Source organism: Brachionichthys hirsutus, chromosome 10 (genome assembly GCF_040956055.1).
Source record: "Brachionichthys hirsutus isolate HB-005 chromosome 10, CSIRO-AGI_Bhir_v1, whole genome shotgun sequence".
In the NCBI taxonomy this organism is placed as follows: domain Eukaryota; kingdom Metazoa; phylum Chordata; class Actinopteri; order Lophiiformes; family Brachionichthyidae; genus Brachionichthys; species Brachionichthys hirsutus.
In genome coordinates, this window is record NC_090906.1 from 3541436 (window position 1) to 3660100 (window position 118665).

Below are 118665 nucleotides of genomic sequence, written 5' to 3' on the forward strand. Positions count from 1 at the left end.
GCTCTTGTTCAACTTTAAATCTGTACACTTTATAGACATCAAGCGGTTATACCAGATTAAATAAACTGCAGGATATCTCCTGGTAGAATAAAGTTAGTGTTTGCTACTAACGATTAATCTGTTAACTCACTCCTAGATTCATTTTACATCGTCAACGGTGACATCTTGTTTTGTCAGACTAAAGCCGCAAAATAAAAGAAATATTAAGTTTACAATCATACAGGAATAAATACATCTCAAAATATTCAGACTATCTGAGCTGGAAACCTGAATGCTTCTGGATGTATTTGTATCAGTTACTATAAAAGAGTTGATTAAATAAATATGAAATATCATATTTGATAAGAAATGCTGATTATTCTGTAGCATTAGATTCTATTTTATCACAAGGACAATGTTTCAGATTCCAGGTTAGTTAACAAGGGAAGAGAAGCACCAATATATCCGTGATGAAGGCACGACTGGAGTTTAGCAGTTTAGTTTAATGCCTGGACATGGACATGAAATACTTAATTCTGGTCATGGATTCAGGCTTATATCGACACACATAGAAGTGAAACTGATTTTTGGGCTGCCATCATTATTGGGCTTGAAATGTCCCATCGTCCTATTGATGTCTCCACTCCATCAACATCAGTCCTTCCATTCATCCGTGCACTTGTAGTCCAGACGATAGTAATCGTTCCACGTCCAGCCGCCGATCTGACGTCGGGTCGCGGTTTCAGTGAGAGCCTATCCCAGCTGGCGCACCCTGGATGAGACGCCAGCTAATCATACGGCCCAATTTAACTGGAGAATCTGAAAACGACGCGTCTCAGAAACTCAAGCAGAAACCATGTTCCGATTATTCTGCCTCCAATCATGGACACAGGAGGAATCAACGAGGAACGCAAATACAATTTCAGTCATGCGTACAAGCTTGAGATTAAGCTCCCGCCCTCTTCTCTCGTCCTGCAATGAGGAGAGTACACCCAAACTCTCCATTGTCAATGACGTGAGAGCCTGAAAAGGCACACTGCCAGTTGAGGCGTCCATGCATCGCGCGCTTTGCGTTTAAATGAGCATGTCAGTGACATCATTCCTGCTAAGGAGGTATAAACCCCAGAAAAGCAAAGGTCCAACAACACGGTGTGATAAAAGTGAGAAGACATGCCTCTAATCTCTCCTTTAAGACCCGCCAGGCTCCTTCAGAAGGAATGAACAGAGCAGGCCGGACACACGATACGCTGCCTGCAGAGGGACAAAAGCTGCAAAAGACCCGCCAGGAAGACGGAGACGTAGGACGAGGGACGAAGGGTTAGCGCCCACTCTGGATTGACCTGCCCATGAGCAGCCCGGAGGTATCCTTGTGAAAGTAGAATGTTGATCTATTTGGAGGAGAGCATGCTTGTCCACTCTGACCCGTCTAGCCAGTCTAACAGAATCCAAATATAAAGCCAGAGTCTTCTAGAGGTCTCCTCACGGCCAACTCCGGCTCTTCATTCTGCCTCAAAATAAGAATCTGCATAACCTGAGTACTGTATTGGGAGATTATAAAATAGATTTACCACGTTGAATTAAACACCTAAACAATTATACCGCCTCCTACCGTGTCGAGGGACAATATTTGATAGAAGGCAAAATAACAGATTACTGATTCAGGAACGTTGCTTGAATTCAGTTAAAGACAAAAGGGAATTCACAGGAAGCCTGTCCGCAGCCTCCAACGTCTTCACGTAGAAAAACAAGCAACGCTATACTTTATCCAAAGATAATCAAACTTAAGTCAGCACAAACAGCATTAAATCACACCAATTGAACATTGAGACTAACATTTAAGTATCTCTCTCTCTCTCTCTCTCTCTCAAACTTCACATTATCTAAACAGCCAATTGATCCTGGAAAAGATTTAATTTAGTAGAGTTTAGAAATAATATATATATATATATATATATATATATATATATATATATTGAAAAATTAACTTTTCACAGGTTTCAATATGTCCCTTGATGGCTTTCCTGCGTCCACATCCTGTGCAAACAGCTCTTTACTGAAAATCACAATGAGCTTGTCTCTAAATAAATGCAAATAAATAAAAACACACTTTCTAGCACCAACAGCTCTTGAAGCTTAATGAATCCTCTAAATTAAATATGAAGCAGAATATCAATAATAATGCAGCCCTTGAATGGGCAGATAAGTCTGTCAAACAGAACGGTAATCCTCTTGGAGTGCATTTCTTCTGAGAAGTTTGCTTTTACGCATCAAAAGCTATACAATGAAAATAACTGTGGAAAGGAAGGCTATTATTTTATACACGATACAAAAGTTCTTTGTTCACTCACAGCACTATTACCTCAAAACAGCCTTGATCTGAGGACACAATGCACACTGGAGCTGTATTTAAGAACAGAGGAGTAATGGCAGGGTCTTACCTTCACCTCAGGCTATAGGCTCTGAGCTGCAGGTTCTCTCCCATTGTGGCGACGCCCCTGCAGGCAGAGAACACTGGTAACCTTTTAATTGTCTTGCTTTTGAAACATATACAGTAACCTAATAGTGCCGATCATCTCCCCCCTCAGGAGTCAAGTGATTTCGAATCTCCATTACGAGTTAATTTTTGTGAGCTGATCTCAGAAGGCCTCCTTAGAGGCCGGCAACCGCAGCTTTCCTTCCCGAGAGCAGAGGAGGAATGATTGGGCTCAAGGGAAGCTGGGTCGTGGTAGCCAGGGGCTGAAAAACAAATTAAACTTCCTATTTGGCCCCTAAAAGCGATTTCTTTTTTTTAAACAATATTTTTTTCTTACATACACCGGTACACAAATATGAAACGCTACACAGCCCTACCGATGACATCACATCATTCTACAAGTGGTGGCGGCTGAACAGACGGTATCCTGCTGCAAAAGTTGGAAAAGTGGTTTACAAGTGTGTAATCTGGGTTAAAGATGTTCCTTAAACGACAGCGGGGCGTCTCAGTGACAGATATTTTATTGACTATAAGATTCTGTTTATTCTACCTCCAATCCCAGATACAGAACATTTCTGAACAACGAGGAATCTTGCTCCAAATTGTCAATTACAATGTTGACCACAAAACGGAAAGATATTTGCCACAACCCCCCCCCCCCCCCCCCGTTTATACAACACACTTCCTCTCTACAGGGTACGGCTGCTATAGAAATTGCATTTCAGGGAAAAGGGGCGGGCTGTATTTTGTTTTTCTTCTCGACGCGCGTATACCTTCATGACACTTGACACCGCCATATGTCAATGAGGGTCCTATAGGGTCAAACAATAGCACAGGTGTGGTCATGTCAGGTTGCAGGAATGGGGGCGGCGGGGGGGGGGGTCCTCATTCAAACCGGTGATAACCTCTGTCAGCCATTTGCCTCCGTTTCATTCGTCTGCTCCTCTCCGTTTCTCTGACAAAAGCAGAAGGGTCTGACAATAAATCAGGACAAGCGGTCAAACCCTCAAAAGAAAAAGTGCCTTATTAACAATTGAAAGAAGTCAGCTAAAGGCCGTCGGAGGGCGATGGACTGGAGGCGGCTTCTGGAATCAACACGTGCTTCTGTGCGTCTCGGCCGCCTCCTCTCTGAGGAGAACCCCGACAATGTCCGTCAGAGGCCGGGGAGAAGAGCGGGTGCAGGTCCGACCGGTTCCGTGCAGGTTTGAGTTAGAGAAGATCAAATGGAAGCTCGTCTCCGTCGCTGCTTGATGCTACTCTATGCGATGCTAACTTTGTTGGTGGCTTTTGAGCACGTTGCTGCTAAAGATAAAAACTGATGAAAGTTGTGAAATGGAACCAAATAGAGAAAACAATTAGGTCAAAAAAAAAAAAACTACAAGACAGTGTACAGCGTTTGTGTATTTCAAGTGATATTTCTCTGCATCCGTGTATACAAAGATTGAATATAGCAGTTTCCAGTCAAACCCGTGTTACATATTTCCCAGTATCATTGTTAGGCTTCAGAGAAAGCCTATAAAGGTTAACACAATGGTGATGTCATAGGTCTTTAACTCTGTCTCATAAGGAGCTATCTTCACAGACCGCTACATAACAAAAAATAGTCTCACAGATTTTACGTCTGTCACACAAAAGAAATAAAGTATACACACACACACACCCGTTCCTCCCTTTTACTTATTAAACCTACGTGGACATTTTAACTTGAACGTGGCATCTTAAACCCGGCGTCTCTTCCTCGTACTCAAGAGGCTCAAACCATTAACACGGTTCCTCTTATCAGTGTTTAAAGAGCCTTCCCTTGTTATTACAGCTAAGTGTATCTACGGAAGCTACCTGCATGCTACAGCCATGCGTCCGTCACCTTATCTGCCTTTTAACAGCATGACATCATGGTGGCCTTCACAAACCAGGGCAATCCGTATGCTAACTAGCCCCTACGCTAACTACGGTTACAGCATGATGTAAGATCAACACAAAACACACAGATATTTCTGCTTGAGCTTATCTCGATTATTATCGGTCAGTGAACAGCCGGCCTTTATTACCCTTTAAAGTTTAAACCCTTGATAATAAGTAGCAATGACCTTTGGTCAGTCCATTCGTTATTTTGGGGATAAATCTTTCCCCAAAGTGTTCGTTATTCCTAAAACACTACGTATTGAACACTTCCGGTACACGATGACTGGTTTATGTTTAAAACTTCTATACTTATGGTTCACACATTACAATTCCTCTTCTATACCTGCTAACGTTCAATCCGAGTCAATCATCCACACAGTTTAAAAATAAAAATAAAAAACACTCCGCTGAACTCCCCCTCCCATCGGACCAATTATTTCCTGATGACATTTATTTCCTGGCACAAATGGCGGCGCTGAAGGCCTCAGCTTAACGCAGGTACAATGAAAGGAGGAGGATTACTCGATGACGCCTTCATGACAGGAATATGTGAACAACGCCGGTGAGAACGGCAGAACCCGACGAGCTGCTAGCCGATTAGAACTCTGAACTTCCTGGTGCGTCCCGTAATGATTTCATGAACAAGATTTCTCAACTTGCCGTTCCATTTGAAACAACTACATTTGGATCACCCAATGTATTCCGGCTCGCCCCCCCCCCCCGCGTGAACCCATCTGAAGCCACATAGTTAAACCAGTTAGTTCATCCTCGTACAGACTGGGATGAGCAAAAGGCCACTGCAAGAATGCAAACATATACACACCCCCCCCCCCACACACACACACACACACACATCCTGCATGAAGCAACCTGCAACACCAATTTGAATAACACAAATAGTGCTATATCAACCTGTTCAAAGGATATCTTTGTATTTTAGGAGGAGGAAGGAACAGCTAAAGTGAGTAAAGTGTATTTTAGGAGGAGGAAGGAACAGCTAAAGTGAGTAAAGTAAAGAGAGGTGTCACGTTTACCTTTGCGGCGTTTCTCTTAAACTCACAGCTTTACTCTTCTATTCGCTGCCATGTTTACTTCTGGGTTCCTTTCTTCTTTGATAAATATACCAATTTACAAAATGCAATATTTATTTTCTTACCCAGGCAAGCGCAAACACAAAAACAACGCGACATTAGATGATCTTAGGATCTACAGGTGGTTTGGGTGGATTCTTTTTTTTTTCGTGTGTGTGTGTGTACGCGTCTTATCTCGGCTTCCTCGGTGGACGTCCTGTCTGTTTGTGTTGCCTCACTCTGAACGTGCGTATTATTACACCTATACACGCAGCTCCAGTCTGCACTAATGACCGTGCAAGGGGCCTCCTTGGACTCCCATGGGAAAAAAAAGATCCCGTAGTCGTCCTGGAGTCGAGCCAGGTCAGCGGCCTGAGCAGGACATCCAGCAGAAGCACACAGAGAAGGCCAGTGTGTTCCTCCTGCCCAAAGCCTCCGACAAATAAAGCGCATGAGCGCTTCAGTTTCAGCCACAGCACAAAACACCAGTGTCTGGTTTCCCCCTGCCACGGTGCCTTTTGTCCCCTGCGTTAAATAAAATATAGTCCAGCTATTAGGCAGAAAGGCCCACTGTGCATAATTCAGGACCAGGTATCAATTTGAAGCAAAAAAAAAAGGAGGAATTGTAGCTCTAAGAACAGAATATACATCAAAGTATGGTAATTACAAACATCTAACAACCAGGATTTCCATCATCATCAATGCATCAGTCTTAAACGCTGTCACACAAACCATTAAAGAGGCTATAAGGATATATATGTATACATATTTCTAAATGCAAAGTGGGGAAAGATGATTTTCATAAACAAAATCAGGGCTATTTTGCTCACAAGCGTTTCCTCCTAGTGGGATCAGTTCTCCTCCTAAAGGAGGACATAAACCTCGCAGCTTTTTAAACGCGCTCCAACATGACCGCAAATAAAAAGCTCCCTTCTCTTTGGTGAAAGCCTCCATCAAACCCTTTTATAAAGAACCGAGTATTCATTATGGCAGCCGACAACCGAAACTGAGCAGCAACAGCGATACTAATTACGCACCTGCTGCCTTTTAAGTCCCCTCATGTACCTGCTCAGTGGCCGGACGCGCCGTAGTTGTAGTCCTTGCTTTCTCCCGGACGTGTTTCCGCTTCACATGAGATAAAGTTACAAATACAGAAAGTTACTTTGTGAGGATATCTGACGTATAGTCCTCCGGTAATAAACCTTCCTTTCCTTTCCTTTCCCTTTCGCTCGCAGTTGTCTTACCTCATTCCATGGAGGAAGAAGCGGATGAAAGGTAATGGAAGGACAACGTAAACCAATCAGAGGAGAGGGAAGGCGGGCACTGTGGGAATAATCGACACTCTATTGGTCAGTCCGTGTTGATGACGACCAATGGGAAAACTTTTGTTATTACTTCGTGTTACGTTTCTCTGTGGAAAAAGGCTGAAGGAGAAATTAAATTTAAATTAATGTTTATACGCTCAAGGAAATGATGATAACTACCAATAAAACTGGCAGGGAATTTAATCTAAATAAAGTGTAAAATGAAAAAAAAAAAAAAAACTTTACGAGTTAAAAGTCGTTATATTACGAGAATAAAAGTCATGTTACAATAAAAGTTGTAATATTTCAAGAATAAAGTCGTATGATATTACGAGAATTAAGTCGGAATATTACAAGAATAAAATAGTAAGAAATCTGTCGCTGTGCCTTTTTTCGTCAAAATGAGCAATGTTGAACATTTTGTGAACCTTATTTCGGTAAAGTTGGAAAGATATTCACAGATTCGGACTTCCGGCATCAATAACTGATTTGGTGATACGTTGTCAAAATAAAAACGATGGCTCTTTGTCATCTTTGCAAGGTAGCCAATGTGCTGCAAGCACAGTTCTATCAAAAGTAGCTGTCTTTCAAACTGCAGAAATAACATTGGCGTCTACGTACGTGCACCCGGCTGTGAGGCGAGTGCAAAGGGACCGTCTGCAAATTGCAACAGCGAAGAGACACACGACGCAGACACACAATAACTTCACTTTTAGACACTGGAGTGTCACCAAGATCACTGCAAGCCTTCAGCTGTCGTAACGCCACGAGATTAGAGTCATAATATCACGACTTTAATCTCGTGAATTTGTAACATAACGACTTTTTTCTCCTAATATTACAACTTTAATTTCGTAATGTAAAATAAAATCCTAGTGTGGCCCTAATACTCCTAAATAAGAATGAATGTTCTCAGGCAGCACGATGTGGATTGAAAGGAGCTAATGGTTTATAAGAGGCTCTGCCATGCAAAGCCGCGTAAACTACTTGGAATGCTTTAGTTTCAGGCACAGAAAGATTAACTGGACAACATCTAGTTATTTGCTGAAATCGACAAACAGCAGAGGTTACACTCCGAGTCTGGATGATTCAGGACAGTATAAATTCTTATTTTATTTCATTTTTAATCTCGTTAATCAGTGACTCAGTGTAACGAGGGGTTTTCAAAAACAAACCGTTTTCAAATTACACGTAATATTTTCAGAAAAGGGTGTTTGTTAAAATGAAAAAGGTCTATTATACTAAAAATATATACAAAACTTTAGAGACATGCGACATGAACATGAGGGACACTCCATTAAACATATCCATATATATATTTTATTCTCAATACGGCAAAATACAAAGAATATTCAGGACAGACTCTCATTAGTCACAATTAATACTCACTTCACAAGAATACTTTTAAATTACATAAACTAAGTTTGAAGATCAAACTCAATGAGTACCTTTAATCATATTGCATCCATAATATATAGCATCTCTAGCATCTGTTCTCTTAAAACTAATCCAATTTAGACTATTGTACATAGTGTATGCTGCTGGTCCCACTTGAGAGACAATGTTTAGAAAAAAGGTGTTATACAGCATACCGTATAAACTGCTACAACGGTTTTTACCTGTAGAGAAATACCTCTGTTTCAAAAGACATGTTGGACCAATTGTTCAAAAGGGACAAATAGAAAATACAGCTTTCTAATGAAAATGAAAACAGACTGTCTCTACACCATCCATTCATCCCATGAGATTCAACGATATACATTTCATGAAAAGTACGAGCCTCCATATCAAATACAGAGCGGACGAAATATTCACTGGGATCTAGACACGTTAGTGATTATGTGGCAATGTGAAGTAGGAAATGGAGAACACAAGCACGGCAAGGAAAGGACAGAAATCAATATGATATACAGTGTTAAGAGACTGAAACGTCATCTGTAACAGTTTGGAAGAAGAATAAGACAATAAATCTCACAAGAGAAAGAAATGTGCATAAAGTATCTCACAAATGTATTTACAGCATTTAAATTTCAATAAAAATGTCAACCTGTAGTACAAATTCACCCTTAAAGAAATGTTATATTCACAATTTATACATTTATATTTAAATAGAAACATGCAAGCATTACTCTCTACTGAATGTCCACAAAAAAAAAATAATATTTACCCTGGATTTTTTTTCAAGTTAAAATTAATATTATTTACTACTGATAATGAAAATCTCATCATGATTAACTCCAATGTATTTACATCTTGTCATTTTATAAAATGGTACTTCTTAAAATTACTAAATAGAAAAAAAAATATTAAGGGGCTGAAAAATAAATAAGTGTGAGCATCTACCAGTTTACAAAATGCTGAATTTTGTATATTGGTGTACACGGTAGTGTTGGGAAAACGTGTGTACCAGTGTATGAAGACAGGGCTGGAAAAACCCAATGGGGATTTCTGTGAGAAAAGTAGCCTCCAACTTTAGGTACAAAACAAAACTGAAGCCGTCGGTGTTTGCTTACAAAAACAGATATATGTACAGATATATACTAAAGCAGTACATAACATTGCAAAAGCTAAAAGGTAAAGCTAAAAATCCCAAGTCTAAAAATGTTTTTTTTTTTCTCCAGAGAAACGGATTTCTTATTTCTGTAGAAAACCTGCATAGATGAAAATAATACCTCCTCTGACTTTCTCTTTTTCAAGTGAAAGAGGAAATAACAGTATCCCCTCTTACAATAAAGACCAGGGAGCCGGTGAGGGGAACAAAATAATAGACACAAAGAAATTAAAATCTGGGCCAGATAGTGATTCAGATATTTATATAAAAATTGAGATAACACCAAGTTGTGTGATGAGCAGCCAACTCAGAAAAACTTTAAAAACTTCATTCTTGAGAACTAAAACAAAGCTAACAGAAAGTTACAGATCATCACATTGAACGTTCTGCACTTTCTGTTTATAAATTGCACAAACATCAACTAAAATCAAGTTATATATTAGAATAGTGTCAAGGAAAACTATTTGGCCCAGGCTTCAATATTTCCAGCATAACTCAGAAGGTAGCATAGAAGCAAAAAGTGTGTGTGTGTGGTGGGGGGGGGGGGGTTAAAGGAAAAAAAATAAATACAGTCCTTGTCATTCAAAACCACTAGCATTCATATTCCCATTAATGACACCCGGAAATGTAAAATAACCAATAGAAATGCTGGATGCGGATCGGTGGTGCATGCACTTCCTTCTTTGTCTTTACCCTGCCCGCTGTAGCATGTTCAGTTGACGCATTTCTCATCTGCAGTCTTTTAATACAAGTGGGATTCGTTTTCTACGAAGTTCAAAGAGGAACAATTACAAATACAAACACTTTGCATCCCATAACCCATGCTTAACCCTGTTTTACAAGTAGACGTTTGAAAAGTTAAACCTCTGCTTGGCCAGAAGACAACAACAAAAAAGAAAACAAATCGCTTGATATATAAATAAAATCTATATTGGCCGTTATATTTGTTAAATACATATTCATAGACTTAATCTTTAAATGCAACACTGCTAATCTGCATCACTGATGACTAAAATATTTTTTTGACCATTTAAGATCAGTTTCCTATTGTGCCAAATTAGTGGCCACTCAGGCCCGGTTTTTATAACTGCATGGTCAGTAAACTGCATCATGTCTGTGGAAATTATTTCGACACTCCCTGCTGTTCCATAGAAAAACACTGAGCTAATGGGAGGTAAAAAAAAAAAAGAATAACACTGTCTGGAAGTGACTCATCTCCTCAGAAATGTCTCAATGAACAATGCAGCTGCAAGTCAAATAACATTTCACAGGACTTTTAAATCTGGAGTTTAGATGTGATACATTTCATCATCTGCCAGAGGCCATGCTGCTCCTTCCATCAAACCAAAATGGCATGACCCAATCCGACTATTTAATTTCTTTTAAACCAGCTATAAGATTCATGATTGCGGAAAATAAGATATTGCTGAAAATGCAGCTCACAAAGTGTATAAATAGGCGGTAAGTGTCAGAAAGAAGTACACAGTAGCCCTTCCTATGGTTCATACAATCTTGTGGGGGGGCATGCTCCGAAGAAAGATCATGTCCGGTATCCTAATTAGAAACCAACACCATCTTTGATACGTCAAATTCTTTGACATGACCGTTGCCGGTTTCCATTAAATGACAGCTGATTAAATTGCATTAAACACGTAAAATCAGAACAGAGGGGCGGGACAGGGCGGGGGGGGGGGCAACATAAACAATCATACGAGACACGGTGGCTGATTATTTTCCTGCAGCTCACATACAAGGCACAAAAAAGATAAAGAGAAACCTTCATTTTAAAGCACCTTTGGTGTTTACGGGAGGTACTTTGGTGAAACAAAGTCAAATCAAATGTTAAAAAGCCAAAGTAGCCGAAGAACCAAACTCCGTTCCAAGCGGATTAGTTGAAGTGAGAATGTCGGTACGTGAAGCGCGGCGATCGTGGTCCGAGTCCCGTGTTGCGGCTTCGACGCTTCTCCCCGCGCGGTGCCGTCAACGCTTTGAGATGCTCAGTGCTTTTGGCAAGCTGGTGTCGGAAATGAACACAGTGTTGGAGATTTATCTGAGAAGTTCTTCTCGCTTGTGTGTACTCGGAGGACCAGATGTGGCCTGTGTGTGTGTGTGTAACTGTTTGAGTTCATCTGCAATGGCAATGCAATTTTATGTTGCTGAACAGAAAAGGCTGAGGCGTGTGTGCGTGTGAGCAGCGAGTCCTCGTTAAGGAATGAGCTTAGCGTCGAGCCGCAGCCAGTGAAGGCCCTGCCGCGTGTAGCGCACCAGTTCTGTCATGCTGCTGGTGTTGAAGATCAGAGGACCCATCACTTTGTCCAACTCCAGGAAGAACTCTAAAGAAGCAGAAGACACGTCGGAAGATGATCAGTGTTTCTATTTATTTAGTCTACCAATTGTTTCGTGTGTGTGTGTGTGTGCGTGTGTGTGGATTACCCTTCTGCTCCTTGGATAGTTGCTCAGCCTGATCCCAGACCTCTGTTGCGTACAGGAAGTTGGACGTGACCTGGACGTAGCTGGCAGCCATCTGGTGGATCCGCTGAGGGATGGTCACAGAGGAGCTGGTGCTGCTTGTGCTGGTTACGGACGAGTAGCCGCCAGCGGTGCCCGGCGACAGTTTGGGAGACACTGGAGAGGGCATCCCCGCTGCCTTGCTGCATCCGGGGACAAAAACGTGTGGATATTGTGACGAGTACGCATCTGGGTTGAAATACTGTTCGACATTTAACAAACTGTTTTACTGACTTTCCCTGAAAAAGTTTAAACTTCTAAAGTTTATTACAATCGACTGTACTTTCGGCTTGTCCCGTGAGGGGTCGCCACAGCAAATCCACCTTCTCCACCTCACCCTGTCCTTTGCATCGTCCTCCCTCACTACGTCCATGTATCTTCTCCTGGGTCGACCTCTAGCCCTGTTCCCTGGCAGTTCCATCCTCAGCATCCTTCTACCGATATAGTCCCCATCTCTCCTCTGGACATATCCAAACCATCAAAGTCTGTCCTCTCTGACCTTGTCTCCAAAACGTCTAACCTTCACTTTAATTTAGGCACTCCCAAGGAGAACCTCAGCATCCTCATCTCCGCCACTTTAAATGTCAAAACTACAATGCAGGACGTGACTTACTTTCCCATTCCAGGAGAGGGAGCCTGGGTGTTACTCAAAGAATTCTGTCAACAGAACAAGAGCGTTATGTACACGTGGAAGAAACCAGTTACATATGGTAAAGCGCTCGGAGGAGAGAAGAAGTACCTTTAAGTGTTCAGTGAGTGTTTTGGAGTATTTTAGCGCACTGTCTTTCCTCAGCTTGAATAACCTCAGATACAGGAGAGACTGGCATCGCAGACTGAAAGAAGATATAGTTTAACACAGATGCTTTTAAAAATGGATAAATACAGAGATAAGTACTTCTGGCTCAGGACAAGACATTTCTTTAAAATGAAAATGACATCCGTTATTAGCCAGCGTACTCACCAGAGCACAGCTAGCCTTTTGTCCGCTGAAGTAGCATCTGGGGCCATGTAGCTTTTTAACTTCATAGTGTATCTAAACATACAACAAACATTTAGTTTCTGGGAGAACTAGTTTTTAAGTCATTATAGAAACAGTTCAGTTGGAAATTTGCTTCATGTAAATTAGCCTGAAACCACAAGCCTAACTTGGAAATGAGGAGTAGGCAAAAAAAAAAGAATTCTGGTAAAACCCTAACATAAATATTGACAAACCCAACGGCACACCTTCACATGATATTTGAACTGAAATTCCGTGACAGAGATGAAGCTAATTAGTTGTCTGCCCTTACTTGATGAGCTCCACGGTTTCGGCATACATGGGGAAAGGAGACTTGGCTTCTTGGGCGCTTTTCTCCAGAGCATTACCGCATTCAATGAAAGACACCACAGCATCCAGGTAGTAAACTGCCTTCTCAAATCGGTCCAGCTGGGAAAGAGGAAAGCATCCCACGCCTTTCTTAAACGGTCACGGCATGATATTGCAATGAGACGAGGTTCTGAGACGTGGCGCTAACATCACCATCATGGTTTCACTCGACGGATTCTATTCGTTTATATCACACAGGAGAAGCAAAAGTTGGACCTACTGTGGATTCAAGAATTAGAATCCGCAGACATTATAGCTAAATTGAAAATTGTATGTCCACAATGGATTGAATGTAACCAGAACATTGTATAATGTTCAACTATTTGTATACGGGCTTCTTTGTAGACCTTCTACATACATCAGAGTCCCACAAGTTACTAAAATAACCTGCATTAAATAGAGTCACCTGTTTTTTCTCATAACGGCCAACAATAGCATTTTTTTTTATATATATTTTTTTTTATTTTGCTTATCATGCTAAAAAAACCCAAATAAAACTGCTTATAGCTTATAGAATCGTCGAGGTAAATGTCCCTGTTAGTACAGCAAGTATTAAACTAAAATTGTGTTCCGGTTCATAGCATCGAGTCACATGCAAAAATCCAACCAGGATGTGGTTCATTCTGCTCCCACTTATTTGCATAGACTAACTGCCGGGGGACACCGGGGGACACCGGGGGGGGGGGGTCATTCTTACCAGTGCATCTGCATTGTGTTTAAGTTTCTTGGCCTCTTGCAAGTAGTGATCTGCTGAATGGACCCTGCAATAAAATCATTAAGTGGTCAAACACATTTGATTCCTCTGAGCCATTGAAACATTTGTTGTAGTTTTACTGCAGTCACGGCTTCATTTAGGCAGACGTCCTCCAAGCAGCACACACAAGGCGTGTTTCAAACATTTCCCAAGATGGTTATTCTTCCATCCAATTAATAAAAAAATAAAAACAAAAACACACACACAAAAAAAATATATCAAAAGTAAGACTACCCCTGCATTAACAGGACAGACTCGAAACAGACAACCATTTAAAATGGACATTTACATCATCACTCCTGCATGCTGGCTCATCTATTCATGACCATCCAGACCTCCTCCAGCCTTACGCATCAAAGGCAGCGCTAGATCCCCACGGCAGCTCCCTGCATGCCCTGCTGTGGGGTTATCCACAGTGGAAAGAGCTCCTCTTACCTGTCCTCAAACACCAGCTTGGATCTCTGAGACTTGGCGCTGTCCACGGAGAGCGGAGGAACAGCCAGCTGGTTATCAGACGCCTTTGCAGATTTCTCCTGCAGAGACGGCAGGCGAGAGGGAATGAAGTTAGAAAGAAAAAAAAAAGGGGGGGGGGGGGGGCTGGTGTTTGAAGTGGAAGATAACATGCGGAAAACATCGATATTGGCCTACATGGCATACACAACATATACATAACCCTAACCAGAGTCAATAATGTGCATATATTCAAAAATATACATCACATGTGCATACAGATATTTAAATCAATAACTTTATGCTTCACGCTTAATTAAAATTCTCCAGGGGAAACGCTGCGCAGTTGGAAAAAGGCTGCACTCACACTTTTCCCAGCGTCTACGACGCCTGCCAGACGTTCCTGTAGAGCGGAAATAACCAGCGATGAGGGGACTTGCACCCACCTTTCCATCACGAGTGCTTCGTCCCTTGTCCTCTCCTTTCCTGTGTTTGGAGGTGGAATTGCCCTTGGTGCTGTGGCCTCCCTCCTTTCCACTTCCTGTCCCACTGGACAAAGAGGTGGGGGACTGGCTGACGGTCCTCTTACGGCTTGGATGCTCCGCCTTGGGCGTCCGCTGAAGACCAGACATGGAGGGAGAGGGGACCGGTTCCTCTTTTTTCTCCAAAGACCTCTTCAACCTTTGGGCATATGCACACAATCGTTGTAATTTAATAATGACTATAATTCAAAATGAAACAGTTAGTAGGAGCGGTGTACTCCACATTACCAAATATAAACAATTATATATCAAGTTTCCAAGTACTCCATTAAAAAGAACAAAGGAAAGGAAAGAAAGGCCAACAGGTGGCGCTTCAATGAAATAAACCAGCAAAACCACTTTCATTCTCTGATGCTCATTGTTTATAGGGTTTATTTCATGAATTCTAAGAATAGCGTTAAAGACACATCTGGACAGGCACTACTGTACGTGAACAGAACAAAGTACAAGTGTACACCATGTACTGCGCCCCCAGTGTGCAGATATTTCAGTGCGAATGGCAATCAGGAGGAAAAGGCCGCTCCACTCACTCTTTACTGCTGTTTCTGTGATGCGATAGGGACTTCTCCTCGAGCTTACATCGCTTACTCTCCGGCTTGGTGCCTTCTTCCTCATTCTAAAGGATGAAAAATAAAACATCACGGAAACTTCAAACCAACATGTATTTAAGAAATACCAATTCAAGAAACGCCATCAAAACCGGATCAGTTGTTCAGGGGCCTTTTGCTGATTTAATTGAGGCTCCTCTTTGGGAAAATAACGGCTTTGACTCAATCTATTGAACAGAACTATAATTACAAAAACAGACAATGGGAATTTGTTCCAGCAGGTCTCGCACCTTGTGTTTCCTCTTCGCCTTACTGGAGATCTTCTCAGAGCTCTGCTTGCTGAATTCTTTGCTGTCCCGGTCTAGCGAATCATCTCGCTCCACTTTTATCTCCGCGGGCTCCTTGTAGGGCCGCCCGGGGATTCTGGACAGCAAGTTGAGATCTATAGAGAATGACAAACAGGGTAGGGGTACAGTTTTATTCAGATCTAAGAAAGTGCAACCCTTACAGCTGTTCTAAAACAAGAACGCAGAAAACGAGCCGCTGTGACTAACCTATCTTCACTAGTAATGCCTGCTGCTGAGGCTGCCTTGCCGTGTAACGCTCCTCGGGGTCGCTCAGTGGAGACAGCAGCTCTTTCTCTTCCATTGGAGAGAATACGCATACGGGGGTCCTAATACTCTCCGTGTACTTGGGCGTCTGCGACGAGGAGGGGATGCTCTCGTTCCCCTCAGAGTCCGACGATGACGAGTCCGTGTCGACAAACTCGCGAGATTTCTGCGAAGTCTTGGTGGGAGCCTTAGCTTTGCGTTTGTCCGTCGTGGAGGTGACCGCGACCGCAGTGGGCCTTGGGGAGGATTTCGGCTCTTTTTTGTTGCTTGGCTTGCGGAAACCCTTCGTGGCAGCCTGGGGGCGATGGGGAGGTATCTCCGGGGCCGGCTCACTCTCCACCCTTAGACCTCCTTTGGGTTCCTCCACAACTGGAGGCTTCTCAGACTTTTTCGGCTGTTTTTTACCCCAACTCCTTCGGGGATTTGGACCCCCTTCACTCTGGGCGGGGGATTTTTGTCGGCCGCGGCCACCTTCTGCACCTTTTTGTGCCGCTCGGAGGTCCCTGCTCGGGGTCGCCGCCGTCGAGTCTTTCGACCCCCCTCCCTGACCACCATAGGCACGTCCTGAGCTGTTGTCCCTGCCCTCTTTCTTGCACTTGGTTGGAACATTATTGTCCACGGGAGAAGCTGGTGAGAACTGCTTGGCCTTCTTGAACCAGTTGTCCAGCTGCCACTTGTTGGCCGTGGGTTGCTCAGGCTGAAGGGGAACAGAAAACGATAGAAATGAACAATTATCTAAGAGGCAAAAAATATATATATATTATTGCCTGAATAAAGTAAAAATTTGTCACCAATAGAAGCTAGAATAAAGGTTCTGCCAAGTCCTTACTTCGGGGGAGGCAGGGCGTGGATGCTCATTGGCTTCGCTGTCTGTTGTGCTGCTTTCGCTCTCGCTGTCGGAGCCTGAGCTGCTCTCCGAGCCGCTGTGGCTGCTCGAGTCATCCCTCGACTGCTCCGCTCCCTCGCTGTTATTGCTGTTACAGAAGAGAGTCAATCAGATTTAAACAGAGTCACGTTCAGCCGTATGACCAATTACACCATGTTTCAGGTCTGGACATGCACTTCTGAAATTACGAGAACACATCCTCCGGCTTCATGTAAAGAAGTCTTCAATTTGCTGATCACTTCTAGATAGTTGTCCCCAATGCTTTTAAAGCTGAACCACTACATGTAGCTTAATTTTTTTTTTTTTTTTAATACGTCCGTAAGTTTCATTTGTACATTTCGCATCTGTATCATTTCAGAATTGGGACTTCGCCTCACACCGGAGATTTAATGGCTGACGACTCTCACTTTTTACATTGGGGAAGGTATGAGCACAATGCTTGATTATAATGTCAGGCGGTACCAAACATCAGCGATCGTCCTGACGGTTTTTACCTTGCTGATGTATTCCTGGAAGCATTCTTGGCAGAATTCTGTTCTCCGTCACTGTCCTCACTGCTGCTTAGCTTCAGGTCGTCTTCCAGTCTACTGAGATACAGAAATGAAACTGAGTTAAACCCTTTTACTTTATTAGAGACATAATTAAAGCAGCACTGCTGGCTTTGCATTACTAAGGCGACCTTTGCATCTTTGTTTTTTAGGTTTCTCCACTCAGCACAAAAAACCATTTTAGTAACCTGATCTTTTTGTCTGAATCAATATTGTAAGAACTACAAACACAGGTAATGAGATGGAGAGGAAAAGACAAAGCACTTACGTTGGCTGGTCATCGCAAGCCTTGGGCTGGTGACTGCTGGAGCTCTTGGAAGAACTGCCTCGTTCTGAAAACATACATGATTTATTAGTTGCAAGGATGTTTTTATACATATACACAAACTATCAATACAAATAAATATGAATTTACAAAGCATTGAGACTAAAAGCATGGGTAATACTCACTGTGGCCACTTGGAAAAGGGTGAGAATCCTGTTGTAAAATAAAAATAAAAAAGACAGTGAATATTAACTGTGTTGTAATTCTTCATAATACAATCTGGTAACAAATATAATTTAGAAGAAAAAAAATAAGTAAATCCGTTAGTCACTTTCAGTGTAACCCTGCTTACAAAAAAAAAACAACAACAAGCAAAAACACGACCTTTCGACCTTGACATTCACCAAACAAAAAAAACTAGCAAACAAATAACGATGCCTTGTTGGTTCACCCCGACGCATCTTAGCAGTCCCGCACAGGGACTGGCACAATGCTGACCTTAGTAGGGAATGGAAACTTGGAGGGTTCTGTTTTGCAGGGGGTGTGGATGGCTGTCAGTGGAGACGGCCACGACTGAGTCATTTCCTGAAGGATACCAAGAAAGAAAGAAAACACACACACACAAGAAAAATATTATCCAAATTAATTAAGTCTGAGTCAAGTGAAATGGAAGTTTACCGTCTTATACCACACTGAATTCTGACTAGAGAATGGAGGCTTTTCCCTGACAACTCACATCAAGAGAATATTTGGCAAATTAAAATAATTACACACAAACCTTCAGGATCTCATCCACGCAGTTTGCATCACTCGATCCCTAAAGACAAAACAAATGTTTAGCACATTCATTCATGACAAGTGGGCATCCATTTTAGGCTTTTAATGGCACCGATGAGTTCCGCTAGACACGGGGTAACCTGGCAGGGGATAATTTACTACACATTATTTATCTGTCTGCTGCGATTTATTACACACACACACAACATTCGTGACTGTAGAGTTTTTTTGATGCCTAAACAGACAGAGCACCTTTGCTGTGAGTCACGTATACAAGCTGTAGCGTCTAGACCAGGGGTGAGCAAACTTTTTTTTACTTGCGGGCCACAATGGGTTCTAATATTTGACAGAGGCGCCGGGCCAGGAACAGATGAATGGAGTGTTTTGTGTGAACTAATATAAATGGCATGTAAAAGCCATTACATGAAAGGAGTTGGCCTTTAACAGGTATCATTACAGGGAAAAGGTCAAATGAATGAGGTTTATAATGAAAATTTATTTAATGATATTATTTGGACAAGTTCGGCGGGCCGTATTGTAAAGCCTAACGGGCCGTATATGGCCCCCGGGCCTTAGTTTGCCCATGTCTGGTCTAGACTAAATGACAGGAAGTGCTGTGGGCCAGCCTTACCTCTACAGGTTGCGAGGGGATCTTTAGTTTGGATAGTGACGCTTTGCTGCTGGACTTCATCTCTCCCATGGTGCTGCTGTGTGACTGTCCGCTGTAGGTTTCTGCTTGCAAGCTCTTAGGTTCTACAGTTTCCTGGCCGTCCATAGGCCGCACATATGCTGTAGGCTTCTGTAGCATGGAGCTGGGTTTGGACATGAGAGATGGGGGAAAGGCCTGACTCGAATGCTGTCCAGTGGGGAAGGCGGTGTGAACCCGTGAAGGCGAGTCCCAGTTGGCTTCTCTTTCTCGTGGAGACTTGGAGCGATAGCGCTCCTTGCCGTGATGCTGTTCGGCAGACAGCGCGCTCCGCAGGTGGCTGTTGCTACTGGAAGAGCCCTTGGCCGGGCTGGGCGTGTGCGACTTTGAGTGTTCAGACCCTCCACTGTGTTTATTTGATTTCTTTTCCCGCACCTCCCCTCCGTGTCTTTGGCTACTGCTGCTGCCGCCGCTGCCTCCGTTGCCCCTCTGATTGCCGAGTCCTGACCGTTTCTGGGACTGGGACGAGGATACACCTGCTGCAGGTCCGACAGGTGTCCACTTACTGCTCTGGCCGCTGCCGCCGACGCCACGCTGGTCCCCAAACAAAGCCGGGCCGGATTTCTCCTCAGAGGAAGACGAGTTGTTAGAAGGTTTACCGCTGGGCTTTGGAAGTGTTTCACCGATCGGCTCTTTCATCTCGTCGTAATTGCCCAGCATGCTCTGAATACGGCTGGACAGTTTATCTTCCTTACTGGACTGAAGAGAGAAGCAGAGAATGGGGGGGGGGGGGGGGGGGGGAGAAGAGGTAGAGTAGAGGACAGCGTGATTATGAAAAAGAGGGGGAAAAAAACAGAAATAAGAAACAGATGAAAACAAATGATAGAAATGCAGACAAGAGAGAAGGAGGGGAAGGGGGAGAGAAAACATTCATTATGGGCTCAAGTTCAACACTTGGGTCGATTGCTTTCAATAAAAATCATCACCAAAAAGACTAAACTAGACGAAAGAATAAACAGTTAAAATGCAGATCTGTTCATTTGATTTCAATGGTATTTTAATCCTGTGCCAAGAGCTTGTCCTTTTCCATAGTACACAGAACAAGAGCAAATGAGAAGTGACCTTACAGTCAGACACAGACATTTTTTCAAGCTGGGGCCCATATTGGGCCACACCCATCTTTGAGCGCAGATCAGATAAGACGACCCACAGTTACAACACAGAGGTTAATAATTACTGCGAGTCCAAAGACTCCAACGGGCCTGCTTTCAATCATCAGCTCCAGCCGTACAGAATACTTCGTCACATGCAGCCTCAGACTCTTCATCGTTTCTCGATTCACACATCAAGCTGCCGTCTGCCGTAGGAAATGTAAATATCTTTGTATTATCATGCCCTCTCATTAACTCTTGGTAGCACGGCCAAGCTCACGCGTGTCGCTGCTGAAATGTAGCACTGTTTTCCTCTGGAGCGGGGCTGGTTTCGATTTGTGGAACAAGTGTGAATGGCTTACGGTGATAGACGGAGCGGAAGGGAAACACTTGCGACTTTTTAAATACAAACACCTACTGCAAGTGTTTCAAAATGTATCATTGCTTACTACACATACTGATACAGGCACAGGATGGCAAAAGCAACAAGGGATAAAAAAATTAAAAAAAACATGCACCTATTTTAGACCCCCCCCCCCCCCCAGGGAAATTCTCAGGGACTTTGCATCCATGTCAATCAGAGAGGCCGTGTTTAACATTTGGTTCCTGACCCCACAAAACGTCCCTGGTCTTGCGACAGAACCTCGCTAATTGCCAGTGACCATCGGATACAATAACGCCATTTTATATATCAGCAAATTACAATGACCAAAAAAGATTAAAAAAAAAAAATCTAATGAATTCTCTCTATTTTCCAATGCAAAAAAACAACAACAACTAATTATTGAAAACTTGAAACCTCCATTTGTTTTTGCCTAGAGAATCATTGCATTCAGGGGATTGAATATGACTTGAGGGGCCCCTTGATTTAAACGTGTACGTACTGCATCAGCAATAAAATTATCATTAAAATAAGCAATATAGGGGATTGTGAAAGTGTGTTCTTCAATCTTCGCAGCTGGGGAATGTACATGAAATCTTCAGCATGAAATGTTGCAGCTTTTCTGTTCTACATCCGGGAGGGCTCGGCTGCAGCTGGGTGCACGCACGGCCCGCAATGTAGAAGACAGTAAACTTCAATTTACTGGAGCAAAACTGAGAAAACTTACATAAGAGACAGAATGAAGAGATACTAAACCCAAACAATACAGTGACTTAAATAGTTGGTTCTTTTTGCCACATCTGCTGTAAATAAAAAGTGTTTGTTTCCATTGAGAGAACAATTTTAGCAATTTTCTTTTTTTTCATGTGGAAAGGTCAAAGACATTTCCTTCAGCTTCCATTTGTTGTGGAACAAAACATGTACGCCTGCACTCATCACTCACCTTTGGTAACCTTCCTATTCCTAACCTGTCAGGACACATTCCTCAATGACTCTTTGACGAGCAGGCTCAGCTCAGCAGAGGAAGCCACTTACTTCTGCTCAAATCTGGTTAGTGGCAAAGATTAGACCAGCACAGAGACCTCAAATCCTCTTTACGACTACAATGACTGGGCTGGAGCCGAGCGCCCTACATCTTGGCGTGCCTGTGAGAAGGATGAGCAAGACATCTTATGTTCACCTTCTTTTAGCTGCGCTCCAAAAGAGCAAATGTTTCACAACATCTGACTTTGATGTTTAACATTAGTTGTACATAGACACCCCCCCCCCCCTTTACAGTTTAAGATTTGTCTACTTGGCGTTCATTAACCAAACTCTAGGCAGCAAGAGTTTGAAGGTCACTGAGTGCTTTCAATTAATAGAGCATAAAAGCAGAGTCTTAATGTAATCTAAATTGCAAATAAACTTTAGTACATTATGAGTGCATGTAAACACATTGGCGTAGAAAGACACTAAAAAGCGTTTCCACCTTCTCAATGCCCAGAAGAAATTAACTTTCCTCTGCGCAGTTCAGCAAAGCAGGCAAAAACGGCAAAAGCAAAGATTCCTCTAAAGTGACAAAATAATTCAAATCTGAATGTTTGATAAACAAATTTACCACTTTGTAGGGTTCAGGAAAGAGGGGGGAATTCGCTGGAAAGGCCTCGCCTCCTCCCTGCTGGATTTCTTGATTTCTCCTTTCTCTTTCTTTCATTCGGAGCACATTCCGGTCCTCACGGTTCATGTTGCTAATGACACAAACGGAACAACAAGTCAACATAAAAAAAGAACAAAGAGCTCTTATCTCAGGATTCTTATCGTGTGATTTTACACGGATGTCTATAAAAAAAAAATAAAAAAAAAAGAGGATTATCAAAGTGAGACATTAAATAATCGCCTGCTCCACCTTTAAGAATTTACCTAAAAAAAATGTACTCCTGATAAATAGCGACAAACAAGGCAATATTCCTCCAGTGCCCTTTACTGCTTGGATTTCTTCGAGTTGCTAATAAATACCAGCTGGTTCAGGTTTGCAGCGACTTACAACCATTTCATTCAGCCAAGCTGCTGTTGTCTGCTCCCTGCTGTGAGTCAGTTATTTGCAAAAGCACAAATGCGACCATGATTAGTGGAACCCCACACATCATCAAATCAGTGGAGTGCGGGGATGATCGGCTTAAGACGGTTAAGACAAAGTGCAGTTGACTTCATGTACGGACAATACTCTCCTCGCATGAAAGTCCTAAGAAATGCCATAACAAAAAGAAGCCATATGGATTAAGCGATAAATCTAAATGAAAAAAAAAACAACCACACCCACCACATGAGGGGAAAAAAGCACATGGCTTTAAAAGAGAACTTTTCAGATTTATAAAAAGGAACAGCCAGGCTGTCTGGAGAGCTTTAGAACTGAAAACGATCAAAGTATCAGCAAAGCGCATCTCCTCCCTGTTTAATCCAGCAGCATCCGGCTCTGCAGTGACAACATGGAGTTTACTCCTGCTGACAGCGAGCGATTCAGCATCTTCTCCTACTTAATAATCTCAAGACAAGAGTGTATAAAAGCTATGTTTATTATGACCTAAAGCCAATAGACATATTTTATGCTTTATCGCGGATACACGGTATGCATCTCGATATTCTGATTTCTCCTCTAAATATCACTACATAAATGTAAAATGCAACACTTTGAAGCATAAAATGACAAGAAAAGGGATTGAAGCAGACCCTTCTGTTGGATTGGAAATTTACATGCAAAAAGAGGAGGGGGGGGGGGGGGGGATTTATTTCAAACTGGGCTGCTGCACTCACACATAAAAATAAATAAAGGCACGGTAGTTATTTGCTTCAGTGTATTTTCCGGTTTCTTTGACGTTTTCTGTGTTGTAGGAGACGTGGACATGCAGCGTTTGAAAAATATTTGTGGTACCTTTGGTGGCTATGGTTTTGCAGCATATTTTGAAGATAACTGTACTTCGTTCCACGTCTTCCTGGCGAAACCCGAACCACTGCCAGACGACAGCGCCAGCGCTGTGTTTTGTATCGCAATCCCACCGCAGATAGCACCATTAAATGCAGGACCGTTTGTTACCAAAACGTACGTTATTCCTTTGTTTATTACAACAAGGCAAGGTTTGTTTTAGAAAGGATTGCAAACAGCAAGAAGTCAAGGCTGAAAGCTTAGGAAATCCCAGATCAAAATACAAACAAACTCTCTGTTCGATGATCAATCAGCGGAATGCAATGCTTCAAAGCCCCCTTGTGAAAGAGGAGTAAAGGCTCTGTTTACACAACAATTTCATTGAAACTATTTTTGAATTTTAAAATACAGTCTGTATTCACACAACATTTTGGAAACAATCCTTATCCACACAGATCTGCAGAAATGGTTGTAAAAGCCGTCATATGTATGTCAGCACAGTAACTGGTCATGTAAACTTTCAATATTAACACTGCAAGCAACAAACAAAACTGGACAGTCTGGTGGATGAATTGTCACGGTTTCCTGGAGAAATACTGCGTTCATTGTGGAATTCTTTTAAAAAACTTTGCTAACGGTGCAGAAAAAAAACCTTATGTCTACTACATATATTTAAGTAGAAGAATTATAGCAAGTGAATAAGCCTGCATTTGGCAATTTTGGGGAGGACGCTATGTAAATACACACTTTACTCATCTCAAACTGGGAATTCTGGATGTGTGATCCCAGAAGTTTAGCACAGTCTAAAATGATCAAATACTCCAGGCAAGTATGCGTTCAACACACAGCACTGCTCATTTGCATTGTAACCACCGAACTGACCTGGATTATGGAGTTTTGTTTGCTACCAATTGAGGATAAATTGCACGTTCAGCAATAGTAATAAACAAAAATGAAAATAAGGCAAGGTCTCTTAAATGAATTGTAATTAATCGCTACTCTTTTTTAAAAACATGTTTCTTTTGTTTATTTAAAAAACTATAATGAAAAAATGTAAGCACATATATAAAAAGAAATTATTCAGTGGATTTAAGTACCCCATTACACACGGGTTAAAAATAAATTCAACTCAAATGCTACAGCAATATACTGGAAATATATTAAAATTACCTTAACAAAAAGGTACCGGCATACAGACAATATAAATGAGCTTAACAAGCTGCAAAGCATGTGAGTTAGAGAAAGTATCCTGAGAAAACTGCGGTTCAAATGAAGAAAAACAAACATATTAAAGTCTTAAAGCCACAACAGGACATTCTTTTCAGTGGGCTATTATTTTCTTTAAAAAAAGAAGAAAAAAAACGTTTCATTTTGGGACATGCAAGACTTGCCAGGCAACCGTCACACCGACTTACGTTCTGAACCGGCCATTAAATGGTGCCGTAATTAAGCTGTGCTGTTTGCTAGACTTCGTCTCATGGAGTACACACATAATTATGTTAGCTGTTACTGCTACTGTGTTTTTCATGTTACCATGTGTCTGGTCTGTTTTGTAGAATGGATGCATTAACTAATGGATGCTTAAATACTACACGTTTTACTTTGTCATCATTCCACACTTTGGAAACTTTCTTGGTGTCTGTTCTTCACTTGAAATTTTCTTCCACCCTATGACTGTCCTGCTGGTGTAAAATCATAGCGTATATCTACCCGATACTACTTACCGCAACAACTGATTCGCAAACAATGGGTATGGTGCATTAGCAGAGTCACAAGCTGCAAAAGCACTGCTGAATAAACTTATGGCTTTCACCATTACAGACCCATCCATTTTTGATTCTATGGGAGTTAAAGGAAGATAGAACATCATAACTTTCACTGGCCATAGCCATCACTGGCTTTCATAGGAGAGTGTTTTGGGATGAAATTCAACTCAACTTTAACAAATAAAGAGTTGACTGTCGCTGTTGAAATGTACGTGGAACTCGTACATCGCAGACAATTTTTGTCGGCATCTTGAATGCCAAAACGCTAGGCAAAGAAGAAAACCTCATGCATCGCAGAGGATCTAAGTAAGCGCTTATCCATAAACACTTTTTCATAGAACAGGGCTTACTTGACATGTTTCTTTTTCTGAACTTCTGTCCATTTTAAAAGATTTGTTTTTATATACTTCATTAATCCCACAAGAGAAAATTCTCCCTCTGCATCCGACCAATCCCAGAGGAGCGGTGGGCTGTCATTATGATGCCTGTGGAGCAGATTGGGGCTCAGTGTGTGGCAGAGAACAAGGAAGACTGAACGTTAAAAATACTTTGGATCTCATTTCACAAAGGGGTACTCAATAATGTCGAGTAGCACCAATGAGATTCAGCAACCATTCAATAATGTACTTGTCCAGAACTTTAAGAACAACTTGAATCATGACCAAAAATAAATTTCACACTGGGGTGACTGGCGATTTGACAGTTTTATAGGGTGCCTCAAAAAGGAATGTTAATGGTTCTTACATATTAGGAAAGCCACCGATAGATCATTTATATTTTAAATGTATATATAAAATGATAAGTGCGACAGAGATAGAATTTATAGACCCAGAGGGTTTCCATCATTCATCAAATTGCTGTGAACCTAACAACGCTTCCCACTGCCATTGTTAAAGCTGTGGTGTAGACTCGACTATTCACTTGAGCAATAGTTATTCCTCTTGGTGTGGATGGAATTCAGTTTGAACATTCTCATTTACATGAACCAAGACCTAAGCCCCAAAGAGCAAATCAGGCAAAGACAGTAAGATGGACAAAGTAGTTAAGCACAAGGTAAAGGAAACACGCCCTGGCAAATGACAAAAACAAAATGAGTCTAAATGGCTTTTCTTATCCAAGTGCAACGACCTACGTTTATTGTAATCATTCCACAGTGCCCCAAACTGAAAAGGTCAAAGTCTGCCAAGCTGAAAGGCCAATACACAATACAACCAAATTAATCAGCTCATCAGTTCCTCCCTAATTCATAATGTACCAGCTCTGACACATCCCAAATGAATCCATAAATATGAAGTAATATGAGCACCACAAACACAGAAGTGGGCTTCCGTGCCAACCATTACGTGAGGCCTTCTCAAAGCGTTTCTGAATGGCCGTAACAGAGTGAAAATTGCAGTGCTTAGACAGCAAGATATAAAGAATAAAAAAACAGTCAACAAGCTGAATATTCCTTACCCTGGCTGGGAGGCCATGGCCCCAACCACTGAAACATTGGAAGGAGGAGGTAGGAGCATTCAGAGGAACTCCCTGGGATTCAGAAGTATTCTTGTCATGACTTGCCAGTCTGAATTTCTAAACCAGCTCCCCCAGTGAAGACGACCTGGCCTTCTTATCAAAGCGCACCTGTAGTTGTCCAGCCGAAAGAGTGGAACTACAGTTTATTCACTCAACTCGAAGGTACGGTTTCATTTCCTTAGAGTGGAGACAAATCTGACATAGGGAGGGGAGGTGACTGTTAGTTCTCGGGAGAAACCACAGCAGCAGACAGCGGGGGGGGGGGGGGGGGGGGGTAGTAATATCCCATGTGTACTTTGAGAGGCACAGCTTTTGTGTAGTGCTTTCGGGTTAAGCATGAGTGCAGTACGCGAGAGGTAATAAGAGGCATGGGTTGGATAAGTGTAAATGTGAATAGTGAAGTATTTTAATTTTAAAAGAGAATGTTAGAGAAAATAATTTGCACCAAAAAGTGATTGTTCTTGCCTTTAACGCAAACAGACCTATGGGCTTTTAACAAATGGATTATAATCTAGGTGAAGGGAGCATTTGTGTCAAATCAGTACCCAACAGAACACAGAATAGTAATGAGAGGTTTGTGATTCACATGTATAAATACTTAGACAAGAGAGAGGACTGAAGAAAACATTTGTTTATCTGACATCAACACACTCAACAGATAAGTAAAATAAGAGGTGGATTTTACACTAAAAGAACATGTCATAATAACTTTACAGAACTCACTTAGATGCCAATTATAGATAGAATCTGCCGGGACAGCAGCGCAAGGGGAGCAGCTAAATCTCACCTCTCTCCAAGAATGGAATGTTCCAGCTGGTCCCATAAAAGGAGATGTTATTTTACACCACAGTACTTCTCCTCCATGTGATGTCACTGCCCTAAGAGAGACCTAACCAATCACGACCCATCTTTCCATCAACAACCTCCCTCCCTCCCTCCCTCCCTCCCTCCCCCTTTAGCCTGGAGGACAGGGCAACGCACTCCTACAGCTTGTTAAAGAGACAGCTTACAGTTTCCAGTACGCCGGTTTAAAGCAACAGGAGACGTTTTCGTCAGCCACAAATGATGATGACACAGGCTGACAAATGTGTAATCACACATTGCAAGGATTTTGATGTAGTACAAAAAACCGGTGCTGTCCACCATGTCACTTCTGGTATTGCGAAATAGGCTTCCTTTAGTGTAGTATCTGGTTCATTAAGTTGTTGTTTTTTTTTGTCTCGTACTCTCTCGGCCAGTTGATCATCGAGGACCACAAAAGATTAAATGAGATTAGCCTCACATTTATAAATGTTTCTCTGATTCTGCTACGAACAACAGACAGAAAATGACAACAACAAATCTTGGGGGAAATTCCAAAGATACACATTTCAAAATGTCATAAAAAGTGTTTTTCTAGTGTCTGTCAAAGAATGGTGCATAGCACAAGTATCATAGAGAAAAGAAAAGACACACTAGAAAGTTAGACAAATAAGTGGCGTTTGCAAGTTTTCGGTGTGACAATGGGGACTCATTGAAACTGAATAAAGTGACCACAAACCTTTTGTGCTCGAGGGAAACGCATGATTAGAGTCTGGGATAATGCAGGACACAGATAGCACTGTCTATAGGGCACTTATTTGTAGCTATTTTCAGCTGAAGTTTGTAACTTGCATACATCAAACATTAATTGTATGTATTGCTGACTTACAAGCAGAAATATACTTCAAACCTTTCTTATCAAGTCGAAGTTGTTCATAAGAAAAAAAATCCTGAGAAATCCACCAGTTTTAACAGTTTAATGTCACACCAGTGCATTTTCACAAAAATATCGGACGTTAAATGAATAAATAAATATGGAACGCTATTTATGTTCATTGAAAGGAGGTCAAGTTGTAAATAAGAGGCTCACAGAAGCCTATTATATAATGCATCGGAACAAATATATTGCGTAAAGGGGTACAGATGGGCAGCCAGCATGCCTTCCCTGAAGCTTTTGAAGCAAACTTGCTGACAGCAGTCATTCCAAAGAGAGTCCATTCAAATGTTGCAACCCTGCTTCGTACAAGCAGCTGTTTGGGTGAGAAGTGCAATCAAAACCACACGCCACTATTTAGCTAGATTTAGCTGATGATGCTTGAAGTGCACAATGGCCAAATTAGATTGCAAGTCTGATTATTCAGAATTCTTTTGCTCCTGCTTCAGTAAAAAATAATATTTATATCCGTTAATTCAGGCAGATTTAAAGCAATTAAATTGACTCACTATCTGGAATGCCTTTACTCAGAAAGCATTTATTTTCAAGTCATCGGAAGCTGGCGCCATTTATCAATAAGGGCAGAGTGCTGCAACGTTTCCACAGTAAAGTACTAATTTATAATATTTAAACTTCAGAGTTTTGCATCCACTGAACGGCGCTATGTCATGTACTTTGAAAATTGTATAAAACGATTTTTATATTTCATAGATTGGGGATTTGTTTTTGTGAAGTTCATAAATCGATCACATAATTTCATCATGTTTGTATAATAACAATAAAGACTTGGCTCTTGAATAAATAGTAGCTAAATCAAAATATTACTTAATTTTTTTTTAAATGTATTGCATTTATCAATTCTTGATAAATTAGTATTTTACTGGAGCCATTTCATGATCTTAGGCATTTAATGTTTATGGTACCGATCCATTTGTTATTGTCTGGAAAGCACTTTCCCTCTTCTGCAGAAAGTCAGGCCCATACATTTCAAGTATTACAGCTGAAACAGACTATGACTGATCTCTAATTATAGAGCTGGATCCAAAAGCATGGATAAATGCCAGACTTGTGAGGATTGACAAATTAAAGGAGTTTAATGAATTTCACCTCCATCAGAGTTTAAAGTAGATCCACATAAGTGCTTAAATCACATCCTGCAGAACAAAAGCTGAAATAGAGATACAGAACACATTGAGAAGCATATTTTTCTGCAGTGTGAGCAATGGCAGAGAAGAAAGAAAAAAGCCCCCCCCCCCCCCCCCCGATTAGATTTCTGCTAATTAAACTGTCAGACTCTAGAAGAGCCTTAAAACAACGTACTTTGGATAAGCTTCCCTTTAGATCTGATTATAAACTGAGTAGCCTTAGCAAAAAAAAATATTTTAACTTACTTTGTGTAAAAATAACCTGAAATTTCAACCACAAACATGAGACAGGATAAAGGGGATATACGGCTATGACGGAATTTTGGGAATTTTATTTAACATGAACATAAATGTGATCTCAATCATAAATCATAATCCAGAATTACACCGTCATAGCTCACAGGATGAAGCTGTTGCAAGACCTGGAAACCTTGGAGAAACGGTTTAGTCAGCACAATTATCTCACCCGGGATAATTAGACTAGAATTAAGAAACTGAAAGACTAGCTTTTCGCAGACTTTGATATGCAAAACTGTCAAAGGGAACATTAATGCATATTTTTAGGGCCAAATCTGTTGGTAAAACATAATCCAAATGGACAGCTAAAGACGGGGCCACGTCACAACTTTCACTGTCTTTACAGATTTTGAAAAGACTTTGACGACACACTACAGTCTGGTTTCATCGGATATCTTTAGTTAAGACTGAAAGACTCAGGATTGGGTGAACCGGCTGATGATTGGTCACAGACACGATTTGTCAAACAAAGTTGACCAAAAGCATCAAACTCTTGCTAGATAGATGTTTTAAATGGTAACCAGTGGTAGTCAGTGGTAATGCACCAATTTGTTTGCCACTCTCCCTCTCTCACTGTTTGCCATCGTTGCTTTGATATTCTTACCACTTCCCGTCCTCTTTTGATGACATTTCCTGTGTCCCATCCGCTCTTTTTTCCACAATGGATGTTGGCAACATATTTTTTCTGCCGATTCGGTAATGAGTTCCTACCTTCCGATTGCGATCAGATGTTGCTCAAATCAATTTAAACATGTTTGACTGCGACAGAGGTCAGGCCGGTTCTGTTCCCCAGCCTGGTATAGCCTTTGCCAAACAGGGAATTGTGAGTGACAAGTTCTGGCCTTCTGCTTTGGGCCGCACACAATAATTCATTGAGAGTCAGAGCCCTGTCCTGTCTTTCCATCACATGCTCACAAAGATGTGCGATTCGGCCCTGAACTATACTATCTCTGTTCCTGTCACAGAGGTGGAACAAACAGACAGACCACTACTACTACTACTACTGTACTCTCGGCTCGTCCCGTGAGGGGTTGCCACAGCAAATCAGCTTTCTCCACTTCACCCTGTCCTTTGCATCGTCCTCCCCAACACCAGCCACTCTCATGTCCTCCCTCAAAAAAATGCATTTAGACAAAATGGAGTAAAATTAAAAAGTGCAAATTTCAGGCCTTGAAAATGCTTCTCCTTACTAATCCATAAGATTTGTATCATTAGTATAAACTAATTATTGTGAATCCATACCATGTACTACTGTAGGAATGGGTGTGGGTATAAACGTATTACGCAGTTCTTTGAGTAGCTTTACTTCAAGTACAGCCACTTGCTGTCATTGTTGTACTAGATAAAACTAGGTATTGCATTAAACATCGATAAAAAGCAAATTCACACTCTTTTAGAATCATAAAAAGTCAGACAGATGAACCAAAACCAAAGACATCCTTTCCCACTCGTCTGTATGGAATGGAACCTCAACGATTAAAAGAAAATGTCCGTTTGCCATTTGCTTGGCTACAGAGGAAACGGTTAGACTAAAGCCACAGAGCAAAACCTAAACAGGAAGTGAAGAGGATTTCACAGTAAGCTTAGTCACAGAGCACATGACCGCCAAACAAGAACATTTTTTTTTTTTTTTTTTACATGGCCATCAAGAGCACGTTTATGAAGTGTGTACAAGAGCATACTAGCAGAAATCTCTATCCTCACGTTAAAGATAAAACTTTAAATCCTTGCTTTAGGACGTAATTGGGGATTAGATTCAAGTAGCACTCTTAAGATCCTGTTACCGTTCTCTACGTCTTTGCAAGCGCTAACCAGGAGCAGTGAATCTGCCTCACATTCATTCCTGCCAGAACAGGGCACTTTTTTACATTATGATCCTGAAAGATGCCCCGACTGAATAATGGTTAAGAAATTCTGGTCTACATAATCCAAGTCATCTTGCAGTCTGATGTCTGTTGCCAGTCAATATGCATACAATGATAAACTATTGCTTTTGGTACAAAATATTATTTAAATTAAGGGTTGGCGTATCATGCTATCATGTAAGATTAGCACAAGTATTGTGTTTTTAATGGCTATGTTTACTGCTGTACTTGGGAATAAATTCAAACACTATCATCTAACAGTTTAATTTCTATCCACATCAAAGAACACAATACGAGAAGAAGCAAGCTAACACGCAATATTTCAATTAAAGCCTTTGAATATGTCTGAATAAATGTTGTTACAACATTACAGATTTTTAAAGCAATTATTCTTATTCAGACTGGGGTTTATAATGTTCTTACTTGGCTTTTTATTTTATTTTTTTTGGACAGGGCAAAACAATAATCTTGTAAGCATCGCTAATGACACTGCCTAAAAGAGGGGGGGGGGGCACTTAAAATAAAAGCAGCAGCTAAAATTTATTTTCACCTGGAATTCATGCACTGTTGGGGACCTGGAAACAGCTGCCCACAGAAGTACGCCACTTCACAGCAACCTGCCACAACTGAGTTCACGACCTCTCCAAACACATCGGTTTGATAAACGAGTCTAAACAATAAACAATGTACGTGCTCTGGTTCATGTTAAATATTACACACGCATAAACAAAGTGTTGCGAGTTAGCCTGGACTTATGATGCATTGTCTGACCCTTCCCCCAACAGTGGCACTTAAAATGGCTTCCTAGAAAAGCATATCAGCTGTCCTTTCAGACTAAAAGCCTGTTACAGAATATTCCGTTTGTACGTCTATTTTTTTTCCCCGAGTCATTGAGAGTTTAACAAACAGCAGTTTGTGGCACAGCGAAACGTGATGTAACCGAATGCTGGGTGGAATAAGCAAAGGGTAAAGTTCGGGACAACAAACCAAACGTTTCTGCGATTCACGAGTGAAACCAACATCCGTTATGTGCACTGAATATTTCAATTTTATATATTTATAGCAGACATACGGAAATAAATGAGCTTGTGCGCAAATTGTTAGTCTTGAGTTTTATTCATTAAGTTGAAGGAGTTATTTAAGTGATTAAAGTGTTCGGCTTTATTTTGCACTTAACTTCAATATACTTTGGCCCCTAAAATAGCATGACTTTGATATTAAACTTAGACGTAGGGGTTCCGTCAATGATGGCTAATAAGAGAAAACACAAGCCGACGTCATGACACGTTAGCCGGTACTACATTAATAAATACACGATCTCCATCTCTTCGTAGTTTATCCTTTCTGGAACAGAAAGCCGATGCACGATTAAGAGTAACACTATCGCAACTTCAACAATCCATGTTTGTCGTGAGCACAACTCAAAAGTCGCTACCGAGCCTATCCGTTTAGCTAGCATGCTACCTGTATCTTTGCGTTAGCATAACGTTAGCTACCCAAATCTGCTAGTTGCGTTTAGAGGCTAAGCTAGCGGTTAGCTAGGTGTGCAGCGTTGCAATTTTCTCATGAGATTTAAATTAACATTCACTCACAATATCGGAACGCCACTAGGCACAGTTTAATAATAGAATAACGTAATTATTTAGGAACAGCGTCCTTACCTCTTATCTTCTTTTTAGGCCCAAACCATTCTAGCTATTGGAAAGCTCTTTTCTCTTTGTCTTTTCCACTTCCAGTTACACGCAAAGGGGGTTTCACCAAAACGCTTAACAGCTATAATACTAAAATCAAATGGATTGTCTCCATAATTTATTTAAACCACTACTGTCCATCGAGCGGGAACATCAAATAAAATCATATCGTCCCTCGCAATCTTTTTTGTTATTCCTGGACAGGACTGGCTGAAAGGTAAGGCTGCTAGCTTAGTTAAGCAGCCAGCAGGTACCACAAACAGGACTGGATGCATTGATCACAGCAAACGGCGCTGCCTTCACATGCTGTCAGATTTTTTTTTTTTTCAACCAAACAACTAGTCATGCAAACATGATGGGGGTGCATAACAGACATATTCTTAATTGACCAATCACTGATAAAGACGTTCAAATAAAATCTAAGGGATTATTTTAAAAACGTATGGGCCACGTTCACAGTAACAGCGCGGTCATTTTAATAATTGTGGAAATTCCTACACTGTAATGCAACATTTCAGTGACGCACAGGTTGCTCAGACCTGACGTTTACGACTGACGTGAGGATGGTTGGGTCATTGTTCCTTGCCGGTTGTAAATATTCTACTGGGTTTCTAAATCTGGTTGTCACGCATGTGTATCATCGTAATAGATCTATTTCTTAAACATGTAAATTTAGTTTCTCAACTGCTATTTTCCTCCCATTCGAATAATTATTTGTTCTATGACTTCCCAGTTAACTTCAGATCTCAAATATCTAAGAAAAGCTAGAAAAACAGACCTACTGTTATTAAAACTAAAGAACTTTAACCTGAAAGATAAAAACATTTTCATCAAGCACCCTTTTAAATGTTATCCTTTGTTGTATTTAACCGATTTTGAACTACAAAAATGCATTATGCAGCGTTTACTGGGCTGCTATACCAAAACTGACCCCTCCCAGATGCAAATAAAGCATGTTAAAACATCTTGGATTTACATCATCACAGTAATTAACATAAATATAAAACATTACCATTTTCATCTCAAATGCATATATGAAAGGTAAGGAACTTTTTAATAATATTAAGAAAAATCAATAATTCACAATGACAAATGTGCAAGAGCCCTAACAATACAAATGATAATTTTATTTTACAAAGAAACAACTATACTGTACTTCCATTTGGTCAGGACATTCTAACTTCAAACAAATTATAAATTCAACAGAATTTTTTTTTCCAGTATCCTTTAAAACTTTTTGTAATGTCTTTCAATACTAGCTATGGTTTTATATCGTTTGTAAACAGTACAGATAGTGTTTAGCTATTATAATCCAGTACAAAATAAAAAAAATAACTTGCAAATTAGTTTTACCAGATTTCTAAAATTTAATCCTTCAAACTAGAGAAAATAATGAAATAACAAATGTGTGGTAATAGGGGGGATATATTACAAGGCAATGCCAAACCCTAAAACATCTCTTCTATACTTATAGAGTACAAGCAGAATTGTGTGCGAGGATTTATCACCCAAAAGGTGTCATACAACCAGCAATAAAGGTTTTGAAAAAAAAGAAGTCTAAAACTACTTAGGGAAACAAACAACAACATCAACTTATTTTAACACATTTATTTCTTCTTTTTCTTCTTCTTTGGAGGCCCTTGATCTGAATTGCTGCTGCTTGCTGAGCCTGAGCTGTCTGAAGATGAGGAAGAGGAGGAAGAGGAGGAACAGCTGTCATCATTGCTGTCACTGCTGCTGTCGCTGTCATCCGAAGAGGAGCTGGAGGAGTCGCTGCTGTCTGACGACGAGTCGCTGGAGGAGACGTCTGAATCACTGCTGCTGTCGCTGGAGTCTTTAGCCCTAAGAGCGGAACACGAAGGCAAATCATGGGTGTGTGGCGTCACTCAGACCTCGCGCTGCACCTGTCAGAGTACGGCTGCGGTACTGTCATTATCGCCAATGGACGTCATTGGACGACGAGGACAAAGACGTTGCTCCTATTTTTACCTTGTAGACTTTTAGGCTTGCGTGCATGGAGCTCTATTTATCTCCTTTAAATGTTACTTTACAGGATGTAAATGGTATTACAAATCAAGCCCCAATTATTGTTGCAAATGTATAGTATAAAATGATGAAACATGCCCCATCTCACAATGTTAAAGGATCCTTAATTTGTTTTTGTTTTATAATGGTATTGTATAATATTCACAACATTCAGGATATGCTAAGCTAAATAGTCATGATTTGGGCTGCATGGTGGGACAGTGGTTAGCACTGTTGCCTCACAGCAAGGAGGTCACAGGTTCGAATCCAGGTTGGGCCCTTTCGCTGAGGAGATTGCACGTTCTCCCCGTGTCTGCGTGGGTTCTCTCCGGGTTCTCTGGTTCCTTCCACCACCAAAAACATACAACTTATTGGCAATTAACTTACGGTAACTGACTAAATAAAGGTTAAATTAAAATGAAATAATTTCCTGGGACACCTGAACAGAACACATCAATTGTTTACAGAGAAATTTTCAAATCAAAATGCCGAAAAAGTTACATTGTTTGATGTGACTGACAAAGAAACAAAAACAAACATATATTTGAAGATAAACATAAAGCATACATTTGTTTAATATAACAATCAGTATGAGCACATCTACTTCTCTGCATCGGTTGTTGAGACAAACTGTAGTGACCCATAGTCGTCACTAGAGGGAACTATTATCTCAATAAATATAATCTACATTCATTCATTCATCTTCCTGACCGCTTTTGTCCGTTGCCGGGTCGCGGCCTGTGCTGGAGCCCATCCCCGCAGTCAACGAGCAAGAGGCGGGGCACACCCTGGACAAGCCGCCAGTTCATCGCAGGGCCACACAAAGACAAGCAATCATTCACACCTATGGACAAATTTAGCTCATGTTTTTGTTGGTGGGCGGAAGCCGGAGAACCCGGGGAGAACGTGCAAACTCCTCACAGGAAGGCCGCAAGTCGGATTGGAACCTGTGACCTTCCTTCTGTGAGGCAACAGCGCTATCCACTGGGCCACCTTGCCGCCCGTATATAAATATATATATTTACAAAGAGGGCTAAATACTCCTGTATATGACACCAGAATTTCATTACATTCGTTCATCTGACGCCAACAACACAACCTATTGATCCTCAGGTGACAATGAATGATCCAAACAAACTGAAATGTCCTTGGAGTCTTTCTTCCTTTATGAGTGGAATTCCATCTTTAAAATCACAGTAAGATTAAGATTTTCAATGAAGTCACCCAATATTTGTATTGCAATTTTTAGAAATGTAAAGCGCATTTCAGAATTATTACTGAAATATATGAACAAGTAATATAAATATAATAATACATATAAGCCTTTATAGGGTATGCAGTCAGACAAGTTTGGCTCAGGGATGAGGATGCCCCTGCCGTGCAGAGTCCAGTGCACTTTGGGTAATAACATCATATCCTGTGTTTGTAAAACTGTGTACATCAAGTGTTTTATTAATGTCAAAATGTAATGAGTATCTGTAAAATGTTTCAGAATGCTAAAAAATATTTTCATAGTAAATGGACTGCACTTATATAGCGCTTTTTCCACCTTTCCGGTGCTCAAAGCACTTTACATTAGGCCTCACCCATTCAGACACACTGGGAGCAATTTGGGGTTCCGTGTCTTGCCCAAGGACACTTCGACATGCTGGGATTCGAACCGCCCCGGCACCTTTAATAACTCAAATTAAACCATGTATTGTGGCAAGGCAAAACATCCAACACTGTAAAACAAGATTTTACTTACTTCTTTTTAATTTTCTTCTCATTGGAGCCTTCTGTCCCTGGTCTGTGAAAAAAGAAAAAGAAAAAAAAAAGATTAAGAGCCAAATTGAATCATAAAATTGCTAAAGTGTTTTTTGAATTTCAATAAGCCTGAATTGGATACAAGGCTTATTGCTCAATTGCTCTTTTTCATAAAAAAAAAAAAGGTAAATAGTGTTGAAACTGCTGGTCATGACATATAAATGTTATACTGGTATCTTAATATCAGGTACTTTACTATACATGGCACTGAAATCTAAAGTAAGTTAGTTAGTAGGGACAGGGTAAAATTAACATTAACCCCTATGGAGAGATGCATTATAACAGGTTATAGCAGGAATGCTAATTTCCACCCGTCATCCCTGACCTATAGGAAACCTAGAACCTCCAACTCACATATGTTGCATGTTTTTGGAGGAGAGAGGAAACTGGAGAAAACCCACGCGGACAAGGGGAGGACATTCAAACTCCGCACAGAAAGGAATCGAACCCGGTACCTTCTTGCTGTGAGGTGGGTAGTGGGTAGCGCACTACGACACGACGCTAGCCTCCTCTAGACGGCAATAATGTAAAGCAACTTTGGGTGCTTTTACATAATACAGTAATAGATTGTCTCACTTTCCTGAGAACACCAATGGCTTTATGGAACATTCAGACTGCTCCGTGTTATACAGAGACATGCAACATGAAATATCAGGTTTGTAAGACATCGTTGCTGTTCTCATGAGTCAATTTCCATAACTAAAATACCATGGAAATCATTTTTCTCTGGGGACCAGAGACAATCCAAATTTGCAAGAGCCTATAATTTTACAGCTTCAGAAGTGAGAACTCCAGCTTCTCTTCCTATTCAGAGAAAAAATGTATGGCATAAAAACTAAAAATCAGGGGTTCAAGTAAACAAGATCATTTATCAGCACAGTTGGATGTGCATGCAACAAAAAGAAATGGGAAAGAGAGAGAATTAACATAAAATATAAAAGTAGATTTTCTGGTCCCACAGGATGCCCTTTATCCTACAAACTAATGCTGCATGAGAAGTTTGAAGCGATGTTACTGATGTTTCATGCCTTAAGAATCTGCATCCTATTTAGATTTCGAACAAAAGGCTGTGAAATGAAGCATCTTAGTGGAACTGGAGGAACGATAACCCCTTAAATGACATTCAGACCAAATGAATCACTGAGGCCCACATTATACGTCTTTTGATGAAACAAACCCATTATAAAAATCAGGAAAAAAGTATTTGAGTTTAACAGAAATCTGTGTTTCTTTCAGTGGAGACAACCTACCCCGTGATGCTGACAAGCTTGTTTTCATTCTCCTTGAGTTTCTTTTTCATCTCAACTGTTCTTGAGGGTCTGTGAACATATTTCCTCTTCCCTGTGCACTCGTAGGTCCAGTGTCCCATCTCCAAACACTTCTGGCAACGCACATGTTGTTTGTTTGCCTCACTGTTTACCATAAAACAGACAAACTCGATTAGAAGTGAACAGCAGACGACAACTGAAGACACCGCTGCAGAAATAACATCGGCCGGCTGTGAGACGAGTGCCGAGGGAACGTCTGCAAATTGCGACAGCGAAGAGAGACACGGCCCAGATATTCAATAACTTCACTTTTAGACACTGTAGCGTCACCACAATCACCGCAAGCCTTCAACTGGCTCCTGCTGATCATACTACAACCTTGGTTTGATAGTAAAAGTTTATTTCCTTAAAATTCAAAGAGTTACTTTTGATAAAACAGTGCTTGTAGCACATTGGCTACCTTATTATTACGAGATTAAAGTCGTAATATTACGACTTTAATCTCGTAATGTTAAAATAAGAATATTTTTCTTAGTGTGGCCCTTTAACGTCAATATGGACAAAAAATATGAAACGACGCTTTTCTCAGCATGGCTCAATTTTAAAGCAAATTTATCAATAAAGCATAAACGATTTTAAATATTGAATAATGAACGATATCGCCGTACAAAGCGGTAAATTAACGTTATGGTTATTTGACATATTTTCCACGATAACGTCAAACAAACAAGGCCTCGTGTTATTAGAACGTATCAATGACGAGTTCCGCGTTTAATTGAGTGCTGAAAGCAGAAAACATTCCGACATTTTGACCAAACATTAACTGAAGACATCCTGAGTCGCGTTTGTGTCCTGTGAAGACCTGCGTGGTTCATAATTCACCCGACACGAGGCCCACTTGGCCGAATGAACGCTGCGTTTAACAGACAAACATCTTCACAAACCAGTGGCAACCATACACTTTCGTTAAGTTTTTAAAATCACACTCACGCTTGTCTTCTGGCGATTATTCTGTGCATGGGAGTCGCCATGTTGCGGTGCACTTTTTCTTCTTCGTTGGTATCGGACTAGCACTTCCGGGAAGTTTACTGTTGTATGGTATTGTATGATATATATCGATACAATAAATTAGCGAACAACAACAACCATAATAATAATAATAATAATAATAATAATAATAATAATAAATTCAGTAATATTATGATAATACAGTCATAATGTTACGAGAAAAAACGTCGTAATGTTACGAGATTAAAGTCGTAATATTACGACTTTAAGATCGTAATGTAAAAAAAAAAACATTCTTAGTGTGGCCCTAATACTCCGTCGTAAATAATAATAATAATAATTAGAACACATTTTATTAATACGCCTTTCTAAAACAACGTTGACTCATACATGCCATAAACAAATGAGAAATATTTCCCATCATCTGTGTGCTGAAATAAATTAAATTGTTTATTTATTTTTTCATAATAATGCAACTCTTAAGCATGTTGAAACAGGAACGAGACGAATCCCTGGGATGTTCTCACAGTCCACGTGACGAAAGAAAGGTCCAGAGAGCTCCAGAACTCTGCAAGTCTCGCGATAACTCCACCATGCTCGGTCCAGCCCACGGACACCGGTTATAGTCAGCGCGGTGTGGATTATGAAGAGCAGTAGCCACACTTAAAAAGCTCAATACAGCTAGTACAACCGACTTTTATGTCATTTAACGCGGTAGCTGTGCGTCAGTGTTAAATTTGGAACATTTACCTGCAGATAACGCCATAGCTAAAGGACTGATTTATCGCTGAAGATGTCAGTGGTGGGATTTGATTTGGGCTTTCAAAGCTGCTATGTAGCTGCAGCCCGAGCCGGAGGAATCGAGACGCTCGCTAACGATTACAGCGATAGATGCACGCCGTGAGTATTGATACCTGAATCCATAATTTATTTCACCTGTATAGAATGGCGACAGGATGTATCGTCTGACCGGTGTTTGTTCAGCGCACGTGAACAAGTTTTATTTATACCGACTGGCTATCGTTAGCTAAAACTGTACGTCTGTGTCATTCCGCTGGCTAATCTGCTCTTGAATAAGCGTAAATCAGTGAAATGTTTAATTCGTTCATGGATTAATATTTACTGAATCAACTACATAATGATAATCCCTCGCCTTCCAGCGTGACGCTAGCTAGTACGATAGCATCGCAATTTTGTTTCTAATAGTAAAGATATTAGACGCTTTGAAAATGGCTTGCGTTACCCGGCGGGCAGGCGCGGGCGGTGTCCCGTTGCGCTAACCGTGGTTCACGCCTCGAAAGAGAAAGCTCCGCCCAGCCGGTGCGGCCTGAGGGACAAAATGATCGCTTCGAGCGATGACGCAGGCAGCCCATTGCTTGTTAGATAATTCTTACAAATTATAATCATTAAAAAAAAAAAATATGAATTAATCTCCCATTATTTTTGCCCAAAAAATGTTGGGTGATTTATTTCAGTGTCGTCTCCACACTTGATTTAAAGATAACAGTTTGTATTTTTTTAACTGATGGTTAATTGTGTTGAATATAATGGTATTAATGTGGTGTGTGTAATACTTGTAGTACTGTACCGGTAATTGAATAAATATTTATATATATATTTTTTTTGATATAACATTTTTAAAAGTTTTTTTTAACCCAGATGAACTGAAAGGGTGTATTTTGAAGCAGATGCTTTCTTACAGTAACATCCTACGTTCTCCTCCTCAGGACTGTGTAAGGGATTGTTTTTATAACGATCCAATTCTTTAGGAAATTACTACGCCCTTTAATTTTGCCTTCTCCACTTCACCATGTCCTTTGCATCGTCCTCCCCAACACCAGCCACTCTCATGTCCTCCCTCACTACATCCATGTATCTTCTCCTGGGTCGACCTCTAGTCCTGTTCCCTGGCAGTTCCATTCTCAGCATCCTTCTACCGATATAGTCCCCGTCTCTCCTCTGGACATGTCCAAACCATCAAAGTCTGGTCTCTCTGACCTTGTCTCCAAAACGTCTAACCTTCACTGTCCCTCTTATTGTCTTATTTATAATCCTGTTCAACCTGGTCACTCCCAAGGAGAACCTCGGCATCTTCATCTCCGCCGCTTCTAGCTCCGCCTCCTGTCTTTTCCTCAGAGACACCGTGTCTAAGCCGTCCATCATGGCTGTCCTCACCACTGTCTTGTAGATCTTTCCTTTCATCCTCGCTGACACTCTGCTATCTCCTGATACGTTCCTCCACCTTAATGTTTTTTCCTCTACACATACTCTAGATACCACAGTGGTAAAAACAAGCAAAATGGTAACCTGCTACTCCAGTTTACTACTGTTCTTATAATCATTTACTTACACTGAGCTACTTCAGTCGAGTCTTTTCCCTGACATTTATGAATGTGTTGACGAACTGTGGGCCCATTTTCTGTGTTTGATGGGGACGATGATGGCTGGGACAATCCACTAGAATACAGGCATACTGACCACATCGCCTCAGACTGTGGTTATACAGCACTGTAGTACTATGGATATGTGTTTTCACCAGTCTGCATGTGTCCTCAATCCAGATTTCAACAAAGCATTACATAAATAAATAAAAAAAACTCTTGATTTATCCTCAAGTTTTAAAACAATCCTAAGATATATCAGTTAATACACATTGTTGAATATTTCACCTTTACCTTTCTACTGGTAAAACTATTCTGAATCCCTGATTATATTTCATACTGAACCTGATTTTAACGAATGCAAAATTAACAGCTCATGTTGATTCCACAGACACGAAAAACTGCCTGCCTGGTTTAACATTGGTTGTAATTATATCACATCAGCAGCAGACCTTATTGAATTAATGGACACAATACTTTGTATTTTAAGGACTTTAAAATGGTGGATTTCTCTCAAGTTATAGTGCATTATTGAATTTGTCTTGCAGGTCATTTGTATCATTCGGTCCACAAAATCGATCTATAGGAGCATCTGCAAAGACCCAGGTAAAATCATTTCAATATTGGAATGACTTTTATTTCAATGTGCTGTGTTCAGTACTGCTTGTAACATAATCTCAAAGTTCTAATGTTTCGGCGGTTTTCTTCATGTCCAGGTGGTGACCAACTGTAAGAATACAGTACAGGGCTTCAAGCGATTCCATGGCCGGGCTTATGCAGACCCCTACGTCCAGTCTGCCAAGTCTAAACTGGTCTACAGCCTGGCAGACATGCCTTCTGGATCCACCGGAATAAAAGTAAGATTTATTAAAACTCAGATGAAATTAAGCTAAGAATCATTGACAGCAAATTGCCAAAGCAGGAATTGATTGAGTGTCAACTAAGAAATGAAATAGAGAAGGCATAGAAAAAAACACAGCAAAATATTTTTGAGTGTATTTCCTCTTTTTTTAAACTGCTTCTTGAATTGCCTAATTTAATACTCTTTCCTCTGAGTCAACAATTTCCCCATTCTATCCAGTCAACAAGGCTTTTATAAAAATATAAAATATGAACGCTAATATTTTATGTATTTTTATAGCTTTATTCTTTGGTAAGCCGATCACTTGAATGTGGAATATGCGCGAACTTGTGCTTCCACCAGAAACTTGGTGCAAGACTAAACGTATTCACAGGTTTTTGCCAGTGTGTAAATTACAGTGCCTGGCTTTGCTTTCAAACAACACATGGCCTGGCATGATATCGTGTCCCTGTGGAGATTTGAGTGTCTCAGAAGAAATGAGAGCAGAAGCGATTCCAAAACCAAGAAGTTGAGGGTTTTTTTTTTTTAGGAATTAGTTCCATTGTCATCACCCCAAATAAAATGCATTTAAAATTATATGTCGGGGCATTTTTCCATTATTCGTCCCTGATTCTATTCATGTCCAGGTGATGTACTTGGAAGAGGAAAAAGTGTTCAGCATTGAGCAGGTCACTGGAATGCTGCTGACCAAACTGAAGCAGACTGCTGAGAGTGCTCTGAAGAAGCCAGTTGCAGACTGCGTTATCTCGGTAAGCATCTCCTGCAGACATCTGCGACTGCTTCATCGTGTTTGCTTGTACATTTTCAGCTTGATGTCTGTTAAGCTTGTATATATATATATATATATGGTTAAGGAATGTCTCAATAGGTCGGTGATTCTTAAATGGTCGGGTGTTGTGAAATGCTAGGGGGGGGTGTTTGACCCTGGGAACATGCACCCACCGTAGAACCGATTGCTACCGCTTGCCTTTTCAGAGCCGTACTAGAATAAAGTGTAACTGCACATCCTCTACAGTAGGTGGCAGTGGTGCTTTCACAAAGTGTGCCATTAACGCTGATTATTAGAACACATTCCGGGAGTACTAGCTATGGTGTGGGTTTTTTATTTTTTTTTATGTGGAGCAATCAAATCGGTGCAATTAGTTTAATTCATTTTTGTTTTGTAGGAAGTGTTTTCTGTGTTGTGCTCCTGAGGTAATGGTGCTGATCAATTAATTAGTTTTATTTAAGTCTATTTTTCAGCATCAAACAGCTCAATTTGTTGTTTGAAAAATGCCCATGAGGTGTATCAACGTTACCGCCACCTGTTTATGACATTTTGAGCTTGTGGCATTTCACCATGTCTTCTTTCTTTGATGCATTTCCTCCTGTGCACCTTGTTGGTGCAGGCTATAAATTCACCAGCAGAACTTGTTGTGTAATGTTCCGTATCTCATCCAGAGTTGGTTTCAGCACTCCTAAGGCTCCAGTTTGCATTGGACATAAAGATGGATAACAGCACTAATATACTGCATTACAGCAGATAGCTGTGGAGTTTAGCCAGAATGAGGGGGGGGACTTGGGATTCGGATGCAGGTGATTCGTAACTCTGTCTCTTTCTTTGTCTCACAGGTCCCGAGCTATTTCACAGACGTGGAAAGAAGATCTGTCATGGATGCAGCTCACATCGCAGGGCTCAACTGTCTACGGCTAATGAATGACACGACTGCAGGTACGTGGAAACATGATCTATTCCACGCAAGATAGGCAGCATCTGATTCTGAAAACTATTTCTGTAAATTAGCCATTTGGTCATTTATAACAATACGCTGAGAAATTATACCTGTTACTCCCATCAAACATATTTATTTCCCCCATTTTAATGCCCAGGAGTTGCCATAGCTCTCAGGGATGTTGTCAGGACAAAATATTTAGTCGTAAAATTGTTGCCAAGAATTAAAAAAAAATGGTATGTTTAGCACCAGTGGTGATCTCAAGCTAAACACGAGCTATGCCTTTCGGTTGCAGTGACGCTGGCGTATGGCATCTACAAACAGGACCTACCGGCTCCAGAAGAGAAGCCCAGGCTCGTGGTGTTTGTGGATGTGGGCCACTCGGGTTACCAGGTGTCAGTGTGTGCCTTCAACAAAGGAAAGCTTAAGGTGAGTGATGAATAATTTGTGCCCATTTTGAAAAAGTATTCTAATGTTGTTACAGCATTATGTTCTTCTCAGTTTTGCCAGGAAGACTTTTTTATTTTTATTTTCCCCTGATGATTGATGTATGAAGGCCAAACTGCACCAAAGTCTGTTACTTAAGCCCTTAAATAATGTGATGGATAGAAGAGAAAATATATGAAAGAATTTGAAAAGCTTTTTGTTGGACTCTGACAAAGCCCGGTTAGAAATAGCCATCCGGCTCGTCACTCCATCAACAGATGTTGCCACCACGGAAACAATGTCAACATGCGTAGAATACATTTAAACAGAATAGATCTCTTCTTCTCCCCCCCCCCCCCGTTAGATCTTGGCTGCAGCATGTGATTCAGAACTGGGTGGAAAGGGCTTTGATGACATCCTGGTCAACCACTTTTGCGAGGAATTTAAGAAGAAGTACAAACTGGACGTCAGGTCCAAGCCCCGCGCGCTGGTGCGGCTCTACCAAGAGTGCGAGAAGCTCAAGAAGCTGATGAGCGCCAACGCCTCAGACCTGCCTCTCAACATCGAGTGTTTCATGAACGACATTGACGTTTCTGCGAAACTCAACAGGTGAGTTTCAAAATGACTTGGATGGGGGGGGGGAAGGGACGGTGAAGTGTGTTTAAAAAAAAAAAAAAAAAACCTGTAATGAGGGCTTGGGGAACAAACGGTATCGTCTCTGGGGTTTAGATGAAGCGGTAAAAACAAAGCTATTCATTATTCATTGATTCTGTCGAGCCTTTGCGTTCTTCACTAAGGGCAAATGTAAAAAAAAAGAAAGAAAAAGTGATCTAATGGGAAATGAATCTTGGAGGTACCCATTCGCACTCTCCCCTCCCATATGTGTGAGTCTATTAATAACGCTATGAACGAATGATGTCTCCCCAGAGGCCAGTTTGAGGAGATGTGTTCAGGGCTCTTGGCCAAGGTGGAGGGTCCCTTTCGCAACATCATGGAACAAGCCAGTGAGTAAATGTGACTATAATAGCTGCTGGCCAGTCAGCGTGTGCCTGCTGTCAAAAGGAACGATTCAGTCACGTGCTTTCATTCCATCCAGGTGTTGGTGTGTAGGAACATTTAGACTTTGAAGAAAAATATCCTGGCAGTCATTTTTCCAAACGCCACCGTGTTGCTTTTAGTCTAAGAAGTACTCTCGGCTGTTCTGCGTCATCCTTTTCTCCTGCTTCTTGTTTCTAGAGCTAAAAAAAGAGGATATCTATGCGGTGGAGATCGTGGGCGGCGCCTCTCGGATTCCCTCCATCAAAGAACGAGTCAGCAAGTTTTTTGGCAAAGAGCTGAGCACCACACTGAACGCGGACGAGGCCGTGGCTCGAGGATGCGCTCTGCAGGTACAGCTCGCCTGTCATGGCGCACAAGTAACACTGAGATGTTGTTATTGCGGGATATGAGGTAAAACATTTACCTGCATTTATTATTGGCAGCAAAACAAATGGCGTGAGGGGTGTGTGCAGGAATGTGTTCTATCATGAATGGTTTCTATTTGTTTTGTGTCCATGGTAACGGCTTGGAGTTTTGTCCCATTAGTTTCAGGGGCATCGTTTTTATTTACACATCTTGTGTGTTTTTTTTTTTTTAATGTAATTATCAAATATCTCCATGGAAACGAGTTAGTTGCTGTCCCGCGAGGGTTTCAGGGGCATATTTTTTATTTTTAATCACACATCTCATGTATTGGGGAGATGCCTTTTTAAATTAAATGGTGACCTTTGACATAAGCATTTATTTGACTTAAAATTGAATTAACAAGAACTCAATTTTCGTCAATACTAATGTAACATTTTTAATGAATATAAATGTATGAATCGAAAATAAAAATTTATTTAAAAGGGACAACTTAAATACGTTTCTTTGTTCAGTAAAATACAACTTTGAGAAGGATCCAACTTATTTCATGCTGGTCGTATTTATGTTTATGTTACATCATCGATGCCGTTGCTGCGCTCTGCTTCAGACATACAAATCAACTCCTGCTTTTTCATACCATTCAGAGTTCAATAATTGGGATAGACGCTGAATCAGAATACAAATCTTGGTAACCTCTGCTTTGTGTTATTCTCTTCTCCTTAGTGTGCCATTTTGTCGCCAGCATTCAAAGTCAGAGAGTTCTCAATTACAGACGTCGTTCCTTATTCCATCTCCCTGAAATGGAATTCCGCCGCTGAGGAGGGACTGAGGTACGGTTTATTGTCCCCTGAAAAAGAATATCAAGCGATGGGTTACTGCGTGAGTCGTAGTGAGACATAGACTGACTGTCATAATTTACAAGGTCCTGCAAATTTATATTTTGCTTTGATGTGTTAAAAAAATATATATCACAGTCCATTACCTATGTTTCTATATTTTTATTTTGTAAAAATAGTTCCTACTAATAACAGTAAATCAGTGTAAAACCCTGATCTACTTGTAATAGTCTTTGACCTCCTGTTGTTTTTGCAGCGATTGTGAAGTTTTCCCAAAGAACCATGCAGCTCCCTTCTCCAAGATTTTGACCTTCTACAGGAATGAGCCCTTCTTCCTTGAAGCTTACTACAACAATCCAAAGGATCTGCCCTATCCCAACACTTCTATAGGTAAGGGATAAGTTAGCCACAAAAAGTAGAGACATCATATAGGGAGTCAGTACTTTATTAGGGAAAAAGTTATGAATGGTAGAGAACTAAAAATATATATATTCTATTAACGTGTAGTTTGCAGTTGGAGTGCAAGTCCACATTTTTCCTGTTAGAAGTAATTGGACATTGGAGACATAATGCTGGCACTCAACTTTAGCTTCCTATGCTTCTACTTTCGATTGGTTGCGGCTACTTTGTAGCTCGAGAAGCGGATAGATTGATGCCAATTTTCAAGCGGGTAAAAATAAATCAGCACATGCGATCACATTTTCACCCTCAAAGTCTTTGCTGCCATCCTGAACAAATGTTTTCCTGAAATTCAGCTTTTGTCTCCTAAAGGAAAAGTGCATCAAAAGATAGTTCATAGTCTTCTTGCCATCATTCCCTTTGCCCCCACAGGCCAGTTCCTGATCCAGAATGTGGTTCCTCAGGCATCTGGAGAAAGTGCCAAGGTTAAAGTGAAAGTTAGGGTCAATGTTCACGGAGTGTTCAGTGTATCAAGCGCCTCGCTAATAGAGGTAGTGAAAACACCGGAGGGAGAGGAGCCAATGGAGACGGACCACACGGTGAAGGAGGAGGAGGTTTGTACTCTGTTCTTTCTGACGGAATCAAAGACGACAATGATATTGTGTGCGGGGGGGCGGGGGGGGCTGGCCACACCTTAGTTAAATAGTTGTTCAACTCATCGCTCTGGAATTTGGATACCCTGCCTTAACAAGCTTTAGAAACCTTCACTGGGCCTTCATTTAATGTGATGCCATTAGTTTGGTATTGTATTAAAGGCTTCAACGAATAACTGAAATGAATTTGAACAAATCCGTTGACTCTTGTCAAGTCAGTTTACTAATAATCGCGCATTAATGTTCTCACTCAGTCCAATGGTATATACGCAGAATCACCGACGCGTGCGCTTCCGTTGTTCCCGTGTGTCAGAACAAGATGCAGGTGGACCAGGAAGATCAGAAACCTCAGGCTGCCGAAAACAAGGAGAAAAAATCAGAGGCTGAAGAAATGGAGGTAAACATGAGCTCGATCAAGTTGTGGTGCTGTGTATGAATGAGTGTCTCTGAGCGGTGGGCAGGTACCAACCCAAGCAGCTCGGTAAACGCGAGAAGCGTGTCCTCTTGAGTAAAAACACACATAAATGTAAATGGTTGGAATATAGTGAGTGATGCTGTTATAATGTTTTTCATCAGTGGTTTTTAATTGATTATACCTGGTAAAATAAAGGCTAAAAATAAAGATGCTTTGTCGTCCCCCCCCCCCCCCCCCAAAACAAAAACCTGCTACACATAAAGGGTGAACCGGTTCAAGTCCCAGCCCAGACAAAAATACGGCGAGTGGACCGGTGGCTGGTCCCTCTCTAGAGCTCTGACTTTACACAGTACATACAAAAATGGCATGGATCTCTTGTTTCTTAGACGACGGCAGAAGACAACAAGGAGAAGACAAATGACCAGCCGCCTCAGGCAAAGAAGCCCAAAGTGAAGACAAAGACCGTAGAGCTGCCCATAGAGAGCAGTTTGCACAGGCAGCTGTCCAGTGACGTGCTTCATGTGTTTGTGGAGAATGAGGTAATGCTCTCACCCTCATGAGTGTGTGTGGGCTCATGGTGCTCATCCAAGTCATGTTTGCTGCTCAGATTTACTGATCTTGGGATCTCTGATGGTTTACATTTAAACTCGGCGTTGACTGTCAGCCATCTTAGGGTTTCATTATGATTATATTCTGAACTACTATGACTGTTTTAGTCTTTTTCTTAATGCTTCTTTAACATTCCCATCTCCTTTTTTTTTTTAGTTGTATATTTAATCTCACCCACACGCGCTCACACTCATCTTCTAAACACCAACACTGTCTGCAACTTGCATAGGGTAAGATGATCATGCAGGATAAGCTGGAGAAGGAGAGGAACGATGCGAAGAACAACGTGGAGGAGTACGTTTACGACATGAGGGACAAGCTGCACGGTGTCCTGGAGAAGTTTGTGAGTGAAGCTGTAAGTATTGCTCACGGCAGGTGGATTTAGAAGAAGAAGAAACACTTAAATGATCTTAAACACAAAGGGCGTTTATGCCGAATATATAAACGTATTGCAGGCATGGTGTGTGTGTTTTATTTTTTGGTTTTTTTAATACAAATTTAACCTCTCCTCTTGTGAAACGTGCAGGATCGTCATGCTTTCTCATCAAAACTGGAAGAAACGGAGAACTGGCTGTATGAGGATGGAGAGGATGAAAAGAAGCAAGTTTACATCAACAAACTGGCTGAGCTGACGGTAAGAAGGCGTGCGTTGTTACTGGACAGTGAATGAATGAAGAGAGAGCTCTCCCTGCACTGTTTGGGCTCTTCAGAGAGCACGTCCGTGTTGTCTCGCTGGGTGACCGGCTGCACAAACGTGGCGTTGTCCCCTTTTACAGAAACTTGGCGACCCGATATACGAGCGCTACATGGAAGCCGAGGAGAGGCCGAAAGCCTTTCAAGAACTTGGCAGGCAGATTCAGCAATACATGAAGATCATTGAAGCTTACAAGGCGAAGGTAAGCAGGCAAAGAGAGCGAGTTTAGTGATGTGCTCGCTTAGTCAGATTACGCTGGGGATAAATTAGAGCAGCACACTTGATCTGATTAAATGTATAAAATAAAATAAAAAATTCAGAACTCTTGATGTGGTTCTAAGTTATTAATTTTAAAATTGCCAAACTGTTTTTTTTTTTTATGAACAGGATGAGCAGTACAGTCACCTGGATGAGCTGGAGGTAACACGGGTGGACGATCAAGTAAATGCTGCCATGGTCTGGATGAATGGCAAGATGAATCCGCAGAATAACCAGGACCTCACTCTGGAACCAGTGGTCAAAGTCCAAGAGATCCTGGCCAAGACTAAGGTACGGACGGGGTGCATATTCAAAGGACCTGCATGACCTGGAAGTTGTGACAGATCGGAAACGGTTTTGGAAGTTTTCTTGCAAATTCACTTCCTTTTAGATTTCTGATCGATTAATCTGGAATCCAACAGGAAAAATCTCAAATATTTTTCACTTACACAAATATGTAAGACTTTTATTTATAGCGTGGCTCAATTTTTGGCACACATTTGTACTGGATAGTTGTAGAAATCCATAGAATATAATTTTAAAACTGCTCTGAATGAGCAATATTTCCTTTTTCCTATGGTTCTAACAGAATGTATCCTGCTCCCTATTTTTAGGAGCTGCATTCAGCCTGCAACCCTGTGGTTTCCAAACCCAAGCCTAAGGTGGAACCTCCTAAGGAGGAGAAGACTGATAATGGGCCCGTCAATGGACAAGAGGGAACAGAGAACCAGCCATGCAACGCAGAAAAAGCCACACCGGCAGGCACGGAACCAGAAACGGCAGAGAACAAGCTCCCTGAAATGGACATCGAATAACTGCTGCAGCTTCACCCCGGAGTTTCAGCTCTTTTTGTCCTGCTACTAATTCTGTCATCCTGTCGGTGGTGTATTAGCCTCCCTCTCAAGGACAGCAGCATCCTCAATCAATGCGTTTCATCAGTTTGCTTCTTCTTTTCAGTTTAATACAAAACATTGCATCATGTTAGTATTGAAAGAAATACTTTATGACATAAAAGTTGTGAGCTTAGGATGGAAACTGCTTCGTCTTGTGTTTTATTGGCCATTACATTTGCAGATTGGTTTGTTCAGAATATCCGGACCACATAAATGCTAAGAAATGTCAGATCGGAAGAATTGTTAGCAAAATGGGTACGAAGACGAAAAAGTAAAACGTCTAGGATTCGTCAAATTGTAAAATATTGCTGTATGTCTAAATTAGATATAGAGCGGTAAATGAACACAAAAAATTATGCTGGATGACTTTCAAAAGGATGGGAGTTTTTGTTGCGGTTACTTGTACTCTGTGTACTAGATACTAAATTATAGTCAGTCATGCATGATTTAATTGTTTTGCTTTCCTCATTCAAAAGCGATTGTGCATTGGTTGTTCTCTGGTAGCCTGTATTGGTTATTTTCTACTTAATGGTGTGAATGCTGGTCCAACACATCACTTTTTGGGCGCTGCTGTTGTTGCCACATCACCCAAATAAAGCAAAAATCATACACAAAGTGAAAAGTGTGTCTTTGTTTGTTTGTTTTGGTCTATTTCCTGTTCTTGGCTTAATGCATTGGTTGTATTAATTGTTTAGTACCATAGCTAAAAATTAATGATGGAAATACAGGGAGGAGGAAGAAATAATCAAGAAATCACTATAAATGGCAAATTGAAAGACACATTTTTTTTCTTGGTTTTCAGGCTTGAGTGATATAAACACGAAAATAAGCACGTGGTACCCAAAGCAACCTCCAGGGGGTGCTGCTGTGACACCCATGCTCCAGTCATGATCTACTGAAGGAGCAAGTATCATTAGCACTTAGGTCGGACAGTGTAAGTAACGCGTTATTTCTAAATTATAATTGGAATTAGAGCTTAGAGTTACGTTTGTATGCATTTATATCTGATAAGGAGCTACTGTATAGAAAGGTTACCGCAGAGCCGAGCTACAACTATAGCAGATGCTAGTGTTTACATCAGCTTACGTTGCTAGCTAGCTTGAATGCTCCCTGTTGCTAACTAGTTTCTATGTTTTGTAGCTTAATTGTCGGCCTTAAATTATATTTGCCTGTTTTCTACTCTTCGCATCGCCCGTTCCTATTCAAAAAGATTTCAAAGAATCAAGGCTTGTCTTGTTCGTGTTTTGACTTTGGCTAGCTAGCATGCTAACTTGGACTGACAGTAGCTTCACTAAACTAAACTCTTCTAACTGGAGGGTGTCTTATAGTTGCTTCGTTTTGTTTTTGCTCCACTTTTTATTTTGTTTTTTGATGCTTTTTAATTGTTTTTATTTGCGTCAAAGGAATGTAAATGTCTGAGGACAGGGAAGCCCAGGAGGATGAGCTGCTTGCTTTAGCGAGTATCTATGAGGAGTTTCACCGAGAGGAGGCTGGACATGGGGGTGAGATCCAACTCTGTCTTGAGCTCCCTCCTGATTTCAAAATCATTGTCAAAGGTATGCTTTGTGTTAAGCTTTGCAAATGAATAAGAGTGTAAAACGAATGCAGAACTTATTTATATGTGTTCATGTGTTACTTTAGCTTTACATTATAGATGATATTCATAGTTACTCTCTTCGGTGCCTTATTAACAGTAAGAATGTTGTTTAATTTCCTTTTGTGTTTTTGCAGGAGAGAAGAAAACTGAATATAACGTCTGCTTCTTGCCTCCTGCGGTGTTGAACTTTGAACTTCCCGCGGACTATCCATCCAGATCCGCACCAATCTTCACTCTCAGCTCTAAATGGATGACCAGAGCACAGGTAAGACACACTTCTACACCACTTTGCAATTGCTCACCTGCACAAATCAACAAGGTTTTGGCAAATATTTGTTCGCCGCGGAAAAGGGAAGCAAGACGACATGAATCTCCCTCTGGGATTAAATGAAGTGTTCTGAATCTGAATCGGAAAGAGAAAGAAAGTCTATCCACTTGTCTCGAGCTGATTTCCCAAGCTGAGCTACTGCTGCCGGTCCATTCTCATTTTCTGCGTCACTTTTTCAGATGAGTTCTTTGTGCAGACGCCTGGATGAGCTGTGGGATGAGAACCAGGGCTGTGTAATTCTTTTCACGTGGATCCAGTTCATTAAAGAGGAAGCAATGGAATTCCTGAACATCCAGTCTCCTCTTGAAGTGTTGAAGGCAGGAAGTAAGGCAGGCGTAGAGCACAGGAAACCGGACGGTGCCGTCACAGGTACAGTATGTATTTTGTTAAAGGATTTTTTTTTTTTTTTTGTGGATCCATTAAATTACCATTTCAATGCTTTTTCTGCAAAAAGGTTTTTGTTTGATTTCCCTTTTTTAACCTTCGAGTTTGACTTGGACAGGAAAACTGAGACCACCTCAAGTGCAGAAATAGTCCTCTGTTGTTTCTTTCTGTTGTAAAGTCGATTGGCTGGTGCGCTAGACTATCAGGGGGCTGGACCACGAATAAAGATTAATTAACCCTGTCTGACTTATTTGCTCTGAAAGTGTCAAAGAAAGCGGCCTCGATCAATATTCATATTCAAATAAATGGTCTCAGGACAAAGTTTTTATTTTTCTGTCAACATTTATAAAAATGTAAACATATCTTAGTGTATATATTTTTTTAATGAGGGATAAATATGACCAACAATGTTTTTCAGCTCTTACGCAGTGTCGGAATCAAACTGAAAACACTGAGGAAAAGAAAAGAGAAGTGAGAAAGGAAAGGTCTGAACTGCACTTGTCTTCAGCTCCTCACCTGGACCCACGGGCAATTCTTTTGATGGATCCACGCGCTAACCTCCTACCTCAGCTCCTGGACTTTGATGAATTGCAGCTGCAGAGGGTTTTTGACGGCAAGGTGTTCAGTTGTGCGATCTGCTTCGCAGAGAAGCTGGGTTCCATCTGCCTTTGCTTTAAGGAGTGCCAGCATGTGTACTGCAAGGCCTGCATGACTGAATACTTCCAGATCCAGATACGGGATGGCAATGTTCAGTGCCTTACTTGCCCTGAGCCCAAATGTACCTCATTAGCCACACCGCACCAGGTAAGAGATCCGATACAAAAATATGTGTCTTTTAATTTTAGATTTGCAATTTGTGTACAGTAATACCTCGACATACGAGTATAATTCGTTCCTGGACCGACCTCGTAACTCAAATCACTCGTATGTCAAATCCATTTTTCACATATAAAATAATTTAATCCGTTCCGGCTGTCTAAAAAGACTAAAATCAATGCTAACAACGATGGGTAAAAAGTTGTTTTGCTCTATAGATACACACAAAGTGATATAATAAATGATATACAGTATTACTGTGATATAAAATGTGGTTTTATAATGAGTTTTACCTTTGAGACGGACGATAGCGCTAACAGCGATGCGAGGCGGCGGGGGAGTCGGATGGCACGTAGATACTTTATACAGGATTTGTACCCGCCCCGGGTAATGTAATAATGTAATCAATGAGCCATTTCATTTGCTAGGTGAAGCAGCTCGTGGATGAGGAGCTTTTTGTACGCTACGATCGCCTGCTGCTGCAGTCGAGCCTGGACCTCATGGCTGATGTGGTCTACTGTCCCCGGCAGTCCTGTGGCACCGCCGTTATGGTGGAGCCGGACACGACCATGGGCATTTGCACAGCGTGTCAGTATGCGTTCTGCACACTTTGTAAGCTGGGCTATCATGGTCTCTCCAACTGTAAAATCCCTGCAGGTAAACGCCACTGAACCTTAGTAATCGTGTTTCTAAGGCTAACAAGACACACACACACACCCTTTAGACTAGAGTCAAAAAGTTGGTGTTAGTCTTCTCCAGGTGATTATTAGAGAAATATTACTAAATAGTTATATTTAAAAGTAGAAATTCTTGGTAGCACATTTTTTTCACTCCTCACTTATTTCTGTGTTGTGCCACAGAAGAGTTGCGTAGCCTCAGAGACGAGTACCTGTCCGCCACAACTGAAGGGAAAAAGTTTATGGAGCAGCGCTTTGGGAAGCGGGTGATCCAGAAAGCAGTGGAAGAGTCCTTTAGCAGAGACTGGCTCAATGACAACTGCAAATGCTGTCCCCGCTGTGGAACCAATATACAGGTCGGTCTGCCCTCCCCCGGTAGGACACGCTTTGACCTGATCACATGGTCACGACCGTGCTTTTGGATATGAAACAAACAGAGCATTTATTTTCATTACCGCCGCCAAGGAGGTTATGTTTTTGACGTCCTTAGTCTGTCTATCTGTTTTTCTGTTAGTTAACAGGACAACGGGGGGGGGGGGGGGGGGGGGGGGGATGGATCTTAATGAGAAGAATTCTGAAGATGGGTCTTGGTCTAACATGAAAAATGTATTTTAGATCTGATCCAGAATATCAGGAAAAAATATTACATTTTAACATTGAAAACTCAATTTGTGGATTCAGAAATCAGTTAAAAATACACATCAACTCTGATTCACTTTTACTTTTCATGGTTGGCGTATAAAAGATACCGAGAACAATTTAGAACCTTTTGGCGATGATCCAGATCAACATGTGGAACGGTGTAAATCCAAATAGGAGGGGAACGAGCTGCTTGGTGGAGGTTCCTGCGCTCTCTGAGTGCTTTTCTAGTTACTAATGCGATGAACACAAAATCCACTGCGATCTGTTTCTACTGCAGAAAATAATATACTCAAGAACAGTTCCCTCGCACTAACGCCCTGTTTTCACGTGTATCCAGAAAGTGGACGGCTGCAACAAGATGACCTGTACCTCATGTAAACGGTACTTCTGTTGGCTGTGCCGAGACACGCTCGGTAAAGGCAACCCATACAGTCACTTTACCAACCCACAGTCACCTTGTTTCAATCAGTGAGTGATCTATTCTTTCTGTCCTGATCACCAGCAGAGCTGATTAGATGTGGACGCCTATAATTCCTCTATAAACACTGATGCTGACTGTCTTTTTTTTTTATTTGCCTTTTGCAGACTCTTCCTGGGTGTTGATTTCGATGAAGAAGATGCCTTCTGGAGTGACGAGGAGGACTGACACTGTGCAGCACCTCCCTGCTCTATGCTCCTTTTGAATGCACTTTATGCCAGATTATCACTAATACCCACGTTAGCACAACGGCGCCCCTGCAGCGATGTACCTTCATTCATGATTTGAGTATGATCAGACATTTTAGTGTCCGCTATTCCATGCCATGTTGTTCAGTGATCAAGAAAGAAATAGGAAGTAATACTTGTGGTGATTTTGGTGAAAATTAAATTATTTAATCCCAAATGTACAAATTCTTAGTGCTATAAATGCTTGTTCTACTATGGAGTACACTTTTCAATCAAAAATTAAATCGGGCCAACAGAAAGAATTGTACATTTTAGTTTGTGGATAAGGTCTAAATTAAATAAATCTATTATCTTTTTTTCCTTTATGGACAAATATGTCATAGAATTCTAAATGTTTGGGGTTTAAAATTAAAAAAAAATTCCTCAATGTTGCCAAACACTAGTGTCCAATGACCATATGATTTCACCAGAAAGGAGATCAGCATTTAAAAAGTTTCATATCAAATCTAGTTTCTTTTTTCCAATAATGAATGATTTGTTTCTTGTTGCTCAAGAGGTACAGATTAATTGAAAAACTGACTGTTGTAAATGCATCTACTCAAGCTTGAGAACTGCATGGGTTCTCTTTTCTGTCAGTCGAGCAATATTGTCATTTCTTTTGTTTCACTTAAAAAAAAAAGTGATTTAATTTCTCTCCTATAATCAAATATACAGAAATAGCTGTTTTAGTTTGAAACAGTTTCACTTGTTCATTCTGCTCTATTTCTGTTGCAGTAAACCTCTTTTATCCAGTTAGCGCAGTTACCTTATCCTGTGATGTTTTCATGTGAATATTGTCACTTTGTTACTCCAAGAAAGTTCAAAAGTCCAATGCCAAAACTGAACACTGTTAAAAATAAGCCGTACTTTTCTCATATTATTATTGTTTATCACAATCATCTTCTGTTTGTGCAGTTTCTGTCTGAAACGTTCAACACATTTTGTTTGCACAATATATATATTTTTTCTCAGCTTGGCAAACCTTTAGGTCTTCATTTAAGATAACTAATTAAAATGTCAAAATCAAGTATGATGCTGGTGTGTTTTTCTTTTTATTTGCTCCCTGTAGTGTTTGGCGCATGCTGGATAGCCTTCACCGCGTCTTCTTACCTGAAACGTGGTGCGTATATGACCCTGTAATCCAGAGGTTATGCTGTGACAGAGAGAAACAATGAACTACTAAAGAAACAAAGAGCTCACATTTTAGCCTGAGATTGAAAAGAGACGACGACATGGTGTAATCCCTTTGGCTAGAGTTGCTGACGGGGGATAACGCTTTTAAAATGGCCCCTTTCCTGTCCTGCCCTCTGTTTAGCCCTCCTAAACATGGGGGGGGGGGGGGGAGCCCATGTCTGTCTGTCTCCATTCACTGACTGACTGAACTACTGTTGCTATGCCTGTAAGGACACTTGCTCTCAAAGGCACCTAACCAACGCTTGAACCTCACCCAGGTAAGTAAAGGTTAGTGTGTTTTTTTTAGGTGCTGAAACGTTGATGATGAAGTTCCCCGAGCTCCCGTGTGATGGATGCATGATCTGCAGGCAGCCATGTGTTTTTGTGGATTGCTTGGAAAGTTAATGAGCTCTAGATAATCACAGGCCTACCGGAAATGCACCATAGACTTCTAATGTTGGCAAAAATCTCATTTTATTTTTTAACCTATAAAATGATCACGCCTATTTAATACACAAAGTCAACTCAACATTTTTTTTTTATAGCTGCATTTGGTTCGATGACTGTGGATTAAAGGAGACATTATGGAAAACTCACTTTTCCAATGTTTCTACACTATTATGCTGGTTTTGGGTCATTACCAACCCCCAAAAAAACAGCAAAATAAACCAAGTGAATGCTGCGTAGTTCTGTTATCACCTACTGAAACGTGCCCCCCCCCTGTGATGTCATAGAGGGGGGAACGTGCACGAGATGTGCGCGCACGCAATGAACTTAGTTTTGTGTTCAGAGGCTTTTCTGACAGCTGTTTGAGACAGAAAAGAGGGGACGCTGTCCTGCAAGCATCTGTTTGCGGTTTTGACCAAAGACTGTCGCAGATATTTCATATAAGTGTTTGGGAGAGTATGATATGTGCTCTTTAAAGCAATAGCAGGAGCTGGCTGAATATGAATGATCCGTGATCCACAGCTCGACCTACTGCAGGGCAGAGACAGCAGCTGAGACGCAGCATGATTGAGAGTGACCGAGAGTTGTCCTCCATGGTGCAGGAGCTGTGGGACAACGATGTCAACAGACTCCAACCTGGAAAGGACTACAGGATCTCCCTGCAGGTGAACTCACTGGTGACTGTTATGCTGCTGGGGAAAGAAGGACTCAACCCCCAGGCCCGCTGGAGGAAGGGTCCACTCCACACGTGGTCTGTTACTCGGTCCACTGGTCCTCTGGGGGGGTGTTTGGTCCTGTCCGGCGTTTCAAGATGCACCCGTTCATACCATGCTGTGTGTGAGGGGTTCTCCTTCTGTTTCAGGGCAAAGCCGGAGACAGCCTGGCCGTCAACAATGACGACAACAATGATGGAGCAGGGTTTCCTCTCTTTACTTTTGTCGATGAGAACATTTTCAAAAAGGAGACATTTTTGGGTGAGTGCACGAATGTCTATATTTGGGAGTTAAAATACACACAAAATCATTATTTGGCTCATCAGAAATTAATTTGACTTCCCTTCCCTGATCCATGGGGCTGATGCATTCCACTGAGGATTGCCGGTTTTACTTTTTTTTAATCTTCACCACATTTCAAAATAAAGCTTCGTCATCTGCTTCTAATCTCCTTTATGATGGAGCAGTGGCAAGTTGCATAAGCGCTTGTGTGCAGAGAATCCTCTGCAACCACTGGTCTCTCTTTCACATCTTCCTCCGCATGATAACTTCTGAAGCACATTTCCCTTTTATGTGTGATGCTTTCACATGTATGATGCGTAGCATGCAAGAGAAAGCCTTAATAGGGAATTGCATTATATAACTAGCAGGGTATTCGGAGTTCATCTTGAGGCTGCTGGTCCATTGAGGGACAATTGCTCCCTACTTACTTGTTATTTTTGTGATTAATTCCGCTTCTACAAAGCTCTATTGCTGTCCATCTCCTGCTTACTAGAGCAGTGCCCGGTTATTTTTTGCATTTGTCATTACATGTGCTCAAACGCTACACGACGCATCCTTTGTAAGGGTTGCCTGCCTTTGTTTTCTGCAGCCTTTATCTCCCTATTGGATAACTATGAGAGCGACGCCGGCGAGCCAGAGATCGTGACCCCAGAGGAGGTCGCAGAGAATCACAAGTTCCTGGATTCCATCGTTCAGACCCCCACCATGAAGGTACTCCGAGTCGTGAGTGAGACTAGAAAGGTGCTTTATGAGCACAATCCATTTATCTTGAGTCTAAATGGTGCAGTGTGTTGCACCTACATCCAGGTATGCACAAATAATACACGGAAAGACTCTGACATTATCGGAATCTTTCTTCTTTGTAGTCTGCTTTTTTTTTTTTTTTAGTTTTACTACAAAAGCAAAGGTTCTCCAGGCGGCCTGGAAGAAACGGCTGCACGTTAAAAACAAGCGTGCTTATTTTGACCACGATTACGCTGCAGACGTACAGGAATGTATCCAGATTAAGAAAGTGCTGAAGGAAAATCACATCCGCTTCCAAACACCACTCACCAAGAGACTAAAAAAAATCAGAGTATTCCTTGTATGTTTTCTACTTATTCAGGATTAATAGATGTCCCGTTATGTTCAGGGTTATTTCAAGAAGGATGCTTTTTCACCTCTTTCTTTAGGCGTAATATGCCCATAATGTTTGTGGAAACATTAATTTGCAGAACATACTGACTTAGATGGGCAAAAATGTATTGTCTGTTTGCAGATAGCACATAAATACCTGGTAGAGAAGCACCTCTCTCCAGCGGATGAGGCACGGTTCAAGGAGCAGCTGTACAGGATCTGGTTTGAGCTTTATGCGAGGAGAGGATCCAGCAGGTGGGTGGAATCTAACACGGCACCTACATCTAACTTCACCAATGGGATCTGGCGCCGTGATTGCAACCGCCTCACCGTGAGAAACAGACCCTGCAACACATGCACTAAACATGCATGTATCCGTACGAACGCTGCGACTAAACATCCCGTTTTGTTCAGAGGCCGCTGATGCAATACAATCTGCTCATTGTTACTGACGTGGCTGATAATTCGGCGTCTCGTTCTGCCACCAGACCAGATTCTTCAGGGTTTGAACATGTATTTGTTGGAGAGACCCGGGGAGGGAGGACTGTCATTGGGTTTCACAACTGGATCCAGCTCTACCTACAAGAGAAACTGGGACACATCGATTACAAAGGCTACAGCGTCAATGCAAAGTCGCCTCAGGTATGACGGTGCGCATTTCTGGCTTTAAATAAGTATATATATTTTACAAGTATTCAAAAAAAAAAAATCAATTTTGTTTCTAATACATGAAACCTTAGTATCACTTTTACATTTTACAGTATAATTCTGTCATAAATCCTTCTGTCCCTTCCAACGGCTAAATGTCTCTCGTTTCTTTTTCCTCTCATCTCCTCTGTTCCAAGTTCTTCCAGCTGTTCTTTCAACACTTGATCAGTCTGTTTAATCTGCCACAACCATTTATTTCTTTAAGCTGTGTCTCATTTGGTTAAAGGATGACTAGAGCTAAAAAAGAAAACTGTAACGTGAAGTAAAAATCATGATTTTATATATCAAATTCATAATAAATTGTAAATTTGAACATAATCAGTTATGAGGCACTGAAATTAAGGTAGTTTGATAAGTTGCCAGTTTTACGTCATATTAGTGACATACACTCTTCTGATTTTAATGAGTATTTTCATTATTATCATACCTTACATTCATTTTTTTTTCTCTTTTTAAATCTCTTTGTCAAGACTGGTGTTAAATTACTGACGCCTCAAACAGAAACAGTTCCAGCTTCTTATTCTTTCTTTCTTTCGAACAAGCCTGCAGCTACTCTGCAGATCCCTGACCCTAGTTAATGTCTCACTTTCATCACTTCCATTTTATTTTTTTTTATTTTTTTATCTCTCCCACTTCAGCCTGACGAGAACAAGCACATCCTGGCATTACAGTTCAGCTGGAAGGATGGCATAAAGCCAAAGGGCAGCATCTTCATTGGTGTCAGTCCTGAGTTTGAGTTCGCCCTCTACACCCTCTGTTTCCTTACCTCGCCCAACGAGCGTGTCAAAGTCCAGTTCAGTTTCTACGACGTGGAGATCGTTTGCCACCACTATAATCAAAGGCACATAGGCACCACGTACCCTGTGCTCCTTAAGTACCGGATGGATCAGTAACTCGGACAGATCCGTTTCAGATACAATTCTCTAACTCATGAGCTTGTATACAAAGTGTCACAGGTATTTGATGTTGTGTTTTTATTTGAGATAAAGATACAATAAAACCTTACAAGACCCAGTCGTGTTGTTTTTGGTCTCTTGTACAATGATGTCTATTTGCAGAGCATATATATATATAAATAACATTTATTTCCAAAGTATTTATTAAAACTAAGACATTGGATGAACTTTTATGATTATGATTATCTTTTTATGCATGAAGGGCAGCAATGAGTGATTAATGAGGTAGAACCATGAATTTACTCATTTAAGAAGAAAATATGCATTTGTGTTTCCAGTAAAGGGCAGCAAAACCTTTTATTTTCTTGTCATTCTCATTGTTGTCTCACTTTGGTTCAGCAGGGGGCGGCAAAGAGTTTGTTTTGTTTTGACAATGACGTCAATGAGCATAAACGCGTCAAGGTAGCGGGATTAAGCAAGTTAGCAGCAGACGGCACTTGATTTCACAATAAGAGCACTTACAAAACCTCTTAAGAGAACGATAATGACGGTTCTTCCTGATTTAAAAACCAATTATATTATTTATTACTTGAGTTGAGATAAATTATAACGTTTACAACGATGCTGGGGGGGGGGGCTTAAAGAGTTTCTTCTAAACGCTAACAGGAAGTGTAGCTCTTTAAATCTGATTACTAACTCTACCTTGACCGGTGGGGTGAGGCGGTCGAGCAGGATTTCGCTGTGTTGAGGTCGAGGTTGATCTCTTCAGCTCGCTCTGTGACATAATTTGGTTTTCGTCGACGTGATCCTCTCTAAGGTCGATTACTTGCCGTTCAACCCGGAATGGCCGAAACGAGCACCCGCTACCAGCAGGTATGAGCTAATTAACCAGGCTAACTAACAGCCAACACCTCGGAGATTAACGCACTTCAATGCTAGCTGTGACATTACGCTGCCAACACTGGTTTAGATAAGAACCCGTGTTGTCTGTTTTATTAGTGTTTATACTTGTATTTCTTAATATTTATACTTGTATGGCGTGTTTAGAGAGTAATCTCCTCCTCACAGCACAACCAGCTAGCTGTATAATAATGCTAACGTGTTCAAGCTAACGTCACATTGTGATTTGTACCCTGATTAATACCCGGATGGTGCGTTCACTGACCTCTCGTGTTGATTCCTTCGTGTTTTGATTTAGATTTGGGTGTACAGTATTACGGTATTAGAAACACACAGTCTGTGGATTAAATGTTTTCTTTATGTCTGAGTTCCAGCTGATTGGCCTTGTAATTAATTCTGTCGGAATGTGCCGTTTACAGCTGATTATTGTTGCTGCAAGAAAAACTCTCCGATCTGAGATTCTCCCAAAAATGCTTAACGGTTAATTTCAATCATTATTTTATTTCAACGCCTTCAGCCAAAGCAGGATTAACTGAGCAACAGTAAAAAAAAATATTTTTCATTATTATTATTTATAGTCCATTTCCCTGATCAACTGTCTCCTACTTAAAATTAAAGGGGAACTGAACGATCCGACTTCCTCATAAATATATATATCCTCTTAATTTGATGTGCTCCCCTTCTCCTTTCATTTCCACTTTTCATTTTATTGATCTGTAGTTTATGAGCTGCTTTAAGTAGGCCTGAGTGAATGTGATCAATCATTGAAGACCACGCAGGAACTGTGAAGAGCGTCTGAAGCGCTGAATGTCCTCCCACGAGTGTCCGGGCTTTACGTGAACGAGGAAGTGTTTCCCTTCTCCCTGCAGCTTCCTGATGAGGAGGACCCAGAGGGGGGGCCGCAGGTCGCCGCTGAAGTGCCGCCCCCCTACAGCAGCGTTACGCCGGACAATGCCGGTAAGACGATGCTCGTCCAGATGTTTCTCAGGCGCGGATGTTGCATCCGGTGTTTCCAATAAATGGAGATCAGTTGTGTTGGGTCAACACAACAGGGACTATTGATACTGACGTCATCAATCATAAAAAGAACATTAAAGATCTTATGCCATCAGTGTTGCAGGCCTGTTGCTGACTGTTTTGTAAGTGTGACTGTAATTTGATAAAAAAGATGAGAGATGGCTAATTTGTGCCGGATGGGTACTTCTTAGTCTAATCGCTTATCGGATAAACTAATGGGAAGATCAAACAAAGAGCATTCAAGCTCTCAAGAAGAGCTTATTGCTTTCAGAGGGCCCATTTATTAGAGCTGAGTCAATAAGCTTTAATGATCCTACGGATTAACCCTATACAGGCAGACAAATGTGACCATAACACACACACACCACATATGCGTGCGGTCAGCACTTTATATTTTAACGTGGTTAAGTCATGTAGCTGTTCAATGACTCGGCACAAGAGGAAGAACACATGTTAAATACGGCCTTATCTTTATTTTATTTTTGGCCTATGTCAGTAAATGTGTGTTGCATTTTCTAGTCAGGTGTCAAAATACAAACTAAACACAATTTCTGCTTTTGTGTTTGCCACATTTTTCAGCCTACGTTGACTACAAAGAAGACGGGGTTTTCCCCGAGCCTCCTTCGTACGCCGTTGCGACGACTCTACCCTCCTATGACGAAGCAGAAAGAACCAAAGCAGAGACCTCTGTTCCCTTGGTAACTGGAAGAGTGAGTGCCTCACCCCCCCACCCCCCTTTTTGCACTTGTGGTCACTTTCAGTATGCACACTCACACACAGACGCACGCTGTAGCTTTCGCTGTTGTCTGCAAGACAGGAAGTGCTTAGCAACCAGGACGGAAATGTTTGTTCTTTTGTTCTGTCTTCACAAGAACGTACAGTTTGTGTGATCCTCACGCCCGACTGTGTTTGCACAGCATAAAATAGCCATCAGGCTTTGTTGCTAGTAAAAACATCAGTAAAACCTTTATTGTCGAGCGCATCAGTTGATATTAATGATAGATTTGACTACAATTTTACAGCTCACAGATGTCCTTTTTTTAGTGCTGTAATTTCCCGGGACGCCTGAACTATTTTCTGTTGTCATACGGTTCTGGGCAGATATTTATATTTAATCGGGTATTTTATGTTAGCCACAGCTAATGTTTCCGTTGTAATTTGTGGACGGCTGCTACCCAGTGCAACGAGTGCGACGCCCTCATATCACATTTAAGGAAAAAAACATGCTGCTGGTGGATTTAACTCTGAATCATTGAAATCTCCATTTTCAGTTTGATTTCAAATTTCACTGTTTTGTGGGAAAAAAATTACATTTTCTTGCTGTTGTATTTTATTTATTTATTTTTTACTGCGGCGCCCTCCGTCAACTGACTTTTATTTAATGCATGAAGGACAAATATATTATTTATTCACTCCTCTTCAATGTTCCCCATAGTCGCATGAAATAGGGCTGCTTCATTTGCTCTGAAAATAGTGAAACAGGCCCCTGAATTTGATTAATTAACTGTTTAACAAACCATTGGACTGGAATGATCTAGCTAGCTAGGGAAGCTAGTTAGCATATGTCTGCTAGCAATGGGCAAACATTCAGCTCTGAATGATGAGCTAATAATGTGATGACGCCGTCGGGCTCACCTGTACTCCGTCACGATTCCTTTATCGAACTCGGAGTGTAATTTTTTAAATGCAAAATTAATTCTGTTTAAATTTGGCTAAAATAAAACGGACCTTACACAGTTTTGCTCTGAAACCTGAAGAGAGACGCCGACATGTGGAACGCTGCTACTGCCTTGTTGTGCTAACATTAAGACTTTAGCGTCTTAGCTTGAGCTTATTTCTCCTCTTCTGTCCTTTATTCCTTCGCAGGATGAAGACTTCGTGACTCGAGATGACTTTGAAGACACTGATCAGCTGAGGATAGGAAACGACGGCATCTTCATGCTCACCTTTTTCAGTTAGTTTCCCAATTCACTCGTCTTTTATCTTTTTCTGATGAATAAAACTGGATTATATATATGTTTTTTTTAAATCTTCTGGCATCTTTAACACTTTCCCTATCTCTCTTTATCCCTCTCTCAGTGGCATTCCTGTTCAACTGGATCGGTTTCTTCCTGTCGTTCTGCCTGACCACCTCGGCAGCCGGCCGCTACGGGGCCGTCTCGGGCTTTGGTCTCTCCCTCGTCAAATGGATCCTCATCGTCAGGGTACGTCAGTGGACTCAGAAAATACACAGCGCGCACACACACACACACACAAACAGATTCTTTCTGCACGATAATCAACCCCAAACAACACGCTCGCTGGTACGGGACTTTTGTTTTGCCAATGGCAGGATGTTTGGTGCTTTGCACTGCTGCTTTCGTCCTTTGCTTTAATAAAGTAGGATTTGAATGAGACCATTGCGCTTCATATTTGTTCTAACCTATTATGTCCATCTCTCTGTTGCTTTTCCAGTTCTCCACGTACTTCCCCGGTTATTTTGATGGCCAGTACTGGCTGTGGTGGGTGTTCTTGTTGTTGGGTAAGTAAGGCAGCCTATGTGAAATCCATCAATAGGGAGACTGTGACACCGAAACTACATTGAAGCAGCGTCTATATAGTGTTTAAATCACCCCTAGCAACTATATCTATCCGTTATCCCTCCATAATGCCGTTTCTCTCTTCCCTTTCTTTGGGTCTTCAGGCTTCTTGCTCTTCCTTCGAGGGTTCATTAACTACGCCCGAATCCGCAAGATGGCGGACACCTTGTCCACTCTGCCCCGCACCAGAGTCCTCTTCATCTATTGAGATCAAGATTCACTCGTTTCTATCATAATTTTTTTTTCTGAGACATACTGGTTGTCTTTATCCAAACTAAAAGTGAGAAATGAACATTTATTCCCGTCTGTGTATTATTATTATTATTTGGACAATATTCTGGGTGTAAAATGGTGAACGCTGAGAAATCTTTAACACCTTTCCATTGTTAGTGGTGAACTGTGAAGTGCTATTTACAATCAGGAGGCGTGTGTATAAATGAATGCCTTATTTTAAAATTTTACTGTTTGTAGCAGTGGCATATGCGGTTCTGTCATTTGGCCACCAGGGGGCAGTCTTGATCGTAACTTTTCACCACTGTGCTACACAATCATTTGTGTGGCGTGGTTTCTCTCAGTCCAGGGTTGAGTCGGTATTTGTGTGTATCTGGGCTGATGCGTTTGTAACCTTTCTGACCAATATTTTTATCCCTTGTAGAAAAACTATTTCAAGTAATGCAAAACTGATTGGGGAAATTAAAGAAAAGTCCTCCTTTACTTGGGAATTTCAATCAGGAGCATGTTTCCTTCTGTATTACACAAGATAAGTTACGGGTAGCAGAGAAGTCAAGTCAAGCCAGGCTTCTTATTCAGGCACAGCGAGTAACATGGGATCATCTGGACGGTCTGTCTTTGGATTCATATGTGCAATTTGATGGTTCTGGTTAAGTGATTTTCACTTCCTGTCTTCGTCACTTGAACCCCATTTGTTTCCAGTGAAGGGAAATAAAAGTATTGTATGCCCAGAAGTGATTTGGAAACTCTGCCCTATGAAGAGCGAGGAAAATATTAATATGCAGAGGATAGAGTTTTTTTTTTTTTTCTTCCCCGTTTGTTACAATGAAATATTAAGTCATTTATATGTTCACCCTTGTGGAAGTGGAATGATTAAGTATCTGGCTTGGAAAATATTCTGAATTAAAGTGGAAAAAGCACATTGTGGAGTGGATATATTTATGAAACTGCTATGCTTCCAGTAATAATATCACATATTAGCCATTTCAAAATTTCTTGTTATTCAAGTCGTAAGATTCCACTTCCTCTCTGCCAGTTCACCGCAAATCCTTTGAAAATATGGCAATCAGAGATGTGGGAAGAACCTTATTGGTTTCCAGGGATTTAATAAATATTCATACCGTACATATAAAGATTTCAATAGCCGTGTGCTTTGTGGGCTGCGCGAGACAGAGTTCAGGTCGGACTTGAAAATGGTAATGAATTGAGTTCAGTCAGTGAATGTTTGTTTTAGTCCCAATGTAAGTTTTTTACATTTTTTACATACCTTGATCCTCGGGGAAGAGGAAGCATTGCTGACAGGCTAAATTTAACACACAAACGTGTGTGCGCGAGAATCGAGGGGATTTATCGTTGGTGGCTAATTACATATGTTGGCAGTGTTTTGCTGCTTCTTGCAGCTGGAACAGGAAGTGACGTCCCCCCCCCCCCCCCCCCACCTGGAAGACGTGTCACACTGGCTGGAGCAGTGACTGGTTTCACTGGAAACTGTCACATAGCATCACATCATCTTGCTGGTCGTTTACCACATGACTGTTTATTGGCCTCTGGTGATGCTCACTTGATGTGACATTTGCTCCATTCAGACCACCTTTCACTCAAATTATGTTTTTTTTAATATTATATTATTCCCACAACATAAAAGTTGAGTCGGAATTTTATGCTTGCTTAAAATACGTTTGTAGACCGGAAGCTTTGTGAGAGTGGGTGAGGAGAAACAGCGTTCGACAAGCTGGTTAACCTTTTTAAACTCGTCTTTTTTCATGAACATTAGTTTTTATTTTTATTTAATGACTTAAAGAGGACATATTATGAAAAAAAACAACAACTTTTCCCTGAATTAGCGACAAAATGTTTTCTCTAAGGAGGGACAGAAGTGGATACGAGGCAGTAAAAGTAAGTATTTTAATGTTATTTGTTCTCTCTGGTTGTGAAGAAAAAACGTTGCTATTATGAAATTCCTAAGGGTCTGCAGTTGTGGGTTGAAATAAAAACTTTCAAGTTGTCAGCTTGAATTTAAGCCTCCAGGATCTGCTGTGGTCCGTCACGCGGCAACATTCATATCCCAGAGCATTAACACCTGGGATGAACTATCGTCACCGGGCGCAGATCTGGATTCAACCATTGCCAGTGTTTTGGCTGCAAAGCACACAAACAGCATCTTACACAAATTTAGAATCGGTCCACTTGATTCCCTTTTGTAATGTCTTCTCTCCGGTAGGGTCATCCAGTGCAGGTGTTCCTGTTATCCAGATGTCATTCATAAACTAAACTCCATTGTGCCAAAAGCTGTCCGTGTCTTGTCAGCTGTCCTCGATTTACAGAGACGGAAGTATTTCTTGGAGTAATTGATGGGAATTATGTATGCTAGCCAAGTGCTCGCACTGCTCGCATGTTTTAGCTATCAAAAGATAAGAGGAGACAGTTTGATTTACAGGAGAAGAGTGGAGCCAGCCCCCCCCCCCCCCAAAAAAAAAGAAATGCACGCTCTACTTGTCTGGTCTCAGCTAGCCTGGCTTCTTTTGCAACGGCGATTTGAATCTGATGTTTGGGACAAAAGGCCCGTTTGAGAGACGGGTTGTAAACTTCCCTTTAAGCAGTGCTGCTTGTATTTGTTGTTTTTTTAGGGCTTTTTCAACATATGAAAATCACACTTTAAGCTATTTTTGAAAAGATGTTTCACTTCATGCACAGAAAAGAAAGATGCATTTTTTGCAGGTAAGCTATGCGATATATTTATCCTGTTTTTTCTGTTACACCTGACTGGGCTGTAAACTGTAAGAATGCCGCCTGCAGCTAGAGAGCACCGCCGTGTGCTGAAAGACTGATCATTTCCTGGAGTCTGCTGGTTGCTTGGTGAGTCTTTTTTATTTTAATTTTTTGCACTTACAACATAATGTTAATGAATCAGCATTGCTGGGCTGGAGAGCAGGATGCTTTAAATTCAAAATACTCCATGCAGGGTCTTTTTTACAGTGTAAATTTGATCATACGGTGCAGGATTAAACCTTCTACTATAAGGGGGTTAAGATCGGAATCCCCCTTGCTCATGGGACAGTGATCTTTCCTGCGCAAATAGCACTTTGAAATATTTGCGTATGAAAAGTGCATTATAAATGACATTCATTATTCCAGAGGGCATTTAGTAGACAGAGTATTCGTTAGAAAAACAAATGGTGCAACAAGTGTGAGGCCAGCGGATCAATCACCGTAAGGCAAATGTAGATAAAACCTTTGGCGAGAACGAGACACTTTCTGTTTTGGAAAAAAGTTTGAAATCGTAGTTTGAGATACACACCAAACAAAAACCCAGATAACACAATTCAGTACCCTCTGATATAAAAGCCAATGATGATCTAAAAAAACTACCCGTCCATCCATCTGTCCATCCGTCCATCCATCTGTCCATCCGTCCACCCATCCTCTATAACTGCTTATCCTGTGTCGTGTCGTGAAGCCTGGCAGCGCGGTGGCGTAGCGCTGAACGTTGTTCCCTTGCAGCAAGAGGGTCATGGGTTCATATCTCAGCATCACCAACATGACCTTTCTGTGAAGAGTTTGCGTGTTCTCTCCTTGTCTGAATGGGTTTTGCTCCAGGTACTCTTATGTTGTCCCCCCCCACACCTCTCCGTGCATTACGTCATGTTGGCCCATAGTGGCAGCAGCTCATGACAAATAAAGGTTCTTCTTCTTCTGTCCCATTTCCTGTTTACCTATATTGCAGGTTTTTTGGAGCAGAGAACCTAAAATAGAACCCCCCCCCCCCCCAGTGAAGACTGCACAGAAAAGGGCCTTGGTCCAATTATGGCAAAATATCAAAAGTGATTTGAGCCCGAATAAGAAGATATGATCAGAGGAGCGGCCTTGAGACTGGCACAGACACAGAGAGCTGCAGAGTTTACACATCCTTATTTATTTAAAGACAGAACATCCTGCCAGAGAATTCCTGTCACCTTAGAAAAAGTGCAGCCATGCCGAGCCTCCTGCTGCCCGTCTGGACTATTCGGATGGGAGGTTCCCCAGGATGTGGAGAGGATGTGGTTTGCATCCAAATGTTACGTCCCTCCTCCGTGCGTTTGTGATTGGGGCAGAGGGAGGGGGTGCTATCACTGATGTGTGAGTCATCCCCGACTCTCCCCTCCTCTTCCTGAACTTCCTGTGGCGTACGTCCGTACCAGTGTGCACGCGTGTGCGTCTCTGTGCACGTGCTCGTGTGAGCGTGTCCGTAGCTGACTCGTGTTTATGTTGAGAACTAAATGTTTCGTATGCTGTGAAATAAACGGTTTGTTGCAGGATTTTCTTTTTTCGATTTTCTTTTATATGTACGGTGTCATGGTGATAGTGTGAGCAGACTAATGTTTGCCTGTGTGTGTGTGAGTGTGTGTGTGCGTGCGCGTGCTTGAGGTTGGTAAAGTGGTGATGACTCATCCACAGGCCAGCATCGTCTGTTACCATGGGTCACACACAGCAGGTACCCCCCCCCCCCGCTCCCAATGAAATTTATTCCTTTTTTTTTTTTTTACCTACCTCACTTCCTCTTTCTTCTCTTCTTCCTCCACCAACTCCTCCTCTTCTTTTTCCTCTCTGACTCACAGATGACTCCTTCTCCAACACCACCAATGACATCACCGCCCCCCTCCCCCCCCCCTCTTTGTTGTGGTGAATCATGCTGTACGTTGAGATTTTCAGCGCTCTTGTCTTCAGCCAACCAGCTGGGGAGCACGACTGTCACCGATTCATTCATAAAATGTGACTCTTAAGTCGCTGGAAGCATCTATTTCTGACGGCCGAGGCCGTCAGGATGATGCAGGTACGGACGTCTCAGCATTTCGACTGTGACGTCATAAAAAGGGATCAGATTATTCTGATTAATTATGCTTAATATGCATTTATTTTCTCCTTATCACAGCTAAAATGCTGCCATTCGTATTATAGCAAACACCTTGTGCTCTGTCTACATATATCTTTACATTTGATGCACAATTCTTTATCGGGGTTCAGTTTCTAGTGAAATTAGCATCTTGGTCAGTCGTGTGCAGCAACGCAATCGATCGTATAGTTCACATTTTAAAATATTCCCATTATGAGGAAGGAAAAGCTTCTGATCTGCTTCACGGAGCTTGAGATTACACGTAATTCAAACCCCCCGAACTAGAGTAAATGTGATTAAGACTGGGGAAGTGTGATTTAATTTGAGATTGAATTTGTTGGAAGTTGAGAAACAACAAATGCTCGCTAATGTTTAAATCCCACAAACCTGAACTATGATTTTTCTTTCCATCTGAATTTTCTCTCACGGATTATCAACAACAAATAATTAAAGTTGACAATGCTGTTGATATGTAGATTTCTAAGTCACCATTTACTCTAAATATAATGAATGTAATATTTTTTTATTTTGAATTTGTATTTATTGTAATTTCCTAATGACACTAACGTAACGGTGTCACACAGCTCCCTTTAGTAAAAGTGTAAATCTGCTGTGCTGTCCCGTATTACTAAGTGTCAGAATGGCTGTGACTCCTGGACTGACTCCACTCACTCGATTTATAAATACTGTAGATTATTACATCATAATCCTGCCCCTATGTTATAGAATAATTGGGATTGTTGGGATTGTATTACAACAACCATTTAGAGCTGAACAGAAAAATCATGGTAACACAAACCTACAACTCAACCAAAAGACACATGTTAAATTTGCCAGGATCCCCCCCCCCCCCTGCTTTCATGAAAGTCTGGCTTCTCTCCGCTGCTGCAATATCATCTGGTACAATTGTGATCTACTGAAATGCAGGAAGCCATTCTGTGTTGGTTCTGCTGGTGTGAATCCATCGCTCTCACCTTTTTAATGTATTTTTTTGTTTTTTTTTGTGAATGGAGACTTGCTGTGCTATGACGGGAGGACGGGACGGATGAATGGGAGCGACGGAGAGACGCGTGTAGCGAGGGAGAGAGCGAGAGATGGAGGCAACGTCACATTACGTTTCCGCAGTGCATCAAGGGAACTGGACTGTCTGTGACTCATGCTGACAGGATGGGGAGGGGAGGAAGAGGAGGTGATGGAGAAAGGAGAGAGAGAAGGGGAGAGGGAGGAGACAAGGAGGAAGAGGATGAGGAGGGGTCTAGTGTTTTTTTTTTTTTTAATCATACCTTACGTTTGTTTTCTTTTGCTTTCCATCCCTCCATAGCCCCATCAGTGATGTAATACAGGTGGCCCATTCATCACTGGGAGGGAGCCTACCTCCTCCTCCTCCTCTTCCTCTCTTCTCATTGTATCTCTCCTCCTCCCTCCCTCTTTCCTCAGCAGACTGACTGGATGCATGAATGAACAAGCCTCTCTCCATTTATTGCGGTGGGGGGATGGTGGGACACAGGAAGCTGTGAGGGAGAGGAGGGGTGATAGAGAAGACATCTTAAACGTGTGAAGCTGTTGCATCGTATCTTTAGAGGCTGCGAGCTACAGGATGCAGCCTCGTTGTATTCACGGGGAAATCCACATCATATTTGCTTCTGTCTGGTGTGAGTTGAGTGTGAAATTATTTAAGTCAATTTCAGCGTATAATAAATGAACAGGATCTCCGATTTGCCTTCATGTTGGAAGGTGCGGTTCCACTTCAACAGTTTTTTTTTTTTGTAAATTTAACTGCAGGTATTTCATATTAAAATGTGGCTTTTATCATCAGACAATACTTGTGCCTGTACTTAAATATATTTGACCTCTTACGCTGACCGAATGACAACAAAATGACTTAATGAGTTAAAGTGCATCAAATGGAACTTAAAGAAGTTATAATCGGTACTTTTAAATGACAAATTCATCATGAATTGGAGATTAATTGTGGCGAATGCTGTGGGAAAAGCCACGGAGAATTATCACCTGCTCTCACCCATCCCTCATATCAATGAAAATAAAAAGAATTTCAGCATCTTTCAGCTCATTGTTTTATCTCATGGCCCATAATAGATCACGCCAGCCACTAACTCTAGGGAACACAGTGCATTTAGCAGGGGAAGAGCACCAGGGGGACATGAACCAATGCCCAAAATAGAAAATGAAAAGAACTAATCGCGTGACTCTCAGTAACACAGAGGAAGACATTTGTTCCTGTAATACAGGGGTCGGGAACCTTTTTGGCTGAGAGCGCCATGAACACCACATATTTTTAAATGTAGTTCCGTGAGAGCCATAAAATCTGTTTAAAACCAAATACAAGTAAATGTGTGCATTTTATGTAATAACACTTTTAAAGTACAATAATTCTCTGAATTACTTTTAATAACATTGTTACTAACAATGATGGATATTTCTTACCATTAATGCGACTTCTGGCGCTGCGCGGTTTTGCTGATGGCTTTGTGACTACAAAGTGAAAAGTACGATACTCCTCGTCTGTTTTTCTTTCAGCAGCTAACTTTGTCGTGTCGTTGCCATTAACGCTCTCCGCGTTTATTCAGCGCTTGTTAAAGCACATTTCACACAGAATGAACAATGTCAGCTGTTCCTGGTGGGCTTCGAGCATAAACTGATTTCACATGTGATCCTATGTGGATTTATTTCTTTTCCCCTGTTGAAGTGTTGACCAGCGAGGCAACGCGGGCCCATCTAAATAGCTATAAATATCGACGTACTACATTTAATACCACCGGCTGACTGCAGCTTATCCTGGACTCGTGTCTATTCTGAACTGAAGTACACACAGTGCTGCATGCTCTGTGTAGATCATATGTCCATATGTATGAGGTGAACATGCATGTGTGCACCAGTGTGTGTGTGTGTGTGTGTGTGTGTGTGTGTGTGTGCGCACTGGTTGTCTCTGCCTCCTCCACCTTGTATGAGTCAGAGCTGCAGTACAGTGTGGGAGGGGCTGGGATTGGATATCCTGGTGGTGGCTCGTCCACACACACACACACACACACACACACCTACTTCAGTATTATTATACTTATGAGATACCCACTGTGAGGCTCTAAAAGTTGAACTGGTTGTAGATTGGATGTGACGGGGCAGTAGACAGAAAGGCATGATGAGGCAAACACCAACAGGAAATATATGACTGCACTTAACACATGTAAGCACACACACACACACACACACACACACATATATAGTTCACAGACGCACACACAAACACACCATGCTGCCATATCCGGCCCTGCGCTTCACAGCATGGCCTATAATTAGCTGCCTACAAAGCGACTGCCGAGAGATGAAATGAGCTAACCAGAGAGAAGAGAGGAAGAAAAGAAGATGAGCTAACCACATGGAGGTGGATGATCGTCCACTGTGCGAGGAGGAAGAGGAGGATGGGGACGGGGGGGGGGGGGGACGGGGGGGCATAACTGTGAAGTAAATGTATATAATAATTGACACGTTCAAAGGAGTTTTTCAAAAGATTCCTCTTGTTGGGGAGATACTACACACCCCCCTACACGCACGCACACACACACACCTCCACAATAGGGACTAATCATTACAGTGATATTACACTGTTCCTAAAACCTTTAGCTATAATAGCCAACAACATAAGGATGGACAGTTTGTGTGTGTGTGTGTGTGTTCCTTCCTCTCCGTATACTCAGGAGCAGGCAGCAGTTTTTTTTATGAATGGGACTAGAGCAGTAAAGTATGTCAGAATACGTCAATGAGAACTTTGATAGTTTCTCAAGTAGCACGATTTTATCTATATAGCACAAGCAGGCTTGAGACTTGGCTGTGAATGAATGAGTCAGGATGTACGTAACCTGGCTACATCATGAAGGGAGGGGGAGGGGGGGTAACAGACAGAGAGGGGCGAGGGAGGGGTCTGTGTATGACTCATGCTCTCGCCTCTCTCATTGTCTCTCCACTGCAGCAGCGTTGGAGGACTTCTGGCCCGACTCCACACTTCTCTGCAACAGAATTGTCACTCTGTCTCATCTATGTTTTACGTTTTCTCCATTTGATATCATCATCATCCATCACTTTATAATACGAAGCCCCTGATGAGGGGGCTTTTTTAGATCCTTCGATCCATTCGACCCCAACTGTGGTGCCAGTTGAAAACTTTTGTCGTGCAGTTGGACAGAGCTTTTCATTAAATGAGTAGATAAAAATAGTTTTATTATTTTACCTCTCCACTCGTTTTGACGCGTTCCTTGTCCAGTCCAACAGAGACAATGCATTAAGATCGCTCTGGAAAAGGAGCCTGAACCCAAAAGCAAAGCAAAAAAAAAAAGAAAAGCTGCTGCTGATTTATTCATGAAAGATTCTCCAACACTTCCCTCTCTTGAACGCTGGACAAAATGTGATTTCTGTTCCCACTGTTCCCGGGCAGCCCAAAGCCCAGGTCCAAGGAATCCTTGTGGTTGTTGCAGTGCAGCGCACAAACGTAGATATGAAACTCATTTATTTTTTTTACATTTTACCTTTCTTAAAGATTAATCACTTGTGTTAGCTCAATTGCAACACTATTATGGCTTCTTCTTTTCCACTCCAATGAGAGTTTCAGAGAAATGATAGACAACAAAGATATGCTTATATTATAGTGATTATAGCTGGAAACTACACATATTACCATACCTTGTACACAAAAAGAGTATATTGCAAAGAACAAAATAGCAGCAGTGTTGAATGGGAGCTATTTTCTGAGCAGACTTGTCAGCTGCGGATAGATGTGAGGTTTCACAGGAACAGCGAGTCATTGTGAAGCATTATCCAGAGAAAGAGAGGAAGAGGAGAAGAGAGGTAATGAAGGTGTAATTTTCTAACCATCTGTGAGTTGCCTGGCTGCCCCGGGGGTTTCCTCTTCTCCGGAACTCCCCCTCCGCAGGGGCACAGGTGCTGGGGAGAACAGTGAGGAGGTGTGGGCGACCGGTGCAAGGGAGGGGTAAGGGAGAAAACAGGAAGCGAGGGGAAGACAAATGAGGAAGGTAAGAGTGAGAGATGGAAAATGGAAAAATAATGAAGGGAAGGTGGCACAGAGTAAATCAACGAAATAGGCCGAGGGATTCTGGGAGGTGGAGCAAGCTTTCGTGTTGGTCGCTGCGGCATCATCCAGACTTGCCCAATGAGATAATATAATGTTTATGCGTTCAGAAATAATGCCAAGCCACTTCTTAAAAGAAATATTAAAGAGGTATGGCAGATTAATGCATGCACAAACAGAGCATAGAAGATGTCTGAACCTTACCAACTGAGGCTTTTATTTTGAAATTGGTCCAGAAAATTATTTGTTCCTGCTCCCTCACAGTTTTTCTTCCAAGGTGGGGGCGGCACAGTGGTGCAGCGGTTAGCGCTGCCGCCCGTGCGGAGTTTGTATGTTCTTCGCCATGTCCGTGTGGGTTCTCTCCGGGTTCTCCGGTTTCCACCCGTCTCCAAAAACATGCAATTTAGGTGAGTTGATCACACCAAATTGTCCGTAGCACGCATGTGTGCTCGTCCGTCTCTGTGTGGTCCCGTGATGCACTGGCGACAAATCTGGGGTGTACCCCGTCTCTCGCCTGTACTCAGCTGGGTGAGGGTAACCCATGAACCATAAGGCAGATAAAGCGGCTGCAGCCGAGATGGTTGAGGTTGTTTCATCGACAAGAAAATGGATGGATGGATGGATGGATGGATGAATATTCCTTTCCTCAAAGCCCTCCCTTTCTTCCTTCACCATAATTAACCACCAACTTGGGCAAAACTGTCTCTTGAAGTTTACTTTGTAGGGTACTTTTCCATACATTTTTCAATGCGAGCTCAATATACCACAAATCTTAATGAAAAATAAAACAGCACATCAACAAATAATCTATATCTGCAATGACACGTCCTTTAAAACCACCTCTGACATCTGTCTTCATCCCTCCTTCACTTTAACCCCTGCCTCACCCTGTAACCTCCTCACTTCCAACAACATGCAGCCTGGTGGCGGTGACGGCCGATCACTTTCCTGCTTTGAACCGCTTCATTCAGCTGCGTTGCCTCCAACTGCCTCTCTCTGAGGGGCATATTATGGTTTTAAGTCGGCCTGGCTTCCTCCATAATAACTGCTTCCTCTGCTCTTGTTCTGTTCTGGCTGGCTGTGTGTGTGTGTGTGTGTGTGTGGGCGGGCGGCTGCCTGGCCACCTGACAGGCTGACCAATGCTTAACTCACATCTGTTGTATTACTAACATCTACGCTATTGTCTCACAGAATCTGTTTTTGCTGCATGAGGGTTTTCCATTTTGTCCCTATCTTAATGCTAATTAGAGTGAAAATCCCACACGGTTCTCGTGCCGCTGTGGTGGCTCTTGATGTAAAATGAATGTAAGAAGTAAATCCCACTAACTGACTAAATGGTCAACTGTCTCACTGATTAACAAATGGTAAAGGTGGTTATCTTGCTTCCTGGCTCTTTGACTGACTGGCAGATTAAAAGCTGGCTCCTTAAGTAGCTGATTTATTGGCTGTGGAATGCAGCAGGTGGTTCGAAGTCTGAATGGATTTTTGCAGTGTGTCCGTGCACTTCATATTTGTGTGTATGCATGCATGTCTGAGTGCATGTTTTTTTTTTTTTTCATGGTTGAAGCCACTGAGCTTGTCTGCAGGCCTTCAAAATTGCTTCTCTAATCTGGCATGTTTCACATTCCCAATTTCCTCCACGAATGCACGACTCTTCTGCTCTGTGGTCAACTCGAGCCTGTCGAGGGGAAAGTACAACTGCCTGTCTGCCTCTCCCCCTGAAGAATGAAGCCTACTATAGGTCTGAATTAAGTTATCTTGCTACCACCGATATGTTTTATGTTACATTTTGCTCCAAAATACTGTTTGAAATTAAAAGCAGTTTAGTTAAAAATGACTTTTCTTCTTAAAATACACAAAATAACAGAAAATGATAATTACTGTGACCATCAACCACCACTGTGCTGCAATCCTGCATGTCTGGTCTATGAAAGTATGAACTGTCCCATGCCAAATAAAACTGCAGTAAAACACACTGATATAAAAATATATGAATGACCGTAAAAAATGCACTCACAACTTAGATATAATATGTAACGAGTGCTGCAGCAATAGAACACTTAGTTCACTACAGTAATAAAAGATATAAAATCCCCCACCCAACCTTATATCAAGGGTTGAACAAGTACTCTCATATTTTACTTCAGTAAAAGTACTATTATCACAGTGTTAAAATCACAAAAGTAATAGTAAAAGTGGAAGTATTGGCATCCAAACATATTTACTGAAATCATGCAGAATGGCTTCTTTCAAAATTCTATAAATGAAATTATTGAATTGAAGAGTGAAACTTTACACTCATTTTAAGAAAGTTTTGAAAAATGTTCCATAAGCAATCAATAAAGTTTTATTTTAAGCCTCACCTGTCTAGTTTGCCTTGGTCCCTTTTGTTATAATTTATATTTTATATATCTTTCAGTACTGTAGTTGGACTATGTGTTGGGACAAATCTCAGGGGGGGGGAAGAAACCTGCCGGGTTGTACACGTTTGTGTTCTTTCATCAAAATGTTGAAACAGAATAATGTTCTGTCGACAAAATATATAATTGATATAAGTGTTGATTTGTTCCCATTCTAAGTTAATATACTTTACACACAAGCATAGAAAATGTGACCTGTTTGTTGCACAATGGAAAACAAATCAGTGTTCTCACACACACACACACACGCACACACACACACAGTTCCACTTTATCATTCAGTAAACACAGGGCAGCGGAAGCTCAGGAACACTCTATCAGCAGACTATCTACAGTACTGTTGACGCTACGATCCCTTATCTGTTACATGAACTCTACACTGTCGCATAAACATGCTCTGTTTGTGTGAGGGCCTGTTGCATATTTGGCTACATGGTCACATAATAAACACTGTGTGTGAATATGTAGCATGTATATCAGGTGTGTCTGTTCTCTTCTGACGCTCTATTAATTTGAAGTCATACAGGATTGCCACAGCATTCATTTTGTTCGCGTTAACACACTGATGACCTTGTCCTGTGAGGGCGCCATGCATTCTCAGAATGCCAGTGATGTACCAAAACAGAATTCTTTTCCGACATTATCTGATACCTGAATGCTAATTACCATCCATCTACTGAACCACAAGACAAGAGATTTGAAGCAGCTTCTGCATTTCTTTTTTTTTTTTGGTAACATATTTTTGTGCTTCTTAGGGCCAGCAAATTATGCAGACATTGCCTTAAAGCTAAATAATTCAGAAAAATGGAAACGAAAATAAGAATGCAGCCCTATATACAAATATTTGAGAGTGGGTTTTACTTTTGCCTTTTTAAAAATGCCGCCATTGCTGCAAACTGGCAAAATGAATATGCCTGTGACCGTTCTATGAGACTTTCCAAAGAAGCGAGGACAGCTTTATTATTGGGGCATTCACTATCATTCTTTGCCAGTGTATTGTATCACTGTTACTCATGACATCAGCCTCACCCATCCTTCTTGTTGTGGTTTCTTTTTAAGCAAAGCTGATACCACCAGACTGGACCTCCATTGAGATTCATGGAGGTTCTTTGGCATTCACGAAAAGAGTCTTATCCATTTTTGTCTGTCTGACTTTCTGCTACAGGAACAGCAGCAAAATGTTTGACTTACTTTGCGAAGTGTATTCAACAATTGCAAACCTCCACACATTGGGGAGACCAAACAACCACGCCACAAGCGCATGGCTCAACACAGGAGAGACAACTCAGCAGTCCACCCGCACCTGAAAGACACAGGACACCCCTTTTGAGGACAGTAATGTCCAGGTATTAGCCAGGAAAGTCGGATGGTTTGGGAGAGGACATAGAGAAGCCATTTTTGTCAAACTGGGAAAAAAAAAACTATCTCTGAAGAGAGGAAGATGATTAAGAAACCATCTATCAGCAACATACAATGCAGTGCTGACCTCTGTCCCCAAAATCCACAACAACCAGCCACACCTGGGTGCAGCTGAACAAAACAGCTTACAGTACGGGAGGGTGGACGGGACTTGGACTCCCTTATGAATGTTAAGGACTGCTTAAGTAGCTGACCTTTACTTCTTTTTGTTTGTTGCTCTTCTTGATTTACCTCAACCTGCATTACTGAGAACCTACACAGACATTACTCTGGTTGTTACTGCGCACGACTGTGTCTCTGACTATGTCTCTGATACTCCCTCCCTCATCTCTTGCCAATCTCTCTCTCTTGCTCTCTGTTTGATGCTCTCAACCATTAAGGCAGAAGACCACCCAGCAAGAGTTGGGGTCTGAACTAAGGTTTCTGCCTGTTATAAGGAGGGATTTTCTCTGCACTTTTGGTCCTTGTTCTTGAGGTGAAATGTTGGGTCTTTCCTCACAGAAACATAGACTATGTTCCAGGCCTGTTGCTGTGCTTGGAATTTCCTTTTTTTGTGTGCAATTTGGTGCAGTAAAAATAAATTGACTTGACTTGACCCTAATCTGTCCATTTACCACAAACCTCATCCTCGTCATCTAACTGAACCGGAACCCGTCATCATAAACGCAGCCAATCCTAATGAAATACATACGTACTATAGAATGGCCTTTGATAGTGAATGGCTGCCTAGGTTTATTGCTCAGTGCAGGAACTTCCTGAATGCAACATCATCAGCACTTCACCGAGACATAGACCTCTGGTAAGTTTACTAAAGTTTTATGTTGATCATTTTACAATTCTAGAATTCTGACTTGAAGAATTACATTCTTCAAATGTTTTTTTTAAAATAAGCATTTACTTGTACTTGACAGAATCAGGTTAACTGTTTTCTTGTGGAACAATTTCTACTAGTCTCATATTTTATAGACAGATATGAATATGCTATCAATCTTGTCATCTAAGCCTCAGGCTAAAAGTGAATAAAACACATTTCCTGTGAGATAAGAATATTATAAAACTACTCCTAGGTATGAGGAATGTTCCTTCCTTTTTTTGTGCTATGAAGCAATCAAACAAGTTTCTGGAAAACATCATATTCAAGTGTCCTGCATTCTTACTTTCTTATTGGCCGACCTAATTTCCGGGAGGCCAAATATGGCTGTTTTGACATGGAGCTGTGGAATCTGATGCATCACAAATGTTATAACATATGCAACAATGTGAAGCAATAAGAGTGACTGGATAAAATGAATACATTTGGAAAGCGAAAGTCTGAAGAGAGGTGAAAGATTGGATTGCTTGTTTACGCACACATCACCGAGGAGTTTGGAGTTTGTTGCATTTGCAACTGAACATCGTTGATTTTTCTCTCAAACCTAACCAAATACTTTTTTTGCCTAAACTTGTGCATGTGTTTCGAGTCAGGAAAGCTTTACACTTCACAAACAGATGCTAAAGTTCCGGATTCTCATGTTTTACACAGATGCTAAAGGCCAGTTTGTCACATTTGTTTAATATGACGTGCCCATGAAAAACAACAGCAGTATTTGATGACGACGTGCAATGTGAATGGGCTGGGTGCACAGGCCTTTTTTTTCTTTTTTTACATACTCCCAATATTGAATCGATTTTACAAGCAAGCAAAACATTGAACATTTGTACCGGAGCAAAGTTAACTGAAATTTTCTGCAACTGTCATTTGTTAAATTGTTTAGATAGTGATATACTAGCAGGTGGTGAAATGCAGATCATTCGACAATGTCTGAAAAAGAACCCAATCACACCAGATTTAATCTTGCTTGTTGCAATGTCTATTTGCATTCCCCAAGGACAGAGAGTTATTGGCATTAGTTTGCTTCATTATCCTGGCATATGGAAATGGTGAACTTGCAAATGAGCTAATCAGCAAAAAAATCAGTATGCATTCTATAAATAATCGCGCCCCAAATCGGTTTTACCTGTCCACGGGGGAAAAATAGGGACTTACTTATGTATGAACACAAATTCTTGAGTTGAAGGTCATCACAATTCCCAACAAACAATCATATCACCTTTATTATTTTCTGTTTCCCAGGAAATAACCGCTCCCATTTCACTCACCTCTCTCGTTCTGTCCCCATCTCCCTTACTAACCCCCCCCCCCCGCTCCCTTTCTCTCTGCCCCATCCTCCATGCTAAATGAGAACCAGACGTTCAGCAGACCTAATCAAGATGTCCTCAGCTGAATGAGCCTTATTATGGGATGGGTAAACACAGAGTTCCGATGTTGCCTCAGGATAAAGTCCCGAGACAGTCCAGTGTTGATTGAGAGGAAGGATACTGCTATTGTACTGTGAGTACCTATCAGTAACAACTCCAGAGATTTTGTGAATGGATGTCAAAAACCCGAGTATTAAACACCTCAACACCGCATGATGAGCTTTGATTTTACAGAATGGTAAAAAATAAAGCTGATCATTACATTCATAAACCTCAAAGTAGTAGCCTTTGAGTTTGGCCTGATTCCCTTGAGCTAGAATATACTGAACAAATTAAGACCATTGAAAAACTCGCAGTGGTGTTATTCTTGTTTCAGACTTTGTACATCTAATGTTTAAATATGAGGTATCCAGCAATTTGTTTCATCATTTATTTAAGCATTTGGATGGATGATTTTTATCTGTACATAACAAAATATACAAATCAAAAATACAGTGCAAGTACAAATCAAATATCTGTACTAATAACTCACTGGAAAGTAAGGTTGTACTGCCGTGATTATATGTGTTGCCATTGTTAATTTAATACATTGTCTTATTTTCTGTCTTTGTCCTTCCTGGCAGTGTACACAGCTGAGGGCGGGCTGGCTGATCTCCTATACAAGACACCTGATTCTCATTTCCACTAATCACCGCTACTACTTATACCGGTGCCTGACAAACAACCCTCGTCAGAGTACGCTTTTGTACACGCCCAGCCAAGCGACTGGTGTTGTTAATGTTTATGACTAGAATTTTTGTGTACAGAGTTTTTTAGCCCTTCTTTTTTATTTCGAACTCCAGTCCGTTCTTTATGGTTCCTGCATGTTTGCAGTGATTTTGGCCTACGTAAAGCTTTCTGTTCCCTATGTCTACATCTTGGGATCCACCTGCTCACCTAGTCACATCACATGCACTTACTCATTAATGCATCCACTGTCTAAATTGGAGCAGTCTTGTTTAACCTGGCAAAATTGCCTCGAAACGTATAGGACGGCCCTCCGCAGTGCAGGAGCAGCATATTACTCATTGCTATTAGAAGAGAACCAAAGCAATCCGAGTTTCTCTTTGACAGTGTAGCTAGGCTAACACAAAGCGCCAGCCAAAGCCAACCATTTAGTTAGACTTCAAACATGCCTCGAGGACATTAAATCTGTATCTCTGTGATTTGTGCTGCATAAGTATACCAATTGGTAACATGTAAAAGTTTAAGGTTCAAGTAAAACCTTTCTAGAATTTATTGTGCAACGATCCAGTGCAGCAAACTCCATGCCCATCTTGCAACACAACAGCCGGAAACGAACTAAAAAGCAACAATTAGGTTTTTATAAAAACCACGTTCCCCAATGTGGCCTCTCTGTTGACTGCAGTTTAACTTGTAGTCAAACAGAAAGACCTTATCAAAGGTAAACATGAAGCGGCCACTCAGCCATCCGGCTGCAGAGATAGGCAGGGAGGGATAAACATCTCTGCATCGCCACGCAGAGTTGCGTTCAAATAGAATTTCCGCTGTCCAATTTGGAGGCTTGTTTATATCCAAAAGCATCTGGAATATTAACATGCCCTTTAAAGAATTTCCTGGCATACCTCATGCAGTGACCACATGCGTGTTGGTGTGCTGTATTAGTGCAAGTCTGCGTATGGGTAGCAGCCCATGTCCCCATGTGTGTACGTGTACTTAACTTTATGCTAGTGTGCATATTTGTGAACATACTCCAATATTTAACCACAGGTGCAGAGCTAAAGTCCTCACTACAGTAAAACCCTCAGAAATGAGAGCATTTGACAGCCACTTACAGTTCTGTGCCCACTTATTTATCAACATTTGTTTTTAGTTGTTTTCACCTCAAGGGTAAGGGAGGTACTTTCTATGTTTATGTCACTCATACTGTGAGCAAATCATTCTCGATTATGTCTGTGATGGTCGTTGATCTCCAGGCAAATTTATTCCGACTAAACATGGAAATGATTACAAGAAAAACCCCTCAGGGAACAAGCAGAAAGTACAGTAGTAGTAGTAGTGGTAATACAAACAGTATTTCTAAGAAAATTTCACAATAAACATGTTTATTTGTAGGAGATTTTCTGCTACAAGTCATTTCATGAATTTAAGAGTGTTAAGAGTGTGCACAAAAATGCAGGACGGTGGCCATATAATAATAATACATTTTATTTATATAGCGCTTTTCTGAAAACTCAAAGATGCTTTACAGTGTACATAATAATGTACACTGTATTCATGCTAATGACAGAACGAATGTTACCCAGCGCTATCGTTGGTCTTTCTCATTCAGGATAAAGCTTTTGCCTTCCCTTGTTGTTTTAATTGTTTATGGACAACAATGAAAGTCTATGGCATGAAAGAAATAGCTTCATCAGGCCTCAGCTATACAGGAAATACTTGCTCACAGGGTAAATTAAGTACTGTTATTGATGTTGTGTAAACATAATACTAGTTGAGAATAACTTGAAGTAAGCGAATTCAGATACAGTGTCATATACATGCTGACGCTTTCTTTGCTTAGGTGTTTCATGGGGGGCTTTTTTGGGGGGGGGGCATATGATTCCACTGTTCTTCACAATGAACCTGACGCCAAAGAAGAAGGACGTTGTAAAAATCTAAAAAACAACTCCCCACATGCTTATCTTGCCCTTGTTTTCCTGCAGCACACCAGTTTTTCATTTTGGGGAGGATGGAGGGATAGAGTGCGTAGTGCTGACAGTATTTATAGCCCAGTGTTCTGACCAAAATTATCAGTGTACCACAAAATAACTTCCTCTGGCCTCACCACCAAATAACAGGAAGCCTTCAATTGTGTCTGTTTATTAATTTTAACTCACTCACACAGACACGCAGTTGTGATCAAGATGTACTCGCACAAACACAGAAAAGCTCACATGAAAACACGCACATGTGCACGCACACATGCAGCGAGTGTTTGCTGCCTTCATAAATAGAGCAGCTCCTAGAGCTCCGACTGCGTAAACTTCCTCCACTTTCTGGAGTTATTTTTTTCTTTGTACACACAAACATTGCTGTCTCCCCTGTCCGAGTCTCTTTCCTTTCTGTTTCTTTCTCTGTCTGTTCTGGTCATGCAGAAAAATAGATGCAACCGAGACTGAGTGCACGTGGAATACAAACGTACACGCTCAAAGTCTGGCCTCCATTAGAGAGCCATTCGGTGCAGTTTGGGCAAGAGGTCAAAGGTGAGTGTGTGTTAATGGGTGACGTGGGGGGTCTTCGCTGCTTGGCTGACCATCACTGCCATGTGCATGCTCATCACCACACACACACACACACGAGTGGATGAATGCATGCATTTATGTGTGTAGATATTATAGATAGATTGATAGATTTTCCATCTCTTTTCTTCAGGTATATAAATCAGTTGTTGGATGTTTCAACCATTTCCCAGCACGAAGAAGCAGATGCAGCACCTGGTAGACATGTTAGTGAGCATGCGCACGTGTGCAGTTCAGTATGTACAGTATACATGTGAGCATGCATGAGCGAACGACTACCAGCTGGCAAGTGCTACAGCAGCAGTCATATTAATGTCATTTCAGAGTACAGGACTGGGCTTCGTAGCTGCCAGTATAGCAGGTTATGCTTAAATATGGAACGTTAATGTTGTCACAATACACACAAGTTAGTACATTTCCTTTCACTGCTCAGTGTTTTCTTAACTGGAAAAATGACATTTGATTAGATGCTTAAATAATGTCATCAGCTAGTTTTATATCAGAAGAATATCCAAGGAATTCTCTGCTCTTCTACATTTTGTCTGGAGCATTGTCTAAAATTATCATGAAGGTATGTGCTGATAAACTGTTCCACTTTTGATCTGTTCTCATCTTTCTGTCATGGCAGGTCTCCTCATTCCCCTTTTCCCACAGACCTAGTGTCTCTATCATCATGTTTTCTGCTTTAGAAGGTCTCTCTCGCTCTCTCTCTCTCTCTCTCTCTCTGGGATGTCAGTGCCACATTCCAGATGTTTTGAAACCGGATCTTTGTCTCCTTTCTATAAGAATCAGCCTCCTCTTGACTCATTCTAACGTTCTCCTTGACTGATCTACTACTGTCATTTTACAGTTGCATTCTGTTGTGAATAAAGGGGGCCCCTTTATGGCCCCTGATTTCGGAAGATTCTAGATCCACCACTGGGACTTATCTGCCTCCAGTCACTCTATTCTCAATAGAGACCATTCATGCACTTTTATGATTCAGGTATTGTGCAAAATCCCATTCAGTAAAAGTAACTAAGTGACTGTGAGTGTACTGCCTGTTTACTTGCCCAGGTGAGTCCATTATCTGTGCGTGTGTGTGTGTGTGAGTGTCTGTGAGAAAGAAGAGTTGGCTGGGCTTGCATAACTGCCATGTGCCTGGAGCCGGCAGCTCGTTAACCTGCCTTCCTTCCTGCTGTCACCTCAAACTAAATAAACACTGAGGCTATCTGCTGTGCATGCACATGTGAATACACACACACGCACACACATTTCCTTGCACGTGGACGTTTCCCTCCAGTGCTGTGCACGTATGCTACCACATTTTCCTTTGAGGAGAACAAACCATCGCGTCTTTCTGATCACAAATAGACACGTGCACTAAGTTGGAGCTTTTATATATCCTTTCAGGAGAATGTTGCATTTAGGATGGGACACAAGCTTCCAGGTCTCTGGACTTTAACCAGTGGCGTTGCAGTATTCTTCACATTTAGATGTCATTCATTTCAGACATTGATCTGAATTCAATGACACAATTTCAATCAGGAGAGGCAACCTTTTGAACTGAGTCCCGATCCAATACTCCTATAAATCCCGTGATCGGATCGGGAAATCCCTAATTATTACAGTATGTGAAGTAATTAAATTTTGTCTGAGGGTCGGACTTTACACGGAGACTTCCCTGACATCCCCTGAGCGGCAGCAACACAAATATTCCCCTGGATATCAGAAAGTGGGATTTGGTTGATGCCTCTCCTGAGACTGAAGAACCAATAAAGTAAGTAAATGTGGAAGACTGACTTTTAATGGGATGCACTCAGCAGAAGCATTCAAAAGAACTTCCACCGTGATCTTGCTTTATAACGTTGATTTTGAAAGGTTACCATGGCGACAACTGCCTTGGCATGCATACGACAGGATTGCCAGTCATGCATGTTGATCCGTGTGCATGAGCGTCGTTTCAGAAACCATGCAGTGTGAGCGAATACAGTTCAATGTATAAATCCATATGGCAGAAAAGAAACACATGAAGGACTCTTGTTTGTTTCATTAGCTTTTGAATTGGAGGAGTAGCAGTGAAAGCAAAAATAAACTAATGAATAAATAATGTTTATTGCAAGCCAGACATCATAGCGGTTTTATGGCTGAACTGTAACCCAGAGGACCCCTCTTAGAAATTACATAATTACTTCCTGGTGTAAATGACTTCCCCCTCCCTCCCTCCCTCCCGCCTCGCTCTCGTTCTCTCATTCAGTCCTGATTCACGTCGTTACACTTTTAGTCAGTCTGCTTTTTTCAGTTATTCACATGCCGAAAATAAGCCGTGTAAAAAATTAACACGAGTCCTACAGGCTGCGAGCATTCACTTCCTTTGGTTCGACATTTAATTATAAGGCGTGGCATTAGGTTAGTGGAGTTTAAGAACAAATTAATATATGAAACATTCCTCCTTGTTCGAGTCAGACTCTTTTGCCTGTCTGGTTTTAATTCCTGGACTAAGGAAGACATGGAGGACGCGAGGAAGACCTAAAAGGACAGAAGGCCTTTGAGATCTCTGTCATGTTTTCTCAGTGCACCAATGCTTTTCATCCCTCTCTTTGGTCCCCAACCCTACCCTTGCCTCGCTCCTGCTCTACCCTTCATTCCCACTGGGAAGACAGCCATGCGTTTTGGAGGCCCTCAAAGACTAAACCACACATTGGAGCTGTAGCAGGGGGGGGGGGGGGGGGGTAGAAGTAAAATAAGGCTACAGAAAAAGCTCGGCCGGCGCTCCCAGGCAAGACACGAGCCAGCAACCAAACTGGATGTGGTGAAGCTGTCAAATGACTTAAGGAAACTGCAGCAAAACCTCAGAAGGCAAAAAACACAGGAAGAGGACGAGTTTTTTTAACAACTGTGTGTTGCAAAACAAGCAAAGATCGTTTTTTTTTGTAAAACAAGCGTTCTTACGCTACTCATTTTCTATGCATTTATGGATCTAATAAAGACAAATGGTTTTTGTTAGGTTTGAAAAAAATATTTGTCGTTTAAAAAGGAAATTATTAAAAGTATTGTTTGATTTAAATCCACCTGGTGGAAGTTGTTGCACACTGTTATACCTTTTAAACACGTTATTTTAGTGAATTTAAACACTAATGGTGGGTTCACATAAACAAAACCCAGTAGTTTTTGGCTTTTCTTTCTACAATTTCCATAACGTAAGCTTGTTTAGATGTTTTAAAACTGCAGATGTGGTAAACCAATGTGAGAAGACGACCAATAATTGAACGGAAGAAACCAGAGAGATGCTAGTGTGCAACTGTGACCGCAAAAAATGCACATTTGTTGTGTCTATTTTGTCTTGAGGGATACATAAGTCACATCTTTGAGGAGGTTCAGTGGCTGTGATAAGTGTGAAGTTTTTGTACCACATACAAGTGAGAAGGAGTTGCCTTGACCTCTGCCTGATATTTGGAATGGCCTCATTGCCTGTTCCCTGGTTTGTCTGCTACTCCAGACTGACTACCTGCTGAAGAACAATAAAGCTCAGTTGATGGATTCCCCTTCTACTGTTGTGCATTTGGGTTCTTACCTGCCTTGGTCCGTGACACAGGGTCTCTGTTACTTGTCATTAAATAAACATGTTGTGTTTTTCTCTAACCAAATATTGTCAGCAAATTAACCTTTTAGACATTTTTATCATTGTCGTGATGAGTACTAAAAACAACCAGAATATCTTGCCAGTTATCATTCTTCAGGTTGTATGAACGTTGCTACAAAGAAGCATAATTGACAATATTCTCCTAGAGAAATCTTTGTTTTTTAATTAGTTAGTGTAGAAAGGAAAAAAGAACAGCCATCCAAGCAGGAACGTATCTGAAACTACAGCTTCCTATAAATACAGTCGCTCTGATCATTGATTTGTATTCGACTGAACGGAGGTTTTCCTTTATTTGCCGCCTGTCGAACTACTTCTATGTCATTAAGAGAAAGATGCAACATGAAAATGTTGGTGGGACTGACATACGGGATGAATCAGCTCAGAGCCTGAGCGGATCATTAGTCCACTATAAATGACAGCTATGTGTTTCAAATAAAGTGTTGCCATTTGTGCATGTGTGTGTGCGCGTCTTGCACAATGCGCTGGCTCCAGTTAGGGACAATGGGACATCAGAGACGGTTTCTCTCTCTCTCTCACCTCAGTCTGGGCCCCAAGGCTTCCTGTATCCAACACACAACCAGCAAATAAACACAATCACATTAACACACAAAGGCCTTCATTTGTACACAGCTGCGATGCAAGCGCGCGCACGCACACACTGTAAGAGTACTCAGACCAAATTGGTAACCGCTGCTATTTCTTGCCTCATTAAGCACCAGTATTACAAGCTGACACTCTGAGGGGCCAGTGGGCTTGGACTCGGTGTCCTGAGGGTATCACTGGTGAACGAGGGAGGGCGACTTCTGTTACAGGAAGAGGCTAGTGAGGAATCGCACGAGATAACCAGCAATTCCACAAATATTTCACGCACAAGGGTCAAATCAATGAAACTTACGGCGCCACAGATGATTAAGGTAACAGAAAAGAGGAATACTTATCTTGGAATATCAGGTTCTTCTTTCTTACAGTTGAGTAATCATCTTATTTCAATTTATTCTCCATTCTAAGAGTTGAAGAAATGGCTCCATAAAACTACAAATGATGACCGTTTATTGCACGAGCAACAAGCGACCAGGTGTCAGTGACCTTTAAGCATGTTTGACCTTTGAGGCTCCGTATCGTCGCTCTGTGGTGTTAGCATACATGAGAGCGGTTTTAATATCCTCATGTAAATCTAAAAGTGACAGTCTATTGCTGAAACTTTTTGCTACTATAAAATTGTGGGACAATTTGGTAAAGTGGCTAAAATCATGCCACATTTGTACTCTGATGTAGATGTAGAACATTAGCTCCAACAATGAGGAAATGCTTTTGCTGTTTGCCTGTCTAATTGGAAGCAGGAGGGCGCAAATATGTAGGATTTTTTTTTTTTACAGATTTGGATGATTTCTTTTTTAGAGGAGGAGGAGGAGGGGGAACACTGCTGCAGAACAGATAAATGGAAAAGTCACGACCCCTGGGTAAGCCACAGCTTTCGTCCACTCACTAACTTTGTCAACGTGGACGCCTGCTGCTCGTCTCATCAGCTGTCTCACTATTTAGGCTCTGCTCTGTTTTCAGTCCCTTAAAATGCCAGTTGTACTTAATCTTAGATACAGATTATTGAGTAGTTTTTGGTATTTCTTATACGTTGCTGTGCCTTGATTTTTACCTCTGCCAAGGGGGTTATGTTTTTGCCTACTTTGGCTTGTTTTTCTGTCTGTTAGCAAGATAACTCAAAAGATTCTGGACAGATCTTTATAAAATTTGCAGGGAAATCTTACCAGGAACAGATGATTACATTTTTAGTGGCGATCCAGAAGAGATCCTGGATTCTTGATCGCTTTGAAATTTTCGGTAACATTGCAGTCAATGGAGCTTCAAAATGTGTTCCTCAATATCTCAGTTGAGTATTGACCAATATTTATGGAAATTGACACAATTTAGGGTGGGAACCTCTATCTTACCACAGAATTTAATCTGGATCGGACCCGTATTGCGGCTGCTTTTGCAATTCTAAATTTCCATTTACTTTTAATGGAGGTTTTTTTTCGAAAAATCACATCTTGTAAAATATAAGACACATTCTGCATCTGCTACATTTGCACCAAAAATCTGTCATGGAGGGGTCCGATATGCACTATCATGAAAAATGTCTTCTGGATCTGATCCAGAATGTGGTCAAGAAAAAAACATTTAAACATTAAAACCCATTTGTGAGGGTTGCTATGGTGACTGTTGCTGCAGGTTGATTTCTGCCCCTGCACGGCTGCGGAGGATTGTTGAACTGAACGAGACGCACCTGTTACACATCTCACCTGATAAGCTCCTGCCTCTCTGGACAGTTCTCTGCCGGAACATCCTCTCTGCTTCCTCAGTACTTTCAGGCTCTCCCGTTCTATGTGTTCTCCTGTATTCCCTAGTTACCCTCGCCGAAAGGGAGGCGAGGGTATTGCAATTGGGTCCGTTTGTCTGTCTGTCTGTCTGTTTGTTTGTTTGTCTGTCTGTCCACGCGCATAACTCAAAAACAAGTAACCCAATCGACTTGAAATTTTTACACAAGTAAGGTTCTGTCCATGGCTCGGTCCTCCCCGAGAATGGCGTTGATCCGGATCTGGATCCAGATTCTAGAATTATTTTTACGTGAACAGGAATTGTGCCTGTGCTGTAACAGTGTCTGTTTAGTAATTTTAACTCACTCACACAGACACACAGTTGTGATCAAGATGTACTCACACAAACACAGAAGAGCTCACATGAAAACACGCACACATGCAGTGAGTAGTAGCACTACAGTGGAGGCTGAACCCCCACAAATCTTCTTCACACACATACTTTTGAATAAATATTGAATATGTTGAATAAATCAGCTTAAACATAGACTTCAAGTGAGTTTTAAGTTAGAAAGTATTTAAATTGAAATAAACTGCACTTTTAGCCGCCACTATTTAATTTATATTTCTGTATTTACTATTAATTCTTAAGGCCATACATATACCAAAGCTTCGTTGACTGAAAATTGGTTTCTAAATATAAGTTGATTCCTTTGAAGCATCGTTAAAAACAAAAACAACTTAAAGGAAGGGTTTGTTGATTTTAGAAGGCTTCCTCCCCTTCCTGTCACCAAAAGACAGCCATTGAAGTTTCTGAACAATTATGTAATAATAAATACCATGAACTTATACCACTAACCCAAGCTCCTGAGCTCTATTCTGCAGCCATAGAAAAGAGAGACCAGACAAAAGATTCTCTCCCTTTTTCTTTAAAAAAATAAATAAACATTTTTTTTTCTCTTGTTTTGCATTTATTTTTATGATGCTGCTTTTCAGGCTTTATTTAAAACAAAAATAATTTTAAATATTTATTTATTTTCAAATTAATCTTTCTACAACCAGATGATACCCATTGATATCAGAATCTCTTTCACAAGCGTAACCCGGCTAAGAGGTCAGCAGCACATGTTATAAGAACAATTGCATAGAAATAACAGTACAGATGAAAACACACACTATTGGAGGCGCAGTAGTGTTCTCAATAAGAACTGTTGGAGCATTAACACAACAACAATTTAAGATTTAAAACACAGGCTCTCAGGATAGAATGGAAGACTCCAAGTGGAATAACTTCAACGAGTTACAGTTCAGTCTGTGGAGTTCCATGCAGGGGGGCAGAAAAGCCGAATGCTCTTTAACCAAATTCAGTACTTTCCCAGGGAACAGAAAAAAAGGGCACTGCAAGAAAGCAAGGTAGAGCAGCTGCTTGTTTTCTGCAATAAAGGGCACAAATAAGAGAAAATCGAGTCTAAAAGAACCTTAAAAACTAGGGTCAGCCAATACACAAATCTGTAAGCACGCAGAGAAGGCAAGTTTGATTCCATAAACCAATCACAGTTGTGGATGAGATGACTGCAGCTCGTGACAAATATCCGTGCTGAATGAAAAACAGTGTCCAAAGATCCCCGTAGTCAAGAATGGGCAAGAAGGTCGCTGCCACAAATTTTTCTCTGACCTAGAGAGAGAAGCAGGTTGTATTTCTAAAAAAGAACCGAAGCTTCACCCTATGTTTAGTGGCCAGATTATTTATACGTGCTGTAAATGAAAGGCGATCTAAGATAAAGCTCGAGTACATTTAATTAAATGCCTGTACTACCGGTTTTCCCTTGGATGTCATCATATTTGTAACGTTCTGTGGCAGCACATTTGTGTGAGAGAAAACCAAGAGCTAGGTTTTATCGGTTTAAAAGCAATAAAAGATCATATGAATGAGAGCATTCAATTACAACCGTGAAGAAAGATCACATAATACTAAGCAAAGTATTTTAACTCTTTCAGTGCCAGCCATTTTCAGCTCAGCTATATGCTGAGTGCCTATGGTGCCAAATGTTCCAATCCCCACAGAATATGATTTTCAATGACTAAACAAACACTGAGCATATCAAACTAAAGATCAAAGTCTCGTCTTTCATCAGGTAAAAAAAAGTGTGTTTCTACCATTTTCTGTTCTGGAGTTAATGGCCGTTCAAGAGAGGCAGATTTCAATGTCAGGGTTGGCAGTGAATATTTGGGGTTATAAAAATGTCTTTAGATGTTATTGGCACTGAAAGAGTTAACAAACAGTAGCAGATAGTTTCTGATGAACTGATGAACAGATAACATTTAATTTCAAACTTTACTACAAACTAAAACGTGTGCACAGATGTTGCAGGCTGGAGAGAATGAGCACTGTTGTCTCCCATCCCACTGAGTGTTCATGTCTACGGTGTGTGTGAATGCAGTCTGTGTAAACGGCTAGCTTGCTGTGCTCTTTGGTCGTCCCACCAGACACAGGACACAGGAAGTTGCGGTGTCCCGGACGTCATTGAACCATGGGACAGAGGTGTCTTTGTCTGTGTTCGAGGTCGCCGAGCCGGTGCTCTGTTCCCTCACTCTCTCTTTTCTCCCCCTTTGTCTCTGTCTTTCTCTCACTCACAATCCAGATCTCTGTATCCTGTCCCTTTCCCTTCAAACGTGATTATACACAATAATAAACAGAACTGTGACAATTCTCTCTACCTGGGGTGAAAACAGGAAAAAGAAGCAGCTGATGTGATACTGTTGTATTTATATTTTAAAATAATTCTACAAAATGCTTGAACAATCCTATTGTTACATAGAATTAGCACGATCCTAATGTTACAATGTACACATTTTTAGATGGTGAGTACATACATGTGTCAACAACAAAAAAGAGGCACCTTTACTTTGGAAGCTTGGAAGTTTCAAATCTGTTATTTGTGTGCATAAGATGCAAATTGAAGTTGTAGGAGGTCCTGGCCTCCTCCTCCTCCTCCTCCTCCATCATTTGTGTCCAGCAGGAAAAGTGAGGATGGACCAGAACTGTGTGGAAGTATTGATGAAGACAGGTGTACACACACACACACACGCACAGGAAAATGGAACGTGAGAAAAGAACGGAGGGAGATTATCACACTAATCCAATATCCGTTGCTCCTGGGTGGAGGAGCGGCTGTCGAATGATGATGCCTTTCTCTCTCTCTCTTTCTCTCTCTCACACACACACACAATATTTGGATTGGACTATTGATACACACATTTGTACGTCTGTACACGTGTGTTAGTGAGCACATGGAAAGATTTTTGAGGCCTCTTTTAGAAAATAAAAATTAGAAGAGGAGACTGTCAAAGTTGAATAGTCCTCAAGTTCACAGAGCCTCAATGTACAACCATTTAAAACATTAAGTGTTACGTAAAAACAGAGTTTTTTTATTTCTTGCTTATCTAAAACATCTAAGTAAAACTGTCTGACAGTCAGTTCTTGTAAAAGTCAAAGCTTCATGAAATTCATTTAAATTTACTTTACTTATATATTTTCTAACGTTTGTAAAATTTGCACGACTCTCTTGAGGACACTGCAGCCGGCGGCACCTATCAAGTTTACCCCTTGTCTCTGATCATATTTGACGCATCCATTGATCGGACTCTCAAAGGACAGTCGAGGTGAAGAGAGTGTCCGGTTCGAAGAGCTCGGAAATGCATTTCTGTTCTTTGCAGTTGACATGGTTCTGTTGCCTTCCTGCAGCCAATCATATTCAGAGTACAGAGAGAGCCTCGAAGTTCAAGTACATTTTGTATTTGTATTTCATGTCCAATAAGAAAATGGGCCATGTGATGTACAGGTGGTTTAATTCCGTGTCGGCGCTGATGTGGGCATTGTATTAGACCGTTGACAGGAAGAGAATCTGAGCCAGACGGCAAAACTCTACTTATGGCTAATTTACTTTCCAATCCTGACCTGCAGTGACGAGTGACTGAAAGAATGACATGGTGAATACAAGCAGCCTAAACAAGCTTCTTTTGTAGGTTGGCTGGGCTCAGCGTTGTAACATTTCCGCTGCATAGTACTACTGGTGCTACTCAAATCGAATTGGCTTGGTATCAGATGTGTATCTGCGGTTGTGTAGTCGCCACATCTCCTCAGCTCTCATCCGCACCGCCCCAAAATAAAGGCTGCAATTAAAAAATAAATAAAAAAGGGTTATGTTGTTTGCAGTAGCGTGGCTGTTTGAGTGTGGAAGTCATTGGTATGAGCTGTACAGGATATTCTGTCTAAACTCATTTATATGTCTCCTTAATCTTTTACAGTGTAAAACAATTTCAAGTTTTTGGAAAACGTTCCACTGCTGCTTTGAAACATGAAATATCTCTAACTTATGTTTAAAAAAAAGTAATTTAGTTAATGTAATATAGTGATAGTTATGAAGTTGACTCAGCATTGTACTGTATTGGAAATTAGGTTCAATGAACATGCACAGATCTGACAAAAGTCAACACAATGAATTCCTGCTCGTTTAAGTATGAAAACTCACACGACTGAGTTGAAAGTCAAAAGCCTTTCAGAACGCTGAGTTTCAGAGAATCGGTAAGTGAACCGAACTGGACACGAATGGGGCTATTGTGTTTTACAGTGTACACTTTCAGCTCAGAGATCTGTGACCTTCGAGCATGCCTGAGAAGACCTTCACAGGAAGAGAAAAGGTCAGCCAACAGGAACACGCAAGTGCCAACAGAACCAAAAGAAAACATTGAACAGTGGTGAGACATGCCAAGATACTCCGATTTTGACATTTTAAACTTGCACGTGTACACACGCATCTATACACGCGCAAAGTCTCACATATCTGAGAACACACGACTTATTTTCTCTTTGCCAGTAGGTGTGCTGGCATGAGGTTGAGAGATGTTGATTGTTTCTGATGGGTTACCATGGTGATTTTTCTTGCTTCATGTGATATTAAGTAAACGGATGAACGTTAACTAGAAGAAAAGAGGCCTTATGATGGTGGAATGGCTATTGTGGCAAATGTAACCCTATAAATGTGAAAGAGTACAAGGATTAAAAAGTACTGCAGAAAGTAGATATAGAACATATAGAAATAAACACTGGAAAAAATATTTAATATGAGTGAAATTCTATGCATCAAGATAATTTTACTTGTCAGGAAATCTTAAAATAAGTGGTATCAGTCTGAAAAGAAATATAAAGATGGAAAATATAAAGCAAGATAATTAATTTAATGTTTCCAAATCTCAGATTTCAGTACAGAACAGTCTGCAGTCTGTTACTTCCTCTCCATTGCCAGATTTCATAATTGCTTGAGTGTCTCGCTTAATGCCGCAATCAAGTGCGATTAGTGGAGCCATAAAGAAAATTAAACCTGAATCTAAATTTTCACTTTAAATTATTTTTTAAAGTATCCACTCCAAACCCAAATATGCCTGCGGCAGCTGAAGTATCAACCAGTCAATGAATCATAATGAGCTGTTTGATGATAATTATAATGTGCAACTTCCTATTTCTTTCTTATCTTTTTTTTTATCATCTTTTTTTTCTCTCCATGCAATTATTGTCTCCAGATTTGGTGAACTGATCTGCTCATTCACAGCCAGAGGAACAAAGAGTCTTCTTCTTTGTCTTCTTTCAGTTTGTCCCGTCAGCAAATCAACCTTCTCCACTTCACCCTGTCCTTTGCATCGTCCTCCCCAACACCAGCCAGTCTCATGTCCTCCCTCACCACGTCCATGTATCTTCTCTTAGAGTAGATTAACCTCTAGCCCAGTTCCCTGGCAGCTCCATCCTCAACAGCATCGTATGTATCTTTGTAGATCTAGAGAGAAAGCCTATGACAGGGTGCCTAGTGGGGAACTGTGGTACTGCATGAGGAAGTCTAAAGTGGCAGAGAAGTATGTCAGAGTAGTTCAGCACATGTACGACAGCAGTGAAGTGTGCAGGAGGAGTAACAAGGGAGTTTAGGGTATAGGTGGGATGCACCAGGGATCAGCTCTGAGCCTCTTTTGGTTTGCCATGGTGATGGATAGACCAACAGATGAGGTGAGACAGGAAGCTCCTTGTAATATGATGTTTGCATATGACATTGTGATCTGCAGGGAGCAGGAAGATGAGAATTTAAAGAAGTGGAGGTCTGCTCTAGAAAAGAGAGGAATGAAGGTGAGCAGTAAAAGAGAGTGCATGTGTGTAAATGAGAATATCAGGGGGAACAGTGAAGTTAGAAGGAATAAACGTAAAGAAGGGAGAGGACTTCAGGCAACTCGGGTCAACAGTACAGAGTGATGGAGAGAATGTGGAAAGGAAGTGAAGAATCGTGTGCAGACAGGCTGGAACAACAATAATAACAAAAAGCTTTTTTAAAGTGCTCTTTTAATTGGAAGCAGCAACAGCGATGGGAAGATCAATGGGCACCAACATTATGAACTTGAATTTAAAAGTACTGAATGGGAGGACTTGCCATGTTTGATAATGACCGTCTCCAGCAGCTCAACGAGAGTCATGGCCTGAACAAACCCTATCCAGGACTGCGAAGCCTTGTTGGACAAGAATCAGCATTCGCTAAATAATAATGGAAAGTTTCAAACCTGAAAAATTTAACAAAGGGAACCACATATCCTGCATCTGATGGGAAGTCCGGGTAACTGTGCTTTGACTCTCTATGTAGTGACATGACGTGCATTAACGACATTATTGAAGGCTAATCTCAGACTAAGGAAAACCAGGTTAGTGAAAGCGTACATGCATGCATGTCTGCTCTCTATTTGTTTCAGTACGGAGTGCGAAAGGCTCCAGCGAAGAGATAACTGTATGAAACGTTATTGTGGCGGCGCTGGTCCTGCTCCAGAGGAAGTGCTTGGCTTTGACAATGCTCTCACCAGGAATGCACTGCATTCTGCAGCCAAGTGGGCGTGTTGCTGCTCCGGGGTCGGAAGCCAAGTTTGGTCGGTTCAGTTTTGGCCCCTCCGACGCCTCGGGGGACCGTTCTGGTCTGCTGTTGTTCAGAGGGAAGGAGGACGAGAAGAAAAAGAAGGGAGAAAGAGGAGAGAGAGAGAGGCTGTATGTTTGTGTGTTCTTGTAAGCTTAGTTTGTATAGATTTGAATGAGTGTGTGTGTGTGTTTTCCCTTTTGAGAGGAGGATCTGAAAGGAATGCAACTGTTCCTTTACACATGTCCACCCCCCTTTAGGCAGCTACAGGGCCTGTTGAAAACAGACACACATCCATGACACACACACACACACACACACCCACACACACACGGAGGTTGTGGAGTGAAAGGAAGTATCACACTACACCGGCAGAATACTTATCAACACTGAGAGGCAAAGCTGCCCATTAAGATTCCAGACTTTTCCTTCTTAACTTTTGCAATGAGAAAATAGCACAAAAGAATAGCGGACGTTAAATATCGCATCTCTATTTTCACATGTTTAAAAATGTTTCCCTCTCGGCTCTAAGTCTTTAATGTTGTAGATGTTAAGTGGAATTTGCTTTAAAATGCTATTTGATGGGTTTCATTTTTATTTACCGTGCCCTTTGTTGACCCTCCTGAAAGCTGGATAAAAAAGCGCCCCCCTTTCATGCAGGGTTCGTATAATGGTGGTATAATGGGAGAGGGCAGTAAAGAGGCCAGTGCAGTGAGGGCCTTGGTGTGCTGCAGACTGGCAGAGCCTGGTGATAAGAGGCTGTGGCCTGGAAGGCCTCTCTGAGGGGAAATGATGCAAGACAGTAGCGCTTTGTTTAGTGGTATAAGTTGGTCCCGTGCCAGTGGCCCCACTGAATCAAATGGACCGGTTGGCTTGTTTGCTGGCTGGGTCACCGGCTTCCTGGTGGACCGGCTGACTGCCTGGCTGACTTGCTGGTGGGCAGGCAACTGGAGAACCAAGTAAATCGCGACTAATCTCTTTTTTTAATTTCTTTTTTCTGTCTTTCTTCCTCTTTCACCTCCTTTTGGTTTAAAGGAGAACTTTGGCTGCAAAACCTAAAAGTTTTGCAGCTCCAGTTTGAGTATGACATGCTGGAAATTAAACTCTTTCTGACCGTGCCACCCAAATCTGAAATCACTAATGTCATGTTAAATTCTAACATCATAGGAGCAAAAACCGAACTGAGAATCTCACTGACCATATTAGGATGAATTCACGTTATATCGGTCAAGATTCTACTCTCTGTTCAACTTTCCCAGACGCTCCTTCTCCTCTCCTTTCCGCTTTCTCCCCTCTTTTCCAAGTGTTGAAATGTGTTTTTCCCTGCAGCTGAAGCCATCCTGTCGCACTTTGGTTCATTTCACTTTTGAATTCCAGAGAGGAAAGAGAAGAGATGAAGGGGATTGCAGAGATGACGATACAGTGTGTGTTTGTACATCTGTGAATGTGTGTATTTGCCTCTATCAGGAATACAAAACTAAATGAATGAATTCATAAATAATATAGAAACAAACAACAGTGTCTGAAGTCCCATGGGAAACTTTGTCAGAGAATAATGCACAGATTGAAACGATGCCTGATGTTTCTCAATGGGACATGACGACTGTCAATATGTTGTCTGATTCCGAATTCTGTAACTTGAGCAAAGATATTCTATAATTTCTAGAACTACAATTCTTGATCAAAGGCAAATCATTGCTCTTCTTTTAATAGAAAAACACTTCCCGTTTAGATAGCAAGAGATACCTGTATATTTAGATATTTTTTTAATATCTGCATTACTAAAAAAGACAAATGCATAGGGGTGTATGTGTGTGTGTATGTGTGTGTGTATGTGTGTGTGTGTGTATTTGAGGGTTGTCAGTGGTGCGAGGGGGATTGGTTGACTGCTACAGCAGATGGGAAAATGGCTTTTGCAATATGTCATCTAAACTCTGTGTGTGTGTGTGTGGGGGGGGGGGATTCACTTGAACTAACTTGAAGCATATAAATGCTGGCAAGTCAAAAATTACACTTGGCTTCTTCAGAGATGATTCAGGGGCCAGTTGAGAGGACATATCATTCAGTGAAGGACGCTGGCACGAGGTTTCCTCCGCGGCCTTCCGAGCATTTTAATCTGACATATGCTACCTAGATGTAGATTCACGCTGACCGGCGGCAACGTGCCCCCCCACCCCGTTTTAATGGTGTCTCATCAGTGCACTCTGATGTGGTGGGAAACACATCAGATAAGATTCAAACCGGAGATGGGTTGAGTCAGATTATGGAGCATGGAGGTTGCAACTGAAGATCCCTTTGTCCTCCATTAGAACCACTGTTTCCACTGAGACAAATGAAGATACAGTTCAAACCACACACACACACACACACTAGGTCAGGCATAGGCAAACTACAGCCCACGGGCCATATACGGCCCGCTGGGCTTTTTAATCCGGCCCGCAAAAAACGAGTCCAAAATATTTAATTGAATTAAATTTATTATAATTAAACCTCATTCATTTGACCTTTTCCCAGTAGTTTGTAATTTGAGCCTTGCATATTCTTGCTTTGCTACCTGCAAAAGGCCAAATCCTTTCATATAATGGCTTTTACATGTCATTTATATTAGTACTCCATCTATCTTTCCCACTCTATAAAAATGTTAGAACCCATTGTGGCCCGCGAGTCAAATAGTTTGCCCGCCCCTGCAATAGGTCATGTATTCTACCGGAACAAAGACCCCCCCCTCTCTCTCTCTTACTCTTCTTCTCTCTCTTTGCAGCTCATCTCCTGTCTAAAAGTATTGTGCACATTTAATTCATTGATGCCATTCCTAACACTTTCATACTTGCTGGTACCTGCTGGTTGCAATGACCTTATTCTTGACTTTTCACAACAACACTGCAAAACGAAGCAGAGGACAAACGTGCAGCGGCAGCAGTCCCGGTGGACTGGCTTTCTCTCTGACACAACACTTGGCAAATAACAGTAAACATGTGCAGAAGATCATTTTTAAGTCTCTCCGATATTTGTTATTATTTCTCTGGCTGCTGTTTGTGGTGTTGCCTCTCGTGGTTAACCCGAGCCTTTTGGAATCGCAGCAGGCCAAACCGCAGCTCAAATTATTATTTGCATACAGTCTCTGACCTGGAACTGGTTCCTCAACGGATCCACTGTAATATTAAGCCATAATAAATGGTTTCTTCTCCACCTGCCCTCGCCCACACTTCCTGTGCTGATGATATGTATGTGTCCCGGCGGGGTGGAAATGACAATGTGGGTGTGGAGGAAGTGAAATGCAGATGTTTTTGTCTTTGTGTGTGTGTGTGTGTGTGTGTGTGCTGTCCCAGGTGAGTGCTGACGGAGCAGCAGGTAAACAGGCAGCTTGGTCTCTGCCTCACCTGTCGGAGCAGACACTACAGCGCCCGCGGCCTTCTGCAGCGGAAGCATCTTCTTTATGTAATGGTGGCAGCGCCTCTCTTTTCTCGCCATCTTCTTTTTCTTTTTTTTAATATTTCTGCCACTACTTTTCTCACGCGCTCTGTGTTGCTCATTTGCTCCATCCTCCTCTCCCAGGTGCACCCAGGAAACGAGGATGTGGAGGGGAGGAAGAACGCCTCAGGGTTAACGGCAGCACAGGTGGGCTGGGGGGGGGGGGTGACAACAGTATGTCATTGTGTGTGTGTGTGAGTGTGTGTGTGTGTTTGACTTGCAGGCTAAACTGCCTTCCTCCTCTTTTATAGGGGTGGTCTGTTATAATCTGGATGTGTAACTGTGAAGTTGCTTAAACAGATCGTTCCATATATTTGTGTATTTCTCAGAACATCTGTGTATGATCCTCTTTAATGCTCAAACCCCCCCTGTGTCGTTTTTCTTCTGCCATGTGACTAACTGCTGAGTTAGTGACAATCGGAGATCTGTTATATGCTGACTAGACTGAAGAAGGGAACGCTTCGTATTGTTTCGAAGAGCTATCTGCCCAAGGTTGGAGTCTTCATGTCTGGGTAATTTGCGCACGTACACATCTTGTCTGCAGCCTGAGTGGAGACAAAGCACTCCATTGTGTATTCCTGATCTTCAGTAGCCTATGTTTGTCAAATCATTCTTCGCCTGGTGCTTATCAATAACACACCAATCAGTAGGAGTTAGGACAGAGCCACTCTGTTCTTCTTGACCTTACTCACGCTTATAAAAACTGTGAGTCGACCAAGAAAGGGGGGGGTGTCTTGGTGAAGCCGAACGAAGCTAACTACTTGCGTCTCTCCATCCCTCCCAGCTGACAGCTGTCTTAATAAATCTAATAATCTACAGTTTTGCCTCGTTTCGTCTCTTCGGTGCAAGGCCTCTTTGGGTTTATTCATTTTAGACCCAACATTAATTGGTGCCGAAACCCGGGACCCACATCTGGACGGACGACCGCCGCTGGACTGAGGACACCGCGTCTCCCCATTGAAGGGGACGGGCCTCCCCCTTCCGGCGCCGGCTGCCCGCCCGGACAACGGGTCCCAAGAACCAGGCTTGCATCGGGTGACTACAGGTATTGCTGGTATTTAATACGTAACATTTTTTCCAACTTACTTAAAAACAGGGAAGTGAAATTAAAGCGGGAAGTGTTGTGAGACTGTGCACAAACAGGAAGGGCAGAGGCCCATATGTAAGTCCATGGCTACTAAATAAATAATCCAGACGTTTAAGGAATTACAAGGTCTTATTAGGAGTAATTCAATATAATTAATACTTTTAAGTATAAATTAACGGGATCAAACGTCTGGGTACGAGTAAATTAACGGGATCGGTAAATAAATATTGTATTTGCTGGGATTATGTCCACACACTTCCAGTGGATCAGTGAATAAATATTATATTTACTATGATTATGTCCACACACTTCCAATGACGTTTAAGGAATTACAAGGCTACTAAATAAATAATCCAGACGTTTAAGGAATTACCAGGTCTTATTAGGAGTAATTCAATATAATTAATACTTTTAAGTATAAATTAACGGGATCAAACGTCTGGGTACGAGTAAATTAACGCGCCTTATTAGGAGTAATTCAATATAATTAATACTTTTAAGTATAAATTAACGGAGTAATTCAATATAATTAATACTTTTAAGTATAAATTAACGGGATCAAACGTCTAGACCGGTCTTTAAAAAATCAAACTGTATTTGCAAAAACGTGCTTTTATTGTTTGAGCATGAATGGAGGTGCACCAGAATGAACGTATGAGGATATTTGTGTTGGACTCGCTTAGGAGTTAAACAGCTGTGTTGTGTTGTGTGGGGGTGAGTTGGAGCTGATAAGGGCGCGGCCCTGGGAGATCATATGCTCGCTTGGGACGTGGTCCTTGAATAGTGTTTGTGTGGTGGTGATTTGGAGTTGAGCGATGAGGAAACTGGTGTGAGACTGAGAAGAGGAAATGAACAAGCTGCAGACCAAGGAGAATCGAGGACGAGCTGGGAGAGTCGATGGCACGGCTAGAGAGCAGCTCCATTCTCCCTTGCTGAAGGAAAGAATACTAGTCTCGTTTCTTACCGCAAGAAAATGGTTATTGGGTTGAATCTTTGGGGCTTGGTTCTGATTTTCTCTCTTTTACAGTGTCACAAACCTGACATTAATTGGCGTTGTCGGCAGGATCCAATACACCCGTCTGCGGTGGGCTGGCTTGGAAGAATTGATTAGAGGGTGCACACTCTAATTCACTAAGACCCTTTTCCGGGGCCAATCCTTCGCATGCCGGTCCCTGGGGGATCGGGTTGACGGGATTCGAGCCAGAGAGCAGACCTGCCTGAAGGTGAGACACCCGGAGAAGGCGGGTAGGGACGGCGGTCCTATCGCGCGGAACGCTGTGTTTCTCCGTTCCTAACCAGGCGGATAGGGATCAACATCAGTCCTGTCGGCGTGCGCAGAAACGTTTCCCAACCGGTACTATTGTGCAGCACTATAATATATATATATATATATAGATATATAAGAAAGACATAAAGTATACAGATCTGTGTGTTGTTGTTGTTAAAGTCTAGACTTAAAACCCTGTATGTACGTGTCTGTGAATAAATGTTTCATGTGGATGAACGGAATGAGTCAAAGTTGTAACAGTAAAACAGCCTGAGACCTCATGGGATCACTGCACGGCTGGACGGTCTGGAACCTCACGGTGTCAACGCAAGACCGTCACTGGGGAAGACTTTGTGAACTCATTCATGAAGGTTAGTGGTGACCAGACTGGAGGGTCTAAAACGATATGCAACTCTGTGTTAGGACGCCGAGCGGGAAGCCGGAGCAAACAAAGGTTTGCTCTAGAAGATTGCATCTCGAGAGTTGCACTTCGCCCCATTAGGGGGATTCTCTCTGAGTTACGTCACGTGTGGAATTCTATATAGCAGGAAAGGTATTTAAGATAGAATAAGTAAACGCTGAAGAATAAATAACCTTTCTACTAAACCAAAATTAGAAAAGAGGAATTTACCCATCTGCACCTCCACTCGGGAGGGGCATGAATAAAAAAGTAGCGCCCCACCGTTGTTGTCCGCCCACGTAACCAAAGTCAAACCCAGACTAAATGCAAGAGAGAGAGGTGTTTAGACAAAGCCAAAGTCTGATGATGTTATTGATGACTTCAGAGCAGGACTAGAACAGTGCCCTTTATGATGTTAATAATGAGGCCGGTCCGTACCGGCAACAATTAAAGAATGAGCTCCGTCTCAAAAACAAAGCCTTTAACCCAGAAATCAGCCACTGGCTGATGAAGCATTCTGTCACCTTGCTAAACTTAACTCTGTCTGAATTTATTACACGGGCAAAACATGAAGAGAGAGTAGCGTGAAACAAATAACGAGGAGTCTAACGATATGTTTTTGATGGTAAAGAGGAAGTGTTTTAGCGAGACAGAGAGGTCGGGGTGCCAGAGGAGGGGGTGGAAGGAAGGTGTGAGATAGGACACTGGGCGCATTACTGCAGGGCGCCAAGTAAAGGAAAACACACGATTCAGCATGTCTAGATAGGAAAAAACAAGTAGATAATCATGGAGGGAAGGACAGATAGGGAAAAATAAATCTAATTTTTTTTAAAAGGTACATGCACTACCAGGTCATTGATAGCAATGACATCGACTAGGACATTCACGTCTGCCTAAATCTGTCTACATATGGGCAGCAATATTGAGCCGTGGGCGTTGCCACGCCTCAAGAGGGGGGATGGTGGCACAAATAGCTTTGTGCCATTACTCATCATTATAAAAAAAAAAAAAAAAAAATTAGGTATGTATTCTGTTGGAAGCCATTGCTCCTGTGAGTGTTATGATTGTTATTCTCCTACTGTTTGCTTCCTGCGCTTTAACGTGTCTCAGATGTTACAATAGATGATAGCATGCTAGGCTCAGAGGTTCAAGTCGGTTGATGTAATATGGTATAATATTATCTGATAAACGTGACAAATGTCTGAAAAGTGGGAGGCAGAAAGCCGATTCAGAAATGTTAAGTCAATATGCAGAAACTAATTGTTTTCCTTTGCTCCACAAACTGCTCCACTGTGCTGGAGTTTGGCCCCGCGGGTCACTCTGTTCCAGCCACTGAGGGCTGGGTGCCTCCTCCCACCGTCCACGACCAGAAGACATCAATCACCATCACCATCAGACCAGAGGTCACCGTCCACCTCAGGGTCTACTCCACTGAGAGTCCAGTGCCCCCCACCAGCCCACACTGCTCACTCGAGCATGATATGTGGGGCTAACGACAGACTGACCGATTGAATGCACCACGTCAAACATGCTAAGACGAAGAAAGAAGAAGAAAGAAGAAGAAAAAGACTTTCCTCCAAAGAGCATGCAACGCTCGATGTCTCAAGGCAGCATGCCTCCCGTGAGAGGACGTCCAGTGGGAGACATCGTCACGATTGAGAAAGAGAACATGCTCTCATCCTGTGGAGGAACGATGACCAGACGGAGGCTTCAATTGTGAACAGAGGGGACGCTGGATGAGGGAGTGACCGGAACCACTGAGGGACCGAGACCAGAGGAGGGGTGATCAACAGCGGTGTCGTGGATGAGGGGGCGGGGGTCCCTCCTTCTCTGTGGCTGGCTCGGATTGACTGACTGACGGATCGCCCTCCGGTTCACGTGAGATGCAACCACAAACACACACACAGCTCAACTGATGTTTAAACTTAATGATGCAAAGAGATATGAGCTCAAACAGCAGCCATACACGTTAAAACACAAAGCTTATGAACAGCATCCTGTTGTTCTGTTATTGATGAATGGGATTCAGGTTTTATGTGTTCCGTATTTTCACGACCTTATGGCGCACCTGCTGATTCGCCGCAGTCTCATTAACAGCTGATTTTTCGGTATTTCAAACATACAAAGGGCGCGCGGCTCAAAAGGCGCCGGCATGATAGGTGCGCAAAATAAAGCAGGAGCAAAACTGAGCTTGGTACTCACATCTTTCAACGTCATCAATCAAACAAGCATACTAGTGCGCGTTTTAAGAAATAGAGCCGGAGCAAAACAGAGTCATTAATCAACCCCATCAAAGTCCATTGATTCATTAATGCTGGATTCTCTCCCCGCTGCTCTATTCCCGTGATCTGCTTCGGGACCGGCAGCCACTTCCGCCAACACGCCATAATAGTTTACTGTGGTGGAGCGCGTCGCGTATCACTCCGCCAGGCGCCTGACTGAGTCCGCCTTACAACAACAAATAGGCCGCGCGGACCAATGGACGCGCTGCACATTTTGAAAAAAAATCTAAGACTTTTAGGTGCGTCCTATGGGTGTGTAAATACGGTAATTGATTCTGAGGCTGTGACACACAAGCCTCTATCTAGGCCTGTTGAAGGGACACAGACTATTGAGGACACATGTTTTAGAGTATCACAGAGTTTTTGATTTCTTCTTTATGTTCTGATAATTTTTGCTTGGTCAAGATTTCATGACACCTTCTTTGAAATTACTCTTCTTTTGTGATTCCAATGGCGTTGCCATTCCGCGCATGCGCCATGATGTACGTGTATAACTGATCACTGCACAACAATGGGGATTTTTTAATGGACTCGATGAAACAGCAGGTTTCATCAACTCATGATGTAGTGACATCACATTTATTGCATTCTACAGCTTATGTTCCTGAGCAGAGATGAAGCCTTTGAAAATACATTCCTTAAAGAGACTCTATTATGACCATTGATTGTTTTTAATTGTGTATGCCTGACTCCTCAGCAACCTGTATTTGCAAGGAATCTGAATTTGGGGGCCCGCGCTGGGCGCCCTTGAGGACGATTGGTCCGCCCCTGACGAGAATGGTGTCTCCCATTCTGAAGGATCTCAAAGCACCGTCTTTGTTTGATGTTTATTATTTCCTGTTTGTTCATCCTTTCTCAATTTCACAAGTGCATTAATTGGTTACTTTTACTTTTGCACAGAGAAGAGATTCAGTTGACTCATGGGTTGGACCATGTGTCAAAGGGGAGGAGATGTTGCTATTCTCAGTCTCATTGGTTCCAAAAAACAAAAAGAATATATACACAAAAATATGATTTTGATGTGTGTTTAATTTTGATTGCATGACATAATGTTGGACGGACGCGTCCAATGACTTTTCCATTGACTTTTCAATTGACTTTTCCATTAACGTGCTCGTCTACCTCAGAGACGTTGTCAGCATCTGATGATGGACTTGGTGGAACGCTCACCTTGCTTTCGAATTTGGTTGAAGCACAAAGAAACAAAGTGCTTCAGCGATGGAGAAGATGATTTTCTCTGACAATGGTTCAATAATGATTCGTGTGTTGCTAACAAAATACTTTCAGAACTCAGTGACAGACTCAAGTTGGAAATGAAGACACACTGCAGTTACCAGACGCATTCTGGTGGCGCTGCAGAATGAAACAACCCCACACTCTGAAAGCCAGATGAACGAAATTATCCTGGATTAAATGTTTACCTTCTAACCCTAACCCACAGCATAATCTGTCGTCAACAAGTGAGGTGTTGGTTGGACGACCTCCAGACACTGGACTGGTTCCTATGGCCAAACACACTGTGTGATGATGCACTGACCCAATACTGCATGATAAATCTGACGCAGGTACTGAGAGACCAAAGAGAGAGGACGTGTCGTCTTGCCAGCAGCAGCAGCAGCAGCAGCAGATGCACCTGCCCGAACATCGGACCCAGAGACTTTGTGTGGGTAAAGAACACCCAACGCGTCCTGGGAACACCAACGGTGGCAGGATTCCTTCCGAGTTCAGCTGATGACCCACACGGCTGAAAAGGTCGCCGAAGGAGCAACTGGGATGCACGCCACCCACTGCAGGTGCTACCACAACTAACAACGGTGTCCGGTGCAACGTGTGAGTAACCCTCGCACTCAAAAGATCACACCGCCGATCCCGAGTGACACTGCGCAGATGCAGAACCCCGCTGGATGACAAGTAACATTGTTAGAAAACATTTTTAGCTGCTCCAGCAGTGCGTGCTAGTAACCACCTGCTGTAGGCCATAGATGAACGCCACCATAGTCTAATAGAAGAACCTGTCAGTCGACTCCTCAACACACACTCCTGACCGAAGAAGCTGTGCCAGAAGAAAAGGGTGATTGGTGAATAAAAACGCATCACTCCACCGACCCCTCAACACACACTCCTGATCAAAGAAAAGAGTGATTGGTGAATGAAAACGCATCACTCCACCGTGCACCAACCTCAGACTGTCGCTACCCCTCGGGGTCCCTTTGATTTGAGTTCCCTTGTGAAGCTGGTGATCTCAGCTTTTGTAGTGTGGCGGAACAAGCTAAAGCAGTCTCACCTACCGTACGGGGCAACCAGCCCTATATGCCACACCCTTCGCCTACATGAATGCCTTGAATGCTGTAAATGAAACCTTTTCTCCAGCCAAAGTTCTGACCCACAAACGCTTATCTGTACTTACAAAAGCCACAATCACAGGTTTTGGAGTAACATTGGACAAAACACACTTAGCTCATTGTAATGACATTGGGGATGACGCGTATTGCTTTCCACTTTGTGTTCACTTGACAGGAACTGGTAACACTCCCATTGCATCAGTAGACAGTAAACATTGCAACTGCCAACTAACGTCACTGCCATATGTACACCTGTCGCAGTTTCAGATCATACTTACATTGTCACAGCCGTAGTACATCCCAACCTGCCTACACCTAGGACCAAGCGCTTTGTTACCTTTGAAGAACATGATCCGATCTGGGGTAGCAATGTCCCCTACCAACACAGGTATTGGTCTCCAGGAGACCGAGTTACGCATGCTTTCTTCCCAAACATAGGGGTAGGAAAACTTGGCCTTCGACTTGGAACCATAGATTACAGATTCCAATGTTTCGTCAATGCTTCCATTATCATGAGTGAAGCTCAGAATAATGTTATTACCGCCACCCGTCTTATGGCCCTACAAACAAGAATGGCTGTTGATTTGGCCTTAGCCCCACAAGAGGTGTTTATGCTATGATTGGTGAACACTGTTGCACATATATTCCCAACGAGAACCAAACTATTGTAGACGTAATGCACACCATGAAAAACGTAAGGGACACTATGTCACGGGAAGACAAAGTTGAAGGAGGCTGGTTAGACTGGTTGTTCTCAGGGTCATGGCATCAGGTTCTCCTTAAAATGTTAGGCCCTTTCATTGCCATAGTATTGATTTTTTTATTTCTCTGCGTTCTCTGTTCATGTTGTGTAATCCCCCTGTCTAAACGGTTAATCTCACGAATGTTTGTTGCCCAGATGTATCAGTATAACCTCATCCAAGTGGATGGCTAGGATGCTGTTGCGCCTGACGTACATGCAGACACTGATGTTTAACTGTCTCTGTCTTTTCCTTAAAACTTCAGATTTGGTCCATTGTCAGACCATGAGGTTCTTGCTACCAAGCGGTAGGGGAGTTGTGGAATTTTTCCTTATTGGAAGGTTTTCGCCACATCCTGATGATGGACAAACTGTTGTTGATTTGTTAATGAAGTGTTTACGGAAAGCCATTTGGTTGTATTCACGGATGTCTTCCAAATCCACAACAGGGGGGAAATGTGAAGTTGCTTAAACAGATCGTTCCATATATTTGTGTATTTCTCAGAACATCTGTGTATGATCCTCTTTAATGCTCAAACCCCCCCTGTGTCGTTTTTCTTCTGCCATGTGACTAACTGCTGAGTTAGTGACAATCGGAGATCTGTTATATGCTGACTAGACTGAAGAAGGGAACGCTTCGTATTGTTTCGAAGAGCTATCTGCCCAAGGTTGGAGTCTTCATGTCTGGGTAATTTGCGCACGTACACATCTTGTCTGCAGCCTGAGTGGAGACAAAGCACTCCATTGTGTATTCCTGATCTTCAGTAGCCTATGTTTGTCAAATCATTCTTCGCCTGGTGCTTATCAATAACACACCAATCAGTAGGAGTTAGGACAGAGCCACTCTGTTCTTCTTGACCTTACTCACGCTTATAAAAACTGTGAGTCGACCAAGAAAGGGGGGGGTGTCTTGGTGAAGCCGAACGAAGCTAACTACTTGCGTCTCTCCATCCCTCCCAGCTGACAGCTGTCTTAATAAATCTAATAATCTACAGTTTTGCCTCGTTTCGTCTCTTCGGTGCAAGGCCTCTTTGGGTTTATTCATTTTAGACCCAACAGTAACATTCCTTTCTGTCCAAAGCACCTCCTTTATGAAGCTGGCGCATGCACGCACGCACGCACGCACACACACACACATACATGTTATTTAATACTCAATATGAAGTGATTATCTGACTGCTTTGCATCTCAAGCATTCAGAGGAAGTCAGTGAATTACTTCCTGTAACTTGTGTCTCGTTTTCTTTCAGCTTGAGGACAAGCTGCTTTATTTGGCTTTCACCGCCCCACCAGTGTTTTATAGAGAGCAATCCATTCAGGCACAGGAAGGGAGGACCTCAGGAAGTTGAAGTGTTTACGTGACACAACTAAAACCAGTAAATGTTCTTTTACAAAATGAGTAATGGCTTTAGTTATCACCATCTATTCACTGAAGTATGCTTTTAAAAATGTTTTTTTATTGGGTAAGAATGTTAAAGGCTAGTTGGAAAATGATGCTTATTATACATTATATTTAGGTTCTTGTAAAGGCCGAGTGTATGAATGCGTGTGTGTGTTAATCCATTTGAAATGCCAAAACAACGACACAACAGCCAGATATATTTAACAATATATATTTCCATTGTCAATGTACATTCCATTTCGACATAAGCTTTCTTCACAAACAAAAAGTTGGCATCTAAATAAATACTATATAAAATAGAACTTCAAAATAAATATATCTATAAAGGGAACCTTTTACACGGGAGATTTTTTCTTTTCCTTATACCTAAGCAAAACAAAGTACAGATCTTATCATTGCAAAGGCATAAAGAAATGGAGTAGCATCACCCAGATGAATTACACTTTTAACCTTGTTTGAGCTATAATTAAAAATAAACGGGTGCCCACAAATGAGGACACACAGGTGTGTGTGCGTGTGTGTAAAAATCCCAGAATTGTCGTAAAGGGGGAACAAACCCCAACTCAGAACAACAAAATGTTAAAAATTTGTCATTATCAGGGATTTTCCCACACCCTGAACCGGCTAGCAAGCACTTGTAAAAGTATAAAGCTAAAGTGAAGCAAAGCACATTACAGTCGCACTGACAGAGATGAACGTAAGAAAAGAAAGGCAGCTACTGTTGAAAAAAAACGAGGTCCACTGGTTAAAAAGATGGCACGTAACGCAGCTGGAGAGGAAAACAGGGGGAAGGGAGTGAGACGGAGGGAGGGGAAGAGAAACAGACTTGTCTTTCTCTCCCGTCTCTGCGGTATGACAAGTTTTATGCACAGCAGCTGTGTTTGTCAATCAAGGCCGGGGGGTGTTTGTTGGATAGTTTCTCAAGGAAGAATGTGGGGGGGGGGGAGAAGAGGGGGGGGGGGGGGGGATAAAAGAGGGATGAGAGCAGAGACACTGAGCTGCAACAGCGGGAAGTGGGCTGATCCAGATAGGGGTAGGTTGTGTCCCCTGTGTGGGTTGAATAAGTCCACAGTCTTCAGGACTCAAGAGGAACCGGGTGGACTAGCTTAGCCTCTCCATTGCTAATGAGCCATGGATAGCATATACAGCAGGAGGTTTCCATTTTTATTGCCGGGCACATTTTTGTAAATCAAATGCTAGAGATAGAATGACTTTTTTTGTTTTTTTTTAAAGCCCTCCCAATTCTTCCCCTCGCCACCCTTCCTCTTCTCTTTATCTCACACCAAAAATATATCTTACCCTCAAAATATATATCTAATATATTCTCTATATATTTTGTACTGAATTGTAGTTATAATGTACCATGCAATCTTTCAAGGACATTTAAAAGTATCTTCTAAAGAACACAAATGTAGTGAAACTATTTACAGCAAAGAACATTTCACCTGCATAGCTCTATTGCTAAATATATTAAAACAATAGTGATTTTCGTCGGCCACCTCCAGGTACTCGGCCTTTGCCCAGTCACACAAGCGTTCTTCAGCTTTGGCACCTTTCTCACGGACTGAATTGCTAGGTTTTTGAAAATATTGCCTCATATAATCAAGACGAAGGACAGTGTCTTTTCTTTCCTGTGTTATATCAGTTTTGTGCAACAAGACAAATACAAGTACGAGCAAAGTTAGGCACCCTAATAGAAATGAAGGGCCCGATGTGAAATAGGTGCACGAAACAGAGCAACACAGGCAGTCGGCCTCCACGCCAAACAGAAAGGGCCATCTGTTTTAAAAGGGTAGCGTGCCTTTACCAACTAACCAACTGCTGTCAACTCCATTTGGCAAGAATGCATAACAACTGAGATAACTCGGTGGAAAAACAAGCCACTGTATGCTAGCTTGCTTTGGCAAACTCCTAAGAAAGTCATGCAAGCCACAAAAATAGACTTAAGACAGACTATCTGATTAACACATTTATGCAGCATGATGATTAGAATTTCATGAAGACACTGTGTGTATGGGGACTGGGGGGTATGTGGTAAATGCGGTGCACGTAAATGTGAGATAGCTACGGTGGTTAATACTGTGCTTTAGTACATCTTTTAAGGGGTTTGTGTCTTCCTTAAAAAGGTTGTGCAAGTGGCAGGTTTGATTTCAATAAAGGCTGATGAGATAGAAACACAGGAACTTTGCCTGCCTTCCTCCCTTTAAAAAATTAAATAAAAACAAAACCCTCTAGCTTCCTCTATCTCCGCCCCTTCTCTGGAAACAGTATTTTCTTACCAGTTTGACTCTCATTCGCTTACTTGTTTTGAATTATTCACCATCGCCTTCTTGTCCCTAAATGTTTCTTTGCCTTCTTGTGCAAAGACGAAGCTCTTAGACAGTTTAGAAATCAACATGCTGTAGGCAAAGTTCTAGAGTGGATTACTGCAACAGTCCCTGAGAAGGTTGGGTGTACTCTTGTCTTTTACACATTTTCTCTACAACACATCAACTTCTAGCACGGTGGGTAACCCTTAGACTAGAGCGCATGCAGGTCATGACATGCATTACCTCTGAGGTTATTGGTGAACAGCATTCAAAATCATTGAGCGTATCTGGGCTTCGACCCCAAAATGTGAAGCACGCTGTAAAGTTATCATCTCTTTCTCTCTCATTTCACAGCGGCATTTGCACAATACAAGGTGAGAATTATGGGAAACTATCATCATGTTTACGTGGAACAATTTTTTGTTTTTACAGTTCCTCTGTGGAGATAAAAATTAAGATTTTTTTTTAGCATCACCAAGCTAACTTTTTCAAGTTAAAAGGAAGAAAAATCACCAAATGATGGCATAGTAGCCCACAAAGTGAGTGAGTAAATTGTAATTACTTGTTTTTCATATTTGTTCAGACAAGGGGACACTGTGCTGTGCTTTTGGGGCTTGGGGTATACAGACATTATCTTCATCAAATTTTAATTCTGGGATCAAAAATCAGCTTCTGGTTTGTTACAGAAACAAAATTAGTCGTGACATATAGAGCAGCACAGATGTACAATGACTGTGTGCCTTTGGCCATCTTTGCAAAACAGTACAAATACCAGTCCCATAATCTTGTCTCTTCTTGTGACCCAAAACAAATTAAAAGAATTCTCAGAGGGGCTGTTAGCTTTTCTTAACAGCTAGCTCTCACTGATTAGACCCCATCTGGTCATCTGTATTATCAAACATAAGCAAAGAAGCCATTTTAGTACCTTTTGTTTTACACAAGTCATTGTCCATCAGATTAAGGGGTTGGTGTTGGATTGTCCAATTCATAGAGAGCAAGCAAGTACTGTGTGGTCCTGTCCATTATAGCAAGAATACCGCAAGCCAGTTTAGTCCAGTATCATGACCCCTCCTGCTGCTTCTCTAGCGTCCCCGATTTTGCTTCCATTCCTGCATTTGTACATGCAGGAGCACTCGCCCCACTCTGTGAGTTCTTGCAGCGGCAACCTGGTCTGCTAATATTGTCATAACACTTCTGCCCAAGTTTAGCCAGGCCTGTGGCTGGCAGGTAGCAGACCAGGCAAGGCAAGACAAAGGAAAGGGCGGCCATGAAGGACCAGCGAGCGCAGCAGTTGGCCTGGGAGCATGAGCAGGGCTTATCGGCGCAAGAACCTTCATCATCCTCGTCCTCGGTGCAGTGGTAGAAGATGCCTTTAACCAAGCACATGCAGGTGGCTGTATCCACCAGGCTCTGAGCAGAGCACAGGCACTCCTGGTTGCAGACCCAGCAAGAGGGAAGGGTCCGGGGGAGCGTACACTCCGTGCATCGGCACTTTCCGCAGTGCTCACAGAGAAGGAGGTGCTTCTTCTCTGCTGGGGAGGAAGGTATCACCGCCATCCCCTGCTGGCCTACTGCAGTGCAAACACCTCCTGTGGGCACCTTCACAGACTTGAGGTCCAGCAGTTTGGAGGAGGAGGAGGAGGAGGAGGAGCAGGACGAAGCAGAGGAAGAGGAGGTAAGGACTTTTGATTCAGGGGACGTAAAGCAGCCTGGAGTTCGGTTGGCGATGGCGTTGACGTTTGGTTGGTTGTCCACTGTCGGGGTGGGTGCAGCATGGTCCAACAGCCTCTGATCAGACGATGTGCTGCTGCTGCTGCTGATAGAACTGGGCCTTCCACTGAAGGAAATCCAAGGGTGGGTGGTGGTGTCCTGATGTGAGTGGGGCTCACACCTGGCTTGCTGGTGCTGGTGTTGGTGATTGTGATGGTTGTTGTGGTTTGCCCCCAGGAAGCCCTCTTGATTTTGACCAAGCCAGGTGATTCTTCGGTTCACAGACTTCTGGCTTGGGGGCTGCTGGGAGATGACGGCTGGACTGTCGATGTAATCGTTCTCTACATGCGAAGACTTTATCTGGTCGATGGGGTAGATGGTGAGCGGGTGCTGCAGGTGGCTGTAGGGCACTCGACTGTCCAGCAGGGGTTGGGACATGAGCGATGAGGACACTCCGGGGATGTGGTGGGGAACCCTGGACTCCATGTATAGGCTGGTTGCCTGGCACGTCTTGAGTCTAAAGCAGCATTTAGCAATACTGCAAAGACAGAAACAAAAGAGACCGTTACGACCGGATGCATCAGTGTTTATCATTTAAGTTATCCGTTCTTGATCTGTTATGCATTAGATCTAGATAGCTTTTTTTGTTGGTCATATAAGCCCTTGTCTTCAACCCCCAATTTCCTAAAATATAATCAAAAGTATGGGAAGAATGAAAAGACAAAAAGACAACAATAAGATATTTTTGCATCAAATTAAGTTTCACTATAAGTGCCGTCTAAAAAATGAGATCTAGGTTGGCTGCAGATTGCATGAATTGTCTTTAACCAAGCCGTATGATATCATTTACAGATGTGAAGCCATTAATTTATTCACACTGTGTTCGGTGATCCGGTTCTAAAAATGATATGTGGTACAATTTCACGATGCCTCTGCGTTTATGCCCCACAACTGATTTCTGCATTGATGCTCATCTAAAAAAAAAAAATGCATTCCTTTTTGAGCATTTTCTCTATTGGGAGATTTCAAATCAAAACTTTAGACAGCCTGTAAATTTGACATACACTACTTAACCAAATACAATTACTTAATATTAAATCCAAAATGTTTCCGTTTCTCAAAAGAAATCAGCTTCCAGTCAAGAACTCAGGAACTGAATACCAAAAGGGGTTTAAAACCCTCCTGCATTCGAACAATGTTAGTTGGGCTCTTATCACCTCCCTTCCAAGGAGCAGGGGGGGGGGGGGGGGGGTGCTCGACTTAACCAGAAAAATAACATACCAGATACTTTTTACAATCCTAGTCATAAATGCAATCTTATTTTTTTTTGTTATACTCTTTACATGCTGCAGTGGTTGAACGAGGACGTCCTATAGACCAATCGATGAATTCATGAATGGGTCTGATTTTTTTTTTGTGTGTGTGAATGGGAGCATGAATCAATGCACTTCAGTCACGATGACGCTGAATGGAATCGGCTTCCACAAAATCCCCCCCCCCCCCCCCAAAAAAAGACGCGTCATGATCCTGAATGTCCTCTCAACGTACACTGGATTTAATCTGGAATTAATCTGGGATTAATCTAGATTACGCCGGAAGGATCTCGCGGTGCTGGTTCGGACACACCGATCTCTGCTGGAGCCTCTTCTTGATACTTTAAAGTGCGTCATGTGCCCGCAACGCGCTGCGTCTTCCTCGCTTCTTGTTGTTCTGGTTTCCGCGCAGATTTGCGAACAGCCTGGCTGAGAAACCTGTTGCGACATGGCTGGCACTGACCCCAAACGTTGATGATCGGCAAATATAGATGATTATAGGCTCCAAACCGGAACTGTGTGTGTGCGTGCGTGCGTGTGTGCGTGTCCCTCCCTTCAATAAAGTACATGTGAATGGACTGAGTCACGTCAACCAGAGGCGGCTCGGTCTTCGGCGCACAGCCATTGGAGCCCGACTAACGTGACTCGGAATATGGTTCAACCGACTTCTGCTTCGACGGCAATTTGAAGTGTTAATAATAATAATAATAAGAATAAATTGTAGATCTGCGGACAGCGTGGAGAAAGCGCAACACCTGACCGACCCTGACGTGGTGCGCTGTGGAGCCGGACCGAGACGCGCAGCCGAAGCGCGCTGCAGCCCAAAACATCAACGTCGCATTTGATACCAAATCGATTGATCAATCTTGTAAAGTGTAAACACGACTCGGGAGGGGAAACAGCTAGTTGCAAAAAAAAATAAAAAATAAATAAATAAAAGCGCTTTACAAGAGCGTTTCCGTTCCTGCGATCATCCAAGTGGCTTGAGAGGTTCAGTGGAGCAGGAAGGCTTGCGTGGGTCGATCCACGCAGCCACACGCAACACAAGTTAGAAACATTTCACGGCTGGGAAAAGCGGAGAGGATTACTTACGGTGGTTTCAGGATACAATGCTCATCTCTTTAATATGCAGCTCCACAAATATAAATCCAAGTTTTAAGATTTAAATGAGCGATGCAGCAAAAGGAGAAGACCGTCTCCTTGCGCTCTTCTCCTCCACTCCGCTGGTGCGTAAAAAGCGACTGCGAGTGTGGACGCAGAGCTTCGCTTATGATGTTGCAACCACCGAGGGGGGGAGGGAAGCGAGGTTTTTTTTTTTTTTTTTATGAATGGGAGGGTTGAGGAAGGGATAGGGACGGCGCTGCGCTGCGCAGATGCCTCGGGAGTTTTGTTTTTTTCTCTCCTCCTTTTTTTTGTGAATGGGAGGGAAGGGCGACTCGACAGGGCTGAAATGCGGAGGTTACATTTTTATGAATGGGGAGGACTCCGATTGGCATTGCGCAGGCGCGATGCTGAGATTTTTATGAATGGGAAGGGAAATGGCGAATGAGGCGCGTGTGCATGAGAGAGAGAGAGAGAGAGGTGGATTTTAGTCACAAGGGCAATGCCAGGGCTGATTTACATAAAGAGTCGACTCGTTTTATTTTACACCATAATTTAG

General features: G+C 41.8%; 7 protein-coding genes across 8 annotated transcripts; 4 read left to right on the forward strand and 3 right to left on the reverse strand.

The window, feature by feature from the left end:
- Nucleotides 1–11090: 11090 nt before the first annotated feature.
- Nucleotides 11091–26850, reverse strand: aff4 (AF4/FMR2 family, member 4). Its single transcript, XM_068744135.1, has 21 exons — nucleotides 26834–26850; nucleotides 22311–22440; nucleotides 19166–19939; nucleotides 18536–18574; nucleotides 18256–18342; nucleotides 17943–17970; nucleotides 17761–17824; nucleotides 17439–17531; nucleotides 16888–17032; nucleotides 16002–16755; nucleotides 15738–15889; nucleotides 15430–15515; nucleotides 14804–15038; nucleotides 14343–14440; nucleotides 13851–13914; nucleotides 13077–13213; nucleotides 12749–12820; nucleotides 12527–12620; nucleotides 12401–12444; nucleotides 11713–11930; nucleotides 11091–11612 (listed from the first exon to the last, which is right to left on the reverse strand). The coding sequence occupies exons 1-21, from the start codon at nucleotides 26848–26850 to the stop codon at nucleotides 11485–11487; spliced, it is 3459 nt and encodes a 1152-aa protein (XP_068600236.1). The 3' UTR covers nucleotides 11091–11484.
- Nucleotides 26851–34799: 7949 nt separating this feature from the next.
- Nucleotides 34800–39793, reverse strand: zcchc10 (zinc finger, CCHC domain containing 10). Its single transcript, XM_068744947.1, has 4 exons — nucleotides 39716–39793; nucleotides 38708–38869; nucleotides 37399–37440; nucleotides 34800–35468 (listed from the first exon to the last, which is right to left on the reverse strand). Exons 1-4 carry the CDS (start codon nucleotides 39754–39756, stop codon nucleotides 35234–35236), a joined length of 480 nt encoding a protein of 159 aa, XP_068601048.1. The 5' UTR covers nucleotides 39757–39793; the 3' UTR covers nucleotides 34800–35233.
- A 604-nt stretch (nucleotides 39794–40397) lies between these two features.
- Nucleotides 40398–51897, forward strand: hspa4a (heat shock protein 4a). The gene is made up of 19 exons (XM_068744945.1): nucleotides 40398–40633; nucleotides 42663–42720; nucleotides 42831–42971; nucleotides 43603–43725; nucleotides 44588–44687; nucleotides 44984–45117; nucleotides 45479–45723; nucleotides 46042–46118; nucleotides 46351–46502; nucleotides 47242–47348; nucleotides 47611–47744; nucleotides 48186–48367; nucleotides 48720–48803; nucleotides 49208–49360; nucleotides 49660–49785; nucleotides 49957–50064; nucleotides 50207–50326; nucleotides 50512–50673; nucleotides 50997–51897. Exons 1-19 carry the CDS (start codon nucleotides 40527–40529, stop codon nucleotides 51195–51197), a joined length of 2514 nt encoding a protein of 837 aa, XP_068601046.1. The 5' UTR covers nucleotides 40398–40526; the 3' UTR covers nucleotides 51198–51897.
- A 281-nt stretch (nucleotides 51898–52178) lies between these two features.
- Nucleotides 52179–57437, forward strand: rnf14 (ring finger protein 14). Its single transcript, XM_068744639.1, has 9 exons — nucleotides 52179–52209; nucleotides 52679–52831; nucleotides 53007–53137; nucleotides 53380–53569; nucleotides 54003–54388; nucleotides 54829–55057; nucleotides 55261–55433; nucleotides 56057–56187; nucleotides 56305–57437. Exons 2-9 carry the CDS (start codon nucleotides 52687–52689, stop codon nucleotides 56363–56365), a joined length of 1446 nt encoding a protein of 481 aa, XP_068600740.1. The 5' UTR covers nucleotides 52179–52209; nucleotides 52679–52686; the 3' UTR covers nucleotides 56366–57437.
- A 1170-nt stretch (nucleotides 57438–58607) lies between these two features.
- On the forward strand, nucleotides 58608–61756 carry endou2 (endonuclease, polyU-specific 2). Its single transcript, XM_068744913.1, has 6 exons — nucleotides 58608–58709; nucleotides 58907–59018; nucleotides 59629–59750; nucleotides 60298–60410; nucleotides 60644–60797; nucleotides 61502–61756. Exons 1-6 carry the CDS (start codon nucleotides 58608–58610, stop codon nucleotides 61754–61756), a joined length of 858 nt encoding a protein of 285 aa, XP_068601014.1.
- Nucleotides 61757–62474: 718 nt separating this feature from the next.
- LOC137900040 (NEDD4 family-interacting protein 1-like) lies at nucleotides 62475–67406 on the forward strand. 2 transcript variants are annotated; one of them, XM_068744083.1, is made up of 7 exons: nucleotides 62475–62632; nucleotides 63529–63616; nucleotides 64256–64386; nucleotides 65543–65630; nucleotides 65756–65880; nucleotides 66131–66197; nucleotides 66360–67406. In XM_068744083.1, the coding sequence occupies exons 1-7, from the start codon at nucleotides 62603–62605 to the stop codon at nucleotides 66461–66463; spliced, it is 633 nt and encodes a 210-aa protein (XP_068600184.1). In that variant the 5' UTR covers nucleotides 62475–62602; the 3' UTR covers nucleotides 66464–67406. The 2 variants fall into 2 exon arrangements, with proteins under 2 accessions (XP_068600184.1, XP_068600185.1); XM_068744084.1 differs by having other exon boundaries at nucleotides 64256–64374.
- A 47635-nt stretch (nucleotides 67407–115041) lies between these two features.
- Nucleotides 115042–116178, reverse strand: spry4 (sprouty homolog 4 (Drosophila)). The gene has a single exon (XM_068744949.1). It carries the CDS (start codon nucleotides 116176–116178, stop codon nucleotides 115042–115044), a length of 1137 nt encoding a protein of 378 aa, XP_068601050.1.
- Between the last annotated feature and the right edge of the window lie 2487 nt (nucleotides 116179–118665).

Bases quoted from the DNA above. Each gene is read 5' to 3' on its own strand.
- spry4 (XM_068744949.1), bottom strand. From the start codon at position 116,178: ATGGAGTCCAGGGTTCCCCACCACATCCCCGGAGTGTCCTCATCGCTC.
- zcchc10 (XM_068744947.1), bottom strand. From the start codon at position 39,756: ATGGCGACTCCCATGCACAGAATAATCGCCAGAAGACAAGC. The intron at 38,870-39,715 runs GTGAGTGTGATT...TATGGTAAACAG, and splicing joins ATAATCGCCAGAAGACAAGC to TGAGGCAAACAAACAACATG. The intron at 37,441-38,707 runs GTAGGTTGTCTC...CTTTTTTCACAG, and splicing joins AAGCTTGTCAGCATCACGGG to ACCAGGGACAGAAGGCTCCA.
- aff4 (XM_068744135.1), bottom strand. The intron at 17,825-17,942 runs GTGAGTATTACC...GTATGTTTTCAG, and splicing joins CCCTTTTCCAAGTGGCCACA to AACGAGGCAGTTCTTCCAAG. The intron at 11,931-12,400 runs GTAAGTCACGTC...CCCCGGATGCAG, and splicing joins CCCTCTCCTGGAATGGGAAA to CAAGGCAGCGGGGATGCCCT.
- hspa4a (XM_068744945.1), top strand. From the start codon at position 40,527: ATGTCAGTGGTGGGATTTGATTTGGGCTTTCAAAGCTGCTATGTAGCT. The intron at 45,118-45,478 runs GTGAGTGATGAA...CCCCCCCGTTAG, and splicing joins TCAACAAAGGAAAGCTTAAG to ATCTTGGCTGCAGCATGTGA. The intron at 46,119-46,350 runs GTGAGTAAATGT...TCTTGTTTCTAG, and splicing joins CAACATCATGGAACAAGCCA to AGCTAAAAAAAGAGGATATC.
- LOC137900040 (XM_068744083.1), top strand. From the start codon at position 62,603: ATGGCCGAAACGAGCACCCGCTACCAGCAG. The intron at 63,617-64,255 runs GTAAGACGATGC...CACATTTTTCAG, and splicing joins CGTTACGCCGGACAATGCCG to CCTACGTTGACTACAAAGAA. The intron at 65,631-65,755 runs GTTAGTTTCCCA...TCCCTCTCTCAG, and splicing joins CTTCATGCTCACCTTTTTCA to TGGCATTCCTGTTCAACTGG.
- endou2 (XM_068744913.1), top strand. From the start codon at position 58,608: ATGATTGAGAGTGACCGAGAGTTGTCCTCCATGGTGCAGGAGCTGTGG. The intron at 59,019-59,628 runs GTGAGTGCACGA...TGTTTTCTGCAG, and splicing joins CAAAAAGGAGACATTTTTGG to CCTTTATCTCCCTATTGGAT. The intron at 59,751-60,297 runs GTACTCCGAGTC...GTCTGTTTGCAG, and splicing joins TTCAGACCCCCACCATGAAG to ATAGCACATAAATACCTGGT.
- rnf14 (XM_068744639.1), top strand. From the start codon at position 52,687: ATGTCTGAGGACAGGGAAGCCCAGGAGGATGAGCTGCTTGCTTTAGCG. The intron at 52,832-53,006 runs GTATGCTTTGTG...GTGTTTTTGCAG, and splicing joins TTTCAAAATCATTGTCAAAG to GAGAGAAGAAAACTGAATAT. The intron at 53,570-54,002 runs GTACAGTATGTA...AATGTTTTTCAG, and splicing joins ACCGGACGGTGCCGTCACAG to CTCTTACGCAGTGTCGGAAT.